This window comes from Ambystoma mexicanum, chromosome 5p, assembly GCF_040938575.1.
Source record: "Ambystoma mexicanum isolate Mex_15411 chromosome 5p, UKY_AmexF1_1, whole genome shotgun sequence".
NCBI classification, from domain to species: domain Eukaryota; kingdom Metazoa; phylum Chordata; class Amphibia; order Caudata; family Ambystomatidae; genus Ambystoma; species Ambystoma mexicanum.
Window position 1 is genome coordinate 50,708,455 of NC_090930.1, and position 144,179 is coordinate 50,852,633.

Below are 144,179 nucleotides of genomic sequence, written 5' to 3' on the forward strand. Positions count from 1 at the left end.
CTGACACTCGTGTATTGACTCTGAAGGGTATTACCCAACTCACTGATACTCGTGTATTCACTCTGAAGGGTATTACCCAACTCACTGACACTCGTGTATTGACTCTGAAGGGTGAGTATTACCCAACTCACTGACACTCGTGTATTGACTCTGAAGGGCGAGTATTAGCCAACTCACTGACACTCGTGTATTGACTCTGAAGGGTGAGTAAATACCCAACTCACTGACACTCGTGTATTGACTCTGAAGGGCGAGTATTACCCAACTCACTGACACTCGTGTATTCACTCTGAAGGGTATTACCCAACTCACTGATACTCGTGTATTCATTCTGAAGGGTATTACCCAACTCACTGACACTCGTGTATTGACTCTGAAGGGTATTACCAAACTCACTGATACTCGTGTACTGACTCTAAAGGGTGAGTATTACCCAATTCACTGACACTCGTGTATTGACCCTGAAGGGTGAGTATTACCCAACTCACTGACACTCGTGTATTGACTCTAAAGGGCGAGTATTACCCAACTCACTGACACTCGTGTATTGACTCTGAAGGGTGAGTGTTACCCAACTCACTGACACTCGTGTATTGACTCTAAAGGGCGAGTATTACCCAACTCACTGACACTCGTGTATTCACTCTGAAGGGTATTACCCAACTCACTGACACTCGTGTATTGACTCTGAAGGGTGAGTATTACCCAACTCACTGACACTCGTGTATTCACTCTGAAGGGTATTACCCAACTCACTGACACTCGTGTATTGACTCTGAAGGGTGAGTATTACCCAACTCACTGACACTCGTGTATTCACTCTGAAGGGTATTACCCAACTCCCTGACACTCGTGTATTGACTCTGAAGGGCGAGTATTACCCAACTCACTGCCACTCATGTATTCACTCTGAAGGGTATTACCCAACTCACTGATACTCGTGTATTCACTCTGAAGGGTGTTACCCAACTCACTGACACTCGTGTATTGACTCTGAAGGGTATTACCCAACTCACTGACACTCGTGTATTGACTCCGAAGGGCGAGTATTACCCAACTCACTGACACTCGTGTATTCACTCTGAAGGGTATTACCCAACTCACTGATACTCGTGTATTCACTCTGAAAGGTATTACCCAACTCACTGACACTCGTGTATTGACTCTGAATGGCGAGTATTACCCAACTCACTGACACTTGTGTATTGACTCTGAATGGCGAGTATTACCCAACTCACTGACACTCGTGTATTGACTCTGAAGGGTGAGTATTACCCAACTCACTGACACTCGTGTATTGACTCTGAAGGGCGAGTATTATCCAACTCACTGACATTCGTGTATTCACTCTGAAGGGTATTACCCAACTCACTGATACTCGCGTATTCACTCTGAAGGGTATTACCCAACTCACTGACACTCGTGTATTGACTCTGAAGGGCGAGTATTACCCAACTCACTGACACTCGTGTATTCACTCTGAAGGGTATTACCCAACTCACTGATACTTGTGTATTCACTCTGAAGGGTATTATTACCCAACTCACTGACACTCGTGTATTGACTCTGAAGGGCGAGTATTACCCAACTCACTGAAACTCGTGTATTCACTCTGAAGGGTATTACCCAACTCACTGATACTCGTGTATTCACTCTGAAGGGTATTACCCAACTCACTGACACTCGTGTATTGACTCTGAAGGGCGAGTCTTCCCCAACTCACTGACACTCGTGTATTGACTCTGAAGGGCGAGTCTTCCCCAACTCACTGACACTCGTGTATTGACTCTGAAGGGCGAGTATTACCCAACTCACTGACACTCGTGTATTGACTCTGAAGGGCGAGTATTACCCAACTCACTGACACTCGTGTATTGACTCTGAAGGGCGAGTATTACCCAACTCACTGACACTCGTGTATTGACTCTGAAGGGCGAGTATTACCCAACTCACTGACACTCGTGTATTGACTCTGAAGGGTGAGTTCACTTGCGCGATCCGAAGTATGGCTCATTATTACTCAACTCACTGACATTCATGTATTGACTCTGAAGGGTGAGTTCACTTGCGCGATCCGAAGCATGGCTCATTATTACTCAACTCACTGACACTCATGTATTGACTCTGTAGGGTGAGTTCACTTGCGGGATCTGAAGTATGGCTCATTATTACTCAACTCACTGACACTCATGTATTGACTCTGTAGGGTGAATTCACTTGCGCGATCCGAAGTATGGCTCATTATTACTCAACTCACTGACACTCGTGTATTGACTCTGAAGGGTGAGTTCACTTGCGCGATCCGAAGTATGGCTCATTATTACTCAACTCACTGACATTCATGTATTGACTCTGAAGGGTGAGTTCACTTGCGCGATCCGAAGCATGGCTCATTATTACTCAACTCACTGACACTCATGTATTGACTCTGTAGGGTGAGTTCACTTGCGGGATCTGAAGTATGGCTCATTATTACTCAACTCACTGACACTCATGTATTGACTCTGTAGGGTGAATTCACTTGCGCGATCCGAAGTATGGCTCATTATTACTCAACTCACTGACACTCATGTATTGACTCTGAAGAGTGAATGCACCATGCCTGCAGCTCCTCTGTCTGTTCCCCCATTACTCCCCTCCTGCATGGTGGCGCCGCAATGCACTTGGAAAAACTGCAGAATCGTCGTCGGACCCATTTGCTGTTATCTCCACTGTTAACTGTGTTCTATGCACTCACTCTGCCCGTGCAGACTATTCTCGTCTCAGAATTTCAAGGGCTCTGAAAGACTGTGGTTTTTCCCCTTGGACCCTCCCTCCTTGAGCGCTTTCAAACACTTGCCTTGTGTATAGGCGCTTTACAAATAAACATTACCATGCCATACCATGAAGAGCTGAGTGAACCTGTCAGGACTGGAGCATTGGGCACGAGGTCCAACACACATCCCTGTATTATTATTATTATTATTATTATTATTATTATTATTATTATTCGGGTGTTTATTGAGTGCGGACCTAGCTTTGGGAAGCAACAGAGCGCTTTACAATCATTGGGGGAAGAACCCGGTGAGGGAAGCCTAAGTGGGGAGCTAACAACAGGGGGTGTTGGGCAATTAAGCATCAGGGGATCTACAAGCAGCCAGGGTCGGAAACATTGGGGAGCAAATCTCCAAGGCTCTGGGAATTGTGGGGAGTGGAGGGCGTGGACCGAGGTGTTGGGAGGAGCCATTCTTTGAAGAGGAGGGCCTTCTGCTCCTTCCTGAACGGTAGGAGCACGGGGCGAGTCTGATGTTGATGGGGAGGAGGCTCAGGGCTTTAAGTCGAGTAAGAAATCGAGAGGGGGTCTTCATACGGGGGCGTGGCTTGTGGGATGGGTGTGGCCTATAAAGTACACAAAGCATCATAAGGTATGCAAACAAATATATAAATGCATGTAAGCATTTATATATGTGTATGCATACCTTACTATGATTTGTGTACTATGCAAGCCATCTCTTATAAACATAGAAATATGTTACTTATGTCTATGTTTATAAGAGATGGCTTGAAAAGTAATCAAACCATAGTAAGGTGCGCACACAACTATATAACATTTATATATTTGTGTGCGTGCCTTATGGTTTGCATACTTTTCAAGCCATATTTCTATGTTTATAAAAAAGATGGCCTGAAAAGTACACAATTGAATCCATCTTTCATAAAGCTTTGCCAACGGACAAAGCCCGAGTCATCTTTGTCCGTCGGCAAAGCTTTATAAAAGATGGATTGAATTGTGCACTTTTCAAACCATCTTTTATAAATATAGAAATGATCACAGAGTCCCCAGGTTTGCAGAGGGTCAAAGACACCTCTCTGACCTGGGGAGGGGGAAACAAAAGAGCACTAACTTCCTCCTGTGACCCCTCGCGAGGGATCACAGGAGTAAGTTACAGTGACTGACAGAAGTGCCTGCCAGCCAGCCACAGCTGTGGCTGGCTGGCACTTCTGTCAGCTTACCTTACTCGAAAATGGCAGGCGCATCAGCCATGACGGGATAATGTGTCACGCCAATGCTGTGGTGGGATCGGGGGTGGGGGGGCTCCGGCAGGGCCCAGGCTCAGCCCCACTTTTTGGAAACTAACGGCTGGCCTGGCCCACTTAAAGCACTGAGGAAGCTCCAGAGTCCTGGGGCGTAGACAGAGAAAGCCTATCTTCTGCTTCTGGTGGAGATCAAGTCCCCACATTTCCTTACTTTTGGTGGATCACAGGCCTCCAGAAATGATGAGCTGCTCTGCGAGGTAGCTTGGGGACTTCAGAGGACAGCCTTTGAGATGACTGCGTGTCTTTTCCCAGCTCATCGTACACCAGGATCTGAATTGGACCAACAATCCTGCAACCTCCATAGATTTGCTGCACATATCGGACTCGAAAAAGGATAGAGCTTGCATTCAGAACCTGCTATTCTTTCTTTGATGGTCTCTGCGACGCTTGACACTCTACAGTGCATACATGTCCCCGACCCACTTTGGTGAAACGCAGAAGTGGCACGATGACTGATGCGACATGTTAAGGATGCAGTCCTGAACCCTCTGAAGAAAGAAACTCAGGAACGCAATATGTGTGGATGCAGGCCAATAATTGAAAGGGCACCCTCAGTATCACAAGATGGGTGGACACAGGCCATTAAGTGAAAGCGCGCCTTCAGGAACGCAAGATGGGTGGACACAGGCCATTAAGTGAAAGCACGCCCTCAGGATCACAAGATGTGTGGACGCAGGCCATTAAGGGAAAGCGCGCCCTCAGGATCACAAAATGTGTGGGCGCAGGCCATTAAGTGAAAGCGCGCCCTTAGGAACGCAAGATGCGTGGACGCAGGCCATTAAGTGACAGCGCGCCCTCAGAAACGCAAGATGGGTGGACGCAGGCCAATAAGTGAAAGCGCGCCCTCAGGATCGCAAGATGTGTGGACGAGGCCATTAAGTGAAAGCGCGCCCTCAGGAACACAAGATGGGTGGACGCAGGCCATTAAGTGAAAGCGCGCCATCAGGAATGCAAGATGGGTGGGTGGACGCAGGCCATTAAGTGAAAGCGCGCCCTCAGGATCGCAATATGTGTGGACGAAGGCCATTAAGTGAAAGCGCGCCCTCAGGAACACAAGATGGGTGGGTGGACGCAGGCCATTAAGTGAAAGTGTAGTCTCAGGAATGCAAGATGGGTGGACGCAGGCCATTAAGTGAAAGCGCGCCCTCAGGAATGCAAGATGGGTGGGTGGACGCAGGCCATTAAGTGAAAGCGTAGCCTCAGGAACGCAAGATGGGTGGACGCAGGCCATTAAGTGAAAGCGCACCCTCAGGAACACAAGATGGGTGGACGCAGGTCATTAAGTGAAAGCGCGCCCTCAGGAACCCAAGATGGGTGGGTGGACGCAGGCCATTAAGTGAAAGCGTAGCCGCAGGAACACAAGATGGGTGGACACAGGCTATTAAGTGAAAGCGCGCCCTCAGGAACGCAAGATGGGTGGGTGGAAGCAGGCCCTTAAGTGAAAGCGTAGCCTCAGGAATGCAAGATGTGTGGACGCAGGCCATTAAGTGAAAGCGCGCCCTCAGGAACGCAGGATGGGTGGGTGGACGCAGGCCATTAAGTGAAAGCGTAGCCTCAGGAACACAAGATGGGTGGACGCAGGCCATTAAGTGAAAGCGCGTCCTCAGGAACGCAAGATGGGTGGGTGGACGCAGGCCATTAAGTGAAAGCATAGCCTCAGGAATGCAAGATGTGTGGATGCTGGCCATTAAGTGAAAGCGCGCCCTCAGGAATGCAAGATGGGTGGACACAGGCCATTCAGTGAAAGCGCAGCCTCAGGAACGCAAGATGGGTGGAGGCAGGCCATTAAGTGAAAGCTTACCCTCAGGAACGCAAGATGGGTGGACGCAGGCCATTAAGTGAAAGCACAGCCTCAGGAACGCAAGATGGGTGGACGCAGGCCATTAAGGGAAAGCGCGCCCTCAGGAATGCAAGATGGGTGGGTGGATGCACGCCATTAAGTGAAAGCGTAGCCTCAGGAACGCAAGATGGGTGGACGCAGGCCATTAAGTAAAAGCGCACCCTCAGGAACACAAGATGGGTGGACGCAGGCCATTAAGTGAAAGAATAGCCTCAGGATCACAAGATGTGTGGACGCAGGCCATTAGGTGAAAACACAGCCTCAGGAACGCAAGATGGGTGAACGCGGGCCATTAAGGGAAAGCGCGCCCTCAGGAATGCAAGATGGGTGGGTGGATGCATGCCATTAAGTGAAAGCGTAGCCTCAGGAACGCAAGATGGGTGGACGCAGGCCATTAAGTGAAAGCATAGCCTCAGGAACGCAAGATGGGTGGGCGCAGGCTATTAAGTGAAACCTTACCCTCAGGAACGCAAGATGGGTGGACGCAGGCCATTAAGTGAAAGTGCAGCCTCAGGAACGCAAGATGGGTGGACGCAGGCCATTAAGTGAAAGCGCGCCCTCAGGAACGCAAGATGGGTGGACGCAGGCCATTAAGTGAAAGCTTACCCTCAGGAACACAAGATGGGTGGACGCAGGCCATTAATTGAAAGCATAACCTCAGGAACGCAAGATGGGTGGACGCAGGCCATTAAGTGAAAGCTTACCCTCAGGAACGCAAGATGGGTGGACGCAGGCCCTTAAGTGAAAGCGCGCCCTCAGGAATGCAAGATGGGTGGACACAGGCCATTCAGTGAAAGCGCAGCCTCAGGAACGCAAGATGGGTGGACGCAGGCCATTAAGTGAAAGCTTACCCTCAGGAACGCAAGATGGGTGGACGCAGGCCATTAAGTGAAAGCACAGCCTCAGGAACGCAAGATGGGTGGACGCAGGCCATTAAGGGAAAGCGCGCCCTCAGGAATGCAAGATGGGTGGGTGGATGCACGCCATTAAGTGAAAGCGTAGCCTCAGGAACGCAAGATGGGTGGACGCAGGCCATTAAGTGAAAGCTCACCCTCAGGAACGCAAGATGGGTGGACACAGGCCATTAAGTGAAAGCGTGCCCTCAGGAACGCAAGATGTGTGGACACAGGCCATTAAGTGAAAGCGTGCCCTCAGGAACGCAAGATGGGTGGACGCAGGCCATTAAGTGAAAGCTTACCCTCAGGAACGCAAGATGGGTGGACGCAGGCCATTAAGTGAAAGTGCAACCTCAGGAACGCAAGATGGGTGGACGCAGGCCATTAAGTGAAAGCGCGCCCTCAGGAACGCAAGATGGGTGGACGCAGGCCATTAAGTGAAAGCGCGCCCTCAGCAATGCAAGATGGGTGGGTGGACGCAGGCCATTAAGTGAAAGCGTGCCCTCAGGAACGCAAGATAGGTGAACGCAGGCCATTAAGGGAAAGCGCGCCCTCAGGAATGCAAGATGGGTGGGTGGATGCACGCCATTAAGTGAAAGTGTAGCCTCAGGAACGCAAGATGGGTGGACGCAGGCCATTAAGTGAAAGCATAGCCTCAGGAACGCAAGATGGGTGGACGCAGGCCATTAAGTGAAAGTGCAGCCTCAGGAACGCAAGATGGGTGGACGCAGGCCATTAAGTGAAAGCGCGCCCTCAGGAATGCAAGATGGGTGGACGCAGGCCATTAAGTGAAAGCTTACCCTCAGGAACACAAGATGGGTGGACGCAGGCCATTAAGTGAAAGCATAGCCTCAGGAACGCAAGATGGGTGGACGCAGGCCATTAAGTGAAAGCTTACCCTCAGGAACGCAAGATGGGTCGACGCAGGCCATCAAGTGAAAGCTTACCCTCAGGAACGCAAGATGGGTGGACGCAGGCCATTAAGTGAAAGCGCACCCTCAGGAACGCAAGATGGGTGGACGCAGGCCATTAAGTGAAAGCGCGCCCTCAGCAATGCAAGATGGGTGGGTGGACGCAGGCCATTAAGTGAAAGCGTGCCCTCAGGAACGCAAGATAGGTGAACGCAGGCCATTAAGGGAAAGCGCGCCCTCAGGAATGCAAGATGGGTGGGTGGATGCACGCCATTAAGTGAAAGTGTAGCCTCAGGAACGCAAGATGGGTGGACGCAGGCCATTAAGTGAAAGCATAGCCTCAGGAACGCAAGATGGGTGGACGCAGGCCATTAAGTGAAAGTGCAGCCTCAGGAACGCAAGATGGGTGGACGCAGGCCATTAAGTGAAAGCGCGCCCTCAGGAATGCAAGATGGGTGGACGCAGGCCATTAAGTGAAAGCTTACCCTCAGGAACACAAGATGGGTGGACGCAGGCCATTAAGTGAAAGCATAGCCTCAGGAACGCAAGATGGGTGGACGCAGGCCATTAAGTGAAAGCTTACCCTCAGGAACGCAAGATGGGTCGACGCAGGCCATCAAGTGAAAGCTTACCCTCAGGAACGCAAGATGGGTGGACGCAGACCATTAAGTGAAAGCGCACCCTCAGGAACGCAAGATGGGTGGACGCAGGCCATTAAGTGAAAGCGTAGACTCAGGAATGCAAGATGGGTGGATGCAGGCCATTTAGTGAAAGCGTGCCCTCAGGATCGCAAGATGTGTTGACACAGGCCATTAAGTGAAAGCGTGCCCTCAGGAACGTAAGATGGGTGGACGTAGGCCATTAAGTGAAAGCTTACCCTCAGGAACGTAAGATGGGTGGACGCAGGCCATTAAGTGAAAGTGCAGCCTCAGGAACGCAAGATGGGTGGACGCAGGCCATTAAGTGAAAGCGCGCCCTCAGGAACGCAAGATGGGTGGACGCAGGCCATTAAGTGAAAGCGCGCCCTCAGCAATGCAAGATGGGTGGGTGGACGCAGGCCGTTAAGTGAAAGCGTGCCCTCAGGAACGCAAGATGGGTGGACGCAGGCCATTAAGTGAAAGCTTACCCTCAGGAACACAAGATGGGTGGACGCAGGCCATTAAGTGAAAGCATAGCCTCAGGAACGCAAGATGGGTGGACGCAGGCCATTAAGTGAAAGCGCGCCCTCAGTAATGCAAGATGGGTGGGTGGACGCAGGCCATTAAGTGAAAGCGTTCCCTCAGGAACGCAAGATGGGTGGACACAGGCCATTAAGTGAAAGCTTACCCTCAGGAACGTAAGATGGGTGGACGCAGGCCATTAAGTGAAAGTGCAGCCTCAGGAACGCAAGATGGGTGGACGCAGGCCATTAAGTGAAAGCGCACCCTCAGGAACGCAAGATGGGTGGACGCAGGCAATTAAGTGAAAACGCACCCTCAGGAACGCAAGATGGGTGGACGCAGGCCATTAAGTGAAAGCGCGCCCTCAGGAACGCAAGATGGGTGGACGCAGGCCATTAAGTGAAAGCGTAGCCTCAGGAATGCAAGATGGGTGGACACAGGCCATTAAGTGAAAGCGCGCCCTCAGGAACGTAAGATGGGTGGACGCAGGCCATTAAGTGAAAGCGTAGACTCAGGAATGCAAGATGGGTGGGCGCAGGCCATTAAGTGAAAGCATAGCCTCAGGAACGCAAGATGGGTGGACGCAGGCCATTAAGTGAAAGCTTACCCTCAGGAATGCAAGATGGGTGGAAACAGGCCATTAAGTGAAAGCTTACCCTCAGGAACGCAAGATGGGTGGGTGGACGCAGGCCATTAAGTGAAAGCATAGCCTCAGGAATGCAAGATGTGTGGATGCTGGCCATTAAGTGAAAGCGCGCCCTCAGGAACGCAAGATGGCTGGACACAGGCCATTCAGTGAAAGCGCAGCCTCAGGAACGCAAGATGGGTGGACGCAGGCCATTAAGTGAAAGCTTACCCTCAGGAACGCAAGATGGGTGGACGCAGGCCATTAAGTGAAAGCACAGCCTCAGGAACGCAAGATGGGTGGACGCAGGCCATTAAGGGAAAGCGCGCCCTCAGGAATGCAAGATGGGTGGGTGGATGCACGCCATTAAGTGAAAGCGTAGCCTCAGGAACGCAAGATGGGTGGACGCAGGCCATTAAGTAAAAGCGCACCCTCAGGAACACAAGATGGGTGGACGCAGGCCATTAAGTGAAAGCATAGCCTCAGGATCACAAGATGTGTGGACGCAGGCCATTAGGTGAAAACACAGCCTCAGGAACGCAAGATGGGTGAACGCGGGCCATTAAGGGAAAGCGCGCCCTCAGGAATGCAAGATGGGTGGGTGGATGCACGCCATTAAGTGAAAGCGTAGCCTCAGGAACGCAAGATGGGTGGACGCAGGCCATTAAGTGAAAGCATAGCCTCAGGAACGCAAGATGGGTGGACGCAGGCTATTAAGTGAAACCTTACCCTCAGGAACGCAAGATGGGTGGACGCAGGCCATTAAGTGAAAGTGCAGCCTCAGGAACGCAAGATGGGTGGACGCAGGCCATTAAGTGAAAGCGCGCCCTCAGGAACGCAAGATGGGTGGACGCAGGCCATTAAGTGAAAGCTTACCCTCAGGAACACAAGATGGGTGGACGCAGGCCATTAATTGAAAGCATAACCTCAGGAACGCAAGATGGGTGGACGCAGGCCATTAAGTGAAAGCTTACCCTCAGGAACGCAAGATGGGTGGACGCAGGCCATTAAGTGAAAGCTTACCCTCAGGAACGCAAGATGGGTGGACGCAGGCCATTAAGTGAAAGCTTACCCTCAGGAACGCAAGATGGGTGGATGCACGCCATTAAGTGAAAGCTTACCCTCAGGAACACAAGATGGGTGGACGCAGGCCATTAAGTGAAAGCGCGCCCTTAGGAACGCAAGATGGGTGGACGCAGGCCATTAAGTGAAAGCGTAGACTCAGGAACGCAAGATGGGTGGACGCAGGCCATTAAGTGAAAGCTTACCCTCAGGAACACAAGATGGGTGGACGCAGGCCATTAAGTGAAAGCGCGCCCTCAGGATCACAAGATGGGTGGACGCAGGCCATCAAGTGAAAGCTTACCCTCAGGAACGCAAGATGGGTGGATGCAGGCCATTAAGTGAAAGCTTACCCTCAGGAACGCAAGATGGGTGGACGCAGGCCATTAAGTGAAAGCTTACCCTCAGAAACGCAAGATGGGTGGACGCAGGCCATTAAGTGAAAGCTTACCCTCAGGACGCAAGGTGGGTGGACGCAGGCCATTAAGTGAAAGCGCGCCCTCAGGATCACAAGATGGGTGGACGCAGGCCATTAAGTGAAAGCATAGCCTCAGGAACGCAAGATGGGTGGACGCAGGCCATTAAGTGAAATCTTACCCTCAGGAATGCAAGATGGGTGGACGCAGGCCATTAAGTGAAAGTGCAGCCTCAGGAACGCAAGATGGGTGGACGCAGGCCATTAAGTGAAAGCGTGCCCTCAGGAACACAAGATGGGTGGACGCAGGCCATTAAGTGAAAGTGCAGCCTCAGGAACGCAAGATGGGTGGACGCAGGCCAGTAAGTGAAAGCGTAGCCTCAGGAATGCAAGATGGGTGGACGCAGGCCATTTAGTGAAAGCGTAGCCTCAGGAACGCAAGATGAGTGGAAGCAGGCCATTAAGTGAAAGCGTAGCCTCAGGAACGCAAGATGAGTGGAAGCAGGCCATTAAGTGAAAGTGTAGCCTCAGGAACGCAAGATGGGTGGACGCAGGCCATTAAGTGAATGCTTACCCTCAGGAACACAAGATGGGTGGACGCAGGCCATTAAGTGAAAGCTTACCCTCAGGAACGCAAGATGGGTGGACGCAGGCCATTAAGTGAAAGCGCGCCTCAGGATCACAAGATGGGTGGACGCAGGCCATTAAGTGAAAGCGCAATCTCAGGAACGCAAGATGGGTGGGTGGACGCAGGCCATTAAGTGAAAGCGTAGCCTCAGGAATGCAAGATATGTGGACGCAGGCCATTAAGTGAAAGCGCGCCCTCAGGAACGCAAGATGGGTGGACACAGGCCATTCAGTGAAAGCGCAGCCTCAGGAACGCAAGATGGGTGGACGCAGGCCATTAAGTGAAAGCTTACCCTCAGGAACGCAAGATGGGTTGACGCAGGCCATTAAGTGAAAGCACAGCCTCAGGAACGCAAGATGGGTGGACGCAGGCCATTAAGTGAAAGCGCGCTCTCAGGAACGCAAGATGGGTGGGTGGACGCAGGCCATTAAGTGAAAGCGTAGCCTCAGGAACGCAAGATGGGTGGACGCAGGCCATTAAGTGAAAGGGTAGCCTCAGGAATGCAAGATGTGTGGACGCATGCCATTAAGTGAAAGCACGCCCTCAGGAACCCAAGATGGGTGGACGCAGGCCATTCAGTGAAAGCACGCCCTCAGGATCACAAGATGTGTGGACGCAGGCCATTAAGTGAAAGCGCGCCCTCAGGATCATAAGATGTGTGGACGCAGGCCATTAAGTGAAAGCGCGCCCTCAGGATCATAAGATGTGTGGACGCAGGCCATTAAGTGAAAGCGCGTCCTCAGGAACGCAAGATGTGTGGACGCAGGCCATTAAGTGAAAGCGCGCCCTCAGGATCATAAGATGTCTGGACGCAGGCCATTAAGTGAAAGCGCGCCTTCGGGATCATAAGATGTGTGGACGCAGGCCATTAAATGAAAGGGCGCCCTCAGGATCATAAGATGTCTGGACGCAGGCCATTAAGTGAAAGCGCGCCCTCAGGATCATAAGATGTGTGGACGCAGGCCATTAAATGAAAGCGCCCAGGCCATTAAGTGAAAGCGCGCCCTTGGGATCATAAGATGTGTGGACGCAGGCCATTAAATGAAAGCGCCCAGGCCATTAAGTGAAAGCGCGCCCTCGGGATCATAAGATGTGTGGACGTATGCCATTAAATGAAAGCGCCCAGGCCATTAAATGAAAGCGCGCCCTCGGGATCATAAGATGTTTGGAAGCAGGCCATTAAGTGAAAGCGCGCCCTCAGGATCATAAGATGTGTAAGATGTGTGGCCCTCAGGATCATAAGATGGGTGGACGCAGGCCAATAAGTGAAAGCGCGCCCTCAGGATCATAAGATGTGTGGACGCATGCCATTAAATGAAAGCGCGCCCTCAGGATCATAAGATGTGTGGACGCATGCCATTAAATGAAAGCGCGCCCTCGGGATCATAAGATGTTTGGAAGCAGGCCATTAAGTGAAAGCGCGCCCTCAGGATCATAAGATGTGTGGACGCAGGCCATTAAATGAAAGCGCCCAGGCCATTAAGTGAAAGCGCGCCCTCGGGATCATAAGATGTGTGGACGCAGGCCATTAAATGAAAGCGCCCAGGCCATTAAGTGAAAGCGCGCCCTCGGGATCATAAGATGTGTGGACGCATGCCATTAAATGAAAGCGCGCCCTCAGGATCATAAGATGTGTGGACGCATGCCATTAAATGAAAGCGCGCCCTCGGGATCATAAGATGTTTGGAAGCAGGCCATTAAGTGAAAGCGCGCCCTCGGGATCATAAGATGTGTGGACGCAGGCCATTAAATGAAAGCGCCCAGGCCATTAAGTCAAAGCGCGCCCTCGGGATCATAAGATGTGTGGACGCATGCCATTAAATGAAAGCGCCCAGGCTATTAAATGAAAGCGCGCCCTCGGGATCATAAGATGTTTGGAAGCAGGCCATTAAGTGAAAGCGAGCCCTCAGGATCATAAGATGTGTGGCCCTCGGGATCATAAGATGTGTGGCCCTCAGGATCATAAGATGGGTGGACGCAGGCCATTAAGTGAAAGCGCGCCCTCAGGATCATAAGATGTGTGGACGCAGGCCATTAAATGAAAGCGCCCTCGGGATCATAAGATGTGTGGACGCAGGCCATTAAATGAAAGCGCGCCCTCGGGATCATAAGATGTTTGGAAGCAGGCCATTAAGTGAAAGCGCGCCCTCAGGATCATAAGATGTGTGGACGCAGGCCATTAAATGAAAGCGCCCAGGCCATTAAGTGAAAGCGCGCCCTCAGGATCATAAGATGTGTGGCCCTCGGGATCATAAGATGTGTGGCCCTCAGGATCATAAGATGGGTGGACGCAGGCCAATAAGTGAAAGCGCGCCCTCAGGATCATAAGATGTGTGGACGCATGCCATTAAATGAAAGCGCGCCCTCGGGATCATAAGATGTGTGGACGCATGCCATTAAATTAAAGCGCGCCCTCGGGATCATAAGATGTGTGGACGCAGGCCATTAAGTGAAAGCTTACCCTCAGGAACGCAAGATGTGTGGACGCAGGCCATTAAGTGAAAGCGCGCCCTCAGGATCATAAGATGTGTGGACGCAGGCCATTAAATGAAAGCGCCCAGGCCATTAAGTGAAAGCGCGCCCTCGGGATCATAAGATGTGTGGACGCAGGCCATTAAATGAAAGCGCCCAGGCCATTAAGTGAAAGCGCGCCCTCAGGATCATAAGATGTGTGGACGCAGGCCATTAAATGAAAGCGCCCAGGCCATTAAGTGAAAGCTTACCCTCAGGATCATAAGATGTGTGGACGCAGGCCATTAAGTGAAAGCGCGCCCTCAGGATCATAAGATGTATGGACGCAGGCCATTAAGTGAAAGCTTACCCTCAGGAACGCAAGATGTGTGGACGCAGGCCATTAAGTGAAAGCGCGCCCTCAGGATCATAAGATGTGTGGACGCAGGCCATTAAATGAAAGCGCCCAGGCCATTAAGTGAAAGCGCGCCCTCGGGATCATAAGATGTGTGGACGCAGGCCATTAAATGAAAGCGCCCAGGCCATTAAGTGAAAGCGCGCCCTCAGGATCATAAGATGTGTGGACGCAGGCCATTAAATAAAAGCGCCCAGGCCATTAAGTGAAAGCGCGCCCTCAGGATCATAAGATGTGTGGACGCAGGCCATTAAGTGAAAGCGCGCCCTCGGGATCATAAGATGTGTGGACGCAGGCCATTAAATGAAAGCGCCCAGGCCATTAAGTGAAAGCGCGCCCTCAGGATCATAAGATGTGTGGACGCAGGCCATTAAATGAAAGCGCCCAGGCCATTAAGTGAAAGCGCGCCCTCAGGATCATAAGATGTGTGGACGCAGGCCATTAAGTGAAAGCGCGCCCTCAGGATCATAAGATGTGTGGACGCAGGCCATTAAATGAAAGCGCCCAGGCCATTAAGTGAAAGCTTACCCTCAGGATCATAAGATGTGTGGACGCAGGCCATTAAGTGAAAGCGCGCCCTCAGGATCATAAGATGTGTGGACGCAGGCCATTAAGTGAAAGCGCGCCCTCGGGATCATAAGATGTGTGGACGCAGGCCATTAAATGAAAGCGCGCCCTCAGGATCATAAGATGTGTGGCCCTCGGGATCATAAGATGTGTGGCCCTCAGGATCATAAGATGTGTGGCCCTCAGGATCATAAGATGTGTGGACGCAGGCCATTAAGTGAAAGCGCGCCCTCAGGATCATAAGATGTGTGGACGCAGGCCATTAAGTGAAAGCGCGCCCTCGGGATCATAAGATGTGTGGACGCAGGCCATTAAATGAAAGCGCGCCCTCAGGATCATAAGATGTGTGGCCCTCGGGATCATAAGATGTGTGGCCCTCAGGATCATAAGATGTGTGGCCCTCAGGATCATAAGATGTGTGGACGCAGGCCATTAAATGAAAGCGCGCCCTCAGGATCATAAGATGTGTGGCCCTCGGGATCATAAGATGTGTGGCCCTCAGGATCATAAGATGTGTGGCCCTCAGGATCATAAGATGTGTGGACGCAGGCCATTAAGTGAAAGCGCGCCCTCAGGATCATAAGATGTGTGGACGCAGGCCATTAAGTGAAAGCGCGCCCTCAGGATCATAAGATGTGTGGACGCAGGCCATTAAGTGAAAGCGCGCCCTCAGGATCATAAGATGTGTGGACGCAGGCCATTAAGTGAAAGCGCGCCCTCGGGATCATAAGATGTGTGGACGCAGGCCATTAAGTGAAAGCGCGCCCTCGGGATCATAAGATGTTTGGAAGCAGGCCATTAAGTGAAAGCGGGCCCTCAGGATCATAAGATGTGTGGACGCAGGCCATTAAATGAAAGCGCGCCCTCAGGATCATAAGATGTGTGGACGCAGGCCATTAAGTGAAAGCGCGCCCTCAGGATCATAAGATGTGTGGACGCAGGCCATTAAGTGAAAGCGCGCCCTCGGGATCATAAGATGTGTGGACGCAGGCCATTAAGTGAAAGCGCGCCCTCAGGATCATAAGATGTGTGGACGCAGGCCATTAAGTGAAAGCGCCCAGGCCATTAAGTGAAAGCGCGCCCTCGGGATCATAAGATGTGTGGACGCAGGCCATTAAGTGAAAGCGCGCCCTCAGGATCATAAAATGGGTGGACGCAGGCCATTAAGTGAAAGCGCGCCCTCAGGAACGCAAGATGGGTGGGTGGACGCAGGCCATTAAGTGAAAGCGCGCCCTCAGGATCATAAGATGGGTGGACGCAGGCCATTAAGTGAAAGCGCGCCCTCAGGAACGCAAGATGGGTTGACGCAGGCCATTAAGTGAAAGCGCGCCCTCAGGAACGCAAGATGTGTGGACGCAGGCCATTAAGTGAAAGCGCGCCCTCAGGATCATAAGATGGGTGGACGCAGGCCATTAAGTGAAAGCGCGCCCTCAGGATCATAAGATGTGTGGACGCAGGCCATTAAGTGAAAGCCCGCCCTCGGGATCATAAGATGTGTGGACGCAGGCCATTAAGTGAAAGCGCGCCCTCAGGATCATAAGATGTGTGGACGCAGGCCATTAAGTGAAAGCGCCCAGGCCATTAAGTGAAAGCGCGCCCTCGGGATCATAAGATGTGTGGACGCAGGCCATTAAGTGAAAGCGCGCCCTCAGGAACGCAAGATGGGTGGGTGGACGCAGGCCATTAAGTGAAAGCGCGCCCTTTCCTGCATCTTGTTGCGCGCTTTCAGCATCCACTTGTTGATTTCCAATTGGGTTTTTTTCAACTTAACTTGTCTTGGGCACCCCCTAAGCACCCTGCACACTCTTCAGAGAGTGTCATCTTGTGTCTGTTGAGGTGCGCCAAAGGTCCAGGCATCAGCCCGGTCATTTAAGAAGTCCAACAATCTATATGAGCCACGTCGCACATACCACAGCGCCACCTAGCAACCATGGCTGGAGGTTCACCTCTAGTTCAGAGCCACATCAGCAAGGCCTCTGTGGGTATGCAGGAAGACTGGAATATGTTGAATATTCCAGCATATTTATTTTTTGGAAGACCACAGTGGCCGAGGAACCTGTAGCCCACAGCCATTTGCAGCAGTGCCTCAAATATGGTGATGTATTCCCTTAAACAAGGGTTTCAACCCTGGCCAACAGCAAGAGGACCCGTCACTGAGACCCCGCTCCTACATCCTAACACAGGCACTGAAATTGTGCAGATTGTGTCAGATGCCAGAAATCATGCAAACACTCAGGGCCGTATCATTCAGCACCAGTCAATATCCTGCCAGAAACTTCCAAACCGTTGATAGCCAGGCCTCTTACAGTAGCTGGCCATTCAGACCCACCATTCAGCTTCTAGCAAAGCACCCTATCGGAAGTCATCGAGGCTACATTGGAACACAAAGCAGCCTGGCGCAGGCATGCAATGGCAAGTGTTTACCCTTGTGGAATGAAATGAAGTTTGACACTTTTCATATTTCTTTAGATAAGAACAACGCATACAGTTGCAAAAGAACCACATTGACCACACTGCACCAGCTGCAACACTTCTCAAACGTCTTCTATGTTTTGTGCTGACATGAAAGGCTGTTGGTCGAAACTGATGAACTAAATGAATATATATTATTGGAGACAGATTGCAAACTCCCTAATAACATGAACGACAGATGTCATCCTTGAAATTGAGAAACATAAGTTGCGGGAAATGTCTGCCCCATTTTACTGTGATCATATATACGCACCTTGGTTTTTGGAGGTTTACATGGGGGTACCCGAGGGCTGTGAATATGTTTCCATAGTACAGACCTTCATACATGTCTGACCACTCGAGGATACTGAGAAAAACTGGCAACATCATCACATAAGAGACCAAATACACACCACAAGCAGGTTATTATCCTCTACCAAGACACACACGTGGTTTCTGCTTAACCGTCAATCCCAATGTGTTTAAGAGTAGGCAAGCCATATGGCAATATTGTCCTTTTTTAATAACTTGAGTATTCCCAGCTTGGAACGCCTTCTTTGTGCTCTAAAATGTGCAAAACAATCGAACGAGTACCCGGTGTAAGAACCCCTTCTCCACACTAACGCAAACTACTAATACCATGGACAAAACTCCCCCTAAAAATCACACTTCGCGAGATACCCTCTCTCGCAATAGCTCCACTCAACCCAAACTCATCCCGATAACTATCCAGGACACACCCAACATAACTATTATATCCGGAGCCTTAATCAACGCTAGATCACTAGTAGCCCACGCCACAGAAATAGCAGACACCCTATCCACCAACAACCTCGACCTCCTAGCGATTACCGAATCCTGGCTGCACGAAGCAGCAGGCCCAGCACTCTCAATAGCCATCCCGGAAAACTACCAAATAATCAGAATGGACAGACCCACCAACAGAGGAGGCGGTCTGGCCATCATAGCCAAGACTGACCTTGAGCTAAGACTATCAACCCAAACTTCTCTCAAATCCTGCAAACTCCTCACAGCCAAATTGCCCATCTCTAACTGTCGCACCTTAACCATCTGCCTGATCTATAGGCCACACGGCCCCGTTGGCTCTTTCGAGGCAGATTTATCCAGCCTCTTAGCTAACAACACTAAGGAAACCTCCCAAATACTATTACTAGGTGATCTGAATCTTGGTCTCAATGATCCTGATGACAAACCAGCACAAGCCGTAGCCAATATGCTTGCTGAACACGGCCTTCTCCAAAAAGTGCTCACCCCCACCCACAACAAAGGTAGGACCTTGGCCTGGATCGCCACACTGAACTGCGATACCACCATCTCCAAAACTACCCCTCAACACTGGACAGACCACCACCTCATCGACTTCACTCTCTCACTCTATAAAGAAGTCAATGGGAAGAAAATCATGGCACCACCACTGCCCACTAGAGCAAAGAAAAACATAACGCCTGACAACCTCCTACCACTACTGTTGCCAACCCTTAACGCTCTCCCCGACAACCTACACCCAGAGTGCCTAGTAGAAAGCTACAACAATGCCATGAAGACAGGACTAGACACTATTGCCCCTCTAAAACTGCAAAAGAGTAAACAACAAGCCCACCTCAACGCATGGTTTACCCCCCATCTGAAAGAACTAAGAATGCAAAAAAGGAAACTACAAACTCAATGGCGCAATACCCCCACAGAAGAGAACAAACTACAGCTTAAACAACTCGCAAACAACTACAAAAAAGAAATCCTACTCACCAAAAAGAACCTCTTCAATGAAAGAATCAAAAACTTTAGCTCCAATACCAGGGAACTATTCACAATCCTTAGAGAACTGGAATCCTCCGTACACCCACCAGATAACATTACCAAAGACAAACAATGGTGCACCAGCGTCCAAAATGCCCTAAATAACAAAATCAAAACTTTCCAAACTAAAATCGCACTAAAAAAAGACTCCATAACCACTAACGACCACTCACCACCTAGCATCCCTGCTAAAACAACTAACCCACCAGGCCCAAACCTCTTCAGATTCACTAAAATCTCCATACCAGAAACAGAAAAGGTCATCGCCTCTCTCAAACCCTCCAACTGCAAAGGCGACAATTGCCCACCCCAGATAATAAAGGACGCAGCCAGGGACTTAGCTCCCTTTATAACCAAATCGATCAACGCATCTTTCTCCTCCAACACCATACCAAGCAACCTCAAAGAATCCTGGGTTCTGCCGCTCCTCAAGAAGCAAACCCTAGACCCCGCTATCCCCACCAACTACAGGCCCATTACCACAGTGCCATTCCTGCTAAAGATACTAGACAGAGTAGCATACTTACAAATCCAGCAATATCTAGAAACCAACAAACTCCTAGGTGCCTGCCAATCCGGATTCAGACCGCAGCATGGCACAGAAACCGCCTTAATCAACCTCAAAACCCAAATCAATGAGATTAACGACAAAGGAAACACCGCCATGCTTCTCCTCTCGACCTGTCGGCAGCCTTCGACCTGGTAGATCACACAGTCCTGTGCGAACACCTGGCTTCGGCTGCCCACTTCTCAAAAGAGGCCATAGCCTGGATCCAATCCTTTTTGGACAATTGTACCATGAGAGTCTTCTCCTCACTAGCCTCAGCAGACCCCATCAAAATAACCTGCAGTGTCCCCCAAGGATCCTGCGTCTCCCCCACCCTCTACAATATCTTTACCAAGCCCTTATTTGACAAGTTGGACAAACTGGGTGTCTCATACACTAACATGCAGATGACACCCCGATTCTCATACCCCTTTCGGGCAACTTCGACTCAGATACGGCCTTGGTAAACAAAATATACCTCATCATTCAGGCATGGATGGCCACACACGGCCTATGCCTGAATGATGAGAAAACCGAAATACTGCTCCTCGTATCCAACATCAACCTAAAAAAAACTCAGTCCTGACTACAAAGCCTTCAACATAGACGGCAACACTATCACAGCTTCCAAAACAGTGAAAACTCTAGGCTTTCACCTTGACTCAGCCATGTCACTAAAAAAACAAGTGAACTCTTTAGCATCCTCTACCGCTTACACGTGCAAGCTCATCAGGGCAAGTAGAGCATTCCTCTCCCAAGCTAGCTGCATTACCATCGCCAATGCCTTAATACTATCCAGACTCGACTACTGCAATGCCATGTATCTAGGAGCCAACAAATACATAACAGACAAGCTCCAAACTCTGCAAAATAATGCACTCAGGACAGCCCTTAACCTACCACACAAGGAACACATATCCAACAAAAGAAGAGAACACAAATGGCTCAAAATCTGCGACCGCATCTCACTAAAAACAGCATCACTCACCTTCAAATGCTTAAACAACGCTGCCCCCCCCTACCTGGCAACCAGAATAGTAAAAAGGACCTCCACCAGACCCACGAGGATGACCAGCGCTTACTGCCTACAGGTACCCAAATTCAGACAGAAAAAAACAGGCGGTAGCAGCTTCCCTGTCATGGCAGCCCAACACTGGAATGCCCTCCCTCTCAACATCAGAACTGACCAATCCTATTACAGTTTTAGGCGAAACACCCTCACCTGGTTATGCTCCAACGATCCCATGACTGAACAGTGCCCCTGCACCTGGCCTACCTCACTGTATATATGTATATAAACTGACCTGCTAAATGTACAATACTGTGGAGGTCATTACGACCCAGGCGGTAAGTACACCAACTTTACCACCATGGTGTAAACTGCGTTTACACCATGGTGGATGGCAGATTTACCGCCCCATTCCAAGGTGAGTGGGGCGGTAAATCCCCATTTCCCATTTACCCTTCCCCATTCCCATTTTTGCCCCATAGGGCATAATGGGAGTGGGGAAGGCGCTAATTACGGCACCGTAAATTACCGTGCCGTAATTAGCACCAAGGCGGTTTAGCGCCATGGATTTTAACGGCTGCTAAAAGCAGCCGTTAAAATTGGAATCAGGCGTTAAGGGTTAACGACGGCGTTAACCCTTAACGCCTGAGTTCTAATGAGGCCCTGTATGTATATTTGTATATATGCCTACTTAACAGACCCTGTAAGTAATGTAATGCTCTGCTCACCATTCAACTGTTTCCTACCCTGTAACCAAGTCTTTATGTATACTTACTCCTCTGTTCTCTGTTGCGCCCTGTTACCTCTGGGTTTTGCGCATGTCTATTTTCTACCTTCCACTAGATTCCTGTATGGATGGGCCTTTAATCACCTCAACCCAAACAGGCCCACCACTTAAGAAGAGTATAAATGGTTTTACATATGGCAAGCTTATTGTACAAAGCTCCAGGGAGCGGTTAGATGGTGTTGCAGGACCGAACTTACCTAGGTCTCAACAATACCACATCAGCTCACATATTTCATAAAGTTTTGCAACAGTTACAACAGTCCCAAATACTTTATTACAGTCCACCCTCAGACATGATTGGGCAGAAATCTCTTCAAAGAAATCCCATCTTTTCCCAATTCTTCCATTTTCATTGGCCAGTCTTATCTTGATACTCATCTTCAGATCATATTCAGAGCACAGCTCTTCTTAGGATTTGTCCGTAGTAGGCCATTATGTCAGTACATGGTTAAACATTGGTATTGAAACATAATTCATTACTAGCAATAACTGCCCTAGGGCCTTTAACTCCAAGTTTGATTGCACATGGTCCGCTTGAATATTTTAGCAATTCGAAGAAGGCCTGAATAAACAGGATCTTCTTTGAACTATTGATTGTGATCTCAACTACCCTTGACTCCTGGCACTTCTCACGTCATACTAATTTATGCGGCCACTACTCCAGAACATACATCCTCTCGTTTTGACCTGTAAAAGCAATTAACCACTGGATATCCTTGCCTCGGGCCCATTTTCATTACCAACCCAAACAAATTATCAACCCCCTCTATACAACTTCAATACAATGAGCCAGATAACATCTGGTCCCTTGCGGTACTGTTAAATCATAAACCTTCATCTGTTTGCAAGATGACCTTCTTACTAGATGACTCTTTCTTCTTTATGTCAACGAATATCCCTGCTACTTAAAATTAATGTGCAGCAGCCAACCACAAAGGTTAAAGTTACTTATTTACTAATTTTCTGTCACCAGAAAATCTGGGAAAAATACATTTTGCAAGAGTGCCTCAACTACCATATTTTTTGCAAAGCACTCTGTGTGTAGATTGTGTTCATGTTGCATTTTCAGTTTCAATATTGTATCTTTTTACATGCGTAAAGATATAATATGTAGAAATTCTAAACAGCAGTGACACTAAAAGTAACATATCCCATCCATCATTAACTGAACTCGATACATATGAATTTTCAACATTGCGCCCAGTTTGCTGCCATCCCCCCATCATCAATACGGTGTGCACAACATGAACCCCGCGCAATCATGGGGACCCTTCCTGACGACCCCAACATTCACCCCTTAGTTAATACTTTAAATCACAAATCATCATCATTTTCTTGGGGAACAACCGCTCAACCATCTCTCACATCGGTCTCAATATGGGCAAACTGCTCAGCTGAAGAAACACAAACTTGGTTACCCACCATTTCCGCAATCTACCCACTGCTCCACACAAGCATAAACATTTGGTGGAGGAAACAAGATAACTTCAGTTTGAGTACCCCTATCGGATGAAGCAGTACTGGCTATAACTGTTACAGTCATTATGGCAGCAATTGTTGGTACCTGGGCAGAACAACAACGTCAGATCAATTGGCAGGAACAAAAAAGAATAGGTAAAAAACAAAAATAGGCATTAGAACCTTTACAACAAGGTATAATCAAGGAGGTACCCATGAGAATAAAGAGTCAACCCATGAATCGTTTGTGATCCCAGCCTCAGTTTCCATGATCACTTTCGGTTTATGCACGGAACAAATAGTTCTGGTGAGCATGTTGTTTTCTGTATCATTGGGAGGCACAAATGTGCAGCAGATACTCTCGATTTTCCAGCATACTCCACCCTCCATTGCTGTCAAGAGGTCAAGTGCGTATCGGTTTTGCAAACGTATGAGCCTCAGTGCCCATAACTCTTCCTTAATGGCCCTAAATGCTAACTCGGAGCATTCACGAAGAGGAATAGATCATACCTGCTCACTTGTAGGCATTTGGTGTTGGCTGCTGGTTGGGCGCCAGGTGCCAGGAGGAAGGCAAAGGAGGTTTTGGTGTGTCTAATCAGGCAATATCGATCAGGAATCTCTGCTAAAGTGTGTGATGATGCTGCTGAGAGGTAGTTTGATATTTTCCTGCATTGTAATTGTTTGTGATTTTTTGCTGTCAAACATAGTCTCTGATTTGTCTATATACGGTGGTAAAGGGGATGCAAGGTGCACAGATGCAATTTCAGGCATTGGAGGGGACAAAATCAGATGATTTTCAGGGATCATGAGGACCGGCACATGAAAGGTGGAGAGACTGCACACACCTCACCAGGCTGGAGGCAACTGCCGGTATGCATTCTTTTCACATGCCAAAAGTTATCTAGAAGAGCAGCCATACCTCCAGACAGATCTGTGATGCAAAGCTTGCAACTGCAGTTCCCATTTGTGATAATGGACACCGTGCTATTGCCGTTAAAACACAGAGAAAAATGGGCAAGTGTCTGTATCTTAACAGGTTTTTCTGTCTCTTTGAGCCACGTCAGATACTGCAAATTATTTCCTCATACTCTCCCACACTCTTTTTTTATTTGTGCCACCTCTTCTTCTGAGAATCCCTTCATTCCTCCATCTCTGCAACTGTTCACCTCTTGCTCCCATCAATTTTCTGAAAAAATAGCTCCATCCAGGATCAATAGGACTCTTTGAATACACCTAATAGTTTTGTGTTCTGCACGCTCAGCCATTGAACAATCATGGTCACTTCGTATTATTGATGCCATAATCGACTGCCCTTTAAACTGCCCTAGGACCCTCCACAGGGCTAAGTGTACTATACATAGCGCGCTTGCTACCTCTATCTCACTCAGGATAAACACTCTAAGAATACCAAAGTCATGGGGGATGAGAGAGCAGATGTAGCAATATCCTACTGATCTCTCTCTCCCCACCCTTCCTCATATGGCTATACAGTATCCACTGCAAAACCATGCGCATCCATTATGGGATCTACTTCCTTATCATTATCGGAAAAAAATTGTTGTCAACATTTCTTCTTCCCCATAACATTTTCTCTTCAGACTTCGTAAGATTAAATCATTTTGACTTTTCTATATACATACTGATTGTCATCTTCAGACATGACCCAAAAACATTAATTGTTACACAATTTACAATCTTAAACATTCCTTTCCCTATACAAACATTATTTAAATTCCAGATCTCCATTTGGACCCCCCTTTGCATTGAAACAAACCATGAATCCTTAGGGCGTACTTAACTTCTATGCCTGTTCTCGTGCTGGTGGAGGGCTGCAGGTATCCCTTTGAGTATCTTTCAGGTGAATCCAACTCTTGTTGCCTTCCACATTCACGGCAGTCATATTTGTGTAGATCACTGTGTGCAGGCCATGGAAACCCAGTTCATTTCAGCGATGCACAAAGGCGCGGATACAGATGATGTCCACAGGGAGAAGCTGCGTCTTGTGATGATAGTCGGTAGTCTCACCATTTTCTCCTGTTGTCTATTGGTGAGATGACACAACGTGAGAAGATATAATCTTAACACTTTTTGTGCACAGGGATCGACTTCAAGCCACCAGGAGAATGGACAAGCCATGACAATAATTAGATATCTGAAGTTACTTCACCTCGTTATCACGTCCACAAAATCGATGTGGAGGTCCTTCAAGGCACCAGAGGGCCTGGACAAGACTAACCTTAATGACCTCATGGTATTTCCAGGATTTAACTCCTCGCACACTACACAATTCCCTACAAATTTACTTACTTGTTCTTGTAAGTTAGAGATGGACCAATCCGCCTAGAAATCTGCTGTGATTTCTCGTTGAGAAGTAAGTGACTGGCAATGTATCTGCTCTGGAGCCAAAAGAAGCAGCTCTAAAGGCATTACTACATTCGCATCACTTCCTGTCGCCAAAGCAAATCTGTGGGTGAAAGAACACATCCTCTCTTTTACTAGAGCTCTTGTTCTTCTCTAGGGGCTTTCCCTTGTATTTCTATTATCTGGAGCACTGGGGCTGCGGTGTACGGGGATGGTAACTGTACTTGTTGGGACATGGTTTTCTTTTCTGGGAATCTGTAAAAGGAAAATACGCTGCTTCCTCTTCCACCTTGTCTTCAACATCATTTCCGAGAGCTATTGAATTAGTGCAGTTAGTATTTGCAGCGCACTTCACTAAACATATCTCTTCTGGCAAGGTTTTATTTTTTATTTTTTTATTTTATTACATTTGTTATACGCCCAGACCCGGGGGTATGACGGCGTAGTTACAGACAATGGGAGAATGCAATCTTAGAATGAATACAGAGGTACACAGGACTAGCAGTCAATAATATACAACAATATACAAAATGGTCAGATATTATACAACAATATACAAAGCAGTCAGATATGTACAGTTAATTGGAGCGGATTAGTGCTCTGGTTCAGTTAGTACTTATTGAAGAGCCAAGTCTTCAAGAAACTTTTGAATTTAGGGAAGGAAGTTTTGTTCATGATGTGGGTGGGTAGAGCGTTCCAATGTCTGGGGGCCAGTGTTTTGAAACTACTACCCCCTGCTTTCTCTCTTTTGTATCTGGGGGTTTCAAGGTATGCGTTTTTATTGGACCTAAGGAGTCTGGTCTGGGGCTTCATCGTGACTATATTGTTGAGGTATTTGGGAGCTTTGTTAGCCCTGCATTTGTGGGTGATGCTCAGGGTTTTAAATAGAATTCTAGCTTGGATGGGGAGCCAGTGGTGGTCTCTTCTGGTGTTAGAGATATGTTCAGATTTTTTGATGCCTAAGGCTGCTCTGAGGGCTTTGTTCTGCATGAGTTGAAGTTTGGCTATGTTGGCTTTGGAGCTGCCAAGGAAGAGGATATTACAATAGTCTAGCTTAGACAGTATGAGTGCTCTGGCTAGAGTAACGCAGTTATTGGCTGAGAGGAATTTATGGCTGAGGGAGATGAGTTTGGAGGTGTAGGAAGTGGACAAGGCTAATGTGTTAACTTGTTTAGACATGGATAGTGTTGCATCTAAGTAGACGCCAAGGGTCTTGACTTGTTTGAGAACAGGGATTATGGTTCCATCGATGGTGAATGATTTGAAAGCGGGCTCAAGGGTATTGATTTTGCTGGAGGAGCCTAATATGAGGAGCTTGGTTTTGCCGTTGTTGAGACAAAGGCTATTGTTAGCCATCCAGTTTTGAATGAGTGAGTAGATTTGGTTAACCAGGAGGGAGTCTTGTTCGTGATTGCCTGAGAGAGGAATGAGGATTTGGGTGTCATCGGCGAAGTTAGTATAGATGACACCCATGGCATCCAACGCTGCGAATAATAGCTTGGTATAGGCATTATACAGAGTGGGGGATAGGCAGGAGCCTTGCGGCACACCTGCCGGGACAGGCACTGGGTCTGCTGATTCTTTGCCGATGGATACTCTGGAAGTCCTATCAGCCAAGAATGATTTGATCCAGTTGGTGGCGTTCTGATCTAGGTTGAAATTGTTTGCTAGAGTATTACAGAGTTTATCGTGGTCGACCAGATCAAAGGCCGCTGAGAGGTCCAGGAGCATCAGTAGACAGAGTTTACCTGCTTCTCTAGTGGAATCCATTTGGATCTTCAGATCAAGGAGGGCTGTCTCTGTGCTATGGTTGGGACGGAATCCTGACTGACGGTCTCCTAATAGTTGATGGTGTTCCAAATGGTTCTGAATTTGGCAGTAGGCTATTTTATCAATTATTTTTAGGAGGAATGGGACCGTTGTAATAGGTCGGTAGTTGGTGGGTATTGATGGGTCCAGGGATGTTTTTTTAGAAGTGGTGTCACCCAAGCTTTTTTGATACTAGTGGGGACTGTGTTTGTGAGGAAAGAGGGATTGATGAATTCGGTGATGATGGGTGTAAGGGTGGGGGCACAGAGTTTCACTAGGTGGGAGGGGAATTGATCTTCTTTACAGTTGGAGGCTTTGAGTTTCATTATGGTGTCAAATACTTTTTTGTTAGACACTGGTGTGAATTGAAATGGGGGGCCAGTAGTGGCATTTGATGTGGTCATTGATATGGTGGGTGGAGTTTTGTCAGCTAGGAGCATTTTTTTACTATTGATTTTATTTTGCAGTAGGAGGATTTTAGATGAGAGGGCGTTTTGTATAGTGGTGCACCAGTCTTTACTAGCGTTGGAAGGTGCTGAGATTTGACAAGGGTTTTCAAGCTCTCTAAGGATGGTAAATAGTTCTTTGCTGTCTGAGGACGCATTAGTGATGCGGATGTTGAAGGCATTGGCTTTTTGGGTGATTATTGCTGATTTACATGTTTTGTTGGCTTCAGCGAAAGCTAGTGCCGATTCTGGGGTATTTTCTTTCTTATGGAGGTGTTCAAGTGATCTTTTTGTACGTCTTAAGGCTACAAGTTCCTCATTAAACCAAAAACAGGAACGTTTGTCAGGTCTGCGGGTTTTAGTGGTAATGGGCGCGAGTAGATCAATAGTTTGGGTAAGGCATTGTTGGTATTGTTCTGCTAGATAGGAAGGGTTGTTAGTGCCTAGAACCGTATGGGCAAGGGCAGCACTCAGGGCTGAAGTGAGTTTGTCGGAAGAGAGCTTTTTGATATTTCTAGTTTCGAAAGTTTCTGGTTTTTTGGGGGTGATGTGATCTGTACTAGCGTTGTCTATAGTGAAGTTAATTACATAGTGGTCTGACCAATTGACTGGGAGGATGGAGTCAATGGTGACTAGAGAGTTAAGAGTGAGAAGCCAGTCCGAGGTTCTTCCTTTTGAGTGGGTGGGTTTATCTATCAGCTGTACGAAATTCATTTCCGACATGGCTGTATAGAATGTAGATGCATCCGAGTCCAGCAGGTCATTGTATCCTAGGTTAAAGTCACCGAGGACTATGCATTTAGTTTTAGGCTTGATGAGGGGAGTTAGGAGTAGCGGGATGTCCAAGTCGGGGTGTGTATTTTTATTGGGTGATCTGTACACCGAATCTGTACACCCGATCTGTACAACACTAGAAAGTTGGAAGAAAGTTAAGTTAACACTTAAAGGATTATGTGTAGAGGTGCATTCAGTTTATGGTGAGGTTCTACTAGTGTTGTTAAAGTACAGGGGATTTTGGTGCTCCCAGTCAGATCTTTGCTACAAGACCACTCTATTTTATTTTTTATTTATTTGCATTTTTAAAGCACTCACACAGCCTGGGTGCATCGAGGCGCTGTTACAGGAATATGTCTAGTGTCATCTTGTTTCCAAGGCGAGCACGTTGTCGCTGAGCTATCCTCCCGGGACAAATACTAAAGTACAGGGGAAGGCTCCATCGAAAACATCAGAGGACAGGACTTAGGGCAAACATATGACAATATAATTGTCAATGAACTCAAGACATGTATACAGTTGCCAAATTCAAAAAATTAATTTTACTGGTTTATACATAAATATACTGAGATTAGACCTGTATACAATATATAATTGTTTTTTCACATCTCACTGCATTAGAGTGAGAGACAAGGATTACATGTACAAGACATATTTCTTACAGTGTAATATAGTTTAAATGTGCGTGCGTCGCTGGGGTAATGGCCATGCATGTGATAGTCCATTGACATCGTACATAATTAACAATCGCTGACAGTGTATCATAACATAAAACAATTCAATAGATACATCTTGATTGACTCAGATATCTCAAAAGGGATGAGTGCTAGGTCTCAGAAGGGATGAGTGCTAGGTCTCAGAAGGGATGAGTGCTAGGTCTCAGAAGAGATGGTGTCTCTCTGTCAGTCGTCTCATTCATTTTGGGCCAATGGGTGCCCTTCTTCAGGTAAGGATATCTGGGGATGTGGTCTTATTCTAAAAATAAAGGTAAAGACGAATTTGTGTGACCATTCTAATATACAATTTATATCTATATTTTTAACTCCTATGTTTTAAATGAATTAACCTGTGCTGCTATGTGACTGACCTTGGGGTTTGTGTCACAACAGGTTGGGGTATGCTTCACTGATATGGAAGTAAATTCACTGTTTCTGTAGATGGAATAATTGAAACATAAGTAGTGTTGTCAACATCTAGGCCGGTCTCCAGTGGGATCAGTCGCTGAAGGTGTAGCGCTGGGTCCCACATGGAGAACAAGGGTGTTTACAGGAGTATATTTCCTCATTACTGATGACCAGGTGAGTGACACTCAGCTTGTATCCAGATTCATTGGTGCCTGTATTGGGCTCTTGATATTGTCATCTTTTATAAAGGTCAATCCCAGCGTCTTCACTGTCGGTAGGAACAGTTCAGCAGGCTGGATCCCTGTGTCTGTGGGACAAGGGATCTGTTAAAATTGAGCTGATAGACAGTGGCGGGATCAGTCTTTCAGGTATAAAGCCGCACTGCCGCTGATCAGCTAGTGGTGCCACATTGCGGCGCATTACTAGGAACTTTCATATTTGTTCAATACATTCGGCAGAGGGTGATCTTGTACTCACCATCTGCTGCCAGTTGTGAAGGACGCCACAGGATCGGGTCTTGTTGCCGGATAGAGTCTTGTTGCTAAACGAGGGTTTGAGTCGGGAGCTGCACCTCCTATGGGTATAAACACTTAAATCAGCCTGGATAGCAGCACAGCTTGCTGGACAGGGGACCCGTCAGACCTCATACAACCTACTCTCTTTCTTCTTGATAACCCAAAATGGATGGTGGAGGTGACGTAATCTGAGTCAGAATAATCAGCATATGCCTTTGCTTAACACATTTTTAGCACCTTGTGCAGAGTAATAAGAAGGCAACCGTCTCTTCAGTTTAACCCGGTACTTCCCATCCACAAGACTCATGAAAGCTGCACCCATATGCCACTCACCCATCTCTGGGATGATGGTGGAAGCCCCATCAACAAAAATCACCTCAATCCCCTCCAGGGCATCCTCTTTCACATTCACCCTCTCTTTCTCTTCTCACTAATAAGTGGTACAATTGTAAATAATATCCAGACGCTGCGCTGGCTCTGCTGCAAATGTCTCGAGATTTACTAGGTGACATTGCATGCCATCAATTGATGCATTTGATAAAATTACCTCATAGCATGACACTCTCTGAGTCGTCAAAGTGGATTTAGACTTTTCCAGAATTCCAAAGACTGCATGCTCTATGTACAATGCCACCGGGAAACCCATAGCAATGGTCAAAGACTTTTGAATTGCAAAATACACTGCTGCTAGAGCTTGTTCACAAGGGAACTGTCCATGCAGCACTGGGTCTAGGTGTCCGATGTAATACGATAAAGGTTTGTGGCCTGGCTATGTTTGCTAGGTCTGGACCGCTGTCATCACCTGCCCATTTGAATGGGAAAACAGAAAGAATGGCTTCTATTAATTTGGGGTCACGAGGACCGGAGCATTGCTGATCACAACCTTGAGTTCCCCAAAGCAAGCCCCCATTTCCTCAGACCACTCTATCAGACCTTTTGCCCTCCTTGTGCTTCCTTTAGTCCCTACAATAAGTGACTCACATAACTAGAGTAATCAAAGATCCATGATATACAACAGTGACAGAGTGCCAATAACTGCTGCATTTGTTTCACTGTGACTGGCTGAGGCGTATTCTGAACTGCAGTGGCTCTCTGGCATTACCTTCCTTCCTCCAGGGATATGACTTGCCCCAAGTAAATGATCTCTGTCTGACAGTATTGCAATTTCTCTTTGTTCACTTTGTACCCCTTCTCCGCGAGCAGGGTGAGGAGAGCTATTGAGTTTCCTCGAAACTGCTTCTCTGAAGTGCTGCAGACTAATAAATCATCCACGTACTGAATTACAGTACTGGACACATGTAAATTCCCCAATCCAGCTGAACCACCCTGTTAAAAATACTCAGAGATTTGCAGTACCCCTGGGGAAACCTTGTATGTTTGAATCTCTGACCATGATACATAAAGGCCGTGAGGTACTGGAAACCGGGTGTAAGGGAACAGAGAAAAATTCATTTTTTAAATCAATTACAATGAAGGTGGTCGACTGTGATGCTGGAAATACATCGGAGGGATAGAGCCTCCGTATCCTTGTCCTTTACTGCTTTTTATCATGTGTTCTGTCGTGATTTCCGCGCAGGAGTTCACGTGGGACTCCTGGCAGTGCAGCTCTCTCCTTTGGTTTTGGTGAACAGACCCATGGGATACCCTTATGGCACCCATGGTAGGGGTGCAACCCTGTGCCACTAGTGTATGTTTTTGGGCACCTGTGGGTGGCCCACAGAGTAGGGTACGGGCTGGATGCAGCTCCGTGCTGAAATGACTGGTGCCCTGAGCGTTCTCCATTTCGGGATGCCCAGGCCCTGTCATTGGAATCTGTAGATTCCTGATGGAGACAAGATGGCCCCCGTGGCCTCTTGCCTTCCATAGCCTGTTACCTTGATCTTCCGAAGTCCCGGGATGCCCTGACTCTGTCCCTTCCCCCTGACTGGCTGTTGGGTGGAACTTCCACATATGGTAGTGTGGGGAAGTGCTGACCAGACTGGCTGGAGCCTTCCCAATGACTGTATGTTGTGGGTACGCCTGTGGGTGGGACCTGGGTGAATGGAGTGTGTGATGAATATGCATTCTGTGTTGGGGGTGTCTAGTATCTGGTGTTTGACACAATGACTGAGACAGCCCTGCCCGAAACCGGTATGAATGCAGTGTGGAGTGTTGAATGGCTGGGTACTTGTCCCAATAGACCTAACTTGTTGTGAGTGTCTGGAGAGAAGTGAATGGCCTGAATGCACGGTGTGTCTAATTGGCTGCCTGCCTGCCTGAATGCCTGTAGTCGTGATTGGATGCTTGAGTGTGACCCAGCAGAATGAATGGAAGATCAACAGTATATGTGGGGACCTCTTACTTCTAGGAATGGTGTTCAGAAGCTGAAGTCCACTACGACGAGTAACTGGAGTAACTGAAGCTTGACCTTGAAGCCCTGCTGGACGAGAAGAATTGCTGTTGCTCTCCTTCACAATCTGAAAGCTGATCTGCCTCCAAGGACTGACCCAGAGAGGACCTGGTTAAGAGCCCTCTTCCCGAGCTACGAGGGACCATCGTGCACCAGCAGATCTTTGCCAAAGCTCCCTGGTAGACAGACCTTTGACAGGCTGCCGACCCGAGACAGGGACTGCCGCAGAATCCCAAAGAGAAGTACCCGAACTGTTGTCCGCCACTGTCGATGACCGCCGTCTCCAACCAGAGCCGCCGTGCTCCCGTTTGCCTAAGAATTTCATTTGATCCATGGACGCTCTTTCCCGTATCGTCGCCGCTGTATCCTGCTGGAGAAGGACTGACCGTCAACGCGCTGAGGAGCATCCGCTGGTGGGTTTCCCGCCACCCAAGGACAACAGAGATGCCGACGACTCGATGCCCTTGCTGGGCCACAGATCTTCAAACTCTTTGCGGTCCAGAACTATCGACACTGAGGTGCCCCGCACGCCTCTTCCTTGCAGGATGTTTACGCTTCCCTGTCAACGAGCATCACTATGAACAAAGCTGCCACTTCACCGTCGTAGCTCACCCTGTTCTCCGTTGGACGTTCGACGACCCATGACTCCTTCCTTAAAGGAAGGGCACTCAAGAAGGGCCGTCGATTCCCCGCTAAGGAACGCTACAACTCCAGGTACTTTGGGGTTGCAGAGCTATTGGGAAGTCGATTGTGAACAATATATGGGCTGGGCTTGTATCTTTATTCTACAGGTTGCCCAGGTGGGGGGATCTCCACACAGAGCTGTGTTTAATGGTAGTGACCAGTATTTTGCCAACTGTTCAACCATCTTTCTTTCTTTCCACCCCCTACTGCTGGTTTCCTCTTTATTGATCTGTGTGACATTTTGACAGTATAGTTGATGCACTTTAATGAGATCTGATAATATTTGTGGTACCACTGTAGAACTGTATATATTTACCATTGTTGATTTTCTGAGCACAAAGTGAGTTATTGAGATTTTGTACATAACCTTGAATATTAATTGTATAAAGACTGTTTTAACCGATACAGTGTGCAGACATTCCTTTGTGGATGCTTGGAGACTACACTGTAATTAAGAACCAGCCCGCATCACCTTCCTGAGAAGCTAGGCCTTGATTGTTCGACCACGCACCAATAATGGAGAATCTTGGCTGGGGTCCTCAGTGCTTCTCCTCTACCATATAGAGAGCGTAAGTACAGACCCCCCTCCAGTCTTTACATCGACCCAGTAGGGATGTTACAGAGAATGGTGGCAGGATTCGATACCACTGGAATTTCTGCCTCAAAAATATCATTGAGGGGGTGCAAATCCTGGACCATCCTCCAACTGGACCCCTTCGCTTTCTTCACAGGATAGATAGCCGTATTGCATGGGGACACCGAAAGTTGTATTAGGCCTTGCTTTAACAACACAATAATGGTCTCATAAATCCCTTCGTCCACTTCCTTAGACATGGGATACTGTTTAACCCATGGTAATATCACATCAGGTTTCATTTTTATCATCAATGCTCCAACACACTTTAGCCCCACATCATGAGGATTGCTGGTCCACGAATGGTCCGGCACTTTTCCCAAATCCTCCTTCCACAATGGTGATGTATGTTTAATGATGAGCATGGTATCACATTCTGTGGAATCTTCCCTCCCTTCCTCCTCACCTTGTTCTTCCGTAGAGCTGTCCTGCGGGTCTGTCTTCTTCTTTCGCCGTATCTTCTTCTTATCAGTCTTCTTCTTTTCCTTCTTTTCGTGCAAATAGGCGAACGAGAATTCCCTGTGACCAAGCCCCTCAGCAGGGAAAAAGCCTCCTGGCTGAAAAAACCCTGATTTGGTCTGGGCACTGGATGGAAGTTAAGTCCAGAAAAGGTAGATGGAATACTGTCTTTAGATTCCTCTGGGAATTAATGTGCTGCTTTGGAATTCAGAAGGTCTCTGAGAAAGGAGATACGAGCGCCAATTGCAGTCATGAATATAGCAGCACTCAGGCTGTAATCCGCGTATCTGGCCGGCGAGGAGCAGACAAGGTAAGAGTAATGGGGGAAGACGCCAGAAAAGCGACGAATCCGGAATATAGAGAAAAAACGTAAGGAGAGTCCAGAGTTTTGCGGTCAGACCCGATGTGAGAAGACACATAAGGAGAATCCAGAGGGCCTGCGCGAGATACAGAGACAGAAGGGGTAGAAAACAAAAGGGAAAAGGAACTCCTGAAGAACGGGAGAAACAGTAAACCAGAAAGTAGCGAGGGCGAGTGGGTAAGCGGTTCGCAAAGGGACGCCGTAGAACATCCAAGAAACCAAGCATGGCAGATAAGAACGGAGCGTTAGCTCAAAGAGAGAAAGAACACTAGCGTTATGCCGACATGGAAACGAAGGTTGCAACACATCGAGAAGCCACCCTGGAGGCAGTAGATCATTGCAGCGGCCATCTTGAAAAATCAACTAGACTGGTCTTGGAAAGACGGCTGACAACGTAACGGGGAATTCAATGGTGCTTCCAATGGTCCCATAATTTCCATGAAGGTTGCACGACTATGGTCTGTGATACTTCCCTTCGCTCTACTGCTATGTGGAAATCCACCCCAATTTCAGAGACCATCTCTCCTGTTTCTTCAGTGTCTTCGAACAATTGCTCATCGGACATGTCCCTTAGCGATAAGGTCTGATCGATGTCCAGAGCGGTGTGCAACGCTCCGCCTTGCTCATCTTTGCCTGAGAGAACCTCCCTGTTCTTCTTAATCACTATAGCCTATACTTCTCACTATGGAGAATTGTAACAATGGTGCCTGGCCTTACTTCCTGCGGCACATCAGGCCAAAATAAAAACTCAAATGGTACTCTCCAGGCCTGATTTCTGACCCCCGGGACCCAACTCAACAAAACCATCACCCCATAGAGAAATAATGCTGCATGCATGGGAACCCCCATAATCACGCTGTTGCTATATTAGGTCTGAAAACACGCTGTTTCCCTTACTGGATACAACCCTGGCATTGAGCATACAATACCTTCCTCCGTGAAGGCAATTTACATCTGCAACTTGTTCAGGATGTCCCTTCCCAAAGGATTTGCTGTGGAATCCGTACAATACAACAAAGGGGCTGATACGTTATAATTACCCACCTTGATACGAAGATCTTCAGTATAAGGAACCCGCAGGACAGCCCCAGAGAGTTCCTCTGTGTCCATCATTTTGCCTGACAAAGGGAACTCACCGTCCTTGATACAAGACTTGGTAGCACCTGTGCCAACCATGTTTGGTCACCTACCTGAACACCTATCCGGGGTTCCTCTTCCAGATCGGTGGTAATGGACAGGACTGGACACATCAGAGATCCCTGTGGGCTGTCGTACACCTGGTACATATTAGCAACTGCAAGAGAAAAAGAATTACTCCCGAAAACACTTGCTCCAATGTAGTGGGCAACTGTTCCTTGGCGTGAAGGATTCTTGGCCCATGTCTGCACTGATGCTTGTGCTGTCATGGTCGGGGGGATCCCGAAAGTCTGTGGAGCACTAGTTGCCGAGTTCTCTTCAACCCATGCCTGCTGCGATTGCACTGGGGCATATGGCAGGGTTGGGCCTGCATCTGTTGAGTTCCCATGTTAAAGTACTGTGGGCGTTCATGACAATCCCGTGACACTGTTCCCAATCTTCCACACGACCAACACTGAATCCCATAAAATCCTCCATAATTATTGCCTGTTGGCCCATTAAACCCGGGACCTATTCCTCCGACCACGCCAAATGACCCACTTCCACATGTAAATCCTCCTCTGCCCCTCAGAAACCCTCTCATTGGCCTTGGACCGGGGACATTCCCGTCCACCCAATGCTGCGTCATGACCAGTTCATTGTGTCCTGGTTGTCCTGGGTGCCCCTGTTGCCCTCCATAGAATTTGTAATTACTGCCTCTTCTAAACAAGTCTTTGCCAATTTCTTTTGAATGAGCTTAGCCTCTGCTTTTTGTACCTACTCTACATTCTCAATCTCTTTTTCCTATCTTCTCTTGCAGAAATGCACAATATGTGCCTGAATTTCTATCCAACTCTTGGCCTCCATCCCTACTACTTTATAAAATCGCCACATTCTTGTCCCATGCGTATCCTGTTTCTGCCCTCCACATCTTCTGAATTACCGGAATGTGTGCGGCAGGATCGTCATCTAACTTCATCGTCTTAGCTAAAATTGAATTGATATGAGTCTTATTGGGATACATAATACACAAGGCCCCCATACCAGTGCCCGAAGATTATTAAAAGCTGCTCCATCTGGGTATTTGTATCCAACTGAACTCCTGGAAATGGAATAGGAAGCAATGTCCGTATAAAAATTACTGACCCCACGAAAAGCACCCCAATCACTACAGTGAGGGTGGGCTGTGGGGGACACCCCCGAGCTCTCCCAAAAGAACATTAAAAAATAAATAAAAAAATAAAATAAAATAATAGTTTTTAAAAAATGGGGACTGCAGGGGTGTCCCCCACAACATCCCGCTCAGTATACTACACAGTATAGTGAGCAGGGATTGCGGGGGAAACCCCTGCATGTTCGCATGGGAATTATACCAACATTTTGTGTTTGTGCATTTCCCATGCGAATATTTCCGTCGCGGGAAATGCAGCTGCAGTATTACCACGTAGATCCCTGAATACCCCAATCTCTTCTAAAGCTCATCTGACCACTCCCCCATTAGGATCTTGAATAAGCTGTTAATGTCCTCTATGGCCAACATGACACCAGCAGTGTGCTTCTCCAATGCATACATCCACTTCCCGACCCTTCAGTGAGCATAGGGAGTGTCTTCATCAAGGATTTTTAGTCCATGTTTGATCACAGAAGATAATACGCCCTTCCCAGACCATTCTGGAGCAACGGACACTGAGTTATACCTGTTTTTCCTGGGGTTTCCCCCATCTCTCCCCTACCATTTATTACAGCCATATGAGTAGCTTAGTGCATCCTATGGCTCAATGTTGTGCTTTCAGTCACTGCTGCTGGAGCGGGAGGTAGGGTGACTACGCCCGGCTCTCCTTGCTCGACATCCCATTCCTCTCCTTCTTCATCGTCTACTCCGGCTACTGCATCCTCGGAGCCCTCTAGAGATATGGAAGCATAATCAGCACTACCATAGGATGCCGTCACCCGTCCTCCCTGTTCAGCCCTTGTACGAGTGGCAGCAACCCCGTTCTCCATATCCACCTCAACCGTTCTGATAACCGAGTTGTCCAATCTAACAAGAACCTGCCCATGTCTCCACCTTCCTTCTTCTACATCTCTGACCTGTCTTCATCTTTTTGACACTGTAGGAGCACTACCTCTTTCTTCGCTAGCATCAGAGCTTCCTACATTTTTTGCAGTTCTTGCACCTCTAGCACTCTTTGCAGCCTGTCCTCCATCCTAACAGGAAGAGGCCTAACCTCTTCTTTCTATATTATTTTCCAACAAGAACAGGGGGTGGACCAGTGAATAAAGGATGACAAGTCCCACTAAATCAATACATTACATGTACATTTTATTGTATCAATACAAAAATATATATGCACTTTTTATTATGATACTACTACGTATCCATAGCTTAAAACCACAATTTTTTGACAAAACTACAAAACATCAGGCCCATACCCTAATGGTCTCCAACATTCATTCCCATACAGTCTCACAGAATACCAATGGCTTTTCTTATTTTGTGTGTAAACAGAACTTAATATTACACATATCTCGTAAATGTAATTATACAACATATTCCGACCCTGTCTTTATTACTGGTGTCGTTAGATAATTTGTTATAATTTCAAACTTATTGTATAGTCGACACGTGTTTCGGTCTCCTGGAATTGATAATAATGTCCCTTTCTTTTGTAGACCTTCCTCGGGACGTAAGGTCAAGATTGGTTGTTTTGCCTTTCATGGACTGGAGTAAGCCTCACCATCTCCTGATCATTAATTCAGAGATGTAGCAGATGTGACCTAATAAATCCCTCAAAGGTACCAGGGGTACTTCTGGTCAATTCACAATCCGGAACCCGGCTAGAGTCCCGTGCTTGCTTCTGTTCAAGCTGTAACAGCTCCCACCGGGCTACAATAGATATGCGTCCTCTATTTCTGTCTCCCGCTCTGCGTGAGTCTTCTAGTAGATGTTTTTTCTCTTTAACTGGAATCACTGTTTAGATCATTTTTTTTATTGCAATCTTTAGTTTATACAAACTTTTATCACAATATTACATCCATTAAGCTCATTGATCTTTCAAAAATAGCACTAACGCTGTGCACTATAAAAACTTTGTTTTACCTTCTAAGTTATTATAGTTCTCTATATCCCAAACTCTCTAAGTCTCTTTCAAAATTGCATCCATAAAATCAACAATTGCACAAGTTATTTTCATATTGTGACCTGATATCACACAAATCCACTATTCGTCAGTATTTCCATTTAGGGGGAATGAAAATCTGAAATGACACGTCCTTTGATTTGAAATTGCTCTACATTTTGTGATCAAATGTTGCAGCGATTCTATATTTCTTTTGCAATGTCTGCAAAGGTTGTCTTTACTTTCATTCTCTTTTCTTAATCATTGCATCTCTTTAGTCTTTATTGCATTTAGCCGCAACCGCAAAAATTGGTCTCGATAGCGAGATGGACATTTTAATAGGTATTTTGGTTATTTGTCTAACCTATTTGTTGTGCCCCCAAGCGGAATTGCACTACGTAGTGTTGATCTTTTTCTCCAGGTTTAAGATCCAGCTCCATCTTCGCAGTCGTTTCTTTACCATTTGTGGATGTATCTGGAGCGACTCTTTGTCTATGTCTGCGGTCACCAAGATTTGATCTATTTTGTTGGCCCAGTCCTTTAGCATGTTTGACGTTGCACCAGGCAGAGATGCATTAAAGATTTTATATGCGGGTGCCCCAGGATTTTCTCTCATTTTACATAATATTGCACATGCTTTCCAGACTGTTGTACTGTATAAAGAGTTGATCGCCAGTTCATGACGCAGTGTCGTCATTGAGACATAGCGTGGTAGTCTAAGCACTTTTCGCCAAAACATGCCTTCAAGTGCTTCTCAGAATTTGAAGTCGAGGTTCATACCGATTCTGCCCCAACTGTTATTGCTGGTAATACTGTGTTCAAGTAGAACTCTAATATAGGGCGAAGTGAGAATTTTCCATACTCATTATGCAATTTAGAACCTTGTAATGCGTACGTAGTCATTCTACTTCTCAAGTCTTGGTACAATGGCCATTCTCGAATTGATGTACTGAAGATGATTTCAAGATATCGTATTGAGGTTGTTGTCTCAATTAATTCGTCTGCGACGTGCCATCTAAATTTTGTATTTTTTTACCCTTTTAGTGGCCCCATCTGCATTATTTTGGTCTTTGTAATATTTATTTCAAGGTTGTTCTTTGTCGAATAGTTGTTTCGTTTTCGACAACAGCCGATGTAACCCTATTTGTGTCCGGTCACCAATACCAGATCGTCAGCATATATAATGCAATTAATTGCTTGATCATTTACTTTTGGCGGAAAACATCTGAAATCTTCCAAGTCAGCCGGCAGGTCGGAGATGAATATCTTAAACAACAAGGCTGCCAACAGGCAACCCTGTTTTACTCCTTTCGAAGTGGATATTGGGCCTCATTACGCGTTTGGAGGTAGCCATGGAGCTATTAGCTAATAGTTCCTTCGGGCAGCTATTAGTTCCTTCGTGCAGAGATCTTATAGGGTTCAATATATCTGGGCATTGCCACTTTGTTAATTTCTGCCACAATAGCTTCCGATTTATTCTGTTGAACGCTTGCTGCATGTCCACAAATGAAAGAAATAGGGTTTTACCTCCTTTTAAGGTCTCCAGTTTTAAAAGGTTTAGTAACAATAAGTTGACTTCTGTCCCTACACATTTTGTGAACCCTTTTTGTCAACAGTCGCCTATCCCAACATGTGTGGGCCTGCTAGATAACTTTTTTTGTAAGAATGAGGCAAAGATTTTACCAATCGTATCTAATAGGGCAATTGGGCGATAGTTTGTTGGATCCGCCCGTGATCCCTTTTAGTGAATAGGAACAACCACTGCTGTTAGCCAAGATGGTAGCAACGCCTTCGTAATTGATATTTTTTTAAATAGAATTTCGATGAACCGTGCCCACCTTTCTGTCTCTTTTTTAAGCATCACATTGGTGATGTTATCTAGGCCGGCTGCTCTTGAATTTTTTAGCTGCTTGATTGCTTTTTCAATGTCAGATCGAGATTCAACTACATTCCATGGTTTAACGTTATACTCGTGGGTTACTGCTTGTTCATTGAATAGTTTGAAAAAGTAGGTTTCCCAGATATTGGGAGCTACTTCATTATTTAGTATTTGATTACTTTTTGTATTACCAGATTTTAAGATTGCCCATATTTCTCGTGTGTTGTGTTTTTGAAACAACTCTAATATTGATTCCGCACGTTCTTGATCTCTTAATGTGGCGAAAGATTTAACCCAGTTTCTATAACGTTGACGTCGATGTCGAATTTGTTTTCCGACCGTGGTGTTATTCAATTTTCGAAGCATCCTTATGTCTTGCAATAGAGATTTTTTTTCTATGGCTAGCAACCTACTGAATTTGTGTTCATGTTAATGCCCAGCGATTCCCTTCGCATTGGTTTTTACTATAAATTTATTTAGCAAAGGGACGTAGTTGACATCTTGTTGTGCCATAGTTGCTCTAAATATGTCGGTCAGGTTTCCAATCTGATCCCCACTTATCCGAAGTCGATTTCCGCTTGCACTTGTACTTAAAGCGGCGGAGTATTTTAACGGCATCTGTAGACAAATCTCTCTCCATGTTAATTTGAATGGATAATGGTCGCTGTTGCTTGGTGTTACAACGTTTAACTTTTCCACCTTATCCAATAGGTTTTGTGACATCCAGATATAATCAAGCGTTTTGTAGTTTTGCTTTTGGTGCCAAGTTGGTTTGGAAGGGATGTCACCTTGGACATTCCCATTCAGCATGACGCAATTCCGGCAAAGCATTGCAGAATGCCACAATTTAGCTTCAAGCGGCATATCTTCAAACGTGATGAACCTTTGGTTTAGAGACGTCTTATTCGTCTCAAACCATGTGTTATTTAGGTCTCCACATATTATTATTTATAGATTTTTGCAAAAAATCAGATATGTATCTATCATTGAAGTCACTGAATCAACATATTTAGAGGCACTAATCATGGCAGAGTTCCAATAGGTGTTTATCAACAATAGCCAAGATTTTGCCGTGTTTTTTAACTTAAATATTCGATTAGAGCCCCTTGAACAAATAAATTTGGTTTGGGTAGTTCCTTCACAGCCCAATTTAGTGAATTTTTTATCATCATCAGGAGGCCACAAAAGGGGCGTTCTTTATGATTTTTCCCAGCAGGGTTTAGCATGATCGTATAGCCATCTCTTATGGGTCAATCCCAAAGCCATGTTTCTTGTAAGCATTGAGCGAAGTTGCCCATTAAGTTCACCGGGAATTCATTCAACAAATGTACAAAGGATCTTGTATTCCATGAAATTAAATTCTGTGGCTTGATTCGTGATTCTTTCCGTAGCTAATGTACGTTGTTCTGCATCTTGCTAAAAGCTCTCCGCTTATCATCTTGTTGTTGTAATGAGGTGTTAATTTTATCTGGTCTTTTCACGGATAGTTGTTTCCTCAGTACTTCTCTTCTTTGTTCATTTCGTGTCGGTGTTGCAGGTGTATCTTTGAAAATGCCATTGGCTTCCGTCTCATTGTATGGTTCGAGGCAGAGATCGAATCCATAAAATAACAGATCATCTTTTGCGTCAAGGAGTCTTCTCCTGACTGCTTGAGAGTTAATGTGAAGCAACACTTGATCGGAAGTTCTTTCGGTCGCATATTCCACAATTTTTATATCGTCAGAAGGGACTGTCCGTAAGGCTGGTATGGATTTAAACAGTTTCATTATATTGCCACGATTTAAGTTAACATTATGATCATCTGAATGAATGTTTTGGAGTCTCAGTTTTATTTTTGTACTTTCGTTACCATGTTTCCGCCTCACTAGCGGTTTTGTGCTTACGTAGGTTTGTTTGTGTATCTGCAACAGGGTGAGTTTCGGATTTAGCTTGAGGCATTCTGTGTGTTTCATATCTTTGTTTGGCGATGGTTTCCATGGCACATTTTTTCGAGTCAAAGGGCTCAATTTTGAACATTTATCTTTTAGAATGGATTTGTTTTCTGAGTTGCCGATGTTTCCTACCTCTTTTTGAGGTGTCAAGGCACTTGATTAATTTGTTCGGTCGTCCGAGTATGTTGATAGATCACATAGATTGGATAATAGGGCAGATGGCAAAGACTCTTGGTCCTCGGATTCCACTCTTTGATGTTTGTTTATATTTATTATATGCATTGTAGACGAGCCAATAGATAACTTATCGTTTTTCTTTGTCGCTTCCTGTAATCCGGCAGGTCTTTTGTTTGTCTTTGCACGTTCAAACAATGAAGTCTTAGTTGGCGTTGTCAAATTTCTAATAAATGTCTTTGACTTCCGGCGAGTTGGCTTCTTTGTCTCCTTTTTGTGACCTAGAGGCCGCATCTCTCTTTTTGGCTTAGTTGTTGTTACTATTTTTTCTTTTAAATTGAGATTTCCTATTTTTGCTGAACCTGTGAAAGATTCAAAGGGGGAAAATGAATTCGTTTTTCCTCCTTCGGTTTCCCCAAAGATTTTCTGGGTTTTGATTTGAGGAAGATTCAGTGATCCATCGTCGATACCACCTTTGTTTACATCATCTAACAGATTCGATGAAGTTTCGTGTCTTTTATTACATAATGTTTTTTGAATAGTTTTTCCTTTGCCTATTTCGGCATTTGCAGTTTTATTGGTGGATTTCTTTATCGAGCTCCCTGTAATCACACCCAGTTCAGCAACATTTGTGGTTGCCATCACAATTGTTACAGCAGGATATAGACCTGCCGTCGATTGGTTTTCTGTGTCGACGGTCGCTGTCAATTGGAACTCGTTCTTTAGCGGAATTAAAGTGCCCTTACTAGCTGCCATCGCGCATGGACATAAATGATGTGCAGCTTTGCTGGATTCTTTGTTTCGCATCCATTTTACAGATTCAATTAGTGCTGTCAAGAGATCCTCTTTCGATGATTGATCTTTTACCATTAGCTCTTTGTGTAGAGACTGCCACTGCTTCATGATCGATCCTTAACTGAAGGGTCTCAATAAAATCTTCGATAGCTGCTAATTTTAAGAGCGCATTTGTCATCATTGTTGCTTCGTTAGTTAAAGTGTCTTGCAAGGACTGATAAAGTTTGATGTACGGGGTTAATGCCTAAACATTATTGTAAATTTGTATAGAGGCTGCAGTTGAAAGATTTGATTTAGCTCCTATTTCGCAATTGACCTCGCCTTCATTATCAGACGGTTGACAGCCTTTTTTCAAAGTCTTTTGCCGCATCTTTAGTTTTATCTTGTTGCATAGACTGAGCCATTTTAGACAGATTTGAGACAGGCTCCAAGTGGTCGGCTGGTTTTGCTTCGAATGTTTTCTTTGCCATGAACTTTGTTATTGGGGTGCTAGTAATTGCTTGTAGTCCAGCCTCGGAGTCGCACTAATTTTGTACCTGCTGTTTTTCCGCCTCTCTTCTTTTGTTTTGATCCGTTTGAAAGCTTGCACTTAATTTCGCTTCCACAGCGAGACAATCGGCTTTTAATCTTTCAGACAAGCGGGATTCGCGAGCCGCCTGTTCTGGTTGCAACTTTTCCCACAGACTTGCCGATGATTTCAAGTTGCTCCTTATGGGATTCTCTGTGAGCAACCGCGGTTAGTCACTTCTCTGAGGTGGAGCTTTAAGGATAATCTCAGAGTTGTTTACAATAACAGTAGGAAGAGCTGTAGTTTTTATCTCTTTAGTTTTTGCGCCTCTACTATAATTCAGGAGTCCATCTGCTTGTGTTCTTATGTTTTTACAATTTCTGCTGACCACGTCGTCAATTTGGGTATGATCTGCCACTTGTATATCCGCTAATTCCAAGGTCACTTTGCTATGACCGACTTCAAAGCAGGGATAGTTGCGGCCAGAGATCATACTTTCGTTGTTAAGAATGTTTTCCTTTATCTCACTTGTGTGATTTGTGGCGTTCAAAAGTTTGAGGTCTGTCACCTCGAATGCTTCTAATAGATGTTTTTTCTCTTTAACTGGAATCCCTGTTTAGATCAATTTTGGTTGTTTGTTGTGTTTTCCAGTCACAAAGATCCCATTGATCCTCAAAACTCTACGTGGTTAGTAATCAAGTCTCCGAACCGTGCAGAACGGTCCACAGTTTGATTCTGTTTACTCTGGTCCCGGCTCGAAAAAATAAAAAAAAGGATCTATTATTTTCAATCCTGCCTCTGCTCTTCTCACTACCGGCCTGCCTTTTTTTCACTCCTCCACTCTTAATCTATCTGCTAACCTAGCAGTCGGGGGAGTTATCACCTTCCTGCTTTCCATTTTTCAACCTCTCTGTAGCACCTTGAAACATTTGAGTTATCCTTCCAATTTCCTCAAAATCCCAGTTCTTAGAGATCTTAACTGGTGGAGGCGTTACCTGTGTCTGTCTTGCAGCCACTGGAGAAGCCGCAGGGGAAAATGGTGCTGGCATAATGCTGTGGTAACCGTGCATAATGTAATGTCGACATGCTACACTAACTGGTCAAAATGGTTTGTGGCCATGCTGTGATAGCTGGTCATAATGGATGGGCCCATGGTGTGCTAGCAGGACTAATGATGCGCATAATGGGATCTGGCCATTTATTACTAAATAAGCCTGATACATGTATCCATACTTCATATAATTATAATTGTTTTTTTATAATGCACTTAATACCAGAGAATGGCTTCCAAGTGCAGGATCGGGATTTGTTGTTCTGTGTAGTCTTGCTTCCAAGACAAATGTGTTGCCCCTGAGCTATCCCGTCCTCACCGGCAATATTATGATATAATGGATTCTGACACTGCTGTGCCTGTGCACTATAATGGATTTTGACCTTTCTGTTCTAAATGGGCATAATGGAATGGGGCATGCTGTACTGACTGGACATAATGTAATAGCCATGCTGTGGAAACTGGTCATAACTGAATGTGACCATCCTTTGACAACTGGGCATAATGGAATCTGACCATCCTATTGCAAGTGGGCATAATTGATTGAGGCCATACCTTTCCAACTGGGCATAACCAATGGAAACATATTCAATGACTACACATAATGGAATGTAGCCAAGCTGTGGTAAGTGGGCATCACAGAATGTGAACATGCTGTGAAAACTTTGCACAGTGGAATGAGCCACACTGCACTAACTAAGCTAATGGAATGTGGTCATGATGTGCTAAATGACTACAGTATAATGCAGGGCAGGTTGTACTCCCTAGGTAATGGAAGGTGTCCGTGCTGTCCTAACTCTGCATAATAAAACACACCCATGATGTTCTAACAGAGCACATGGTTGTCATGATGGAATGTGGCCATCTTGTGCTCATTGTCATGATAGAATGTGGTAATCTTGGGCTCAGTTTCACCATGGAATATGGTAATCTTGGAATGTGGCATCTTGGGCTCAATGTCATGATGTAATGTGGTAATCTTGGGCTCAATGTCATGATGGAATGTGGTAATCTCTGGCTAAATTTCAAGATGGAATGTGGCAACTTGGGCTCAATGTCATGATGGAATATGGTAATCTTGGGATCAATGTCAAGATGGAATGTGGTAATCTTGGAATGTGGCATCTTGGGCTCAATGTCATGATGGAATGTTGTAATCTTGGGATCAATGTCATGATGGAATGTGGTAATCTAGGGCTCAATGTCATAATGGAATTTGGCCTCTTGGGATCAATGTCATGAAGGAATGTGGTAATCTTGGGATCAATGTCAGGATGGAATGTGATAATCTTGGGATCAATGTCATGATGGAATGTGGTAATCCTGGGCTCAATGTCATGATGGAATGTGGCAATCTTGGGCTCAATGTCATGATTGAATGTGGCATCTTGGGCTCAATGTCATGATGGAATGTGGTAATCTCAGGCTCAATGTCAGGATGGAATGTGGTAATCTTGGGTTCAATGTCATGATGGAATGTGGCATTTTGGCCTTAATGTTGATGGAATGTGGTAATCTAGGGCTCAATGTCATGATGGAATTTGGCATCTTGGGATCAATGTCATGAAGGAATGTGGTAATCTTGGGATCAATGTCAGGATGGAATGTGGTAATCTTGGGATCAATGTCATGATAGAATGTGGCATCTTGGGCTCAATGTCATGATGGAATGTGGTAATCTCTGGCTCAATGTCAGGATGGAATGTGGTAATCTTGGGTTCAATGTCATGATGGAATGTGGCATCTTGGGCTTAATGTTGATGGAATGTGGTAATCTAGGGCTCAATGTCATGATGGAATTTGGCATTTTGGGATCAATGTGATGAAGGAATGTGGTAATCTTGGGATCAATGTCAGGATGGAATGTGGTAATCTTGGGCTCAATGTCATGATTGAATGTGGTAATCTTGGGATCAATGGAATGTGGCATCTTGGGCTCAATGTCATGAAGGAATGTGGTAATCTTGGGATCAATGTCATGATGGAATGTGGCATCTTGGGCTCAATGTCATGATGGAATGTGGTAATCTCGGGTCAATGTCAGGATGGAATGTGGTAATCTTGGGTTCAATGTCATGATGGAATGTGGCATGTTGGGCTTAATGTTGATGGAATGTGGTAATCTAGGGCTCAATGTCATGATGGAATTTGGCATCTTGGGATCAATGTCATGAAGGAATGTGATTATCTTGGAATCAATGTCAGGATGGAATGTGGTAATCTTGGGATCAATGTCATGATTGAATGTGGTAATCTTGTGATCAATGGAATGTGGCGTGTTGGGCTCAATGTCATGATGGAATGTGGCATTTTGGGCTTAATGTTGATGGAATGTGGTAATCTTGGGATCAATGTCATGATGGAATGTGGCATTTGGGCTCAATATCATGATGGAATGTGGTAATCTCAGGCTCAATGTCAGGATGGAATATGGTAATCTCGGGCTCAATGTCATGATGGAATGTGGCATCTTGGGCACAATGTCATGATTGGAATGTGGCATCTTGGGATCCATGTCATGATGGAATGTGGTAATCTCGGGCTCATTGTCAGGATGGAATGTGGTAATCTTGTGTTCAATGTCATGATGGAATGTGGCATTTTGGGCTCAATGTCATGATGGAATGTGGTAATCTTGGGCTCAATTTCATGATGGAATGTGGCATTTTGGGCTCAATGTCATGATGGAATGCGGTAATCTTGGGCTCAATGGGCATAATTAAAAGTACGTCTAAAGTGAAGGAAGGGACCTGGTGAAAGGTGGCCACGCTGTGCTATTTTGGCATAATGGAATGTGATAACCCTCTGGTGTTGATGGAATTCTGAATTTGTCCTTGCTGTGCTATATTTGCATAATGGAAATTACAATGCAGTGCTGGCTGAGTTGATGTAATGTGGTCAGACTGTGCTAACTGGATATAATGGAATGTTGGCACTGGTGTGCTTTCTTGATGCCCTAGAATATGGTTATATTGTGCTGAGTGTGATGGGCATTGGCAATTATATGAAAAATAATTTAGACATCTTCATTTCACATAAGACTCGGACTTCTCTTCCAAACTATTCCCCCCTGCCTGCCCCCTCACTCCCCCCCCCCGCCCTCCCCTGCTGACTGGGCATGCAGTGTCCCAACATATGGTTTTACAGATTAGAGGAGGCCCCTCGGGCAACACTCATTGAGGAAGAGCAAGCCCACAGCGCCACACAGTGGACACTGTTAGGTCCGCACCGAGGACGCACAGAAATTAAGTCACATTGGGGTGCAAAGACACACAGGCACAGGGTCATACATCACAGAGATGTACACTGGGGAGGGGCAGGCACACAAGGCGGCTCACTGGCCGCAGACTGAAGTGTAGCAGCGCCCCGTATCGCCCCAGCGCAATACAAACATTTAAGAAATGCATATCCGATCCAATATCCCCATCTGCTGTACAAAAGACGCATTCCAGCTCATATAGCCGCGTGAGTAACAGATGTTGGTTAATTCTACTCACTTTATTCTCCTTGAAATAATGAATGGGAGGCTGCCTGAGGACTGACAGGATTGAAATGTGAACTGGGGATCAAATGGTCGAACACTGATCTCAATAGGGAGTACCTCACTCCCTCACATGCCCCCAAACCTACTGACTCGCCTACGCAGGTAAAATCGGGTGTCTGGCTGGTGATACCATTCAAATCAATGGAAACGAATTCATTATTGACTGTTGCACAATGTTTCTCAAAGTGTTCATATTTGTTCAGCCCACGGAAGAAATGTGGCGTTTTTGTGATGGCGAAAAGAGGGTCAGTTGAGAGGTTTGCCCTCAGCTTCCTTGCATGGCTCTCCCTGACCGTATCTTAAATGTCCAAGAATGTATTTTAGCTGCCAAAAAATGCGGGGAATGAGTTGGACTTTCTAGTGAATAAATTATGCAAATTAGAGCCCGGATTTTTCTTTCCCTGCTCTGTCTCTCTGGAATCTGTTTACCAAACTTGGGATTCTTTAACAGGACAAACTGCATGAATAAAAGCAGACTGTGATAATTACACACACAAAGAACTTGAACTTTTACCTTGCGCTTCATGCCAGAGACCACCCTCTAGGCGCGCAGGACCAGGGTTCGCACCAGTGAGGCTCGATGTTAAGTTGGGTCCCTGGCCACAAATGACTCTGACATCTCTGGGCGAGCTGTTAACTTCTTTACTGGGTTTTACTGCTTATCAGCCCCAGTTCATCAAGTCAGACAGGTAATGGGGACCAATGACACCCTCTGTCAGGGCTCACATCTCTCCAACTGGCAACCATGGAACATGCGTTGCCCCATAGCTATTCTTCCGTAGTAATAGTGTATAATGTTCTACTTTAAACGATCGGCCTTCTCTAGTTTATGCATTGGGAGCACTCGGGATGGGAGGGTCTGGTTGCTTGGAGCGTGAGCTAAATCCTACCATGCAAGCCTGCGTGCGCTCTGTGGGAGCCACTTCCTGCTACGGCACCAGGGCCCTCAATTCATCGAAATGACAGAGGAAGCATTAGTGACGTTACGTGCCTGCTGACATCACTGGAGGTGAGATCGCATGACCTTTGACCCTAATGACATCAAAGTGTTGCACCATCTGATGTAACACAAGTGCACCAGTCAGAAATGCATCAAATAAATCGCACAAAAGGCTCTTTGAGTTACCAAGCATAGGGCACGGCTTTAATATGCCATACATGCATTCAAGCAATTCCAGGTGCACACCCGGCAGAACCATCATAGAGCAGGCACGCTGCCAGCACAGCCATATGTAGATGACTAGTAATATCCTACACTGGGTATCGTCATTATATGCAAGCTACAGCCTCCCATGCCCAGATGCTGCCATCATAAAGCAAGCGGAGCTCCCTTTACCCAGGCGCAGTCAAGCTATTCCAGGTGCACACCCGGCAGAACCATCATAGAGCAGGCACGCTGCCAGCACAGCCATATGTAGATGCCTAGTAATATCCTACACCGGGCATCGTCATTATATGCAAGCTACAACCTCCCATGCACAGATTCTGCCATCATGCAGCAAGTCAAGCTATTCTAGGTGCACACCCGGCAGAACCATCATAGAGCAGGCATGCTGCCAGCACAGCCATATGTGGATGCCTAGTAATATCCTACACTGGGTATCGTCATTATATGCAAGCTACAGCCTCCCATGACCAGATGGTGCCATCATACAGCAAGCAGAGCTCCCTTTACCCAGGCGCAGTCAAGCTATTCCAGGTGCACACATGGCAGAACCATGATAGAGCAGGCACGCTGCCCTGATATGCCAGCACAGCCTAATGTGGATGCCTAGTAATATCCTACACTGGGTATCGTCATTATATGCAAGCTACAGCCTCCCATGCCCAGATGCTGCCATCATAAAGCAAGCGGAGCTCCCTTTACCCAGGCGCAGTCAAGCTATTCCAGGTGCACACCCGGCAGAACCATCATAGAGCAGGCACGCTGCCAGCACAGCCATATGTAGATGCCTAGTAATATCCTACACCGGGCATCGTCATTATATGCAAGCTACAACCTCCCATGCACAGATTCTGCCATCATGCAGCAAGTCAAGCTATTCTAGGTGCACACCCGGCAGAACCATCATAGAGCAGGCATGCTGCCAGCACAGCCATATGTGGATGCCTAGTAATATCCTACACTGGGTATCGTCATTATATGCAAGCTACAGCCTCCCATGACCAGATGGTGCCATCATACAGCAAGCAGAGCTCCCTTTACCCAGGCGCAGTCAAGCTATTCCAGGTGCACACATGGCAGAACCATGATAGAGCAGGCACGCTGCCCTGATATGCCAGCACAGCCTAATGTGGATGCCTAGTAATATCCTACACTGGGTATCGTCATTATATGCAAGCTACAGCCTCCCATGACCAGATGCTGCCATCATACAGCAAGCAGAGCTCCCTTTACCCAGGCGCAGTCAAGCTATTCCAGGTGCACACATGGCAGAACCATGATAGAGCAGGCACGCTGCCCTTATATGCCAGCACAGCCTAATGTGGATGCCTAGTAATATCCTACACTGGGTATCGTCATTATATGCAAGCTACAGCCTCCCATGACCAGATGCTGCCATCATACAGCAAGCAGAGCTCCCTTTACCTAGGTGCAGTAAAGCTATTCCAGGTGCACACCCGGCAGAACCATCATAGAGCGGGCACGCTGCCAGCACAGCCATATGTAGATGCCTAGTAATATCCTACACCGGGCATCGTCATTATATGCAAGCGACAACCTCCCATGCACAGATTCTGCCATCATGCAGCAAGTGGAGCTCTCTTTACCCAGGCGCAGTCAAGCTATTCCAGGTGCACACCCGGCAGAACCATAAAAGAGCAGGCATGCTGCCAGCACAGCCATATGTAGATGACTAGTAATATCCTACACTGGGTATCGTCATTATATGCAAGCTACAGCCTCCCATGACCAGATGCTGCCATCATACAGCAAGCAGGGATCCCTTTACCCGGGCGCAGTCAAGCTATTCCAGGTGCACACCCCCGGCAGAACCATGATAGAGCAGGCACGCTGCCCTGATATGCCAGCACAGCCATATGTGGATGCCTAGTAATATCCTACACCGGGCATCGTCATTATATGCAAGCTACAGCCTCCCATGCCCAGATGCTGCCATCATACAGCAAGCAGGGCTCCCTTTACCCAGGCGCAGTCAAGCTATTCCAGGTGCACACCCGGCAGAACCATCATAGAGCAGGCACGCTGCCAGCACAGCCATATGTGGATGCCTAGTAATATCCTACACTGGGTATCGTCATTATATGCAAGCTACAGCCTCCCATGCCCAGATGCTGCCATCATACAGCAAGCGGAGCTCCCTTTATCCAGGCGCAGTCAAGCGATTACAGGTGCACACCCGGCAGAACCATCATAGAGCAGGCACGCTGCCAGCACAGCCATATGTAGATGCCTAGTAACATCCTACACCGGGCATCATCATTATATGCAAGCTACAGCCTCCCATGCCCAGATGCTGCCATCATGCAGCAAGTGGAGCTCCCTTTACCCAGGCGCAGTCAAGCTATTCCAGGTGCACACCTGGCAGAACCATGATAGAGCAGGCATGCTGCCAGCACAGCCATATGTAGATGACTAGTAATATCCTACACCGGGCATCGGCATTATATGCAAGCTACAGCCTCCCATGCCCAGATGTTGCCATCATACAGCAAGCAGGGATCCCTTTACCCGGGCGCAGTCAAGCTATTCCAGGTGCACACCCCCGGCAGAACCATGATAGAGCAGGCACGCTGCCAGCACAGCCATATGTAGATGCCTAGTAATATCCTACACCGGGCATCGTCATTATATGTAAGCTACAGCCTCCCATGCCCAGATGTTGCCATCATACAGCAAGCAGGGCTCCCTTTACCCAGGCGCAGTCAAGCTATTCCAGGTGCACACCCAGCAAAACCCTCATAGAGCAGGCACGCTACCAGCACAGCTATGTGTGGATGACTATTAAAATCCTACACCGGACATCATCATTATATGCAAGCTACAGCCTCCCATGCCCAGATGTTGCCATCATACAGCAAGCGGAGCTCCCTTTACCCAGGCGCAGTCAAGCTATTCCAGGTGCACACCCGGCAGAACAATGATAGAGCAGGCACGCTGCCCTGATATGCCAGCACAGCCATATGTGGATGCCTAGTATTATCCTACACTGGGTATCGTCATTATATGCAAGCTACAGCCTCCCATGCCCAGATGCTGCCATCATACAGCAAGCGGAGCTCCCTTTACCCAGGCGCAGTCAAACTATTCCAGGTGCACACCTGGCAAAACCATGATAGAGCAGGTACTCTGCCAGCACAGCCATATGTTAATGCCTAGTAATATCCTACACTGGGTATCGTCATTATATGCAAGCTACAGCCTCCCATGCCCAGATGCTGCCATCATACAGCAAGCGGAGCTCCCTTTACCCAGGCGCAGTCAAACTATTCCAGGTGCACACCTGGCAGAACCATGATAGAGCAGACACACTGCCCTGATATGCCAGCACAGCCATATGTGGATGCCTAGTAATATCCTACACTGGGTATCGTCATTATATGCAAGCTACAGCCTCCCATGCCCAGATGCTGCCATCATACAGCAATCGGAGCTCCCTTTACCCAGGCGCAGTCAAGCTATTCCAGGTGCACACCCGGCAGAACCATCATAGAGCAGGCACGCTGCCAGCACAGCCATATGTGGATGCCTAGTAATATCCTACACCGGGCATCGTCATTATATGCAAGCTACAGCCTCCCATGCCCAGATGCTGCCATCATACAGAAAGCAGGGCCCCCTTTACCTAGGTGCAGTAAAGCTATTCCAGGTGCACACCCAGCAGAACCATGATAGAGCAGGCACGCTGCCAGCATAGCCATATGTGGATGCCTAGTAATATCCTACACTGGGTATCGTCACTATATGCAAGCTACAGCCTCCCATGCCCAGATGCTGCCATCATACAGCAAATGGAGCTCCCTTTACCCAGGCGCAGTCAAGCTATTCCAGGTGCACACCTGGCAGAACCATGATAGAGCAGGCACGCTGCCAGCACAGCCATATGTACATGCCTAGTAATATCCTACACCGGGCATCATCATTATATGCAAGCTACAGCCTCCCATGCCCAGATGCTACCAACATACAGCAATCGGAGCTCCCTTTACCCAGGTACAGTCAAGCTATTCCAGATGCACACCCGGCAGAACCATCATAGAGCAGGCACGCTGCCAGCACAGCCGTATTTGGATGCCTAGTAATATCCTACACTGGGTATCGTCATTATATGCAAGCTACAGCCTCCCATGCCCAGATGCTGCCATCATACAGCAAGCAGGGCTCCCTTTACCCAGGTGCAGTCAAGCTATTCCAGTTGCACACCTGGCAGAACCATGATAGAGCAGGCACGCTGCCAGCACAGCCATATGTGGATGCCTAGTAATATCCTACACTGGGTATCGTCATTATATGCAAGCTACAGCCTCCCATGCCCAGATGCTGCCATCATACAGCAAGCGGAGCTCCCTTTACCCAGGCGCAGTCAAACTATTCCAGGTGCACATCTGGCAGAACCATGATAGAGCAGACACGCTGCCCTGATATGCCAGCACAGCCATATGTGGATGCCTAGTAATATCCTACACCGGGCATCGTTATTATATGCAAGCTACAGACTCCCATGCCCAGATGCTGCCATCATACAGCAAGTGTAGCTCCCTTTACCCAGGCGCAGTCAAGCTATTCCAGGTGCACACCCGGCAGAACCATGATAGAGCAGGCACGCTGCCAGCACAGCCATATGTACATGCCTAGTAATATCCTACACCGGGCATCGTTATTATATGCAAGCTACAGCCTCCCATGCCCAGATGCTGCCATCATACAGCAAGCGGAGCTCCCTTTACCCAGGCGCATTCAAGCTATTCCAGGTGCACACCCGGCAGAACCATCATAGAGCAGGCACGCCGCCAGCACAGCCATATGTGGATGCCTAGTAATATCCTACACTGGGTATCGTCATTATATGCAAGCTACAGCCTCCCATGCCCAGATGCTGCCATCATACAGCAATCGTATCTCCCTTTACTCAGGCGCAGTCAAGCTATTCCAGGTGTATACCCGGCAGAACCATCATAGAGCAGGCACGCTGCCAGCACAGCCATATGTGGATGCCTAGTAATATCCTACACCGGGCATCGTCATTATATGCAAGCTACAGCCTCCCATGCCCAGATGCTGCCATCATACAGAAAGCAGAGCTCCCTTTCCTCAGGAGCAGTCAAGCTATTCCAGGTGCACACCCGGCAGAACCATCATAGAGCAGGCATGCTGCCAGCACAGCCATATGTAGATGCCTAGTAATATCCTACACCGGGCATCGTCATTATATGCAAGCTACAGCCTCCCATGCCCAGATGCTGCCATCTTACAGCAATCGGAGCTCCCTTTACAAATGCGCAGTCCCACCCCTCCTCGATCCCCCCTAACATAAGTGCCTGTGCCTTAATCCCCTGGGGATGTGAAGGCTGGCACTTGCATGGTTCCCCTGCGGGAAATGGTGCAATAAATTAACATATGTCACACGCCCTCTATCTCACTAAACATAGTGCACCCTTTGAGCAGCTCATCATGAGAGAGTGCTGCTGCTTCTGAGCACTGTAATAATAGGTGTTATTAATTCGGCGCAATGTAATGATACTCACGGTATCTAACTTGGAAGGATAACACACTGTGAGGCAACCCTGTGACAACAGGTTCCACAAATAACTCTGAGGCAAGTGCTTAACTGTCTGAGCAACCATAACTCGCGCCACCACCATGCACTGCTAAGACAAACACCCAGTACATGAAAGATGACATCATAAATGTCACTGTTGACATCACATGTGAAATTAATTTTGATGAAAAGTCCCTACAGGGGCTTGTGTTTACAATGTTGGTAACAAGATGTTGTGGGTGATCAGGAGACCTATTGTGAACTACTTAATTGATTAAAGAATGTACTCATCTAAACAACATTGCATTGAAATGTTGTTAATACAGGAACCTAATCATACATAAACATAGGCAAGGGCTGCAGCATGCACCCTCGAAGTACAATATTTATAATCTTGGATAGTGAAATAAGGAATGCTACCTTATAAGAGTTTTTAGTAACCTTAAACATGTAATAAATAGCAAAGAATTCAAGACTTACTACACATGTGTGCTATTACAAACAATACATATGAAGACCCACAATGCATACAAATCAAAGGCAAATACAGGGAAACTAAAGTAGGGAAGAAAGAAATAGCATCACCAGAAAATGTTAATAACATTAAAGTTCATCTTCATGTACACAAATGAATTGGGCGTTTGATGCCTGCTTATTGCCCTATATAAAGCCAAGAAAGGGAACTGCCTGTTGTGCTGCATCTCCTTATTAGAGACTGAAGTTGAGAACAGTATATTGGGTTAGAAGATTAGAACGAGCCTGGGTAAAAGACCCTTCTGAGGAAAATAGAAAGGCCTGGTTACATGCCCGTGCGTATTATAACCAATTAATTTGGGATACCAAAAAAGACTTAATAAGGAAATTGAGACAGCCAAAAACCAACCCAAAAAGCTGCTTCAAATCTACTGCAGCCTAGAAAAACCCATAATGCAATCCGACCAATGTGTTTCCTCCAGTGAAGACTGCTGTAAAGTTCAGCAGGCATTAGATGACCAAATATCACAGGCTCGCGGGAAAGTTCGCCAAGACTATGAAATCCCATACACTGTTCTCAACTCCAGCCTCTAATAAGGAGACACAGTACAACGGGAAATTCCGTTTCTCGCCCGTAACCACAACAGGCATTCTTAACATCCTGAAATCCACAAGGCCGACCTCTTACGCAGGTGATATTCTGCCCTGCAAATTTGTGACAAAAAACCCTTACATCTTTGCCCCTTTACTTGCTCGCTTTGTCAACTCCTCTTTCAGAGATGGTACCATACCGACAGCCTTAAGCATGTGTCACCTCACCCTTGCCAAAGATACCCGGCCTAGACTTAAGTAACCCTATTAATTTACGGCCTATAACTAACACACTCTTCCTGCTCAAAGTGATTGATTAGGTCACCACCAGCCAATTCCAAAGTCACTTGGTACTCATGAATATCCTCCACCCATATCAATCAGGCATTTGACCTGCTCACGGGACAGAGACATCGCTGGTGGACCTTCAGACCAAAATGTTGAGCATAGTCGAACACGGGAAGGCAGGCTGCTGACACTTTTGGATCTGTCGGATGCCTTCAACTTGTTAGAACAGTCCTGTCTCTTGAACTGGCTGACCTCCCCAGGCCAGTGCTCCGAGAGCGCCATCAAATGGATCTCCTGATTGCTGAGTAATAGGGGTTCACGCTTGTGCTGGGGAAAGACCTCTTCGGGACCTGGACCAATTAAGGAAGGGGTCCCTCAAGGCGCATGTATATCACCAGACCACTTTGTGACTTGCTGACATCCCTCAATGTGTATTTCTCCAACTATGCAGATGACACATAACTCATTCTGGAGTTGAGTGGCAACTACAATCAAGATCTGGAACAGGTAGCGCACATCCTTCGTACCATCAACCGGATAAACTCCAATTCTATGTGCCTTAACCCATCTAAAACTGAACTGCTAGTTTTCGGCTCAGCACACGCTAGAAGTAAACTCTCAGATGACTATGCCTGTATGCTCATCGATAAACACGCTATCCCCATCCGAAGAAAAGTGAAAACCCTAGGTGTCTTTTTGAATGCGGTGGTGGACTCCACAGCGCATGTAGACGGAATTACTCATGGCACCAAATACCACCTAAAAGTGATAAGACATGCCAAAACCATCCTATCGGAAAGAAATCGAGCCACGCTGGCCAGGGCAATCATACTGCCACGCCTTGACAACTGCCACTCACTGCTGCTGTGGACTTGTCCCGTTGCATTGACCAGCTGCAAATTGTACAGAACGATGCTGCTCTTTTTGTGTACAATTTATCAATAAGAGAACAACTATCCAGTGCTCGTAGGGAGCTACACTGGCTTTTCATTTTGGCAAGGATACGCTTTAAGGCTATGACCGTAATTCGTGAATGGATATCTCGCCAGGCCTGAAATACTTGAAGGAGCCCCTGACACCACACACGACATCAAGGCCCCTCCGTTCGAGTGCCAAGGAACTGCTAGTGGTATCCAGAGTAAAAGAAAACAGGGGATTGGGAAGATCTCTCCCGGTCCGGGCCGCTCAAATCTGGAACGCCAGTCCCCTTGGATTAAAGGCATGGTCTAGTAAAAAATGTTATTTAAAAAATAGATAGGAAACATAAAAAAAAAAAATACTAGCATTTTCTTTTTTTAAACTTCCTATGTAAAATTTTGAGCTATTCAAGCTCAAAATTCGCAAAAGCAAGCACATGGGCGCATCCATTTTGTGAAATGGATGCCCTCCTGTGCTGGCTTTTGCTTTTGCGGCACTAATGAAGGAAAAGCCAGCCAGCTGTAGTAAACAAAAGCTACCGCTGGGTGGCTTTCCCTTCATTAGTGCTGTACGCGGAGGACGGGGACCGGAGACTAGAGCAGGAAAGCTGCAGCTGAATCTCGGTAAGTGCTATTTATTTAAAAAAAAAATAAGCACTAGTTGCGTTTTTTTTTCTAAGTTTTCCGGGCTGGAGGAGCCCGGAAAACTTAGAAATAAAACCGCAGCTTTAAAAACGTTGTATTTATGTTTGCGGTCGCTTTTGAACCGACCGCAAACATACATACAACATTATTGTGTTGGAAAACGCTGCGGTTTTTCTTTCCAAGTTTCTCAGGCTCCTCCGGCTCGGAGGAGCCTGAGAAACTCGGAAAGAAAAACCGCAGCGTTTTCCAACACAACCGCGTTGTTTCTGCCTGAATCTGCTTTCCCATTTGGGGCTCTCGGGCTCCCCGGAGCCCGAGAGCCCCAAATGGGAAAGCAGATTCAGGCAGAAACAACGCAGCATTGCGGAAAACAACTGAGTTGTTTCTGCCTGAATCTGCTTTCCCATTTGGGGCTCTCGGGCTCCCCACAGGGAGCACGAGAGCCCCAAATGGGAAAGCAGATTTAGGCAGAAGCAACGCAGCATTTAGCATTTCCCAAAATGACCCAAAGTGAAAGCCACAGCAGGCAGAAACACAACGCGGTTGTGTTGGAAAACGCTGCGGTTTTTTTTTCCGAGTTTCTCAGGCTCCTCCGAATTTTTATATTCTGACTGGCAGTGAACAAAACCACCTGACCTAGATATGTCAGTAAACAAAAACAGGTGGCCCAGATATGTGATGTCATCAATGACATTTGTGATGTCATCTTTGATGTCCTGGGTGTTAGTCTTAGCAGTGCATGGTGGTGGCGCGAGTTATGGTTGCTTAGCTTACCATAACTGGTTTTTCGGTTTTACTTGCAACCATAACGTCCCTTTAACCAAGTTTTTTAATTTAATTTCATAGGTTTTTATTAGTGCAACTTAACCATCATGTCCCTTTAACAACGTTTTTTTAATGAATTCCATGGGTTTTTACCAATGCAAGCTAATTTCCTACAACTTAATAATATCATACTTACCCTACTATAGCAACAGTTTGGTCCAATTTACAAAGATTCACCTTAAACTCTGCCATTTCCCACCTTAAGTATCATTTGTAACACTTCCTTAAACTTTTTGCAAATGTTTCCACTGTTTTTGCGTTTGTCGATATTCGTGAACGTCTGACATCATCGCAGACTTTTCAGACAGTCTCACGTGACCTTGCGTGCGCACGGCATGTCTATGTGTCCACTTTGCGATCGAGTCCGTACTTTGCAAACAGCTCGGGATTACATTTTCTACTGATCTAAGAACGTTCGAGCTCAAAATGTACCCTTGCACAGCTCCTACACCTATTCTTACTCATTACCCATTAACAATCTAGCACAGAGCACATACTTGGAAAAATAGTAGCAAAACTGATATTTATCTTAAAAAATTGGCTGCAGCGGTTTGGTCTAACATGGTGACATCAGCTTTGTTGAGATTAGGTGTTTTTCAAACGTGACTAGTTTAATGCAAATGGTCGCGTCTCACCGGATTGTGGGTTTAGCCAAGAAAAAAAACCCTTGAACATAAGTAAAAGTATGAATAACCCGGAAGGAGACTGCGCCCAATTATCGAAAAGGTTTCTTTATTTTGTAGTGCCCTTTGAATGATGACACGTGTTTCGTGTGTCAAGTTGTCCACAACTTGACACACGGAGGACTTTTCTGCACAAGGGATCTAACCCGTTTATTGTGGAGGACTAATTCCAAATGTAATAGGGCACCAGAAGAATTCAAGACTAATAGCCCTGATTTGAAAAAGGTCTCAGGGAGACCGAAACACGTGTCATCATTCAAAGGGCACTTCAAAATAAAGAAACCTTTTTGATAATTGGGCGCAGTCTCCTTCCGGGTTATTCATACTTTTACTTATCTAAAAAATGCATCAACTATTGCCATCCCTCCTCCCCAAGAGCCACCACCACCGGCTGGAGGACCCACACAACAAAAAACATGCAGCACTTGCAAAAACAATGAAGAGGAGCAAGAAGAGGAGGTTGAGGAAAGTGCCGACCTCTAGCACCCAGAGAGAATCATGGGTGTGGCAGTTCTTTGCCACTGTTGGGAATCTACCAAAGACTAAAGATACCAAAAAGTTAAATGCATTGAGCGTTGTGGACTACCTGGGCAGTACTCCTACGGGACCAACTCCATGCACCGCCACACCAAATCCAACGACTGCAATGTTCTCATAAATGCTATTTCTTTCTTATCAAGTAGTAGCCTGTCTTCCTCCACCTCATCTTCCTCAACCAATACTGTAACCACACAGCCGACTTCTGTGGGACACAAACTCCCACCAGCTACCTAGCAAGCGATAAAAGAGGCTGTTGTTCCATATCTTTTGTGGACAACAGTACTCTGTATATACTGCAACACACCACTTTGCGGGGCGGGGGGCAATTTTGAAGTGCTTTTGAAGCTGTAATTAAGGAGCATGAGAAACACTGCTCCCACCTTACATGTAACATGCATGTAACATCTTCCCCTGGCCACCTGCGCCTCCATATTAGTAGTTGGTGCTTCTTCCCTCATTTCCCTCCCCACCTTACGTTCTGACCTCTCCTGCAAAAAAAACAAAAATCTAAAAACAACAAAACAAAGGTTCCTTTAGGAACCACCTTTCACAATTAAAAAATAGAACTCAAAAAAATAATTGTATAGACCCCATCTACTTCACATTTCTCTGTAAAGTGCATAGACTCAATAAGATTTTCCAACATTTCCATTTGCATTTTGTTTTATGCTAATGGGAATAATGTGGCATTCATCCCCCGTTCCAGGGACTGGAATGAGGGATAATGGCAGAGGATAACGGCCCGGTAGCCCAAGGTATTGGTCCAAGCGAAGCAAGGGCAGATAACGAGGGCTCCGGACCGTTATCCCTCATTCCAGCCCCTGCAACGGGGATGAAGGTGTTAGAGAGAATTCTCATTTTATGACTAATTTCCCTCACCTAGTGAGTCCCCCAGCAGCCTTGCTGGATTTCTGGAGTTTTTTCCACCTGGTAAGAGTGTGGGCTTTTTTTCCCACTCTTACGTGTGTTTTGCCATGTGTATATCTACTGTTTGTGTGATCTTGGGCTCTGGAGCACACCACTCCATGAGACCCACTTTTTGTGTGTGTTACACAGCACCTTCAGTGCAGTGACACAGGGTTGTCTTTTAGACTTCACACTGACTCAATTTTTCTGGGGCTGACTACTGTCCCCCAGAAACATTTAAAGTTGCCATTAACTTTATGTAGTCACTTTAAAACTACAGACCCAGTACACCCCATCTTACATGGGGTATTGGAAAGGGTTAACTCTGACCCCTTATTTTGTCTGTGCCTCTCTGAGCTTTGTTTTGCTCTTTTAACATTTAGACTTGGCTGGTGGCAGTGGTATCTACCCTAACTTTTCTACCGCGATTATATTATATAAACGTGGTATTGTTCCAGGCTATGGTGGTAGCCTCGAACTTGAACCCGCTTGCCCAAATACTTTTTATTTCGGCTCTGGTTGGGTTTAGTCACCATTTCATTTTGTTAAAGTCCTTCTTGTGTTTTACTTTATGCAGCAAACCAGGTTTGCCTTCTTTGTTCACCGTCTTTTGGCAGCTTCTGCAGAGAAGCTCTCCTCTTAGCGCCTGGGTGTCTGGGTGGGCTGAATATGAGGGAGGGGTGCAGGCACCCCCTGCACAGGGTCTCCATGGAGACCCGAGTCGCACTTTGTCATGATTGCATGAGGTGGTTGTCCGGGCCGGACAACCCCCCCCACCCCCTGCTGGGGGATTTTCGCATAAAAGGCAGGGCTCTTGGGCTGGAAGTCAGAGTCGCCACTGGAACTGAAACGAACCGGAGAGAAGTGGAGAAGAAGACGGCTGCTGCAACCCTGATTCCCGGTGAAGCCATGCTGCAGTCCTGACCTATCTAACCTTGAACGACCAGAGAAGATCCAGTCCGGAGTCTTCTTCCCTTAAGCCTGGTGGGGTCAACCAGCTCATCTTCCACAGCCAGAGGATCCTCTTCTTGGTTGAAATTGCTGCACACGGCTGTAGTGGTCCGGATAGCTATCTGAAGACCCTCATCTGTTTTAAAGGAGCGCACCTTTTATTCGCCGTCGCTGCTGCTGGCCTCATCCTAGGTAGTGCAGTTTGCTCCAGACATCCTCCTTCTTGTCACCACAACTGAAGCTCCAGGAACCGTGAGTCTGCAGGAAACTACTAGGAACAACTGCCGTGGCACCAGTTTCTGCAAGTAATAAGGTACTGTGTCCGACTTCGAGGAACGAGGGTGAACCCTTTTCTCCTCACTAAAGGTCTGTCCTTTTCTTCCTTCCCTCTTATAACTTTTACCTTCTCTTCTGGCAATATCTAAGTACTCCTGACAACCTTAAATTGTGAACTAGCTGATTGTGTGATCCTTGACAACAGGAACCCTGTTCCACCTAACACTGGCACAGGCCAATTGACTTTTATCTTTGAGTTAGAAAGTGTTCCCTGATTCTGTCTGCCTTGACAAAAGTATTGCCTATGATTTTTGCCCCCAACTCTCTTGTGGTAACTCAGGTGCTAAGTGTGTTTTTACCCCGGTAACATTTCTTCCCGCGGATACGCGTATCTTTAGTAAGACCGAACTGTCATTACTGTCAAAAAGTGATCGCATATGTATAACCGGTAACGTCCTTTGTTTCATAACACCGGTCTGTCAAAGCATAAGGTACTTACCTTGAGATGGTCTACCCAAGGGAAATTGGTTATGTGTAGTGTATTGAATTGTGATTTTCAAATTCATGGAAGTGAAGTGTTTTACAAACAGATGGTTTAAAAATAAATGTACTTTTACTTTTTAACAAAAAACCTTGAGTCAGTGTTTGCTTGAGTCATAGTAATTGTAGTCCTTCGTGTAATCTCTGTACTGCTCATATACTCTTGAGATAAGCCTGGCTGCTCCGCTACTGCTACCACTTTAACATAGTAGTACAGGCTTGTACCAAAGATGAACTTGTATTACCACTTGTCGTCTTAATCTTGTGTAGTGGTCCCTAAGGGCACTGCACAGGATTCTGCCTAACAGAAGGCTATTAGCACCCCGGGTTCCCAAAGCAGTAAACTGGGATGCTAAGAAAAATGATTTTTCTTCCTACACCGGGACGTGGGCAGCGTTCTGCTGTAGAAAAGAAAATCCTTTTCCAAGATGGCCCCCATGGAAATGGAAGGTGGGGCTCCGTACAGAACCCCTCTTCCCTTTCCATGGCGGCCTGTAGAAGGCGAAGAGAAAACCCTATGACCATATTAAGCTTCCACACACCAACTGCAACTTAGCAATCTTTTACAAATCTTTAACATCAACATTTCCCTTACTTATCCAAAATAAATTGTACACAATGCTCCTATAAATGCACTTATGCATTGTGCAGTGAGAGAAGTGCATAAATAGAAGGGTCAGTACGGATGGGCAAGGGCTCATGAGAACCCAGGAGGGAAATGCCAAGGTATGCCAGGGTGGGAAACCACTGGCTAACTACTGGAGCAGAGGAGTCCCAAGGGTGCGATGCATCTTACCCATAACATCCCTTTAACAAAGTTTTTTTCTGTCAATTTAATAGATTTTTATAAGTGAAAATGTTTCATGATGTTACATGGCTGTATATAAGTTATTAATAATTCTTCTTTTCACATATATGAAAGAACTATAAACCTCCTTTAAGAGAAATATTTTTTGCCACACCCACATATGTCTGTTGTTATCAGCAGCACATGCTAGGGATGGAAATCATTGTTCAATTGCCTACGTGATAAGGCTCCACCATGGCCCCAGCCAAACCAAACCACACCTATTATTCACTGCACCTACCCTGCATCATAGCTCAGTGTCCACTACACCCTGATAATGTAACCAATGGCCAGTGCTCATGGCTTGTAGCCATGGCCAGTCTCCAAATCCATGGGGCATGGGCTTCGGCCATGCTGCATTCCCCAATAGGCAAATCAGAATAGACATTTGCCTTTGCCGAGGACCAGGCCCACTGCCCAGACACCAAATGTATATCACTACATATTCTACTTACATTCTTACACTTTTGAAAAATAAAACAAGACACATTTCCCAAAACATGCCAGCAGGTCCTTGCTGATGCTCATCGTGCAAGTTCGTTGTAATCTAGTCCACCACTTCAGACTGTAACCGCAAGCAGAATATTTTTTCCCATTCATACCTACCGCTTCGGCCATGCCGCATGCCCCAATAAGCAAATTACAGTACACATTTCTCCTTGCTGACGGCCAGGCCCATTGCCCAGACACCAAAAGTTATATCAATGTGTTGTGTACACACTGTGTTGTGTACTTACTATTTGTACACAGCACATATTTGAAAAACCATGCTTTCCAGTTCATGCGGACCCTCCTTATGCATATGTGCTGCAATCCCATCCAGCTCTTCAACCTGTACCCACAAGCACAAACCTATCCCAAAAAAACATTACCACATAGCCAGTCCCAGGTGGACATGGCCACTTTAACCACATTTTTCGTCCCTCACGGTCATGGCCAGTAGCCAGATTGTCCGGGTCATGACCTTATGCCATGACCCGGACAATCTGGCCACTGCCCATGGCCACAGGCTACATCTCAGTCACTGTTTGTATATCACTATTTCTTGTACCTACATTATGACACTTGTCAAAAAATAAAACACAGACACATTTGCAAAACCCTGCTTTCAGGTCCTTGCCAATGCTCCTTACATGAGTTTGCTGGAATTCCACCCATGTTTTCTTTTTTCAAAAGTGTCAAAATGCATGTATATACAATACTCATATTCGTTAAATGGCAACAGAGGTATGAGACATCTAAAAATGTTGAGACCCCCCCTCTAATTTAGCCCCCGCTTGACAAAATCCCATCAAACTTTGCAAAAACATGTATGTCTAGATCTAAAACATTTTCACAAACTTGTGTGCAGATTCATCAAATGGCACCACATTTATAAGCCTTCACAATATTTTGGGATACCCCCTCTAATTGTGTTCCCTCTTGACAAAACAGCACCACACCTTCCAAAACCATTCAGAATCGTGTCTAGAATGAAATTCCATAATTTCACGCAGTTTTATTGAGTGGTGCCAAAGGTATAAGCCATCCAGACACTGCTTTTCACCAACTCTGTAATGCACAAATAAGCAAATATGCCCCCGAACATCGAAGATGTTCGGCGACATCGCAGGACTGTCCCGAACATCGAGGAAGAAAGACACCAGTTTTGGGGCTTTTTAAGGCCATATCCCATTCCATCCTCATCACTCCTCACCTCCCGAGGGATTATTTCATAAGTTTGACAAGTGCAATGTTGTGTTTTTTAATATGCTTTTACTGCGATGTTCGCAGACACCGACCGATGTCTGTGAATCCAACATGGCAATCCAAAAATCTGATGCATTTCACGCTTTTCACTATCCAATCAGCAGGTGCGTCCAATGTCTGCAGATCTCACTTCGGCCTCTGGGACAATCGAAGGCCCATCTGGGGACTGAACAGGGAAGTGAGTCAGGGGACCGAACCCAGATATCACTAATTTTATTTTACCAAAATTTTGGTCGTTTTAAAAATAACTGCTCGATGGGTTTACACCAAATGCACAAATGCATGCTTTCCGGACCAAGCCGCCTCTCCTGCTGCAAATTTGGTGAAAATCCGTCCAGCGGTTTGAGCTGTAGGCGTGTCTGGGCAGTGGGTCTGGCCCTCGGCAAATGCAAATGTGTGTACTGTGATTTGCTTATTGAGGAATACAGCATGGCCGAAGCCCATGCCCCATGGATTTGGAGACTGGCCATTGCTGTAAGCCATTAGCACCTGCCTTTGGTTACATTATTAGGGTATAGTGGACAATGAGCTAGGGTGTAGGGTAGGTGCAAAGAATAAAAGGTGTGGTTTGGTTTGGCTGGGGTCATGGTGGAGCCTTATCACGTAGGCAATTGAATGATGTTTTCCATCTCCAGCATGTGCTGCTGATAACGACAGACATAAGTTTTGCAAACAATATGTTTCTTAAAGGAGATTTATATTTCTTTCATATATATGAAAAGAGGAATTATTAGTTTAGTTTAGTTTTATTATTTTTATCGCGCACCTAACCCTAGGGTAACTGGGCGCTGGAACTTGTGACAGAGTTACAGGCATGCATAAGAGTACATCAGACAAACGTGCTAGTCGACCGTGGGTTACAAGTTGGTCGATTTGCATATGAATACATGTTAGAGCATAAAGTAGTCGTCAGTGGTTACAGTTTAGTTGACAGCGCAGGACGGACAGTGATACATACAGTGAAACAGAATGAGGTGAGCGGGGTGTATACGTTTTGGCAGAGGAAGGTAGAGAATTGGCTGGAGGCCAGTTTGTGTTTCTTAGCGGAGAGCCAGCTCTTTACTTTAGCTCTGAAGGACCATAAGGAGGGTTCCATTCTGATGGTGGAAGGGAGAGAGGTCCAACATTTGGCGGCCATGACTGGGAAGCTGGCTCCTCCAGACATTTTTAGTTTGTACCTCGGGATGTTAAGGCAGTGCGAATAAGAGGATCTAGTAGGTCTGGCTGGTTGGTGTGTGGAGAATATGTCTGACAGGTATTTAGGGGCAGAGTTTGACAAGCATTTATGAGTGACAACTAAGGTGCAGAGCGCGATTCTGTCGCGCAAAGGGGAGCCAGTGGGCATCCTGTCTAAAGCTTGAGATATGGTTGGACCTAGTGAAGTTTAACGCTGATCTCAGGGCGTTATTTTGTAGGACCTGTAGTCTGTTGAGGTTCTGTTTAGAGGAGCCTAGGAAAAGAGTGTTACCGTAATCCAGCTTTGAAAGCACTAGGGCCCTGGCTAACGTAATGCAGCTATTAGGGGACAGGTATGATATGAAGGCATTAATCTGCTTATTGGTATAGGCAGTTGTTGAGGCAGTTGAGTTATTAATATATTATATACAGTGATGTAACACCACAAAACATTTTCAATTATAAAAACCTATTAAATTGACAGAAAACACTTTGTTAAAGGGATGTTACGGTTAAGATGCATCCCACCCTTGGGCTCCACTGCTCCAGTAGTTTGCCAGTGGCGTCACACCTTGACATCTCTTGGCATGTCCCTCCTGGGTTCTCGTGAGCACTTGCCCTTTGGTATTTCTCTCTCTGCACAATGCATATAGGCATTTATAGGAGCACCGTGTACATGTATTTGTATAAGTCAGGGAAATGCAGATGCAAAATTGTTAAGTGGCAGTTGGTGTGTGGAAGCTTGATATGGTCAGGGGGTTATATGCACAGTTTTTTGAAGTGATTGGTGGATGGATGTGTGACTGTTTAAAAGCAGGCATTGAGGGAGTGTTACAAATTAAAAATTAAAAAGGGTAGAAGGGCTGCCCTGGGTGATGCTGTGCACATGCCATCCAGATCTTATGATGATCCATGGCCTGGAAAGAGGACTGTGGAGACCGTGGATAGTTCTAAAGGTCCGTCGATTATGGTCCTTATTGTCTGCTACAGAAAAGTATTTGGGACATAAAATTGTTCCTGTCCTTTTATATTTTTCTCCATTATACAATTGTCCATTTTTCCCATTAGCATAACACAAAATGCTAATGGTAATGTTGGAGAATCTTATTGAGTCGAACTACTTTGCTGAAAAATGTAAAGTAGATGGAGTCTATATGAGAATTTATTTTAGTTCTATTTTTTAACTGTTAATTGTGGTTCCTAAAGTAACCTTTTTTTGTGTTTTTTTTGCAGGAGAGGTCAGAAAGTAAGGTGGGGGGAAATGAGGGAAGAGGCATCAACTACTAATATGGAAGGACAGGTGGACAGTAGAAGATGTTACACGTGTGTTACTTCTGAAGCAGGGGGTAGCGTTTCTCACGCTCCATGATTACAGCTTCAAAAGCACTTCGAAATATACCCCCCCCCTGCAGAGTGGTGTGTTGCAGTATATACCGAGGACTGTTCGCCTCAAAAGATATGGATCAGCAGCCTCTTTTATCGCTTGCAAGGTAGCTGGTGGGATTGTGTGTCCCACAGAAGTAGGCTGTGTGGTTACAGTATTGGTTGAGGAAGATGACGTGGAGGAAGACAGCCGACTGCTTGCTAAGAAAGGAACAACCTTTCTGAGAGCATTGCAGTCGTTGGATTTGGTGTGGCGGTGCATGGAGGTGGTCCCGTAGGAGTACTGCCCAGGTAGTCCACGAATGATTACGAAGTTGCACTCAGTGCATTTCCCTTTGATAGCTTTAGCCTTTGGTACACTCCCAACAGTGGCGGAAAACTGCCACACCCATGATCCTCTCTGGGTGCTAGAGGTAGGCACTTCCTCTACCTCCTCTTCTTCCTCATCTTCATTGTCTTTGCAAGTGCTGCGCTTTTTTTGTTGTGTGGGTCCTCCAGCCGGTGGTGGCTCTTGAGGAGGAGAGATGACAACAGCTGATGCATTTTCTAAGATAAATGGCAGTTTGCTACTATTCTTCCAAGTATGTGCCGTGTGCTAGATTGCTAATGTATAATGAGTAAGAATAGGTGGAGGAGCGGTGCAATGGTGCAGTTTTAGCTTCAAAGTTCCTAGATGAGCTGAAAAGTGCAGTCTGACCTGTTCACGGACTGTCCGGACACATTTTGTTAAAAGGATGTTATGGTTAAGTTGCACTAATAAAAACCCATGAAATTCACTGAAAGAACTTTGTTAAAGGGATGTTATGTTTACAAGTAAAACCGAAAAACAACAGAAATTTGACAGATATGGTAAGCTAAGCAACCATAACTTGCACCGCGACCGTGCACTGCTAAGACTAACACCCAGGACATGAAAGCTGTCAGGGTATTCAGTGTTTTTGGTCAGCAGTAGGAATTTAGTCTTGGAGGGGTTGAGCTTCAGGTAAGCACTTGACTTACAGGATCGGATGAATGTGAGACAGGCCTTGAGCCTGTGGATGTCTTCGATGGAGGATATCTTGAGGTAGATCTGCATGTCATCTGCGTATCAGTGGATCTTGTATGAAGAGAAGAGGGTTTCCGAATTCATGGAATGACGTACAACCAGTAGATGTTTCCTAATTGCCAGCATGGATAGCGCTTCCCTACACTTGATGTGATTGTGTTAAAGTAATTATGAACTTGTAGACGTGACTAACAGCATGTTTAGAACTAATACAACACTGTAGGGGACCTTCACAGTCCTAGCGATTCACTCTTTTCCACAGTCAAAAAAATCAGATAATGCGTGTTTCATGGAAATCACAGCTTTTTATTAACAAGTGTGTGCTCTATAAATCAGCATAGTAGGAGTTATGGAAAGTGTTCAGCATTTTACAAGAACTAAACGGCTTGCGTGCCTGGAATCCGGGATTTCTGGGAGCAAGGCTTTACTGCCAAAGTCGCACTTTACAAACTACTACTGACAATACCTCTGTGACCAGGGGTAGTAGGGCATTAGGTAGGATAGCAAGGAGATAGCCTGGGGTAGCAGCTACTAACTCAGCAACCCTTAATTGAAGCCCCTGTCTGGTGTCCTCCCTGAGCTCCCCGAACCCCCCTCAGCTGCCTCTCACCTCCTGCCTAGTGCCACCATCAAACTAAAGTATGATAGTAAAGTCCCTGATTACTTAGCAGCAATCCCAACACACTAAGTCCTTCTCTTCCTCGTCTCAGTCCTTACATAATGAAGCCCACGGCCTCAGGGACAGGAAACCCCACGAACACAGTAAAAAAACAAATCTGAGCGCCACCTAGCCCCTCCCCTCCCCGGGGTGGGACATACTGCTGGCAAACCCCCCAGCCCTTCCTGTCAATCCAAGCTCTAATCCCCTCAATATCCATCCACTGTAGGATTGTGGCGAGAAAGTGAAGTACACAGTGCAATTGGATTATGGGTAAATTATCAGGGCATTACCTCTTTGCCCCACTTCCTCATCCCAATCCATACCTCGTGTGAGCTCAAAGTAGTAGCTTGGATATGGAATAATAACACACGAAGCAGAAGCAGTGCAAAATGATCTCTAATCATGATATTCCATCATTCAGGCAAGACAGGAAAGCAGAACCAATGGTTGGACGAGGGGACTCAGGTACAATGTATAGTCTGTGATGAATGTGTCAGTGAAGACCGTGTGTTTGGCCAACAGATGCCATCTACAGGGTCTACCCTGGCAGCTGTCCAAGTGGCAGCCATCGCCCTCGGGGAGCACCCTAACACCCTGCCAGAGGGGGAGTCCTCAAGCCCCTGGTAGGTGGTAGGCCAGATCAGTGGTGCTCCGGACCCACCTACTCAGGGTAGCAGCAAAAGGCTTCTTCCCACATGACCGGGGGGGGGGGGGCAAAGGGCACAAGGGGATGCTCCCTGGTCTTGCCATCGGCTGTCCGTAACTGGAATACCCTGACCACCCACCCTGCCACCAAGAGATGTGGGAAGGACCAACAGGTGAAAATATGCCCGCGATGCCAAGAATCAGATCCTCATGGGGGTGGAAATCACACAGAACCTTAGGGCTGAAAAGTGAATAGGGCCGCAAGATCAGATGAGGGCCTCCAACTCCCCCAGTGGCCTGGACTGAAGAAATAGCCACCAGAAAAGGAGAGATATGGATCGACTCCAGTGGCAACTGGGAATGCCCGAAGTACCAGCAGGAGCTTCCAGGTGAGAAAGGGGGACCTAAACTGGAACAACAAGATCTTGAATCTCTTAAGCGTTTGAGCTACCAGATCCTCACCATCAGATGAGGGAGCCCAGGACCTGCGCCCAATCCCGATGGCTGCTAGCTGAGCTCTTAAGGAGCAGATGGCCAATCCCAATCCGAAACCTCCATAAGGAACTCAAGCAACTGGATATGGTCACAGACTAGGGGGGTCAAGGTGGGACCAGAGACATCAGTCAATAAAGGGTCTCCAATGCCAGGCATCGGCAGGCAGGTTGGAGGAGCTCCTGGATCCCTGGACAGCCCCCTTCTCCTGACCTAACTGCTCACGAGCAAGGCCATCGGAGAAAGAGGCCTGGGTGTCGGGAAGGGGACGTAGGGGAAGAGAGTGAGGGCCACCACAGGGGGTGGGTACGGAGAGGGAGGGGGGAGCTGGCTAAAGACTGCTGAGGAAGAAGAGGAAACCAGGCCTTCCAGGTCAGGGCATAATAAGAATGAGCCAGGGCCTTTCTTCCCTTCTGCACAGGAGGTGAGGGAACTCATAGAGACAGGACCAGGGCCAACCTGAAGACATGGCATCCACCCCATGGCTGCCGGATCCCAGGACAGGTGAAAAAGACTGTGGGGGGGGGGATCTGTTTGTGAAGCAAAGAGGTCAACAGTTGGCAATCCCAGGTGAGAGCAGGCCAAATGCAAGGGCTGGACCGACAGGGAGTGTTTCACCAGGGAAGGAAACTAGTGGCTGAGGGCCTCTGCCCTGGGGTTCAGGATTCTTGGAAGGTAGGACATTCTCATGAGAGAAGCTTCCAATCTGCCCAATACTTCCTGCAGGGCATGGGCTCGAGTCCCTCCCTACCTGTGGATGTTAGACTTTGTAACTTGGTTGTTGGTGCGAAGCAGCACATCCTTCCCCTGGAGGATGTGGAACTCTCTGTCAATGGCCACCTTGCCTTGGAAGGTCAGCCACCATTCCATCAGACTGGAGCACTCTGTGGACAGCGGCACCCAACTGCTACAGTGCTGGAAGAAAGACTGCCAATGGACCAGCTGGAGAGGGTGTCTTGCCCTGAGGATCGCAGACACTGTTCCCACCGGATGACTCTTAACGGCAGCCACTTTAGACCACAGGCCTTCCTGGACCTCAAGAGAGACGAAAGCCGGGACTGAAGCTTCGATGTCCTGGCTGGGTGAAGGGAAATTGCCTCATGGTGTCCAACCTACCCCCACAAAATCCAGCTACTGTGTTGGAAGAAGGGATCATTTCTTGGAGTTCAGGGGCTTCCAAAGTAGGTCAATGTGGAGCAGACCAACTCCACATTCCAGGAACGCAGGCATGGGATGGAGCACGTGTCATCCACTCGTCCAGGTATGGAAGGAGTGAGATACCCCTCTGGTGTAGGAGACTGACGGTAGGGGCCAGCACCTTGATAAATATTCTGGCTGCAGACCTCAACCTGCCGACCCTCTGGTGCACAGGATGGAGCATCACATGGAAGCACGTGACCACAAGGTCTACTGACATCGCCAACTCGCCTGGGGCTACGCGGGAATGATGGCCTGAAAACTTTCTACCCAGAATGGAATGTTCTTGACAAACCCAGTCACAGTCGTGAGGTCTATTATTGGTCTCCAGCCCCCCACGGGTTCTGAGCAAGAAAAAGGATTGAAAAAACAAAGTTCCCTTTCCCAGTAAATCCCTGATACCCTCCAGCGTAGTCAACGTCTGTACAGTGCTCCTGGGCCAAGGGGTAATCACCAACGCTGAGTCTGGGGGAAAGAAAGGAACCATATGCAGAAACCCCCTTGAAGAAAGTCTGGGACCCAGGGGTCCGAGACTTCCATAAAGCACTAGTCCTGCAGGGATCCCCTAAGCCTGGCTCAAGCGACCTGGGTGGGGGGATGGACCAGGGCTTGCCTGCACTCAGGAAGTGGAGGGGTAGGAGTCGGCTCAGATCTGGTGGGGATAGGCTTAAAGGTACTCCTACTCTGGAAGCACACTCCCTTTCGACCTTGGCTTGCCTTAAAAGTCACCTGGGACTTGTACCTGAAGCCACCTTGACGGGGAGTAGAGGTATTGGGTTCGATTGAGGAAGACAACCTATTCACGTCCTTTTAAGTGGTTCCACCAAAAGAGGCCCAAACAGGAGCTGACCCAAGAGAGGTAAGCAAAGCTAAATACCTCTTTGCAAGGCCTCCCTCTTCCAAATACAGAGCCACAAATGTCTTCTAGCCATAAGTTCTGACATGATCCTGGGGTCATGACTTCTACAAGGTCCTGGGAAATGTCAGAACAGTACATTGAGCCAGTAAGATAGCTCAGTGGGTTGAGTGCTCGATGCTGTGATATATGTGTGATCTGCAGGTTGCAGGTTCGAATCCCAGCAAAACCAACTCAGCCTTTCATCCTTCCGAGGTCGATAAATGAGTACCAACTTCAGTTGGGATGACAAATGTATGCAAATATGTTCTATGTACAGCGCTTAGCCATAAGCGCTATATAAATAACAAATCATTATCATGATACGATCTCCAGAATGTCTGCACGAGAGCGAGACCAGCAGGTGAAAGTCCTCAAGCAGGGACTGGGTGGTGTAGCCAAGTAATTGTTGGCCCCTAGGGCAACATTAGAGGCGCCATACGCTCTCTTCAGGGCACTTCCAGCTTTTTGTCTATGGAGTCATCTGGTGCTGCGTTCTGAGTGGCCATCAAAGTATGTCCCACAAAACTTGGAAGTAGAGAACCAACTTCCGTTTATCTGGAAATTCAGCATCAACTCCTGGAGTGGATGAATTCTAGACCAACCCAGGGGAGTGGCTGCCTCTCAGGGTCGCTCCATTCCCTGAAACCCATGTTTTGCAAGCTCTGTAGGAATGGCAGGTGTCCTGCATGGCCTCTCCCACCACAGGCCCTGCTGGAGGGATTGTAAAGTAACTGCTGTGGGTGTCCTGCATAAAGTAACTGTTGTGGGTGTTCTGCATGGCCTCTCCCACCAGAGGCCCCGCTGGAGGGATTGTAAAGTAACTGCTGTAGGTGTCCTGCATGGCCTCTCCCACCAGAGGCCCCGCTGGAGGGATTGTAAAGTAACTGTTGTGGGTGTCCTGAATGGCCTCTCCCACCAGAGGCCCCGCTGGAGGGATTGTAAAGTAACTGCTGTGGGTGTCCTGCATAAAGTAACTGTTGTGGGTGTTCTGCATGGCCTCTCCCACCAGAGGCCCCGCTGGAGGGATTGTAAAGTAACTGCTGTAGGTGTCCTGCATGGCCTCTCCCACCAGAGGCCCCGCTGGAGGGATTGTAAAGTAACTGTTGTGGGTGTCCTGCATGGCCTCTCCCACCAGAGGCCCCGCTGGAGGGATTGTAAAGTAACTGCTATGGGTGTCCTGCATGGCCTCTCCCACCAGAGTCCCCGCTGGAGGGATTGTAAAGTAACTGCTGTGGGTGTCCTGCATGGCCTCTCCCACCAGAGGTCCCACTGGAGGGACTGTAAAGTAACTGCTGTGGGTGTCCTGCATGGCCTCTCCCCCCAGAGGCCCCACTGGAGGGATTGTAAAGTAACTGTGTGGGTGTCCTGCATGCCCTCTCCCGCCAGAGGCCGCAAGGAGGGATTGTAAACTAACTGCTGTGGGTGTCGTGCATGGCCTCTCCCACCAGAGGTTTATTTGAATCCTTAAGACCCAGGTTCAGCAGCAGATGGGTTGTGACCTCCTCTGCAGCTTCCTTCCTGAGCAGACTTCCACACGGGTTCAATACCACCTGAGCCCACCCCCTGCTATCCCAATGGCTGTTCAGGACCAGGGGCGGGGGCTTGTGGGGGTGGGCAATGAAGGGGCAGCTGACCCTCAATTGCAGAATTCCCCACCTCAGTAATAAGGACTTTAGGCCACGGGGCTCCTCCCCCCACTCAGCTCGTACAACAATGAGGTCCTAGGTAAGCCGGCGACCCACTGTGCTCCCTTACTTACTATCAATACGCCCACTATTCATCTGACTTGCAGCACAGAAAAGAGTAACTGTCTGCCCTTGATGCACTGTACATCCCTCACTGCACTGCGAGATACCATTTCCCCTGTGTCCTCACTGCACTGTAAGGAAAATGTGTTCTTCTATTCCTAGTGCACTGTAAGGAGAAACACATACCAGATAAGATTCCTGAATGCAATGAAAGAAACAGAAGAGAGTGGTGTTGGCCTACTGTGCTGTAGCCATACATGTCCATACAGACTGCACTAAAATGTGTCATTATTCCATGCCAATGTATGAACACATGTCCAGACTGGCTGCACTAATGTAGGCAAGTTTACCCATGTAATAACACTTATCATGTCTGCTTCACCAGTAACACAATTCCTTGCCAACGTAAGGATATAGGGCCAGATTGGCACCATTAATGGAGTCCAGTTTAGCCATGTAATAACACTTGTTTTCTTGAACCTTGAAGCCCAGTAAAAAAGGCCATGCCACAGTAAGAAAGTATATCCAATCTGTCGGCAAAAATGAAGGCCAGTTGAGCCACATAATAACAGTCATCATGCTGCCTTTACCCTGACTGGAGGCACCATTGAAAGCCAGCCTAGCAGCATAATAACACTCATCATGCTGGCTTTAGCCTTCGCAACAGTAAAAATGCCATGCCACACTAAGGAAACATAACTAGACTGGCTGCACCAACGTAATTCTAGCTATTTAACAACACTCATCATGATTGCTTTACCATTGATGCCCAGTAAAAGAAAAACAATGCACAGTAAGAAAGCAGGTCCTGACTGGCTGCACCAATAAAGTCCAGTCTAGCAACATGATAAAACTCACCTTTTATTTCTGATTGATGTTTGTACATCACATGTGCCCCTTTCGCAAAATAGGCAGTCTCACATGCGATGCACGATATGTTTTTTTCCTGTTCCGTTTTTTAACAACTGTAGATATACATTCAGTGCAGCTTGTTCTAATGCCTTTTAATACAATCTTTCTTTCCAATTTAGTGCATTTTATAAACATGTTTTAAACTTTTCACACTTTGCATCACAGGTGACGCAGATACATGTATGATGTTCTTGGTGAAGTATGCACTTAGAGTGCTGAATATTCATTTGGGAACTCACTAGTGCTATGGCATTGCAACCATCCAATTCAAGAAACATGTAATGCATTTTTGAGGCTCCAAGGAGAGCAAACACACATGTTTACCCAACACAGAGTTCCAGGGCATCGGACCGAAGTAGGCCTAAAACAGAAAAAAGTGAAAACAAATGGAAAAAGGCTACCTACATAGATAGGACACTTCAGTTACACCACATGGGGGTTCTGAGATGTACTAACACCATCAGAAACACAAAAACTACACTTAGCCTTGACATGAGAATTAGTGACATCTTGGCTAATGTACCACGTATGACCTATAAGCCAAGATGTTACTTTTTTCAAATAGCTACCTCGGTTGTCAAATCTCCTTCCTAAGTTCACATTTGCTAAATACATGTACTAGGATGTTTATTTATGGTTTAAATATGCTCGGTTAATATCTGCTAGTGTGTGCAGATGCCAGTGCCACATATGACCCATTTGCCAAGAAGGTACTTTTATCAAAAAGCTGCCGTGCTTGTCGATTCTTCTTCATAAGCCGAATGCTACATGTGTTTGCTAGTATGCTCACTTAAGCTGCAAATATGCTAAGTTAAGGTGTACTGGTGTCCACAGATGTCAGTTTTAGAATCAGTCTTCAAAAGTGTGCGAGCAGTAAATTCTCACACTGGAAGAATATATTGCTTTTAACATCTGTAGCCCTCGCTCTCCAGAGCTTAGGAGATGCCAAGTCACAAGCTTGTATATGTATGTAAGGACTGGGATGAGGGAGAGGTACGAGAAGGTAGGTACATATGTCAACTATGGTAATATCATATTCTCCCACTAGATGGCGAACGAGTATTAAGAATCAAATCATGATATGATATAATATGATATGATATGATATGATATGGCATTTGTAACGCGCCTATACACAAGTGTTTCAAGGCGCGACGAGGCAGGGAGGGGGGAACAAGGGGAAGACAGACAACGATCCTACTAGGCCAGGTGTCATTCAGACCGCGCAAGTGCAGGGGTAGGGGGAAGGGAAAAAGTGCAAGGGGAAGGGGGAGAGGGGGGGAGTGCAGTACAAATAAGTAGAATAGAAATAAAATAATAAATAAATAGGGCCAGTTGGTGGCAAGTGCAAGGTAAGTGCAGACAAGTGCTGGGGGGGGGCTGTAGGGATACAGAGACAGTCCCACAGTGCAGGGGTTGCCAGGGAGGCAGTGCAAGTGAAGAGTGACTGGGCCCAGGGCCGAGGTCGATGAGAGTGGCCCAGTTGCAGAATCAGTGCAGTTTAGGTGAAGAATTTAGCAGGGGAGAGGGAGAGAGAAAGCAGAAGTGAAGAGGAAGGTTTTGAGGTGCTTCCGGAACCGGAGATGCTTCTCCTCAAGTTTCAGGGAGGCAGGAAGGCTGTTCCAGAGGGAGGCCCCTGCCGCAGAGAGAGATCTACCCCCAGCTCGTTGCTTCGAGAAGCGGCTGACCCTGAGGGAGTTGGAGACGGATGAGCGTAGGGCTCGGGAAGGAAGATATTTAGGAAGAGAGAGTTGAAGCTATTTAGGCCCCAGGCCCCAGAAGGCCTTGTGGACAATGCAGAGGGTTTTGAACTTAATCCTGGCAGCCACTGGGAGCCAGTGTAGAGATTTCAGTCCTGGAGAGATACGGTCCCTAGGCTTGAGGCCAAGGACAAGTCTCGCAGTTCTGTTCTGGATGAGTTGCAGAGGGCGGAGAGTGGAGGCAGGCAGATTAAGATAGAGGCTGTTACAGTAGTCCAGCTTCGAGAGAACCAGGGCTCGGGAGACAGTGAGCTTCTGGGGGAAGGAGAGGAAGGGAAGAATACCTCTGAGGAGGTGCAGCTGGTAATGTGACTTCTTAGAGACGTCAGATATATGAGGCGAGAAGGAGAGTGTGGAGTCGAAGATGACCCCGAGGTTTTTTGCATTGCAGGTAGGAGCAGGAAGAGGGCCAAGAGAGGCCGGCCAGAGAGCTGCAGGGAAGGAGGGAATGGGTGTGCCGATGAGTAGGATCTCAGTCTTACTAGCATTAAGGCAGAGGTCATTGGCAGCACACCATTCCTGGATAGCAGACAGACAGTCAGAGATGAGGGAGGGAGAGGAGGAGGCCGAGGGTAGCCTGAAAATGAGCTGGGTATCGTCCACATAGCACTGAAAGTTGGGGCAGAGGGCGGCGATGCGGTGGGCAAGGAGTGCCAGATACTGGTTGAACAGCCAGGGAGAGAGATTAGATCCCTGGGGAACGCCACAGGTGGAGAAAAAGATGTCAGAGAGGAAGGACCCAAGTTGGACCTGGGAGGGTCAATTGGAAAGGAAAGAGGTCAGCCACGCCAGAGCCTGCCCAGTGATACCCAGGTTATCACGGAGATGGTTGAGCAGGATGGCATGGTTGACAGTGTCAAAGGCAGAAGAGAGATCGAGCATAATGAGAACACACGGAGTGTTGGAGTCGAGGTTCAAGAGCAGGTCCTCACGGATGTTCAGGAGACCAGTTTCCGTGCTTCTGGCCGCTCTGAAGCCAGATTGATGGTCCTGGAGACTATCAACAGCTTCAGCATGAAGGTTAAGCTGGGAGATGGCCAGTTTTTCCAGGAGCTTGCCCAGGAAGGGAGTGATGGAGATTGGGCGATAGTTAGCCGGACAGGAGGGGTCGGCAGAGGGTTTCTTAAGGAGAGGGTGCACAAGGGAGTGCTTGAGGGGGGATGGGAAGACTCCAGAGGCGAAGGAGTGGTTGCAAAAGTCAGCCAGGGCAGGAGCCAGGGAGTCGATGTGGTCCTTGATAGTTTTGGAGGAACAGGGGTGAATCTGTTTAGACAAGACTTTCATAGATCGGACTTGTCTGGAAACCTCGTCAGCAGAAAAAAGGGGAAAGGCAGAGAAGGAGGGAGGAGGGGTGGCTGCAGAAGGGCCAGAGGAAGAGCAGGGAAGAGAGGGGGGGAGGTGATAGGAGGAGAGTGAGGACAGGATGTCCTGAGTTTTAGAGATGAAGTGGGAGGCCAGTGCAGTGCAGAGGGCCTGGGAGGGGACAGGAGAGGTAGAGACTGCTGCAGGGTTGGCAAGCTCCTTGCAGATTTTAAAGAGTTCAGCCGAGTTGTTAGATGCCGCAGAGATGCGGGCTTGGATAAGGGCTCTCTTCTTGGTGAGAACAGAGAGACGGTATTGCCTTTGGAGCAGGCGGCAGGCCAGTTTGTCAGAGGATGAACATGAAGCACGCCATTTCCTCTCTGCCACCCTGCACTTGCGTTTTAGGGTGACGAGATCCGAATCATACCAGGAGTTACATTTGGCTTTGGGCTTCAGGCGGATTTTCATGACAGGGGCAAGGATATCAAGAGTATCAGATATAGCAGAGTGGAGCAAGGAGAGGGCTGTGTCAGGGTGGGAGTCAGCTGAAGGGGGAGGGGGGGGCGAGAAGGTGGCAGCGAAAGCCGCAACTGACACGCGCTTCATGGGTCGGATGACCGAGAATGTGGGTGGCAATGATGAGGGTGGCTTTGCCTGTGGGGTAGGGAGGGTGAGGTGGGAGGATAGGAGAAAGTGATCACTCCAGGAGAGAGGAGTGGAGAGAGGGACAGAGAGGGGAAGGTCAGAAGAGATCAGAGCATTAAGAGTGTGCCCTGCAGAATGAGTAGGCCCAGACGGGAGAATAGAGAGTGAGAGAGAGTCGCAGATGTCACGAAAGAGTCCAGTGGGGGGACAGGAGGCATCTAGGTGGATGTTGAAGTCCCCAAGAAAGAGGAGTTGAGTGGTAGAGGACAGGAGTGAGGAGGAGAGGTCAGCCCACTCAGAGAGGAAGGAGGAAATTTGACCAGGTGTCCGATAGATAGTAGCCACGGTAAGGGAATTGCTAGGAGAGAGAGAGAGTCGGCAGACAAGACATTCAAAGAGGAGTAGGTCTGCGTAGGAGTGACAGTGGCAGGAATCCACTCAGGGAAGATAGGGGCAACACCCCCCCTGCACAGTTGGGCCTGGGCACAGAGAGGATCTTGTAACCTTCAGGTAGGAGTGTGTCAAAGCTCGTGACAGAGCTGGCTGTGAACCATGTCTCAGTGAGACCGAGGACGTCAAGGTCCAGTTCCTCAAGAAGGCGACAGATATCAGAGGAATGCTTGATGGCAGAGCGAGAATTTAGAGTGGCAATGTGGAGAAGGTTGCCCTCCTTGAAGAACTTCCGGGGGGGGGTACAGATCAGAGGTACGCCCTGCGGAGGTGTAGAAGAGGGAGGTGAAGAATGAGCACGAGAGGGGGCAGGGAGGGAGGGTAGAGGCAAGGTAGCCAAGGATAGAGGAGGGGGGACAGCAGGAGAGGAGAGGAAGTTGATGAGGTGTGGGAAGCGTCTATCAAAGAGGAGAAGGTTGGCCTGAGGGCCTTGGACCAAGATGGTCCCATTAGCGTAGACATTAATGATGGCCTTAGAGGAGCGGAAGGGGGCCAAGAGGACATCCCAACGGGTGCCACCATTAATGGGAGAAGAGGAGAAAGGAGAGAGCACAGAGACCATATGAAGGGTCCATAGGTCAGGTGAAGGCACGAAAAAGAGGATGTCAGTGAGAGTTTCCTTAGAGCAGGCACTAGTGTAGGTGTCAGCGATAGGGAGGCCTGGGTTGCAGACCAGGATGTCCTTTTTAAACTTTTTCCTACCAGATTTAGTGAGGAGAGCAGGATAGTCAATAGAGAAGCAGTTAGAGAAGATAGGCGAGATAGAGAGCACCATGGAGTGGGAGGGGGGGGGAGACAGATGATGCGAGAGCCCACAGACAGGAAGGAACGGCAAGACAGGTTACCACATTTCAGAACAACAACAGTATTGTGTTTTAGGAACACAGTGGAGAGGCCACCTAAGTTTGAGAATCCTGCGAGGAGAGAAAAACCCTAGTTACCACAACTGTGGAACACAGTGAGGTGAAGACACCGTGCGAATGCAGTGGCCAGGCGTGGGTGGGCAGGAAGAAGGTGGAGAAGGCGAAATTTACTTGCGCCTTGCGTCCCCTGCGGACACCTGCAGACACACAGGGAGCCGCAACTGCAGGAGTCGCCCTTGGCCTTGGGGCCCTTAGCCGCAGGGGGCTGCAGGGCAGAGGGCTGCCCAGGAGCGGGGTGGTAATAGAAGAGGGAGGAGAGGAAGGGGAGGGGGGAGTGGGCGGGCAGGGAGGCGGGAGGGAGAGGAGGACCAGGAAGTGGGAGGGGAGGGGAGAGCAGGCACAACAACGCGCTCGGAGCGCAAATGCAAAATTCTTTTTTTTTTTAAAAAACACAGAAATCACTCACAGAGGCCCGTAGGGCCAGGCAGGGCTTCCTGGCCTGCAGTTCCCTCTTGGCTACCGGCGACCGCTCTCCCACGCTCAGCTCAACAAAGAAGCGAGCAGGGGGAGCGGGCGTCGAGTAGCCCAGAAGGGGGGCAGCCAGACAGCCAATCAGAGGGGGGGGGTGGGCGGGCAGGTACACAGAGGACTGTTTGAAAAGTCATGTGCCACAGATCAACTTGTAAATTCAAAGGTACTGCCCACATCACACGTGTTGCAATGAAAGATTTTTAACATTAACACCTCGACATATTTTGCTCGAATTCACACTCCAGTGGGCAACATATTATGAGGGCAGAGGATATTTTGAAAGAGAAACCACCTTAAAATCAGGCGATACCTCTGTTAAACTCCATCAGACTGCGTCTTGCCCACGCATGCTGACCATCGCAAACAAGGGCAGTAAACCCACGGGTCAAAACTTTTTCGCCCCTCACCTACAGACCGACTTTACATCTGGGGACATGCCACTCTCGCTTCCCTAGTAGTAATGAGCAGCAGCACCCTTGTCCACGGCCGAGGCACTGCCTGACGAGGACTGCAAGAAGTTGTATGCCCTGGGGAAGCACATTACAATGGCAGCAGCCTATTCCACCAGGATAGGTAACAATACCACATTGTTGGCTAGTTACAGCAATGTGCAGTGGAATCTGCTCCAGGAAGTCCCAGAGCCAACACGATCACGCCTGCTGGCGGTTGTGTTGGAGGGGAGGCAGATGAATCAAAACATTTTAAAGAACACCCTGGATGCTGTAGACACAGCAGGATGAACACTGGCCCAAGGTACCTTGTTGAAAAGGCACGCATAGTTGAAGAATTCGGGATTCAAACCTGAAACACAAGCATCCCTCATTAACAAACCAGTAGAAGAATCTAACCTGTTTGGAAAAGCAGTGGATGAGGCTTTAGAGACTGCAAAAAAGGAGCATGAGACCTTGAAGTCACTAAGCCAAATAACACAGACCTGATCAGCAGCGAGGGGGCAGCTCCTGCCTCTCCTTTCGAGGACAAGATTTCCCACGTACCTCCTCCTACCCCCCCACCCCATCAGTCGAGGACAAGATTTCCCACATACCCCCTCCTACCCCCCCCATCAGTATGGAACAGGAAATACATCATGGTCCTCAGGCTGCCTCAAACCAATATCGGCCAAGAGAAAAGCACTCTGGCAAAAGAAGGGGTAGAAGCACCACCCCTAGAGGCTCCTCAGCCTCAAATCAGAAATATCTTACCGATCCAGGTCCCCTCCCCTATGGGGGGACGGATAACAGCATTCTTCCATGCATCGGAGCGAATAACCACAGACCAGTCGGTGCTCAAGACAGTCACCCAGGGTTACTGTGTCGAGTTCAGCCGACCACCTCGATACCGGCCACCACGGCCAGATGATTGTCACCAGAACATCTGAAGATCCTACTAAAAGAGGTTGAGATCCTGTAAGAAAAAGGCAAGATCGAAGTTGTCAGTTCTATAGGTAAACAAGGGTATTTATTCAGTGTACTTCCTTGTACCCAAAAAGGACCTCACAATGCGCCCTGTTCTAGACCTGCGCCCAGCGAACAAATGTATAAAACCGCAAAAGTTTCGTATGGTAATGCTACAGGAGGTGATCCCACTGTTGAAACAGGGGGACTATATGGCAACATTGGACATAAAAGATGCATACTTTCATATTTCAATGTTGCCAGTGCACAGAAAATACTCAAGTTTCATGATAGAGGACAGACATTACCAGTTCATGGTCCTTCCCTTCGGCATTGCCTCAGCCCCAACGGTATTTACAAAGATGCTAGCGGTAGTAGCGGCACACCTGCGCAGGCAGTCTATCCTTACCTCGATGACTGGCTTATAACAGGGGATTTGTACGGAACATGCCTATCAAAAACCCAAAAGACAGATCTACTCTTCAGTCTAGGATTCTCAATAAATGAGAAAAAGCCCTGCCCTGCCAAAGAATTTTTGGGGGGCTCTAATTCGGACTGAAAACGCACTCGTCTTCCCCTCCAACGAGAAGGTTCAAAACATGCTGTTCCAAATCCCTCACTATGTAGCCAGTCGCAAGGTAACTGTACGCAAAGCCAAGCGACTGTTAGGGATGATGGCCTCCTGCATTTATTTAGTCCTACACACACGATTGTGCCTGCGTCCCATGCAAGAGTGACTCAACAGCCAATGGTGTCAGGCCAGCGGACAATGGGGTGATCTAGTGGTGGTCTCAGCAGCCCTGGTTCTCTTTCTGCAGTGGTGTTTGAGGGAAAACCTCTTGAAGGGGGAAACCTTCACCACCCCGCAGTAGAAACCACTCTCCCTACGGATGAATCTTTGGCAGGTGGGGGGGGCGCCTCACCTCCATCGCACGGTCCTCGGAAGTAGCATCCAATCACATAAACCTGTTGGAGTTGTTGGAGTTGTTCAGGGCCCTAAAATCTTTTCAGACACAACTATAGGGGAAGATGGTACTGGTCCTCATGGACAGCCCCACGGCCATGTACTACCTGAACAAACAGGGGGCTCACACTCTCTAGGGCTATCGAAACTGTCCCAGAACATTTGGGAGTGGGCTCTCAAACACGAGATGTTCCTGTCTCAACACGTTCCAGGGGAACTCAATCTTCTGGCAGATTTGCTCAGCAGAGACTTAGCTCTACACACAGAGTATGAATGGCAGCTACACAAAGACATTGTCTCCGTCTACGCAGAATGGGGCTTCCCAGAGATCGATCAATTCTGGAGATTGCACAGTGCCAAGATTACGCCTCCAGGTACCCCCAGAACCGCTCCAAGGGGAACAGTCTTTGGATAACATGGTCCGGGAAATGTGTCTATGCATCCCAAACCCCCCCCCACCTCCGCTCCCACCATCCCCCCAATTCCCCTAATTAACAAGATTGTGATTGGTTCCTAGTGTATCGTGAGCATTAGGATTCTGGTGACCCCGCCAACCCTGGTTCTCCTATCAGGTGGCGATGTCACTCTCTCCTCCAATGAAACTACCCTACCCATACAACATGCTCTCATAAGACAAGGGGGAGACACTCCATCCTTGCCCGCAAACTCTCAATTTAGTGGCCTGGCTCCTGAGGTCTTCGGGCACCTCCATCTTCCTCAGATGTATGGACATTCTTGGCGGCAAGAAAGCCTAACACCAGACATTGCTACTCCAATAAGTGGAAACGCTTCATTATCTGGTGCCATTCTAAGAGCATCAATCCCATTGACTGCTCTCCTACCCACATTGTGTTATACCTGACTCATCTACTGGACTCGGGTCTGGTTAATTCCCTGAAGGTCCACCTGGCAGCACTTCCAGCTTACACTACGTCCCAAAAGGAGTCGTCGTGGTGGAAGATCCCAGTGATCAAGGCACTTATGGAAGGGGTTAAGACTTCATCCCCCTATTTAAAACCCACCCCCTGGGTGGGACCTAAATGTGGTATTAACTAGACCATTAGGATCGCCCTTTGAACCTATGCATAAGGCTAGCCTTAAGGTGCTCACTTAAAATACTTCCTTCCTTATTGCAGTCCCTTCAATTAATCAGTGAGTTACAGGCCCTTTCAGTTCAAGACCCATTTGTCACAATTCACAAGAATAAGTTAGTTTTACGCACTCACCCTAGGTTTGTGCCCAAATTAATTTCAAAGTTCCATCTCAACCAGTCAATAGAACGGCCCACCTTTTTCCAGAACCCAACTAACGTGGCAGAAGCCTACACACACTTGGTGGCGTAGAGCGGTCCATTATTTTCTGGAAAAAACAAGACCACTATCAGTTTTTCGTTCCAATGGCAGCTGGTAGAGTATGGGACCCTGTCTCTAAATCGGCCATCTCAAAGTTGATTATAAACTCTGTCACACTCTGCTACACTCTTGCCAAGAGAGATCTGCGCTTCAAGCCTAGAGCACACACACTACTCTGGGCACTGGGGCTTCCATTGCAAACGTTCCTCTCTAATCCATTTGCAAAGCAGCAACCTAGAGTTTGTACACACCATTACAAAACACTACTGCCTAGATACTCGCTCTAGGTCTGATTCTCAGGTGGGAAAAGCGGTACTAAGACATCTCTTTACTACTGTTCCTTCTCACATCCTACCACCATCTCCGGGTACTGCTCGCTAGTCTATGCACAGCATGTAATTCTAAGCAAATTCACAAGCATCAGAAGACATGCATTATGATTCTATCTCCTTAGATTCACATGCGCCCTCCCTGCCTCCTCGCTCGGAGTAGAATGAACATAGACCTCTTACTACTTTCACTCTTTCTGGACTCACTCACATGTCATACGGCTCCCTCACCGCATAAAAAACACAACCAGAGGGACCTCGACGCGTGAGGGATCATGGGTACACTACACGTCACGTTAGGGATAGTGTTACAAGCACGCCCATGTCGACGTCCCCTTTCGATCCTTGAAAGACTAGATGCAATACTCTGCGATTACCAGTAGATGTCGGACTACATGCACAGCATGTGACTCTAAGCAGATACAATCATCAGAAATGCTATTACAGTAAGTAATGCATGTCCTATACGTTTCAGAATGGCTGTACATTTCTAAGGTAAGTAATAACTTTTGTAACGCTTCACACTAAGTGGCAGTTACCAACAACTTCTTTTGCAAGTAAGTAACTTTGAAACACTTATTCTCTTTTCTAGGCAAACGGCTCAATCCTTCGAAGTCTTTCCCTTATTCTTGGACCATGAGTGTTCTCGGTGGCCGAAGGGTGTTCACTAGGGTCCAATGTCCAACATGCAGGTCAGGATAGCTTCTTAAGTAGCAAAAGTCTGAGTTCCCAAGGAAGACTGTTGGAACAAGTAAGTACTTTACTTAAATTAGTTGAGGGTCCAGGGGCTTCAGACACCCAAGGAGGATGCCAGCAGTGGGCCTGGGTGGACTTGATGAGTCCTCCAATCACAGATAACACCCCAAAACTGCACAGAAATCCAAAGAGACTTAAGGTAAGTAAATACCCAAGCCAGCAGAGTACCTCAGCACGGAAGATTTTGCCGCAGGAGCACTTCAGGATCTGCAGCCAAAATCCAGTTGTTGAATTCCTTTATCAAGAAGACACAAGACCGGACACAAAGGGCATTTGCAGCAAGAATCACAGGGAAGGCTCTGGGCAAGGTTTTCCTCGTGGCTGGATGCCGCTATGTGGATATGGTGCCTTTTTCAGGAGCACAGAAGACAAAATATTGCTGGTCGGATTCTCGTTTATTGCAAGGTCAGCATTCTGGTGGCACTTTTTGGACTGGAATCGTGCTTTCTGGAGAACAGTTTCAGCGGAATTTGGAAGACCATGCAGCGCACAATGGCTCAAGGTCTCCGTGTATTATGGTATTGCAGCCCGCAAGGTCACAGCACGGCATGGGATGGCTCATAATGCAAGTCTTCATGAGTCTAGTGGATCTCACCAGGTTCAGGGTCGTAGTTTTCGGAGTCCCCAGGTCGATTGGAAGGAAGGGCTACAGCAGGCTCTCCGGTCGCTGGAAACCGTTCCAGCTGCTAATTCTTAATATTCCTTTTCGGTTTTGGTTCTAGTGGTCGACTACCTCTTCAGCTTCCTGGATCTGACTGTTTATGCAAGTACCCAGCCAATTAAACAGCCTTGCAACATTCAAACTTTGGTGGGGTAGTGTGGGAGGGGATGGCAGGGGTGCTGGGATGTGGCAGCTCTTTCAGGACAGGCAGCCTTTCAGTTTGAACTGGATTCTCGCAGTCGGGCTGGAAGACGAAGGTCTGCAGAGTTGTGGACTCCTTGTTTCCTGCCTTCATGCAGCCTGGGCGTGGAGTCCACAGGACTCCTGCCGAAGATACAAATCACACAAAGGAATTTCACACCCTCGAGGTCTGGGGAAGGAACAAGAAGGGACCAGGAACACTAAAATGGTGAAAAAAGATTGGTGCCATTTTGGTAAAGGTGCCCTGCATTAATAAAAAGGTCCACTGCCGTTTGTCATAATGTAAATGTTAGTGTATCCCCTTCTCATTTTAAATGCATCTCCCCAGCACGCCACATAGGGTGGGGGGGGGGTGCTGGTCTTGCCTAATAAAATGTAAAAGGGATCCAAAGATCATTTCTACCCATGGGAACCGTAGTTCTCACAAGGTTAGTCAGAGAAAGTTAAAAGGGAGCCCCTAGGGCAACCCAGCAACAATAGACATTTATTGCCAAAAGGTTGTTGGAGGATAACTTTTAAAAGGACCTTATTCGGGTGTCATTTTGAAGACGCTCCAAAGAGTGAAAGTTTCTGTGCGTGTGAAAAAGGTTCCTACTCAGAAGTTCCAAGAAAAAATAATCCACCAGTAAAAGCAAGATGTTCAGGGGCTTACCCAGGTCAGGAAGATTTATCATTGCTATGAAAATCTTACCTAACGCAGGAGTTGTGTGGCCACTAAAGGGGTAATGGACTTGACTAGCTGAGAAGCACGAGGGTCTGATGGAGCACAACATGGTTCAAATAAACAGTTATATGGTATGTATCCCACTACAACCACGATTTAGCTCAGCGAACCCTTCAGAGGAGGAATATCATCCTAGTTCTGCCTAAGCCTCTGCTGTCATGAGTTTCAGTGCGCCTGCACTGCTTGCAGAAAGTTCCCTGCATTTGTCGGCTGCGGACAGTGCCCTTGAGTCATAATCCATCGCAGTAAGTGATTTCACCAGTCAGCTTTTCATAAAATTCCGATCCAGTGCTACTGGTGAATGTGTTTCAAGGCTCTAGTTCATGTGACTTTTTTTTAACATGATTGCCTTTTGCCATGGGAATACAGGAAAACATCTTCCTGGCAGGAAGAAGGTGCATTCTACATGAGCTGCATAATCTACGACTGCTATCTTTGTGGTCGTGCTGCTTTGATATTTGCAGCTCAGCAACCTGGAGATGCCTGCAAACCTTTTTAGATGTTGCATAAACTGGATGGCAGAGTAGAGGTTCGGACAGGCAGTGCTGCAAAGCCTGTTTTCTAGAGGTGTGCTTCTTTTCCTCAGTCTATGGTGTAAAATTTACAACTTTTTAAACTGTTAAACAGCACAGGCCTTTATGAAGGATCTAATTCTGCAGAAAGAAAAAAATACTTAACTCTGGTTTTCCAGCATTGACATTTCTCATATATAGACATGCAATCCCCTCGCAGGATTCTCAAACTTAGGTGGCCCGGTACCTAATACGCTTTACTGTTTGTTTGCTCTAATTGTGGTAACTTGTGCTTGCCGCTCACTTCCTGTCTGCGTGCTCTCGTCTAGTCTGTCTCCCCCTCCCCCCCTCCCTCCTACTCCATGGTGCTCTCTGTCTCGCCTATCTTCTTTAACTGCTTCTCCATTGACTATCCTGCTCTCCTCACTAAATCTGGTAGGAAAAAGTTTAAAAAGGACATCCTGGTCTCCAACCCAGGCCTCCCTATCGCTGACACCTACACTAGTGCCTGCTCTAAGGAAACTCTCACTGACATCCTCTTTTTCGTGCCTTCACCTGACCTATGGACCCTTCATATGGTCTCTGTGCTCTTTCCTTTCTCCTCCTCTCCCATTAATGGTGGCACCCGTTGGGATGTCCTCTTGGCCCCCTTCCGCTCCTCTAAGGCCATCATTAATGTCTACGCTAATGGGACCATCTTGGTCCAAGGCCCTCAGGCCAACCTTCTCCTCTTTGATAGACGCTTCCCACACCTCATCAACTTCCTCTCCTCTCCTGCTGTCCCGCCTCCTCTGTCCTCGGCTACCTTGCCTCTACCCTCCCTCCCTGCCCCCTCTCGTGCTCCTTCTTCACCTCCTTCTTCAACACCTCCGCAGGGCGTACCTCTGATCTGTACCCCTCCCCGGAAGTTCTTCAAGGATAGCAACCTTCTCCACATTGCCACTCTTAACTCTCGCTCTGCCATCAAACATTCCTCTGATATCTGTCGCCTTCTTGAGGAACTGGATCTTGACGTCCTCGGTCTCACTGAGACATGGTTCACAGCCAGCTCTGTCACGAGCTTTGACACTCTCCTACCTGAAGGTTACAAGATCCTCTCTGTGCCCAGACCCAACCGTGCAGGGGGGGTGTGGCCCTTATCTTCCCTGAGTGGATTCCTGCCACTGTCACTCCTACGCAGACCTACTCCTCTTTTGAATGTCTTGTCTGCCGACTCTCTCTCCCTCCTAGCCATTCCCTTACCGTGGCTACTATCTATCGGACACCTGGTCAAATTTCCTCCTTCCTCTCTGAGTGGGCTGACCTCTCCTCCTCACTCTTGTCCTCAACCACTCAACTCCTCTTTCTTGGAGACTTCAACATCCACCTCGATGCCTCCAGTCCCTCCACTGCTCTCTTTCGTGACCCCCTCGACTCTCTCTCACTCTCTATTCTCCCGTCTGGGCCTACTCACTCTGCTGGGCACACTCTTGATGCTCTGATCTCTTCTGACCTTCCCCTCTCTGTCCCTCTCTCCACTCCTCTCTCCTGGAGTGATCACTTTCTCCTATCGTCCCACCTCACCCTCCCTACCCCACAGGCAAAGCCACCCTCATCATTGCCACCCACCTTCTCGGTCATCCGACCCATGAAGCGTGTGTCAGTTGAGGCTTTCGCTGCTACCTTCTCGCCCCCCCTGCCCCTTCGGCTGACTCTCACCCTGACACAGCCCTCTCCATGCTCCACTCTGCTATATCTGATACTCTTGATATCCTTGCCCCCGTCATGAGAATCCGCCTGAAGCCCAAAGCCAAATGTAACTCCTGGTATGACTCGGATCTCGCCACCCTAAAACGCAAGTGCAGGGTTGCAGAGAGGAAATGGCGTGCTTCATGTTCATCCTCTGACAAACTGGCCTGCCGCCTGCTCCAAAGGCAGTACTGGCTCTCCGTTCTCACCAAGAAGAGAGCCCTTATCCAAGCCTGCATCTCTGCGGCATCTAACAACTCCGCCGAACTCTTTAAAATCTGCAAGGAGCTGGCCAACCCTGTTGCAGTCTCTACCTCTCCTGTCCCCTCCCAGGCCCTCTGCACTGCATTGGCCTCTCACTTCATCTCTAAAACTCAGGACATCCTGTCCTCGCTCTCCTCCTCTCACCTCCCTCCCTCCCCTCCCGGCTCTTCCTCTGGCCCTTCTGCAGTCACCCCTCCTCCCTCTTTCTCTGCCTTTCCACTTTTCTCTGCTGACGAGGTTTCCAGACAAGTCCGATCTATGAAAGTCTCGTCTAAACAGGTTCACCCCTGTTCCTCCAAAACTATCAAGGACCACATCGACTCCCTGGCTCCTGCCCTGGCTGACTTTTGCAACCACTCCTTCGCCTCTGGAGTCTTCCCTTCCCCCCTCAAGCACTCCCTTGTGCACCCTCTTCTCAAGAAACCCTCTTCCGACCCCTCCTGCCCGGCTAACTATCGCCCTATCTCCATCACTCCCTTCCTGGGCAAGCTCCTGGAGAAACTGGCCATCTCCCAGCTTAACCTCCATGCTGAATCTGTTGGTAGTCTTCATGACCATCAATCTGGGTTCAGAGCTGCCAGAAGCACGGAAACTGCTCTCCTGAACATCCGTGAAGACCTGCTCTTGAACCTCGATTCCAACACTCCGTGTGTTCTCATTCTGCTCGATCTCTCCTCTGCCTTTGACACTGTCAACCATGCCATCCTGCTCAACCGTCTCCGTGAAAACCTTGGTATCACTGGTCAAGCTCTGGCGTGGCTGACCTCTTTCCTTTCAAATCGACCCTCCCAGGTCCAACTGGGGTCCTTCCTCTCCGACATCTTTTTCTCCACCTGTGGTGTCCCCCAGGGATCTAATCTTTCTCCCTGGCTGTTCAACCAGTATCTGGCACTCCTTGCCCATCGCATCGCCGCTCTCTGCCCTAATTTCCAGTGCTATGCGGACGATACCCAGCTCATTTTCAGGCTACCCTCAGCCTCCCCCTCTCCTTCTCTCATCTCTGACTGTCTGTCTGCTATCCAGGAATGGTGTGCCGCTAATGACCTCTGCCTTAATGCCAGTAAGACTGAGATTCTACTCATCGGTACACCCACTCCCTCCTTCCCTGCAGCTCTCTGGCCTGCCTCCCTTGGCCCCCTCCCTGCTCCTACCTGCAATGCAAAAAACCTTGGGGTCATCTTCGACTCCACACTCTCCTTCTCTCCTCATATTTCTGACGTCGCTAAGAAGTCACACTACCAGCTGCGCCTCCTCAGAGGTATTCTTCCCTTCCTCTCCTTCCCCCAGAAGCTCACTGTCTCCCGAGCCCTGGTTCTCTCGAAGCTGGATTACTGTAACAGCCTCTATCTTAATCTGCCTGCCTCCACTCTCCGCCCTCTGCAACTCATCCAGAACAGAACTGCGAGACTTGTCCTTGGCCTCAAGCCCAGGGACCATATCTCTCCAGGACTGAAATCTCTACACTGGCTCCCAGTGGCTGCGAGGATAAAGTTCAAAACCCTCTGCATTGTCCACGAGGCCTTCTGGGGCCTGGGTCCTAAATACCTTCAACTCTCTCTTCCCAAATATCTTCCTTCCCGAGCCCTTCGCTCATCCGCCTCCAACTCCCTCAGGGTCAGCCGCTTCTCGAAGCAACGAGCTGGGGGTAGATCTCTCTCCGCGGCAGGGGCCTCCCTCTGGAACAGCCTTCCTGCCTCCCTGAAACTTGAGGAGAACCATCTTCGGTTCCGGAAGCACCTCAAAACCTTCCTCTTTGCTTCTGCTTTCTCTTTCCCTCTCCCCTGCTGAACATCTAATATTCTTCACTGAAACTGCACTGATTCTGCAATGGACCACTCTTAACAGCCTCGGTCCTGGGCCCAGTCACTCTCCACTTGCACTGATGCCCTGGAACCCCTCTGCACTGCGGGACTGTCTCTGTAGCCCTACAGCCCCCCCCCTTTTCCAGCACTTGTTCTGCACTTACCTTGCACTTGCCACCAGCTGGCCCTATTTATTTATTACTTTACGCCACCTACCTTGTACTGCACTTCCCCCCCTCCCCTTCCCCTTGCACTTTTCCCCCTCCCCCACCCCTGCACTTGCGCGATCTGAATGACACCTGGCCTAGTAGGATCGTTGTCTGTCTCCCCTTGTTCCTCCCCTCCCTGCCTCGTCGCGCCTTGAAACACCTGTGTATAGGCGCGTTACAAATACCATATCATATCATATCATAACCCTTTCCCACCAACCTTGCATAATATTTAATACTGCTTGTTTTCTATGTTACAAGAACCTGCAGTGGGCCTCCATGCATGGAACGAAAGGGATCCTGCACAGATTGGAGTGCATGGAACGGATTGGAGTGCATGGAACAGATTGGAGTGCATGGAACGGCGTGACTTACATGGAGCATTTGAAAGAGCATTGAAAGGAACGGGCTGAGTGCTTGAAACAGTCGTAATGCACGGAACAGTCGGAGTACATGGAACGGATGGAGTACATGGAACTATTGGAGTGGGCTCGGTCTCAAGCACCTAAGGTAAACCACCATATTCACATCTCCACGCGTACTCTCTTCTTTACACCACCACTCAACTAGAACACAGCGATACTATGCACCATTCGGTATAGCTGTTCTCATAATAATAATAATAATTTGGCACTTATTTAGCGCTACGAACCCTCAGGTATCTGAGCGCTGGTTATTATTACCCATGGTGTGTGGTGCTCATTTATCGACCTCAGAAGGATGAAAGGCTGAGTTTGGCCCCGCCGGGATTCGAACCTGCGTTAGCAGACTCTGCACAGATGTCAAAGCGAGCGCTCTACTCGCTCTGCCACTTGACCGGCCTCATACTGCCTCATACTCCCCATCACTCTAACTAAACACTGCTGGTTACACCCCCCCAGCCAGGCGTTCTCCTCAGGCCTAACGCAGCCACAATCGGTCTGAATAAACAACCTGCCAGAACGAAAACATACTCTTGATCTCTCAACCACCACACCTACCGCTAAGAAGCAGCTATCACAGGAATGCAAAACCGCTGCACACATATCCGGTGCTCACATGCACCTTATGACTCTCTCTACTCTCTCTACTGACTTGAACTTCGGTTCCCGAGGGCATTCAACCTACCAGCGCCTTGAGACCATACCAATGGTACATAAGGTGCTATATAAATGCAAAGTAACATAACATAACAGAGTCAGAAGCCCATTGAATACTCAAGGAACACAGGCAAAGCAAACTTGTTGTTTACAGGAAACCATCTTTTCATTCTTCCCAAGCGCCAATAAGTTGTTAATGATTTGTTTGACTAGGCGAGCAGCAAAGAGGAGAGGGCTTGCAGTGTGCAGAAAGACGCAGCATGCCTCATCTGCAGAAAGACTGCGGCTTCCAGGGACACAATCTATATTTGATTCTAGCCACTACCGTTTGAGATACAATCCCCCCGCCCCCAACGCCCCCCACCCCACTCCGCTCACAGATTCAGTGCTTCCCCCACTGCTCACTGAACATTTGTTCACAGAGAAAACTTATTTTCTGAAAATGTTATTTTGGGGAGCTAGAGAGAGGGCGTGGGGTGGGATTAGAAACACGAAATGACGGGGTGTCAAGAAAAGAGGGGATTGTAAGGTCTTAATGCAAAGGAGCCTTAGAGGTTATTTGGATAATGGCCTCTCCGAAGTTCTCTGGAGCTTTTAGAGCGTGCAAGCGCACACGCACACGCACACACACGCACACACACACACACACACACGCGCGCGCACGTTTGGAGCGAGCTGTGTACCAGACATTATGTGCTGCCTTCCAAACATTCGTATTGGCTGAGAGGAGGCCTTTAATGGACTCCATGGACTAACAGGAGTAAGCTATATTGCGTGGAGTTCGGCACGTCTCTGCAAGCTGTCGAGCACCTTGCACGAGACACCATGCAGAACGTGGGCGTGGCTTGCGCAGAGGGCTGGGAAGGGAGCGGAACACAGAAAATGGGGAAGAACATGCGAAAAAGTGGGCGTTCCGAGGGATGGCCCTTGCACGCCCACACTTGCACCAAATGAGAAGTATTCATGGAACCACCCGCGCAGCCTCTTGGAATAGAAATGATCATTCAAATACCTCGATCTCTATGCCACCCGAAGACAGGCATAAAGACACTTACCCATAGGTATCGTCGCACAGAGGTGGATTTGCATGTCGGATTTAGGGGTGCATGTACGCAACAGGGGTTCTAATCTAATGTAGGGGTGCGCGTACACAGTGTAGTGGAGTGCAAGAACGGTTTAAAAGGGTTCACACGCAGATTATCCGAGTTTAACCCGAGTTGTGAATTTTCATATGCATGTTGCCAGGGTCCCAGCAACAGTTACGGGGGACCCTGCGCAGGGTTCCCGAGATGCAGGCCTGCTTTCGGGGGACCCAATGCACTGTTTCAAGGCTGCATGTAATTGCGCCAGGGGGACCACACAAAGGTAGCTGTTCTGGCTGTTTATGCTTTGCGTGGGGGCGTGTTTTGTGTGTTCCGGGCACGACTTGCGAATACGGCTACTTTGCGCAGGACATTCCATGAATACGTGGGGCGTGCATTTTTTATTGGGCGCACAGGATTGCGCAGTGTCATTCTCTGCGCACAGCTATTGCAGGAGAAATGCACACTTTTCCATGAATCGGGCCCTCTGTCTTCAGAAGCAGACAGGGAAACAACAATGCAACTTCCAGGCAAGAGTTTTCTCTGAAAAGACACTTCCTCTCTGGGAGGAGATTTCTTGGCTGCAACATCCTATTTGACACAAGTAAGAGAAAGCGAAAACATGGGAAAACGCTTTCAAATCTTGAGAAACCGTTTGATTTTACATGACACCTCCTGCATGCTCATGTTAAATCTGTTCCAGTGCAACAATGTTGCAATTGAAGTGCTTAAATTATGAAGAAAATCATGTTATTTAAATACTGGAAAATAAAACGTTTAATTTACTATCTCACTGTGTTTATTTATTTTACTAACACTGTAAGTAAAATGTTTCACTTCACTGCCAAAATTCCAAAACATGCATTCCTACTACCACCATGTGCTAATTGCCTTAATGGATTTCGGGCGGGGTCAATATCACTTGGAATAATGGCCCCTCTCCAACTTAGGCCCAGAGGCGAAGGTCATTATCCCATGATAACGACCCATCAGTCTACAAGGCTATATTATTATTATTAAGCTGTGGACTCATGCAGTGTTACTAGCTTGTAAGATAACTCAGCGGGTTGAGAGGTGACTCTTGAGAGCTGTAAATGAGCTGCAGGTCATCGGTTCAAAGCCCAAGAAGTCTTTCATCCTTCCAAGGTCAATAAATGTGTTCCACATGCAGGGCTTCTGCAAAAGGGCTAAATAAATGTATTATTATTAGGCCTACAACAGCGCCTCAGTGAAAAAACGATGCTCTTGCTGAAGCACTAGGCTGCCACCTTCTGGGGAAAGGAAATACTACACCTATAATTATTTCCATGGAGGAAAGCTAAATAGGGGGGAAGAACCTAATTATTGTTAGAACAACTCTTGGGAAAACCAGTAGTATGGAATTTTGCACAGTGAAGCCCAATATTTAAAGCGGTGAAGAGTTTTCGAAGAGGAACGGAGCTGAACTGAGTATACAGAGCAGGGTATTTGAAATAATATTGATGTCTGGAGATTTAGCAACAGACCGGTGCCATTGAAAGGCTAAACTGGGATCAGGAAAGACAGATGCCACGTTGACATGTCTCAGCATTTTACCTTTCTGAGGTTGTTAAAAGGAGAGCAAGTGAGATGTTATGCTGTAGGGAGAGATTTACAGGGTAATTCATAGAATTTCGCAGAAAAGTGTCACAAGCGGCTTGCGCAGAGTGGCCGCATGCGATTGTCTGCGCCAGGCGCGTGCGCTAAAACCGATGTCCGTGCACAGCGTATTCATGGATTTTAGGCTCCCAAACCAGCCGTGGCGCAGAGTATCGCAGCGACCCTGCAGCAGCGCCAGTAACGCCCCCAAGAACGCCCTTGCGCAAGGAAAAGCCATCAAAATCGCTAAATCATCGCAAAGGGCTGCGCTAACCCTGGACCAGTTTACAGGGCTGCCAAACAAGGAACGCAAAGCGGGTAACGTTTATATCAGGGGTACGCGGGAAGTTTTACACGCGATTAGCCAGGGTACGTGTATTACAGGGGTACGCGGGAAGTTTTACACGCGATTAGCCAGGGTACGTGTATTACAGGGGTACGCGTGAAGTTTTACACGCGATTAGCCAGGGTACGTGTATTACAGGGGTACGCGGGAATCATCACACGCGATTTGGCTGGGTACGTGTATTACAGGGGTGTGCGGGAATTATCACACACGATTTGGCTGGGTACGTGTATTACAGGGGTGCGCGGGAATTATCACACGCGATTTGGCTGGGTACGTGTATTACAGGGGTGCGCGGGAATTATCACACGCGATTTGGCTGGGTACGTGTATTACAGGGGTACGCGTGAAGTTTTACATGCGATTAGCCAGGGTACGTGTATTACAGGGGTACGCGTGACGTTGTACACGCGATTAGCCAGGGTATGTGTATTACAGGGGTACGCGGGAATTATCACACGCGATTTGGCTGGGTACGTGTATTACAGGGGTGCGCGGGAATTATCACACGCGATTTGGCTGGGTACGTGTATTACAGGGGTGCGCGGGAATTATCACACGCGATTTGGCTGGGTACGTGTATTACAGGGGTGCGCGGGAAGTTACACACGCGATTAGGCTGGGTGGGTCCTCACAGGTGTTCCCTGTACACCCTCCACGGCCCCTGCAGGCAGCCCACAAAACAGGGGACTACCCTGCACACCTGCTCATGTCCCCCAGCAGCCCCACCCCCCAGCACTGTGGGCCACCCTCCACCAGGCCCCCACTCATGTCCCCTTGCACCCCCAGCCGCCAGCACTGTGGGCCACCCTCCACCAGGCCCCCACTCATGTCCCCTTGCACCCCCACCCCCCAGCAGTCATGGGGCACCCTCCACCAGGCCCCCACTCATGTCTCCCACCCACCCCACCCCCCAGCACTGTGGGGCACCCTCCACCAGGCCCCCACTCATGTCCCCTTGCACCCCCACCCCCCAGCAGTCATGGGGCACCCTCCACCAGGCCCCCACACATGTACCCCTGCACCCCCACCCCCCAGCAGTGCAGGGACACCCTCCACCAGGCCCCCACACATGTCCCCCTACACCCCCACCCCCCAGCCACCAGGGGCAGCCTCCAAGAGGCCCCCACCCATGTCTACCACCACCCCCACCCCCCAGCAGTAGAGGGGCAGCCTCCACCAGGCCCCCACTCATGTCTACCACCACCCCCACCCCCCAGCCACCAGGGGCAGCCTCCACCAGGCCCCCACTCATGTTCCCTATCACCCCCACCCCCCAGCCACCAGGGGCAGCCTCCACCAGGCCCCCACTCATGTCCCCTATCACCCACACCCCCAGCAGTGCAGGGGCAGCCTCCACCAGGCACCCACTCATGTCCCCTATCACCCCACCCCCCAGCAGTGCAGGGGCAGCCTCCACCAGGCCCCCACTCATGTCTACCACCACCCCCACACCCCAGCAGTGCAGGGGCAGCCTCCACCAGGCTCCCACTCATGTCTCCCTATCACCCCCACCCCCCAGCCACCAGGGGCAGCCTCCACCAGGCACCCACTCATGTCCCCTATCACCCCCACCCCCCAGCAGTGCAGGGGCAGCCTCCACCAGGCCCCCACACATGTCCGCCTGCCCACAGGCCCTGCCAATCCTCAAGCATGGGCCTCATGGCCAGCCACCACAGCCCAAAGACACAACCAAGTATTACATGCGCCCATGATACTACTCCAATGGAAACAATGTAAATGAACACATGTGTCTCACACACACACAATGGTTGCAAGTGAACCTGAAAACCCATATCATGACATACATGAAAACAATGAGATGAAACCACACATTGAAGAATGAAAAAATCAAAATAATGTATTAAAAACAACAGTAATGGCAATCAAAATTAAACAAAATACACAAGTAAAAAAAAAAGAAAATTAAGCTGGCTGTCCCTTTTCAAATTAAAATCAATAAATGATAATCCAAAAAAATGTCTTCCAAAGTTCCAGTCCATAAAAAGTAAATGAAGGGAAAAAATAAATAGAAAACCATTGCTCCATGGAAAATATTCATAGTAAAAAAAATATCCAAATGCAAAGTCCAACTATGTACAAAGTATTCAGGGTCCATCATCCCAACAGAAGAAATGAAACCTACAAAAAAACCTATCTAAAATGGAACTATATACAAAAGGTGGAGCAGTTCTCCGCCCTGACCATCGTGAGCCGCGCCTCTTCCGCCCACCGCCGCTCCGCATCTATGGCGTGGCCCAACCGCTGCCACACGGAAGACACTTCCCGTCCAGGGTCCTCCTGCCCTCCGGCCGATGCCTGTCCCTCCGATGTTGAAGGCCCCGAGCTATCGTGGCTCCCACCTACAGCCTCCTGCTGCTGCAGCTGCTGCTGTCCATGTGCCCTGTCCGATGGTGCCTGCACATCCTCCTCCAGCTGGGGTGCAGTCGTTGATGTGGCCACCCCTGCTGGACGACCGACTCCCGACTGTGGCAGGGATCTGTTGTCCACCAGCCTGGCCGCCCGGTCAGAGGCAGCTCCACAGGGCACCCAGGTGACACATGGGTGGGAAGATGGCATGGAGGACGACTGGGGCATAGGGGTTTCTGTGGAGGAGGGGGTCGGAACAAGGTCCAGGAAACGGAGGAATCCAGCCCTGGTGAGCTGTCCCAGTGGGTCAACGCGGTCAACGAGCCATGCGAGAAGACGTGCAGACTCATCATGAAAAGACTGCAGGTCAGCTCGCATGGCCCGTTGACGCAACGCCACCCCACCCTGTGGGGTCCCAGCTGCCCCTTCTGCTGCCGAGGAGTCCAACTCCAACCTCCGCCTCTTGGAACTCCCCCCGGCAGCTGCAGCCTGGGACACGGCACCGGACTCCTCACTCCCCGACGAGATCACAACATGGGAGGGGAGCCGGGTCTTGCGTCTCCGGCTGGTGGGGCGACCCCTGCCGCTGTGCTCCACAGCACCTTCTCCGCCCTCTTCATCAGTTGACGCTGCAGACAGGGAGAAAGAAAACACAGGCATCAGGGCACTGTACAATGGACACACACACACATGACAGTTATACATGAGTGGCATTGGTAAACCTCAGACATGGCATCACAATCCCCAACACACATGTCATTTCAACTTGCACACATGAGCCATACCACAGCCATATTGCAACAGCCAGCACCATCCATTCACATACAACAGCATGAGCAGCCAAAGGTCATCCACACATCACATGCAACATAGGGAGTACACTACACATGCACACACACCACCAAACTTGCATGCATGTGTACACCTCCGCCAACTGTCGCAGTGTTCCGATCAACATCCATGTCACACCTGACAATCATTCCTCCACTTCCTGTGCCATGCAAGCCCACACACACAAGCACCATCCATGTGTCACACATGAGACCCCTCGCATGTGTCACCCTCACGGCCCTGTACACCCCCTCTACTTGCCCACATAAAAATACATGTTCAACCTGCACACTCCTGGCACACCACCACACGCACAGTTTACAATCAGTATGCATGTACACTTACCGCTCGACTCCAGACGGGTCTGCCTCTCAAGGACCTGGACGTGGAACGCTGGGGATATGCGTTCCAGGACCCTCATCTGATCTTCTGACAAGTGGCCCCGGCGCCCCTTAGCATCCGCTGCCTTCAGGAGGCGCCGGGCCTTGTTGAGGGTCCTGGACCTGAAGTCCTCCCAGCGCTTCCTGACACGTTCGTAGTCGCGGACTGCCACCTCCTCCGCGTTGATGGCAGTCACGATGTCCATCCAGATCCGAGTCCGTCCTTCCTTGTCGGCGCGCAACCTTCCGAAAAGGGCATCATACTGCCCCAGGACATGCTCCACCAGGACACCAACTTCGGTGGCAGTGAAGCTGGTGCCCCTCTGCCTCCTTGGCCGGGGGTTGCCACTGGTGCCAGATGTTGCAGTGCCCGACATGGCAACCCCAGAGGCAGGAGTGGGTGGGCAACTGGGTCCTGGGGCTGGGCTGTGGGGCGATGGAAAAGCAGTCGGGAGTCTTCGGTTCCAGCAGGGGTGGTCACAGCAACAGCACCCCTGGCTGATGGGCAGGCAGCAAATGGCATGGCACGTGGGCAGCAGGCAGTCAGGCAGCAGCAGATGGCTGGTGGGAGCGTGCTCAGGGCTCTGGGGGGCAGTAATTCGGCCTTCTGGGCAGCAGCGTGGTCTTCCGTGTGTAAGCGCGTGGCCAGCTTGATACGGAGTGATTTTGCACGTGAAAATCCAGCACGTCTGCGTGTAATTCGAGGAAAGGCCCTTAGCGCGTAAGCGCGTCAGCACACGTCTGTACATTCATTGGCCCAAAGGCCACCAGCTTATGCGCGTCTATGAAGTCACGTGCACATTGAATATGGCACATGTTTGAAATGTTGCGTGTTAAAAAAATGAAAGACACGTCCGAGTGTCAAAGCGTGTAATTGGTGGAAATAGCCTTAGCGCGTACACGCGGAAGTGACAAAGCGTGTAATTGGTGGAAATGGCCTTAGCGCGTACACGCGGAAGTGACAAAGCGTGTAATTGGTGGAAATGGCCCTAGCGCGTACACGCGGAAGTGACGCTGAACGTGTGGGCCTGCATAAAAGGTACGTGTAGAACACCGTTTCCTTGTACGTGCTTTTCGTGTAGAGCGAGTGGGTGAAATCTGTACTTCTTGTCGTTTCACACGCGATTTACTTCACAGCGTTTCAAGTTCGTACTCCCTGTTACCTCTGACAGCTTTTTCTCTTTTTTCTCTTTTTCTGGTTTTCCTGGGCCTGTTCCCTCAAACAGCGTTCCCTTCTACTGTTGTCCTGTCTCCTCAGACAGCGTACAATTCTTCTTTTGGCGGGGGTGTTGCCAACGCGCACACGCGCTTCTTTTTCACGCTCTTTTTCCTGGCAGACGGTGAGTCACGCACGTATCTAACATCTGTGCTTGCCCCGTGTGTAGCCTACCCCTTCAGAGGTCATTCTAGGCTGCGTTTGACACGCATACGTTCATTCTTGTGTTACTGGGTGCCACAGCGTAGTGCAGGTTTATTTTCCCGCACACGTGGTCTAGGAGGGGTTGCGTGCACGTTATCTCCCTTTTTTGGGCTTCCTGTGCGTTGCGTGACCCGTCATCTTTCCCCAGGGGTCACATTCAGCCTTGCTAGAGCACTAGGGTACGATTACCATCTGGTACCCAACCCCTTTGACCCCCAATTGCCCAGTACAATAGTTTACAGCCACTCCCATACGCACATTAACATCAGTGCCATGGTTGGGAGGCGAGGAATTCGTAAGGGTGGCAAAGGTGGACGAGCCACAAGTGGTGGCCGTGGCTGATCCAGTAGGGGACGTGGTCGTTACTTGCAGGGTGACCCTGTCCCCCCATGTGTGGAGGACCAGTCAAGGGCACCCATAATTCCCCCCCCACCCCCCTGGTTGAGGGTGATGTGGCTGACACCATCCATGCTCAGCCCTTGTTGGACCAGCCCATTGTGGCACCAGACCTGGCTGACTCCATGGCTGACTTCCAGGTCAGCAGGCCTATGACACGTGCGCTGGTGCACGTTGATGTCATCAGGCCACGTGGATCAGGGGCAGCAAGGTCATCTGCTGCCCCAAGTAGGCAGGGTGAGAGGCTGCAGGGGCAGCTGCGGCTCCATCCACCCCAGCTCTCACACACCCAGCCAGGACAGTGTCGGTCCTATTCCATCCTGCTGACATTCCCCCTGACACCATTACACTTGAGCCAATGCCTGCACCAACTCCCAAGCTGAGTGTGCAATCCCACACTCCTGATACAGAGTCCACCAGGGCTCCTGCCCCTAGTGTCCAGAGCGGCGTAGGACACTCAGGATCCCCACTACCTTCCAAGCGGAAGAGGAAGAGTGCTCGTCCGGCACAGGCTGATCCCCCAGACACGGCTACACAGTCCGGCCCGTCCAGGAAGCCCAGCTTCACGGATGACGAACTGAATGCACTTGTCGAGTATGTGTCCGGACATGACAACGAGATGGTCATTGTTGCAGGATCCAAGACCACACCTGCACAACGCCAGGCACACTGGCAGACCGTTGCGGACATCGTAAGTGCCCTTGGAATCGTGAGGCGCACAGCCAATGATTGCTATAAGCGCTGGAATGACCTAAAGCACAGGGCAAAGAGTAAGCCTGCCTCAAGTCATGCCGCAACTCTAGTGACTGGAGGTGGGTCTCCAGTAGTAGACATGGAACTCACTCCACATGAGTCAGTCGCTGGGACCTACGTCACGGAGGAACAGATCCAAGGCGTGGGAGATCTCCCTGATTATGAGGCATTGTCCGGTGAGTGCACATGCATGTGTGTGTCATCCATGTGCATGGTGTGTGTGTGAGGGCTTCTGTTTGTGTGCCAGGTGAGGGTGTGTGTGCCTGAGTTGTTTGGGTCACCCATGTGCTTCATCCAATACATTCTGCGCAGCAGCAGCATTTGGCCATAGCAGTATCCCTTCTGCCAACAGTAGACATCCAGCCCAACTGCACGCCAGTTGCCCTTGAAGTGTCACCTTGCCACACATTGTTGCTTATTTTTCTCTGTTCATTCAGGCAGATTGTTTGCATTCCACCACTTTTACTAGGCATTTCTCAGTCCTCTAGTCACATGTCTGACATGGCTATGGTAAGGTGGAGTGACTTTGTTACCTGGATATCATTTGTTCACACATGTCCCTGTGCAATCGGACCATTTTGGACTGGCAGCTCCAGGTGAAAAATCAGACCTGTTTGAATTAGAAAAGCTATTACATGAGGGAACTGGACTGAATGAATAAGTGCTGCCCTCCTCTCCATTTTCACTCAATAGCAATGGTACATGCCATCTGTGTGATGGCATGTGTATTTCACCTGGCAATCACAGGCCAATGTGTGATGCCACTGCTAGGCAGCATGCAGCAAATGTGTTGATCTTCCATCTTGGTGTCATCAATGTGTGCCATTTGCCTCCCCTTCATACGCAGTGAGGGTGCATGCATGGGAGGGTTTTAGTCATGTGGGACATGTGTCAATCAAGTACTGGTTCTGTTGCTTCTCAGCCCTCATTGTGTGCCATGGTGCTAATGCCTGTTTCCATTTCTTTTCTTTCATGTCTTTGCAGGGGAAGACGCACCTGATACAGCTGGGGTTGTGGAGATGGTGCAGACACAGGAGGGGTCTCAGGCCCAACCGACCACCAGTGAGGGACGTGGGGTGGTGGTGGGTGAAAACTCACAACTGCTGCAGGTCGTGCTCTCAAGGGGTGTCTCTGGGTGCACCTCCCCCGAGCTGTACTCAGGTGTCGATTCTGATGATGAGACCTATGTGGCATCGCAGGTGAGTGTTCCAGGGAGGGATTCTCTTCTGTCCCACCCACCTGCACCAGGGTCAGAACCCTCAATGGGGATGTCAGTGTTGGCAGGTCCGCCTTTGGTGGTTACGGATGCAGGGTCACACTCCGCAACATCTGATCCTGTTCCTGGGCCAGCAGATCAGAGGGGGAATGCAGTCCTGCAGCCTCAGGCAGTGCCGGCACAGCAAGGCGCAGTTCGCCTTGCCCCAGACAGGTGTGGTGCCCGCCGACGTGGTGGCCGTACGCCACCTGGCAATACCGCATGGGAGCAATCCATATACGGTATGGCTACCCAACAGGCAGCATCATCAGAGATGATGGCTCAGGCCATTGATAGGGTGGCCACTTCCATTGTCCCCCCAGAAAGGCTGATGGAGCGACTGCAGCAGGCAACAGACTCCATCTGCCAGTCACACAGGGAGGACATGTTGGCGTCCAACAGGGACAGGCGGGCGGCACTGGCGACTCTGCAGGATGCCCTTTCCATAGAGTCCCAGGGCCACAGGGAAGCCCTGAGGGTGGAACTCAGTCAGATCAGGACGACCCTTGTTGAGCTTGTGGCTTCAACACACAGAAGGACAGAAGAGCAGCTGGAGCGTCTCACATGTACGCTCTCAGCTGAGATGCAGGCAACTCGGGCGGAGGTCCGGTCATCCCGTGAGTTGTTGCATGGGGACCTCCGCATGATTATCCTCCAGAACCAGACCTTCCACACCCGCATGCTGGCTGCCATGGAGGAGCAGACTAGGGCTTTGCGTGGGCTGCCTCCCATAGTGCCACCGCCTCCTGATGCAGCTGCAGAGTCTGAGGAGAGCGACCACAGTGATTCTCTCACAATAGGGTAGCCGTGTCGGCAACGAGCCCATGGAGGTGTTTTTTTTCCCAGAATCCACACAGGTGGGTTCTGGTGTGCATCCTGACCTCGGACCTCCTGGGTGGCCTCCCCCACCGCCCGTGGCCCATTCATGGCCATTTTTGATGATTTATTTTTTTTTCATATTTTTTTTTACAGTGTTTTGCCTTGTGTGGCTCCCGTGGGCATCCGCTGTATTGTGGCTGGGCACGTGCAGGCTTGTCCTGATTTTGGGTTAGATGCTTGGGTTTGTGAGACACACACCCCTCCTGCTTCCCGTTTCCATGGGCTTGCAAAGGGTGTCCCCAAGTGACATTGACTTACACGGTGACGTTGGACTCCCACTACATGTGTGGGTAGTCTAGTCAATACTGTGTATACATTCCTAGTGCATATTGCTGTTGTGTTGTACACTGCATGTTGCATAGATGTGTAACTCATCATCCATGTCTACCTCCTAATTTGCAGGTCCTTTCCTCATGTCTACACAAGGCCCTCTACTTTGGAGATGGAGTCCATGTTGGCAGCAGTGCACCTACAACTCTACATGGCGGCAACACTGTACAGTTGGAAGTGGTGGGAGTGCAGGCATTTCCAGGTGGTGAGGCAACTAATTTCTTACATTCGTAATGTCATGTTGATGGTAGTTTTGAGGGTCAGTAGCTGATAAGTGTTATTGCTAAATACCTGCTCAAGTGTGTTGTTGGTCCTGCATTACTGTGTTCATTTCAGGTGTCGCGAGTTTCAATTAGGGACACTGTACTTTGTGACACTTGTGTCATGTTGTGGGGATTACTTTGTTTGCCCCCACATAGCATGACATGGCATGGTGTGTCGTGTGGCGGTGCTGGGGATGGGTTGGGTGACATGGCACTGTCCTCATGTTGCATTTTGCAAGTGGGTATTCATTTTAGCTGCATGAATGTGTTTTTTCACGAAACTGCATTGGTGGTGTCTGTGTAGGTAGGGATGCACACATTGTAACACCTCCAGGTGAACAATCTCAGGCTGATATGGTTTTGACGGTTGATTCTCCAGACATTCAGGATCATTGTCAGGTTGAGTCATCATTGATTGTCAGATGGTATGTGCCAGGGCAGTGTGCACTCCACAGGGGTGTGATTTCTATGTGAAGTAATTAGCCACTAGCTGTGTACGGGCTGCCTCCCCCCGTGCCCTTTCCCCTCCCATGCGCAGCGGGCGTTCATGTGGTTGGGGATGTGGGGGCACCACCATGTCCACAGCCAGGCCCCGGCGTGTTGCAACATTGTGCAGGACACATGCTGCCACTATGATCCTGCACACTACTGGGGGAGCGTATAACAGCTGCCCGCCAGAACGGTCAAGGGAGCGAAAGCGTGACTTAAGCACTCCGAATGTGCGCTCCACTATGCCCCGGTTGCAATGTGGGCTGTGTTATATCTTACCTCGGGTGGCGTGGTGGGGTTCCGAATTGGCGTCATCATGTGGGTGCTCAGAGGGTAGGCACTGTCCCCTGGTGAGGAGGTGATGGGTATCATTAGTGGGGTAGTGACATAACTCTGCATCTGACATGCATGCATGTGCAGTGGCATTCATACTCACCAAGCAGCCATGTATCGCCATGCCACCCAGCTTCTAGTTCTCGGCTTAGGGTAGACATTCGGTAAATGAAGCTGTCGTGGGTGGACCCGGGATAGTTGGCATATCCTGAGGTGATGATTCCCTGGGCATTACATACTACCTGCACGTTGATGGAATGCCAGTGCTTGCGGTTCCTATAGATGTGCTCAGATGCCCTGGAGGGACGTAGAGCCACATGGGTGCAGTCGATGGCACCTAGCACTTTGGGGAATCGTGCCACACCGTAAAAATCCAGGGTGGCAGCATGCCTTTCTGCAGGTGTTCTGGGCAGGTATATGTGCCTGCGGACTGATGGGCGTGCAGTGATGATGTTCAAGACCTGGTGTAGGCAACGTCACTGCGTGGCCTGTGACTCCCCACCCACTATGGCACTTGTCCGCTGAAATGATCCAGTGGCTAAGAAGTGCAGTACATTGAGGACCTTCTCCAGGGGGCTGAGTGCTTGGGAGCACAGGGTGGGTGATGTGAGGTCATCCTCCCACTCACTCACCAGGACCAGTATTATGTGTGGTGGAAACCTGTACCTCCCATACACCTGGTCATCAGGCATCCCAAAAAGGCTGGTTCTGGGTGTGAAAATTCTGGCCCTGACTATCCTCCTCCTCCTCCTTTGGTAGCCCACGGCTACTGCTGCTAGGAACGGTATATTCATCCTGGCGTCTGAGCTTGTTAGTTTTTTGTGCGCAATTTTATGCGTCGCGGGTCGACGTATGCCTGCTTCCTGCTGGCGTACGTGTTTCTTTGCGCGTGTTGTAGGCGAGCGTGTGAAACTTCCCACGCACCCCTGAAATCCACGTACCCAGGCCAATAGCGTGTGGAAATTCCTGTGCACCCCGGAATACACGTGCGCTGATGTACTTGTGTGTGTAAGTGCCCGCGCACCCCTGAAATACCCGTACATAGGCCAATCGCGTGTACGTGCACTTTTGTCTAATTACACGCAATGAAACTCTGACGTGCAGTCTTTCCACGTGTGCTCCGTCATCACGTGCTATGAGGGAAACACCCGTGCGGGTCACGTCACAGACGCGCTTACGCGCTGAGGGCCTTTGGTCCAATAGAATCGCGTATGCATGCTGACGCGCTTACGCGCTAAGGGCCTATCCTCGAATTTCACGCTGACGTGCAGGATTTTCACGTGCCAAATCACTCCGTATCAAGCTGGCCACGCGAAAACACATGGAAGACCACGCTCCTGCACAGAAGGCCGAATTACTGCCCCCCAGTGCCCCGAGCAGCCTCCCACGTGCCATCTGCTGCTGCCTGCCTGCCTGCCTGCCTGCTGCCACCGTGCCCTGCCATTTGGTGCCTGCACATCAGCCATCTGCAGGGGTCCAGTTGCTGTGTCCACCCCTGCTGGAACAGAAGACTCCCGACTGGGATAACATCGCTCCACAGACCAGCCCCAGGACCCAGTTGCCCGCCCACTCCTGCCTCTGGGGTTGCCATGTCGGGCACTTCGACATCTGGCACCAGTGGCAACCCCAGGCCAGAGGGGCAGAGGGGCACCAGCTTCACTGCCACCGAAGTTGGTGTCCTGGTGGAGCATGTCCTGGGGCAGTATGATGCCCTCTTCAGATCGTCCCGCGCCAGCAAGGAAGGACGGGAGAGGATCTGGGCCGACTGTGTGGTTGCCATCAACGCGGAGGGGGTGGCAACCCGCAATGTCCAGAAGATCAAGAAGCGCTAGGAGGACTTGAGGTCCAGGACCCTCGTGAAGGCCCGGCGCCTCGTGGAGGAGGGCCGGGGCCGCATGAGTTCCATTAAGATGAGGGTCCTGGAACGCGTTCGCCCAGCGCTCCACGCCCAGATCCTTGAGAGGGAGACCCGTCTGGAGTTGAGTGGTAAGTGGCCAAGCATTGCTGTGTGAGACAGGGCATGTTGCGGTGTGCTGGTTGTCTGATACTTGCCTGTATGTGTGACATAGGCCATGTACGCATGTATGTGTGCAGGGACATCATGGTAATGCATGTGCGACCAGTGATGTGTGAACCACATGGTCCTTGCATGTGTTTAAATGCGACATGGGGAGCCCTATGCAGATTTTACACATGAGAGCATGCCAGTCTCTGTTCCTGGACATGGGTGGGGGTGGGGGATGGGTGCTGATGCCAGGTACATATATGGTAGCCATGTCTGTGTGCCTGACCTGCGTGTCTGTGACTTGTGAATGCCATGGATGCATGACACATTTCTGTGACAATGTACAGATTCACTGATGCAGCCTAGTTACCCTTGTATCCGCTGTGATTGGGGTGTACGGGGCCAGATGGATGTGACTGAGGTGAAGTGTGTGCATGTGATAGGCATGACCCATGATGCATGTGAGTTCCATACATTGTATGTTTCAAGAGTCCATTGGATGGAAATGTCCATGGCATGCACCATGCCTGTTACTGTGTGTGTTTTGCCTGGACTGACCCATGTGTTGTGGAGGGACATGATGGAAGTGTACTTTGACAGTGGTACTCATCTGCTATTGCTTCCTGTCTAGGGGACCATTGTACAGTACCCTGATGCTTGTGTTCTATGTCTCCCTCTACGCAGCGGCTAGTGAAGAAGAGGGCGGAGACGGCGCTGTGGAGCAAGGCGACGGGGATGCCCCCACGGCTGCAGCGGAAGGGGTGGGTGAGCCCCCACAGGGGCCTGCTACGGCGGAAGACGGTGAGGAGCCATCCAGGTTGCTGGTTTCCACAGAGGAGGAGGAGGCCGCCACTGAGGCGCACATGGGGCCTGGTGGGGTCATCCCTGCTGGTGCAAGTGGTGCAGTCCAGGGGCAGGGGCAGGAGGCAGCACAGGTCACCGTGGAGGGGCCTGTGAATGTCGCTGTCCCTGACCCTGTGAGTGCACCACCATGCACCAGCAGGGATGCCCCGTCCCAGGCCCGTCCGCAGGTAGAGGGGATGTCCAAATCATGTCGTGATGCGCGCGGGTGCAATTCGTGATGACGTGCGTGCTTCCCGGGAGGAGCACGCACGTCATCACGAAGAGCACCGTGTCGACGTGGCCCAATTGGGATCTTCCATGTTCGGGGGTTTCCTGCATGTGTCGGCCAATCTGGCGGCCCTCTCCTCCTCTGTGGAGGCTATACGCCGGTCGTTCTCCTTGCCGTCTTCCGGCCCAGATGCCACCAGGGCCCGCTGTGGACCTGCCCTGACCAATGCAGCCAGCTCGGTGGGGATCCCATCCCTGCCACAGTCGGGAGTCGGAGGTCCAGCAGGGGTGGACACCACAGCAACTGTACCCCAGCAGATGGAGGATGTGCCGGCATCATCAGGCAGGGCACGTGCACAACGGCATCGGTGGATTCCATTAGCCTGGATGCCGTTGTGCTGGCAGAGGTGGTTGCGTCGGAGGCAGCAGCAGAGTCAACGTGGGAGGCATCATGGCTCGGGGCCATCAACATCGGAGGGGCAGGCATCGGCCGGAGGGCAGGAGGACCCAGGATGGGAAGTGTCTTCCGTGTGGCTGCGGTTGGGCCAGCAGATAGGTGCGGAGCGGCGGCGGGCGGAAGAGGCGCGGCTCACGATGGTCAGGGCGGAGAGCTCCATGCGGAGGGCCCTGAGGCGGGCCAAGTGCCTCGAGGCAATCCGCAGGGGGTTGGAGGAGGAGATGGCGTCGTCCCTGCGGACCCTCGGGGCCATGGAACAGGACCGCCTCCGGGACATCGAAGAGGAGTTTGATGATGCCCTGGCCTGGAACACCACGGAGTGAGCCGCTAGACTTGCCCGCCGCCTTTGTATATAGTTCTTTAGTTTTAGGTTTCCTTTGTTTCTTCTTATGATTTGGAGTCGACGGACACTGCTCCACTTTTTGTATATAGTTGCATTTTAGTTAGGGTTTTTTGTAGGTTTCCTTTGTTCAGTTGGGCTCATGGACCCTTGGATGTTTTGTACATAGTTCTTCATTGGATTGTTTTATTTTTTTAGTTTTTATTTATTCACCATGGAGCAATGGTCTTTGCATTTATTTTTCTCTCTTGGAATTATTTTATTTTTAATGTGACTTTGGACAACATTTTTTTGAATTGGGATTTGTAGTTTTAATTTTTTTTGACGGACATGCAGCTTATCTTTTTTTTATTGCCATTGTAGTTTGTTTCATTTCATTTGCATTCAATTTTTTTTAATACAATTTTGTTTTCATACTTCACTGGGAGACATGAGTGGGGGCCTGGTGGAGGCTGCCCATGGTGGCTGGGGGGTGGGGGTGGTGGGAGACATGAGTGGGGGCCTGGTGGAGGCTGCCCCTGCACTGCTTGGGGGTGGGGGTGATAGGGGACATGAGTGGGTGCCTGGTGGAGGCTGCCCCTTGGTGGCTGGGGGGTGGGGGTGATAGGGGACTTGAGTGGGGGCCTGGTGGAGGCTGCCCCTGCACTGCTGGGGGCTGTGGGTGATAGGGGACATGAGTGGGGGCCTGGTGGAGGCTGCCCCTGCACTGCTGGGGGGTGTGGGTGATAGGGGACATGAGTGGGGCCTGGTGGAGGCTGCCTCTGCACTGCTGGGGGGTGGGGATGATAGGGGACATGAGTGGGGGCCTGGTGGAGGCTGCCCCTGCACCGCTGGGGGGTGGGGTGGGTGGGAGACATGAGTGGGGGCCTGGTGGAGGGTGCCCCTCAGTGGTGGGGGGTGGGAGACATGAGTGGGGGCCTGGTGGAGGCTGCCCCTGCACTGCTGGGGGGTGGGGGTGGTGGGAGACATGAGTGGGGGCCTGGTGGAGGCTGCCCATGGTGGCTGGGTGGTGGGGGTGATAGGGGACATGAGTGGGGGCCTGGTGGAGGCTGCCCCTCATTGCTGGGGGGGTGGGGGGTGGGAGACATGAGTGGGGGCCTGGTGGAGGCTGCCCCTCAGTGCTGGGGGGTGGGGGTGGTGGTAGACATGGGTGGGAGCCTGGTGGAGGCTGCCCATGGTGGCTGGGGGTGGGGGTGGTGGGAGACATGAGTGGGGGCCTGATGGAGGCTGCCCCTGCACTGCTGGGGGTGGGGGTGATAGGGGTCATGAGTGGGTGCCTGGTGGAGGCTGCCCCTGGTGGCTGGGGGGTGGGGGTGATAGGGGACATGGGTGGGGGCCTGGTGGAGGCTGCACCTGCACTTCTGGGGGGTGTGGGTGATAGGGGACATGAGTGGGGGCCTGGTGGAGGCTGCCCCTGCACTGCCGGGGGGTGTGGATGATAGGGGACATGAGTGGGGGCCTGGTGGAGGCTGCCCCTGCACTGCTGGGGGGTGGGGGTGATAGGGGACATGAGTGGGTGCCTGGTGGAGGCTGCCCCTGGTGGCTAGGGGGTGGGGGTGATAGGGGACTTGAGTGGGGGCCTGGTGGAGGCTGCCCCTGCACTGCTGGGGGGTGTGGGTGATAGTGGACATGAGTGGGGGCCTGGTGGAGGCTGCCCCTGCACTGCTGGGGGGTGTGGGTGATAGGGGACATGAGTGGGGGCCTGGTGGAGGCTGCCCCTGCACTGGTGGGGGGTGGGGGTGATAGGGGACATGAGTGGGGGCCTGGTGGAGGCTGCCCCTGCACTGCTGGGGGGTGGGGTGGGTGGGAGACATGAGTGGGGGCCTGGTGGAGGGTGCCCCTCAGTGCTGGGGGGTGGGGAGTGGGAGACATGAGTGGGGGCCTGGTGGAGGCTGCCCCTGCACTGCTGGGGGGTGGGGGTGGTGGGAGACATGAGTGGGGGCCTGGTGGAGGCTGCCCATGGTGGCTGGGTGGTGGGGGTGATAGGGGACATGAGTGGGGGCCTGGTGGAGGCTGCCCCTCATTGCTGGGGGGGTGGGGGGTGGGAGACATGAGTGGGGGCCTGGTGGAGGCTGCCCCTCAATGCTGGGGGGTGGGGGTGCAGGGAGACATGAGTGGGGGCCTGGTGGAGGGTGCCCCTAAGTGCTGGGGGGTGGGGGTTCAGGGAGACATGAGTGGGGGCCTGGTGGAGGCTGCCCCTGCACTGCTAGGGGGTGGGGGTGGGTGGGAGACATGAGTGGGGGCCTGGTGGAGGGTGCCCCTCAGTGCTGGGGAGGGTGGGGGGTGGGAGACATGAGTGAGGGCCTGCTGGCAGGTGCCCCACAGTGCTGGGGGGTGGGGGTGCAGGGAGACACGAGTGGGAGCCTGGTGGAGGGTGCCCCTCAGTTCTTGGGAGTCGGGGTGCAGGAAGACATGAGTGGGGGCCTGGTGGAGGCTGCCCCTGCACTGCTGGGCGGTGGGGGTGGTGGGAGACATGAGTGGGGGCCTGGTGGAGGCTGCCCCTGCACTGCTGGGGGTGGGGGTGCAGGGAGACATGAGTTGGACATGAGTGGGGGCCTGGTGGAGGCTGCCCCTGCACTGCTGGGGGGTGTGGGTGGTGGTAGACATGGGTGGGAGCCTGTTGGAGGCTGCCCATGGTGGCTGGGGGGTGGTGGTGGTGGGCGACATGAGTGGGGGCCTGGTGGAGACTGCCCCTGCACTGCTGGTGGGTGGGGGTGATAGGGGACATGAGTGGGTGCCTGGTGGAGGCTGCCCCTGGTGGTTGGGGGGTGGGGGTGATAGGGGACATGAGTGGGGGCCTGGTGGAGGCTGCCCCTGCACTGCTGGGGGGTGTGGGTGATAGGGGACATGAGTGGGGGCCTGGTGGAGGCTGCCCCTGCACTGCTGGGGGGTATGGGTGATAGGGGACATGAGTGGGGGCCTGGCGGAGACTGCCCCTGCACTGCTGGGGGGTGTGGGTGATAGGGGACATGAGTGGGGGCCTGGCGGAGACTGCCCCTGCACTGCTGGGGGGTGTGGGTGATAGGGGACATGAGTGGGGGCCTGGTGGAGGCTACCCCTGCACTGCTGGGGGGTGGGGGTGATAGGGGACATGAGTGGGGGCCTGGTGGAGGCTGCCCCAGCACTGCTGGGGGGTGGGGGTGATAGGGGACATGAGTGGGGTCCTGGTGGAGGCTGCCCCGGTGGCTGGGGGGTGGGGGTGATAGGGAACATGAGTGGGGGCCTGGTGGAGGCTGCCCCTGCACTGCTGGGGGGTGGGGTGGGTGGGAGACATGAGTGGGGACCTGGTGGAGGGTGCCCCTCAGTGCTGGGGGGGTGGGGGTGGGAGACATGAGTGGGGGCCTGGTGGCAGGTGCCCCACAGTGCTGGGGGGTGGGGTGCTGGGGGACATGAGTGGGGGCCTGGTGGAGGGTGCCCCACAGTGCTGGGGGGTGGGGTGGTGGGAGACATGAGTGGGGGCCTGGTGAAGGCTGCCCCTGCACTGCTGGGGGGTGGGGGTGCAGGGAGACATGAGTTGGACATGAGTGGGGGCCTGTTGGAGGCTGCCCCTGCACTGCTGGGGGGTGGGGGTGGTGGTAGACATGGGTGGGAACCTGGTGGAGGCTGCCCATGGTGGCTGGGGGGTGGGGGTGGTGGGAGACATGAGTGGAGGCCTGGTGGAGGCTGCCCCTGAACTGCTGGGGGGTGGGGGTGATAGGGGACATGAGTGGGGGCCTGGTGGAGGCTGCCCCTGCACTGCTGGGGGGTGTGGGTGATAGGGGACATGAGTGGGGGCCTGGTGGAGGCTGTCCCTGCACTGCTGGGGGGTGTGGGTGATAGGGGACATGAGTGGGGGCCTGTGGAGGCTGCCCCTGCACTGCTGGGGGGTGTGGGTGATAGGGGACATGAGTGTGGGCCTGGTGGAGGCTGCCCCTGCACTGCTGGGGGGTGGGGGTGATAGGGGACACGAGTGGGGGCCTGGTGGAGGCTGCCCCTGCACTGCTGGGGGGTGGGGGTGATAGGGGACATGAGTGGGGGCCTGGTGGAGGCTGCCCCTGGTGGCTGGGGGGTGGGGGTGATAGGGAACATGAGTGGGGGCCTGGTGGAGGCTGCCCCTGCACTGCCGGGGGGTGGGGTGGGTGGGAGACATGAGTGGGGGCCTGGTGGAGGGTGCCCCTCAGTGCTGGGGGGTGGGGGGTGGGAGACATGAGTGGGGGCCTGGTGGAGGCTGCCCCTGCACTGCTGGGGGGTGGGGGTGGTGGGAGACATGAGTGGGGGCCTGGTGGAGGCTGCCCCTGCACTTCTGGGGGGTGGGGGTGATAGGGGACATGAGTGGGGGCCTGGTGGAGGGTGCCCCTCAGTGCTGGGGGGTGGGGGTGCAGGGAGACATGAGTGGGGGCCTGGTGGAGGGTGCCCCTCAGTGCTGGGGGGGTGGGAGACATGAGTGGAGGCCTGGTGGAGGGTGCCCCTCAGTGCTGGGGGGTGGGGGTGCTGGGAGACATGAGTGGGGGCCTGGTGCAGGCTGCCCCTGCACTGCTGGGGGGTGGGGGTGGGTGGGAGACATGAGTGGGGGCCTGGTGGAGGGTGCCCCTCAGTGCTGGGGGGTGGGGGTGCAGGGAGACATGAGTGGGGGCCTGGTGGAGGGTGCCCCTCAGTGCTGGGGGGTGGGGGTGCAGGGCAACATGAGTGGGGGCCTGGTGGAGGCTGCCCCTGCACTGCTGGGCGGTGGGGGTGGTGGGAGACATGAGTGGGGGCCTGGTGGAGGCTGCCCCTGCACTGCTGGGGGGTGGGGGTGCAGGGAGAGATGAGTTGGACATGAGTGGGGGCCTGGTGGAGGCTGCCCCTGCACTGCTGGGGGGTGGGGGTGGTGGTAGACATGGGTGGGAGCCTGGTGGAGGCTGCCCATGGTGGCTGGGGGGTGGGGGTGGTGGGAGACATGAGTGGGGGCCTGGTGGAGGCTGCCCCTGCACTGCTTGGGGGTGGGGGTGATAGGGGACATGAGTGGGTGCCTGGTGGAGGCTGCCCCTGGTGGCTGGGGGGTGGGGGTGATAGGGGACATGAGTGGGGGCCTGGTGGAGGCTGCCCCTGCACTGCTGGGGGGTGTGGGTGATAGGGGACATGAGTGGGGGCCTGGTGGAGGCTGCCCCTGCACTGCTGGTGGGTGTGGGTGATAGGGGACATGAGTGGGGGCCTGGTGGAGCCTGCCCCTGCACTGCTGGGGGGTGGGGGTGATAGGGGACATGAGTGGGGGTCTGGTGGAGGCTGCCCCTGCACTGCTGGGGGGTGGGGGTGATAGGGGACATGAGTGGGGGCCTGGTGGAGGCTGCCCCTGGTGGCTAGGGGGTGGGGGTGATAGGGAACATGAGTGGGGGCCTGGTGGAGGCTGCCCCTGCACTGCTGGGGGGTGGGGTGGGTGGGAGACATGAGTGGCGGCCTGGTGGAGGGTGCCCCTCAGTGCTGGGGGAGGTGGGGGGTGGGAGACATGAGTGGGGGCCTGGTGGCAGGTGCCCGACAGTGCTGGGGGGTGGGGGTGGTGGGAGACATGTGTTGGACATGAGTGGGGGCCTGGTGGAGGCTGTCCCTGCACTGCTGGGGGGTGGGGGTGATAGGGGACATGAGTGGGTGCCTGGTGGAGGCTGCCCCTGGTGGCTGGGGGTAGGGGTAATAGGGGACATTGTTGGGGGCCTGGTAGAGGCTGCCCCTGCACTGCTGGGGGGTGTGGGTGATAGGGGACATGAGTGGGGGCCTGGTGGAGGCTGCCCCTGCACTGCTGGGGGGTGTGGGTGATAGGGGACATGAGTGGGGGCCTGGTAGAGGCTGCCCCTGCACTGCTGGGGGGTGGGGGTGATAGGGGACATGAGTGGGGGCCTGGTGGAGGCTGCCCCTGCACTGCTGGGGGGTGGGGGTGATGGGGACATGAGTGGGGGCCTGGTGGAGGCTGCCCCTGGTGGCTGGGGGGTGGGGGTGATAGGGAACATGAGTGGGGGCCTGGTGGAGGCTGCCCCTGCACTGCTGGGGGGTGGGGTAGGTGGGAGACATGAGTGGGGGCCTGGTGGAGGGTGCCCCTCGGTGCTGGGGGGGTTGGGGGGTGGGAGACATGAGTGGGGGCCTGGTGGCGGCTGCCCCTGCACTGCTGGGGGGTGGGGGTGGTGGGAGACATGAGTGGGGGCCTGGTGGAGGCTGCCCCTGCACTGCTGGGGGGTGGGGGTGATAGGGGACATGAGTGGGGGCCTGGTGGAGGGTGCCCCTCAGTGCTGGGGGGTGTGGGTGCAGGGAGACATGAGTGGGGGCCTGCTGGCAGTTGCCCCACAGTGCTGGGGGTGGGGTGGGTGGGAGACATGAGTGGGGGCCTGGTGGAGGGTGCCCTTCAGTGCTGGGGGGGTGGGAGACATGAGTGGGGGCCTGGTGGAGGGTGCCCCTCAGTGCTGGGGGGTGGGGGTGCAGGGAGACATGAGTAGGGGCCTGGTGGAGGCTGCCCCTGCACTGCTGGGGGTGGGGGTGGGTGGGAGACATGAGTGGGGGCCTGGTGGAGGGTGCCCCACAGTGCTGGGGGGTGGGGGTGCTGGGGGACATGAGTGGGGGCCTGGTGGAGGCTGCCCCTGCACTGCTGGGGGGTGGGGGTGATAGGGGACATGAGTGGGGGCCTGGTGGAGGCTGCCCCTGCACTGCTGGGGGGTGGGGGTGATAGGGGACATGAGTGGGGGCCTGGTGGAGGCTGCTCATGGTGGCTGGGGGGTGGGGGTGCTAGGGGACATGAGTGGGGGCCTGGTGGAGGGTGCCCCTCAGTGCTGGGGGGTCGGGGTGCAGGGAGACATGAGTGGGGGCCTGCTGGCAGTTGCCCCACAGTGCTGGGGGGTAGGGTCGGTGGCAGACATGAGTGGGGGCCTGGTGGAGGGTGCCCCTCAGTGCTGGGGGGTCGGGGTGCAGGGAGACATGAGTGGGGGCCTGCTGGCAGTTGCCCCACAGTGCTGGGGGGTAGGGTCGGTGGCAGACATGAGTGGGGGCCTGGTGGAGGGTGCCCCTCAGTGCTGGGGGGGGAGACATGAGTGGGGGTCTGGTGGAGGGTGTCCCTCAGTGCTGGGGGTGGGGGTGCAGGGAGACATGAGTGGGGGCCTGGTGGAGGCTGCCCCTGCACTGCTGGGGGGTGGGGTGGGTGGGAGACATGAGTGGGGGCCTGTTGGAGGGTGCCCCTCAGTGCTGGGGGGTGGGGGTGCTGGGGGACATGAGTGGGGGCCTGGTGGCAGGTGCCCCACAGTGCTGGGGGGTGGGTGTGCTAGGGGACATGAGTGGGGGCCTGGTGGAGGGCGCCCCTCAGTGCTGGAGGGGGTGGGGGGTGGGAGACATGAGTGGGGGCCTGGTGGAGGCTGCCCCTGCACTGCTGGAGGGTGGGGGTGGTGGGAGACATGAGTGGGGCCCTGGTGGAGGCTGCCCATGGTGGCTGGGGGGTCGGGTGATAGGGGACATGAGTGGGGGCCTGGTGGAGGTTGCCCCTCAGTGCTGGGGGGGTGGGGGGTGGAAGACATGAGCGGGGGCCTGGTGGAGGGTGCCCCACAGTGCTGGGGGGTGGGGGTGCAGGGAGAAATGAGTGGGGGCCTGCTGGCAGGTGCCCCACAGTGCTGGGGGGTGGGGTGGGTGGGAGACATGAGTGGGGGCCTGGTGGAGGGTGCCCCTCAGTGCTGGGGGGTGGGGGTGGGTGGGAGACATGAGTGGGGGCCTGGTGGAGGGTGCCCCACAGTGCTGGGGGGTGGGGGTGCTAGGTGACATGAGCAGGTGTCCAGGGTAGTCCCCTGTGGTGTCGGCCGCCAGCAGGGGCCGTGGAGGGTGTACAGGGAATACCTGGGAGCACCCAGCCAAATCGCGTGTAGAATTTCCTGTGTACCCCTTGAAATACACGTACCCAGCCAAATCGCGTGTGGAAATTGCCGCGCACGTACCCGGCCAAATCGCGTGTGGAAATTCCCACGCACCCCTGTAATCCACGTACCCTGCCAAATCACGTGTGAAACTTCCCGCGCACCCCTGAAATCCACGTACCCAGCCAAATCACGTGTGGAAATTCCTGCGCACGTACCCGGCCAAATCGCGTGTGGAACTTCCCGCGCACCCCTGAAATCCACGTACCCTGCCAAATCGCGTGTGAAACTTCCCGCGCCCCCCTGAAATCCATGTACCCAGCCAAATCGCGTGTGGAACTTCCCGCGCACCCCTGCAATCCACGTACCCAGCGAAATCGCGTGTGAAACTTCCCGCGCACCCCTGGAATCCACGTACCCAGCCAAATTGCGTGTGAAACTTCCCACGCACCCCGAAATACACGCACACGTTATTTTTCAGTCAGCGGGTGTCCGTGTTTGTGGGTGCACGTCATTTGTCCAGGAGGGCCACAGTATAGGACATTCATCATAGCTGTATATAGGTGCTATTTGTTGGCGCACCTTTTGGCGCACATTTATTACAGGCGCAAAGACGCTACCGCCTGCTTTCTTGTGGCGGTCGTGTTTGTGCCTGTGCGCTGGTTTGACCGTGCGCTGTTTTGCCCTATTCGATTCCATGAATACGTGTTGTAGGCGAGCGTGTGGGCGTTCCGCGCACTTGCACCCTGTACTTCCCCCATGACGCCCACATTTTGGCAAGTTGTTCCCCATTCCGAGTGTTACGCCCCGTGTTCCACCTACTTTTGTTGTGTGCGCCGCGCTATGTGCGATTTTCGCTGTGGCCTGTGCGATTTTCGCTGTGACCTGGCGCACACCGTTAGATGGCCTGTGCGCCAACGTGCGCCCCGCACTTTTTTAGCGCACATCCGATGGTTTTCTCGCGCACGGCCTTCCATGAATCGATGTGCGCTGCTTTTCGTGCGAATTTCGCACTTGCACTGCGATTTTCGCTATTCCACTGCGAATCGCACGTTTTTGGCCACTTGCGCCGCGCTAATTATTCCATGAATCGGCCTGTTAATATTGCAGGCTTGCAGTGGTCAAAGGTAGGGGGAGCGGTTGGGAGCCCCGCTCCCATACTTTTTTTGTTACATTTCTCCATTCCTGTATGTTCATTTTAAAAAGAAACCATTCCAGGATGGTGTAGAAAGACCGCAATATAGAGAAAGGGTTTGGTTTGATCAGAGAAATCAAAGGCATAAAGAGTTTTCTGACCCCACACCATAAGAATGCTAAGTATTCAGTGTGGGAGCACTTAGAACCTTATGAGCAAATTATGTCATCGTTTGAGATCAAGAATGAAGTCCATTGCATAGAGTTTTCAAAATGAACATTTTCCCCTGAGTACTCCAGTTTCTTTGCAGGACTGAAGGACCGGGATCATTATAAATGGTCCACCTGTAAGGCGGCCATTTTGAAACACTTCTCCACTCATAGGAACCCACAAGATTCCCGTAATGCTGCATATAACTTGCATTGTTGGGAAGATTGGGCACCCAGGGAGTTTGTGCAGGAATTTAAACGTGCATTTCTGCAGACTTTCAGGCGGGTGAATACAAATAGTACCAGGCGCTTCCCGAATATATAATCAGCCACTTAGTACGTGATTTCCATGAATGCAGGACATTGAATGGGTAAAAGAGCAAGCCACACTGATATTGGAGGTCCAGAAACCCACTGACAATACAAATAACCCCAACACCCCAAAGCCATCTACCAAACCTGCCGCAGCGAAGGTGGCAGAGGTAGAAACAACCAGTCCTTTGGACCTGGAGATGGGGGGGGGGGGTAAAAATACTTTCCCTGACAACAAGCAGAATGAAAGACAGAGCAGACCCTCCACCCTGGCCGAATCGAACGGTAGTCAGGCAGGACTCCAGAACAATGACCCCTCTGACCTTGCCTCCTATGAAAGACACAATATAAAGGTACACATCCGACCCTGGGGTATGTGTGCAGTCCCCTGGCACAAATAGGGGGGGCAGACCAGGTAAGTACTTCCCTGGGAAGGGAGTACCACTCCCTCCCACAACCTGAATTTCTTCAACAGGTACCCTCAAAAATCCTAACTTCCGGAACAATCCTCCGCCTTGTCCCCAGTTCCTGGACAATAGATCCCTGAACCAGGGAGAATCAGGAATGAAAATTATGGGGGGGAATTTCCAATACCCCAGCTACTCCGCTAAAAGGGGCATCTATCCTTTTAGGGAGCAGAAGAGCTATGACCAGAGACCTCCCTACAATGCACCAGAAAAAGTTACCCAGCTGGAGAGACAAGTCAGCAGTTGACTGATGATATGGGGGGCATTCTGAGGGTTCAGTTGAACCCTCAGCCTAACCTGGCTCCCCAGAACACCCTAACACCTGGGTCTGATGCGACAAGCAACAGGTTCCAGAGTAAGGGGCCCAGGTGGAAGGGAGATGCCAAGCCCTAGAAGAAGCTCCCTGTTTTCCAAGAACAGAATTCCTGGAAACCTCTCAGCCTAATATTGACTCTTCTACCCTTAAGAAGTTAGAACCCAAAGCGAAAAGGGTAGGTAAGTAGGAGAATCAAGGAAGAACCCACTTTGTGGAGGAACAAAACAAGATAATCCACTTTGAAAGAAAAGAATCCCTGGAGGTTTCAGGTAAGGAAATCTTCTATTTCAAGAAAGGAGGATCTCCCCCAAAGAGAAATGGGTCCCAAAAGACCCTGAATTTGACAGGTTAATTATGGAGACTGACCCAGATTAAGAAACTCTTTGACCCCAGAAAAGCTAGTCATATCATAAAGAAACTTAGAGGTATCCGCCCCACAAACAGGTTCTTAGAACTGTCTTCAGGTAAAGGAGGACAGCAAGGAATCTGGGGAGAAAGAGGATTCCCCAATGATGTAAATTGCCAGATGTACATTTCTTCCTACAGATTCCCAATCTCCGATACAGAAAATCGCTCAAGATCATACCATGACAGAATCCAACATTAAGAAAATGACTGCCGAGCTGGCAAATAACACACAATTTCTTTGCAGCCTTGAGGAGAAAGTGGGCAGAATGTATGCTACGTTAAGGTTCAGGGTCAGAGTGAATTATCAGCTCTGGTGGATACTGGATCCCAAGCCACCCTCCTGTCCAAAAAGGCATTCAACCAACTAAACTCAGAAAGGGGGATAGTCACCAGATTCCACTCTTACCTCTTCCTGGAATACTCAGAAATGTCCATGGAAATGATATTTACACCAGCGCAACTGCTGATCTGGAAATAAAATTGGCGAATATCGTTTAAAACACTGGGTGATACTCGTGACTCCATAGGGCGAATACTGAGGAATGATCACTTCTAAACAACTGTGTAAACAAGGTCCTCTGGACCCAGACGAAACGGCCTATCGAACTAAAAATGAGTACACATTGTGTGAGTTTGACTGGCACCTGCCATTTAATCTAACACCGTTCAAAGGAAGTGGAATTTCATTTCCTGAGTAATCAGGTCCCGGACATCACTGTCATCTCGGTAGAAGAACAAACTGGTGATGGGAACCCTTCTCGTTCTTGAAAATCAACCTTCCTCCCAGGTTTAAGTGGCATTCCACACTGGAAGGGAACACCCTGAAATTTTACACCAGTCCAAAGTTAAAATAAATATTGGGTTCCATGAAACCAGACAAGAAAGAACCAGCTCAAAGTCTGACGGACATTCAAAAAAATGGCGAACAGTTGTTTTTCCCCATTCATTTAAACGAGGGGAAGGAGCCGGTTCTTGCCAGAGTATGCCCGATGGAAAGAGCTTCATCAGCGAAGAAATATTCAGGAAACTCCCAAAAGATCAGACAATTCCCACATTTAAATTGATTGATAAGTAAGAAGTAGGTCCGTAAACCCCAAATTCCAAACATCTCCTGCCTAGCAGGTGTATGCTAAAAATATCCATTGACAAGAAAAGCAACAAAAGCATAGACCATAATTGTTGGGTCATGAGAGACCTTCCGGCTTTTATTTAGGTAGTGACATTCTCAATGGATTCGCCAATCAATGTGGATATAATTAATAATAAAGTATTGTCACAACTGGGGGGTAACCCCACAGGCTTTGACAACACCGAAAAAGCATTCCGTTCAGATCGATTGCTTCCTTATGCGGTTGAAGTTCAAGTGCGAGAAGAGGTTACCATCCCAGGACGAGTGCAACAATGTACTCTTCCCCTCAAAATTAAGCGAGGACAGAACCTCAAACATCACATCCGACACCTGTAGCGACTCCATTCAAATATTGGTGGATAACAGCGACCCACAAAGTATCACTTTGGGTGCAGACACCCTATTGGAATGGCGGTTGATGCCCAACATTATTCTATTGATTTAGGTAATGACATCATTGGACCAATCCCAAATGACTGTTTCAACATCAGTGACGGTATTCCTCCAGAAAAGATTTTTACTGCTCATGAGTGGAATTTCTTGGTGTACCCTTCATGTCCTTATGGCAGCGGTATTCAAACAGTGGGGCGCGCCCCCGCAGGGGGCCGCAACTGCTCCCTGCGGAGCTGTAAGAGCCCAGCACGAAAGGGAAAAATAAAAAATAAATAAAAATCATTTCATTGGAAGAAATGGGCAGGAGCGGCTCACATGCTCGGGCTGAAGCATGAAACTGTCTCAGGCACCAATGAAAAAATGGCCCATCGTTGTAAATGGATATTCATTCCTTTAGTCACAGACTTTTTGAATAGCACTGAAGGGGGTGCTTAATGTTAAAATGCAAGTAAATTGTGATATTTAAAGAATATTCATCCAGCAACAATGGTCAAAATTACTAACTGCATAGTGAAGTAACTTGTCAAACTGGCCCACATTGGCCAACAAGGTGGCCCATTTTGACTGGCCCACACTAGCATTTTGCATTTCTGGTACATGCAGTGCCCTATTGCCCTATAGGCAAGTCTGAGCCTAGCGGCTCATCCATAATGGCGAGGGGGCGCCCGCCCAGTGGCCCCCTCACCTGTTATGGAGTAGCTAAGGAGCCAGCCCAGTGAAACAATGAGCACTCCCTCATCTGCTTTTTCCAGCTGAGGGAGTGCTCCTGGGCTGGCTGAACTGTCAAAGGGAAACACTATTTCCTTTTGACAGTTCAGTTCAGTCCCCAGCCGGACATGCTCACTGAGCCATATAAGGCTGGGGTGTTTTGCTTCGCCAGCATTGGATAGCTCATTGGAAATGTTGGCTGGGGCACTGCATGTCTGTATGAGCGAGGGGGAGCTCCTGCGCCTCCTCGCACATACAGACAGAGCAGCCTGGAGCAGGGCGTATCAGCACCCACACGCAGGCCAATGCAGAAGGTACGTTTATGTTCTTTTTTTTTATTTAAACATGTGTATGGATGTGTGCATGCTTGTGAGTGAGTGTATGGTGATGGATGCTTGTGTGAATGATAGAGTAATTGGGGTGTGTATGTGTGTGTGTGTGTGTGTGTGTGTCTGTGTGTGTCTGTGTGTGTCTGTGTATGTGTATTTTGGTCCGTTGAGCTGATTTTGGCAAGTGGTGGATAGAAGGGAGAAGGAGGGTTGTACAACAAAGGCATTTTAAAATTGGCCAAATGCATTTGTTGCACAATCCCCCTACCCACCTGCCAAAATCAGCTCTACTTCTGAGGCGCTGTGGAGCCCAGGGGTTGAAGGGGCCCCTGATGGACCCTCGGATGTGGAAGCAAGGCACAATCACCACACACAAACTGATACACCAGACACGAGGTTGTATTCCCAAAATCTAGGGTTTATTGCAAAACAAATAGACCCAGTTGGCCAAATGGTCCCGCGACGTGTGTCTAACAGACCTCGGGGGAAGCAAGAGAGCGTAAATTGTACATCAGTTACATATATACAAAATGAGCATCTTATAATTAGTAATGACACATTCAATGCCGCCCCTAATTCATTCCCTTTGAATTGGAGGCAATGATTGACCATGGTGATGAATATAACACCTTAAATCACCATATTTGGTAACAGTTTGCAATCTCGAATTTACAGACGCCATTCTTTATTTGAGAGAACACAGCGCTTCTGTTTTCATGGGCAAGCTGCGCATAGGAGACTGGCACATACCAGGCCTCACTATCTCTTAGTTTCGATTCTCGCTCTAGAGGTCAGCTTGCTCTCCGGGGCCTCACTGTGCTCAGAAAGGGGGGCCGTAAGAAGAGCATAATTCAAACCTTTTAATATTAGTTTTGTACATTGCTATTCTTTTAAGGAGACTCGCTGGCATCCGTGTACTGATTAAAATGCCTTGCTCCTTGCCTTCAAGGATATGTGCGGGAGGGAACCAGGCATTTCTGTCTGGCTCTCCAGCGTAATGTTTCAACATGTCTTTAGTAACCTTGGACCATTGAAGCGAAATAATATCTACAGCAAAGCTGTTTTACATGAGGCAAAGTGTCAACGTTAGAGAGAGCAGAGAGAGAAAACAAAATGGTGATTCTGGTCCTCTTAAAATGGCCGCACTCTAGTTGAGCTAATAGCTACGTAATGACTAATGAGCATATATTCTTAACACTTTAAATGAGGCGGTTGGTCTTCGGCCAACCAATTATCATGCATTACCTTCCGTTCGAGGGATGTCTAGTTTTTCTAGACAGACAAACCCTCCTCTTGGCCGTATGCCAAATGCCTCATCCATACATTGCATCTTCTTCCGACCAAGTGTTTAGATTAGACTCGGAATCTGATTCGAGCTCTGACTCACATTCACTTCTTGTCTCCTCCTTATTATTTTCAATATCAATTGCCATGAATTCTTTAATGGTTTCGGATTCATTACTATTGTGAGTGTTTGGTCTAATAATGTTTTTTCATTGTACCATTTGTACACATTCCTCACTAATGTCAGTGCATACTATGGGGAGACAATGTAAACAACAACAACATGTCACGAATATTCCCAGAATTGCTACTAAGATTGCAAATAGCTTCCATCCCTAGGACCGCAACACTTCCCGGAACCAGGAGCTTATGTTCAATTGCCAGCCTCCTTCAGGGGGGTGAAGATCAGAGCTTAATACATGCAATTTTCTTATCGCTTCGAAAATTGTGGGGGAGGAGTCACTTACAAATACGCAACACGCTGATCTCACAATTTTGCAAACACCACCGCGATCAACTAAGATTATATCAAGGGCCATTCTATTCTGTAGTGACATCAATCTAATTCCTTTTTCCTCAAGAATCATGTTATATAATATGTCGGTTGTTCCATTTATTGTTTCTTCTAATATTCTGGACAGTCGTCTTATATTATAAGAGTTTATTGCTTGGCCCCGTAATGGCATAAATGATTTTGCTATATCTTCTACAATCAACCCGTCCTCAATATTCCGACGAGGTCGTGACCTGGTCAATTTGGCTATATCTGCTGTTTTTGAAAGAAACACCACAGGAAACAGAAATCCCAAATAACACGTGCCCCCCCCAGTTTCTGGGTAACCAAGGATATGCTTTTTCTCCACATATGAAGTACACGGGATCTCCCACATATATTGGTTCCACTTCTTTATCAAGGAATGCTATGTTTTGCATCTAGTGAATGTCCCCACCTGAAAAGAGCCCTTTTTCTGTAAACAAAAAGGGACAGAACGTGGATAAAAAATTACTGTATAGGAAGGGGGCTTCGCATCCTTGTTTCCTTCTGGGTTCATATGAAACGTGATCACAGATGATTTATAAGGCACAGACAATCTATCCTGTGGCATTATTGCTGGTGTAATTAATCGTCTTTTATGGAATATGGAGCAACCCATCGGTTTCATAATCACTTCCTCGAATTCATTCATGTTTGTTTTGTCTAGTTGACCAGTTTCACTTTCGTTCCATTATATAAGGCACTCAGAGAGGCATAGCATGCAGAAGTCAATGGCAGGGGCTGTACATACCATCCTATTCCCTTACCACCATGCTGGGGCAAGTGGGCACAAACCCAACAGTTGTTTTTTCTTAGTATTGAGTGTGTCATGTTCATTATCAATAGTAATGTGTTGTTCCCATACCCTTCCCTATGTCTCTCTTCCATTGGGGACACGGTATAGGAAATCACATGAACTGGGCTTTCCGTCGTGGAAATGTTCACAATAGGCAAGAGTACCTCTAGGTACCATAATACGGTCAATATTGGGGCTAGTATACTCATTATACACATTATTATTGTTAGACCCAGCATACAATTCTTTCGACTATGTCCTTTTTTCACCTTTCTATGTACTGCATTTAACTCATTATCAGCATTGGTGGAGGAGGGGACATTTTCTGGTTCCGGCATCTTCTCTCATCCTTCTTCTTCCGCCGTGCTCGTCGTGGATATCTCCTGTCGACGCCCTTCTTGGAATGTTAGAAATTAGAAAGCTCGATAAATGTCTACAGTCTTTCCATGCCAGTTCTTATCAGCCTGGATTGCTTAGTCGCTTGGCAAGATCTCCGTGCATTCGCACATTGCTCTAGAGTTTCAGAGCAGTTGCCTTTGTACCATGTGCGCCCCGCTTTTCTGCTCGGGTTCCGGACACATGGATTTAGCACCGAGGAGTTGCGTTTGTTGAGCTGTCTGGCTTGTACAACCCCCACGCCACTCTCCTCCAGGCCTACGGTTCCTACTTCATCCGAGAATAGGAAACAGAGGCGATAAAACCACAAACAGATGAAGATGCGATCACTCCTTTTTTCTGCTCCGCAGATTATACTGATTTGCTCCCGGTATCGTGTGATCGACAAATAGTGCGGGTGCACTTCCGGTCTCGAGCTTGGAGTCAGCCTGGGGCACAATGGCAGATGATGATGGGTGCCCAGGCGATGATGCAGGCTGTGGCGCAACAGAAGATGGGGGCGCCACAGAGGTATGCGCTTGATGTCGGCCAGCAGTGATGCAGAATCTGCTGGACAACGTTGGGACATCTTTGCCCTTCCTCCTTTATAGCAATCTCATCAGGCTTTGTTTCAGGATCAGGCAGTTTCTGTGGCAAAGAACTGTGTAACAAAGTGGACCTCCAGTACTTCAGGTAAGTTACAGGTTCCTTTATTGTCCATGTCCAGTACTCTTCCTCAAGACACAGGGATGGTAGGGGACACAAGATGACAAGGGAAAAACACCGGGCTCACCCCCACGCCCATCTTCTCAGCTCACTCTTCACTCTCACTTCCAACCGTCACTCACAGAACCCTGCACACCAACATTCCACCTAAACATTCCAAGAGGTGATGTCACACACTGAAAGCAGATTACTACACTTCTCCCCCCCTTAGAAACACAAAAGCCAAATACTACGCCAACGCTTTCCAGGGAAGACAAAAAGGAATGACAAGGTATTGTGACCAGCACGGGACCTTAACACCCCAAGACCCACGCTACCAGAAATGCCACAACACAGCGGCCGCCTATGTGTAGAACCTCTGGCAAAACCAAAAAAAGGAAATCCAACAAAAGGACAGCATTAACTGGACACCAACGGACCAAGAAGGAAAAGATTGCCAACGGCACGCAACCAAACAAGACAACACCCTCCCTCGGTCCACACCTCGAGGCCACAAAAATAAAAACACAGCACTTACGCCTGTCCCGAGCTGCCCCTCTGGACCTAGGGCTGCCACCCCTAGCCTAACTATTGTTAGCTAACACTAACACAACTAATGCCTAACCAACCTAGCCACCTTAGCACAAATCACCTTCCACTTCGGTCTGCCACCCCAAAGTCTCAGAGCTGCCCCTCCAAGCGCTAACCAACCGCCCCCAAAGGAAGCAACAACAAATGCCCAACAAACCGAGGGACCTTAAACAACTTTGACAACAGTATGGGGAAGAACCACAACACCACGCTGCTACTCTGCACAAAACCGTTGGCCATTCCCTCTATCCACAAAATCCATTTAGAACACACCAGGAGACAACCTGACATACCAGACACGGAATCAGGAGGCACACTGGCAAAGCAAAAATAGAACACCACCTCGTCCAATAGGATAACACTATGGACAGTAAGAAAAACTCCACTCAACTCAGGCATAGCGACCAAAACAGACATTACAACGCTATGAATCACTACAGTGAACACTGCCCTGAGAATAACACTCCGCCAAAAGTGACTTACCCTGATTTACGCTCAGGCACTAATGACCACAACATACAGGCCAAAGCGACCAAACCTGAACTATCAGGCACTAATCACTACAGTAATGAGGTGACCTACCCTGGAAAGACCAGGCACCCAGGAACATCTAAAGTGACCCACCCTGGACAGACCAGGCACCAAAGACCATAATCACACCTCACTCCAATGACACCTAACCTGAAACCACACAGGTTGATGAAACCAAAGGTCAAGGGATCAGCAACACAGCAAACATAGTGACCAACCCTAGCACAACCTATGCCAGGCACTATGAACAAATGCAGTTGGAAACACATGACCCCAGATTCGCAAGAACACTTGCACGCACCCATACAGTGCACTCTCGGACCAACACTGGTAACATTAACCATACACAACATGACATAGCAATAAGCATAAATGCAGACATCATAAAATACATTTCAATATTTTGAAAACATTGCAAAAACATGTTGAAAACATTGCACACAACATGTTAATACATTAAATGATGACCCCCCCCCTGCAAAGTCCTCAGATGTAAAAATAGCACTAAAAATATGTGCATAGACAATGTCACTGATGCTTGCTTGAAATCAGAGTTCCCAATGAAAGTTGACAAGTGGACCACCACCCTGAAGTCCATGAAATTCTAGACCCCGCACCTTACATCCTAAGTAAGAATGCAACCCAATTTATACTACTAGGGTTTAACATTAGTCCCAGTAACGTTCCTTCCAGCAGGTGAAACATTAATATAGCACTGGCAATTACAATCGCAAAGGTTGTTAATCAGTACACCTCCGAGGAGCATTTAATTACAAACCTCCCACATCAACCCTTCAATTTCAGAAAGGGACCACCCCGACCCCCCTATACTAGGGTACAGATTTCCCACAGGGCCACAACACAGTGACACCACAGGAAACAAACAACGGCCACCTACATCTAAGTGAGGGAAATTCCCGCCTTGAGACTAATCAAAGGCGCTCATCTCTAACAAATGGGCCACAACAGATACAGCACTCAAACACAGGCACGCGGCCCCACACTAACCTGACCCCAAATTTCGGCAATCCATTAATACGGAACTTGCTCCAAAGCCCGCACTCTATGAAACAGGCCTCATAGATTCATCGCTTCCCGGCACATTTCCAAATGCAGTTTGAAAACCAGAAGAAATCATTCACCGCCGTGTAACGCTTCTCCTCTCTCTCTCTCCGGCACGTATCTCCCTCTGCCAACGAGCTGTGAACGAGGCTTGGAATGCAGGAAGGCAACGTTCTCCGCGCACGTGACTGATTGGGAAACCTCCCCCAGCTGTGACGTAATCAGAAAACATGCAGTCGCCGTCCCAGCAACAACAACCGGCAACGTACGCTCCTTTACCCAGGCTCATGTCGCGGTGACCAACACAACAGCCGGAAAACCGCAGTAACGGACTTAATCCATGCCGCTGGAGTGCGCTCTTTTCCTTCTTGATGCCAGCGCGCATGGACACAACAGGAGCAACGCACACACCTCGTTAAACTGCAGCTACGCACAAGTCTCCTCCGAAAGACCTGCCCATACGCGCACATGAAGTCCTCTTCACCCGATGCCATTCGGGAGGAGCCGTTTCACAGCCTCCCATGGAGGGGTCCAGAGAAGGGACCGCCCCTTCATGATCGTAACTCGAGATAGGGGACGACCAAATGTGGGGAAATAGTCCTCTGCGCCACGCTGCCGAACGCAGCCCCCTCCTCCGTAGATCAGCGCCCACACTTTGGTGCTCTTGAGGAGCCGCTCCCCCTTCCTGGACCAACGTAATACGGGCAGGGCCTCCTCCAGCCCGGAGTGCGGAACGCTCCTTCTCTGCTGCCGACTCTGCAGTACAATAGAGTCGCGCTCCGAGTGAGCGGCGACAACACAACAGCCCGGGCCCCCTCCTCCGCATTAATGCTGTCCATAAACTAATGAGGCTTTCTAGGCACGGACCTCACCGATGACAGCAAACACGATTCTCGGCCAAAAGGATACAGGCCCGCCTGGGTGTGGGGGGAATATACGGGGGCGGTGTTCCAGGAGTGCTGCACCCCCCCAGCAGCGCCATACGAAGGCAGTCCACCTACCATCCCATCCTCGTCGCCAGTGTAACAAAGTGGACCTCCAGTACTTCAGGTAAGTTACAGGTTCCTTTATTGTCCATGTCCAGTACTCTTCCTCAAGACACAGGGATGGTAGGGGACACAAGATGACAAGGGAAAAACACCGGGCTCACCCCCACACCCATCTTCTCAGCTCACTCTTCACTCTCACTTCCAACCGTCACTCACAGAACCCTGCACACCAACATTCCACCTAAACATTCCAAGAGGTGATGTCACACACTGAAAGCAGATTACTACAAACTGGCAATTGTATTTTTCATTTCTGGAACCGCTGTCTCTTTCTGGTCGTTCTCCCGATCAATCAAAGTGTCAAGTGGTGGTGGGACTTTCTTGCCGTGCGTGGCATGTATCCACGCCTTTTGTCCATCCACCCGTATTGCCGTCTGCATCAGGAGGATCTGGTAGGGCCCACGCCACCTGGGTGCTAATGATGTTTTCCATTCAAAAATGTTCACTAGCACCCAGTTTCCTGGCTCCAATGCATGTCCTGGGCCAGTGTATCTGATAGGCAGAGCCTCCTGCACCTGCTGATGAATCAAACACAGTTTTTGCATTAACTGCTCACAATAAATGCTGAATACAGGATATTCCACTTCCCTCAGCCTTTTCGGCTGAGGTGCACACCAAACATTCGCCCGTCTCCCCATGATAATTTTGTACGGGGACAGCCCAATTCTCACCTGTACAGATGTTCGCATACACAGTAACGCTATTGGCAATGCATCTACCCAACTAAGCTTGCTTCCTGCACAGATCTTGCTAATATTGGACTCCAAGATTCCGTTGTGGCGTTCAATAAGACCGGCCGACATCGGATGTTTCGAACAATGGAATCGCTTATCAATCTGTAAACCTGCGCAAATTTGCAGTATTACTGCACCTACAAAATGCAGACCATTGTCCGACCATATGACACGGGGCAGACCAAAGCGAGAGAAATACTCCTTCAGCATTACTTTCGCCATGATCATGGCAGTGCAGTCTTTCAATGGATACGCTTCCACCCACTTGCTGAACGCACATATGACCACCAGAACAGACTTCAAGTTTTGGCATCTCTCCATTTCTATGAAATCAAAATGGATCACCTCAAATGGCATAGACGGAGGGCCAAAACTGCCTGTTGGAGTCACCGTTCCCTTCCCCACATTGTGTTGTAGACACGTGATACAATTCTGTACCAACCTCTCGGCATTTCTTTTTATGAGTGGATTTTCCCAGACTGTGGCTAGATGTTGAATTATTTTCTTTGCACAAATATGGGTGGGACTGTGAGCCATTGTAACCATTGCATTTACATAGGCATTTGGCAACATCCAATTCCCGCTCTTCTTGTCCACCCAACAACCCTCCAGATCCAATTCTGCGGAGCCCTCAGCCCACCCTTGTATTTCATCTGCAGTGGCTTCCGCCTGCATCTCTTTGACAGTGACAATTCCTGTCATGATGCCTACCTCCAAGGAGCCAGGCCCGACCCAGCAACCCCAGAGGCAGGCATCATTTCCCCCAGGGAAGTGCCAGCGGGCCCAAGCTGGGGCCCTTTGGACACAGTCCTGGCGCCTTAGGCGCCAGGCTCATGTTGGACCCCTGTCCTGGCACCTTAGGCGCCAGGCTCATAAAGCTAGACATGTGTTCAAGTGTTTTAAGGTGCACTTACCTGATGCAGACCATGCTGCTACATCCAGGCCCTCTTGAGGCCTGAATGGAACTACTTTACCTGTGGACCTACTTTCCCCTGGGTGTGGTCGGGGAAGGATACATACCTGATCGGTGGAAGGATACATACCTGGAACTTCTTCCAAAGCTATTTAAACCACGCCCGATCAGCAACTCACGCTTCGCGTTGTTCTGCTCCTCGCAGCTGGACGCTCACCGTGTCAGCTCCTGCATCTGGACTTCAGCCATGCCTGTCAGCATCCTGGGTCACCTGCTAAGAGAGAATTGGAGAGAAAGAAGACCTTACCTGCTAAAGCTGCATCACGGAGACTTCACACCGACGATCCTGAAAGGGAAGACATTATTTTAAAAGCATTTTGCTCCGATCGCTGCAGCGCTGCATTTCACTCACCTTTCCTGGGCACCTCCATCTTCAGCAGCGATCATCCAGATCCGCAGCCACTTCTCAGAGCCTAGAGAGAAAAAGACAAGAACACAAGGTGAGAGAAGGAAGGGAATAGGAAAAGCTCATTTTCCTTCTAAGACTTACCTGTTGGGTCATTCCCATTTCATTTCGGGTCCTGCCGCTTCCTGGCATTCCGGACCCCGGCCCCTATGGGGAAAAAAGACAAAGACATTGAATGAGCGAATGCAAAGACATTACCCGAACGCTCATCCAGAACTTACCTGTCATTTACTGGAACTGCACGTTTCACTCCGGGTCGGCGCCATATCTCCGGCATTCCGAACCCCGGCCCCTAAGGGGAAAAAGACATAAGCGTTAGCGCTTGCTGCAATAAGACAATGAACATTATTATTAAGCTTGAACTTTTGAACTTGCTACAGAACTCTTACAGCGCCTTACCTGAATAGTCAAGCTTATTTGAACTCCCATCAAACCTCAATCCAGTGAAGTAACTGGGTTTCAACGCGCCCCTGCATCAGAAGCAGGATGGAGATCTCATCCTTCCAGACCCTAAGGTGAGACTTCACGGGGAATCGAGGAAGGGTATCGTGGAGGGTTGGAAGGGAGTGGGAGGCTTGAGCATTATTCCGTCAGTAGGTAATACTCCCTTTTCACGCACAGGGGAATATTCCTGCGAGCCAGTGAGTCCATCTTCAGAGTCCTGCGCTTCACCATAGAAGAAGCATCAGCACTCGAAGCCAGACCTGCGCCTCCGTGGGAATCAGGTGAGCGTGACAGAATGCGAAGCCTACCCACAATTTCCCACCCGGGCGCTATGGAGACTTCTGAGACAGATCAGCTGGCCCAGCTTTTGGGGGAATTACGGGCAGAAGTGCACTCAGCCCGCCAGGAGACCAACGCTCTCAAAAGAGAACTGATCTTATCCAAGGAAAGAACAGATGACCTGGCCAAAAGGTTATTGCAGGCCCAGGCAGGGCACACTCCTTTACCTAATTCCGGAGGTACTTCCACATCAATGGGTTTGAATAACCCGGTACAAATCAATCTACCTGGACACATGCCTTTGGCCCCGCCTGAACGTTTTGCAGGGGATCCCAAGAAATATGCCGTCTTTATGAACCAATGTCGTTTACACTTTCTATGCAGACCCGGGGCCTTCCCTAACGACCAGACCAAGGTAGCCTTTATACTATCTTACCTCAGTGGCAGTGCTGCCGATTGGTCTATTCCATTGGTAAATCAGGATGATCCCATTCTCCAGAATTTTCAGGGTTTCCAGGCCAGCATGGAAAGATTGTTTGCTCGACACTCTCAAGGACAGGCCCTTGATAACGAACTGCTATCCTTACGACAAGGTAATCAGGATCTTCTGTCCTACGTTGCCACCTTTAATAGACTGGTTGTGGAAACTGGATGGCCAGAAAACAAAAGGATCACATTGTTTCAGCAAGGCCTGCGCGGAGAGCTAAAGGATGTTCTAGCTCAGATAGTAGATCCACCCCAGGTCTGCGCAGACTACATAGACTTGGTGGTTCAACTTGATCACAGACTTCAAAATAGAAAAGCAGATCGGTTCAAGTACGAAACCCGAGTACCGATCAAAACCCACGCTAACTCCAAGAGTACCGACATATCCGAACCTATGCAAATCGGCGGTGTTAAAGGACCATTAACACAGAAGGAACGAGAGAGAAGGCGGCAAATGCAACTTTGCCTGTATTGCGGGACTTCCGGTCACTTTCTTCGAAATTGTCCAGTTAAACCACCTAAGAAGGTGGTTGGAGCCACTGATAACGATTTATTGACACCTGATTCGGGAAACGACCTAGCCCGACAAGCGTAGGGGTCCGCTTGCCGAGCTTGAAAACAAACTCTTTGACCTCGCATTTTGTCATGCCAATGGTGCTCGTGGACCCAAAACAGCCTCAGCTGTTTCATGCTATAAAAGCATACATCAACAGTGGAGCTATTGGAAATTACATAGACCGTGAATTGGCTTCCAGGATTAAGCTCCCTCTCCGCCCGAAAGTAACCCAAGATGTCATTACTACAGTAGATGGAACCGAAATAGCCTCAGGGCCTGTAACGCATTCCACTGTTGAAATGACACTGGTGGGTCAGGATGGACATCGGGAAGCAATCGTGTTTGATGTGATCAAGGCCCCACAATTTCAGGTAATTCTTGGAATTCCTTGGTTAGAAACACATAATCCCAGAATTGACTGGCGAGCAAAGAAGATAAGTTTTCCTGATTGTGAACCAACTTGTTACCCAAGAAATCCAGTTATGGGTCTAGCCTCAGCAACTTCCACCCCTGTACAGCTACCGTCAGAATACCAAGAATTCCAAGACGTTTTTCAGAAGGAACAGGCTAACACGTTACCTCCCCATCGGTCTTATGATTGCCAAATCGATCTGGTACCCAATGCTAAACTACCTTGTAGTAGGATTTATGCTCTTACGGAACCTGAGAACCTACATTTGCGTCAGTATTTAGATCTGTACCTAGCCAATGGTTTTATTCGCCCGCCCAAGTCTCCTGTCTCCTCAGCTCTGTTCTTCGTGCCGAAAAAAGAGGGCGACCTTAGAACATGTATAGACTATCGCACCCTAAATCAAATAACGATTAAGAATCGTTATCCTCTGCCCCTGATCCCTGAGCTTATCGACCAGGTGAAAGACGCTGGTGTGTACACCAAGTTAGATCTCCGAGGAGCTTATCACCTGGTGCGTATAAAAGAAGGCAACAAATGGAAGACTGCATTCCGCACCAAATTTGGGCTCTTCGAATATCAGGTGATGCCCTTCGGTTTGTGCAATGCACCTGCCGCCTTTCAGTACTTTATGAATGATGTTCTTCGGGAACTTATCGACGTCTGTGTCATTGTTTATATTGACGACATCCTGGTGTACTCCTCTTCAGAATCCGATCACAGAAAACATGTTAGGGCAGTTCTTGAGAAATTGCGCCAGCACAGACTATTTGCAAAGCTCGAGAAATGCGTTTTTCATACCACAGAAGTGGAGTTTCTCGGATTCATCCTGACACCTCAAGGAGTCCGAATGGACTCGCGAAAGGTGGACGCCATCCTCAAATGGCCATCTCTAGCTCGGTGAAAGGAGTTCAGAGCATGCTCGGCTTTGCCAATTTCTATCGAAGATTCATCCCGGAATTTTCCCGAACAGTCCAACCCATCACAGCTCTCCTAAAGAAAAACAAACGCTTTGAATGGACTCTTGAGGCCGAACAAGCCTTTCAGGACCTGAAAACCAAATTCACCTCTGCACCTATATTGAAGCACCCGCACCCAGATCTCCCTTACATTGTGGAAACCGACGCATCCAGTTCGGCCATGGGAGCTGTCCTGTCGCAAAGAGACCCAGAAACTAACCAACTACACCCTGTGGCCTTTTGGTCCAGGAAATGTTCTCCTCCTGAAATCAACTACGCAATTACCGACAAAGAGTTACTGGCTATTAAATCTGCTTTCAAGGCTTGGCGTCACTACCTTCTCGGGGCAAGACACACCATCACCGTAATTACGGACCACAGAAATTTACAGTATTTAAAGACGGCCAAGGCTCAATCTTCACGAGAACTCCGATGGGCTCTATTCTTTGCGGAATTTGATTTTGTAATTACCTATCGCCCTGGCTGCAAGAATGGTGAAGCGGACGCCTTATCCCGGATTGGCATGGAAGAACCCAATTTGAGTTTAGAACCTGTGCCAATCATACCAGAACAAAGAATCTTAGGCCTAACTTCATTGCAAACTATTGAGGACATCCAAACGCAAGTAAAACAACTTCTAGACTCTTCAGCCTTACTGGAATGGAGTCAAAAGGGTCCTCATTACACCGTTAAGGATGACTTACCCTACTTCCAGGAGCAGTTGTTTCTGCCTAGTAAAGAATTGCAAGAACTTGTTATTGCCCATCATCATGAATCATTAATGGACGGACACCCTGGTATCGCTAAAACGGAGGAAAAAATCAAACGCCACTTCTGGTGGCCTTCTTGGAGAAAAGACATAAAGTCTTTTGTATTGTCTTGCGGAATTTGCGCCAAAAACAAGGGTCAAAAGAAAAGGCCAGCCGGCCTACTTCAACCCTTGGATATTCCACCGGCACCATGGCACACCTTGTCAATGGACTTTATAACTGACCTGCCTCCTTGTGCTGGTTACAACACTATCCTTGTAATTGTGGATCTATTCTCCAAAATGGCCCACTTTATCCCTTTAAAAGGTTTGCCTTCAGCTTCCATCTTGGCCAAGGAATTTCTGGAGAATATAGTTTGCATACATGGTTTCCCTTCCATATTAGTCTCGGATCGTGGAAGTCAATTTATCTCCCATTTTTGGAAGAAGTGTTGCCAACTAGCACAAATAGGTGTGCGGCTATCCACCAGCCACCACCCCCAGACCGACGGACAAACCGAGAGAACCAAACAGACTCTCGAGCAATATCTTCGGTGCATGTTACACCAATCCGAGTTAAATTGGAAAGACATCCTTTGGATCGCAGAATATGCATACAACAATTCAGTGCATTCTGGAACCGGACAAACTCCTTTTTATACTTTGTATGGTCACCATCCTCAGACCTCTGATCTAGATCCACCTCTGACCCTGGAAATGCCCGCAGTAAATCATCTGCATTACACAATAACCCAAGCCTTCAAAGAAGCTGCAACTCATTTACAGCAAGCCAAGAAAAAGTATAAAGAAAACGCTGATTTGCACCGAAGTAAAACTCCTCCTTACCAAGTAGGAGATCAGGTATGGCTAGCAACGAAACATTTACCCCTCAAGGGCCCACGAACCTTCAATCCCAGATTCATAGGACCTTATCCCATCAAGGCTATAATCAATCCCGTGGCCTTTAAACTGGATTTACCGTCTAACATGCGTATTGATCCAGTTTTTCATGCATCACTTTTGAAGCCGGTACAACCAGGGACCCGACTGTCCAAGCCTCCAGACCCAGTTCAAATTGAAGGGGAATTAAAATTCAAAGTTAAAGACATTTTAGACTCCAAGGTGTTAAAGTCCAAACTCTTCTATCTTGTTGACTGGAAGGGATATGGACCTCAGGAGAGATCGTGGGAGCCTAGTAACCATGTTCACGCACCTCGATTAATACAAAGGTTCCACCAGAGATTTCCGAACAAGCCAAAACCCCCGAAGGGAACAACCTTGGGAGGGGCCTTGAGGGGGGGTACTGTCATGATGCCTACCTCCAAGGAGCCAGGTCCGACCCAGCAACCCCAGAGGCAGGCATCATTTCCCCCAGGGAAGTGCCAGCGGGCCCAAGCTGGGGCCCTTTGGACACAGTCCTGGCACCTTAGGCGCCAGGCTCATGTTGGACCCCTGTCCTGGCGCCTTAGGCACCAGGCTCATAAAGCTAGACATGTGTTCAAGTGTTTTAAGGTGCACTTACCTGATGCAGACCATGCTGCTACATCCAGGCCCTCTTGAGGCCTGAATGGAACTACTTTACCTGTGGACCTACTTTCCCCTGGGTGTGGTCGGGGAAGGATACATACCTGATCGGTGGAAGGATACATACCTGGAACTTCTTCCAAAGCTATTTAAACTACGCCCGATCAGCAACTCACGCTTCGCGTTGTTCTGCTCCTCGCAGCTGGACGCTCACCGTGTCAGCTCCTGCATCTGGACTTCAGCCACGCCTGTCAGCATCCTGGGTCACCTGCTAAGAGAGAATTGGAGAGAAAGAAGACCTTACCTGCTAAAGCTGCATCACGGAGACTTCACACCGACGATCCTGAAAGGGAAGACATCATTTTAAAAGCATTTCGCTCCGATCGCTGCAGCGCTGCATTTCACTCACCTTTCCTGGGCACCTCCATCTTCAGCAGCGATCATCCGGATCCGCAGCCACTTCCCAGAGCCTAGAGAGAAAAAGACAAGAACACAAGGTGAGAGAAGGAAGGGAATAGGAAAAGCTCAGTTTCCTTCTAAGTCTTACCTGTTGGGTCATTCCCATTTCATTTCGGGTCCTGCCGCTTCCTGGCATTCCGGACCCCGGCCCCTATGGGGAAAAAAGACAAAGACATTGAATGAGCGAAGGCAAAGACATAACCCGAACGCTCATCCAGAACTTACCTGTCATTTACTGGAACTGCACGTTTCACTTTGGGTCGGCGCCATCCGGCATTCTGCACCCCGGCCCCTAAGGGGAAAAAGACATAAGCGTTAGCACTTGCTGCAATAAGACAATGAACATTATTATTAAGCTTGAACTTTTGAACTTGCTACAGAACTCTTACAGCGCCTTACCTGAATAGTCAAGCTTATTTGAACTCCCATCAAACCTCAATCCAGTGAAGTAACTGGGTTTCAACGTGCCCCTGCATCAGAAGCAGGATGGAGAACTCATCCTTCCAGACCCTAAGGTGAGACTTCATGGGGAATCGAGGAAGGGTATCGTGGAGGGTTGGAAGGGAGTGGGAGGCTTGAGCATTATTCCGTCAATAGGTAATACTCCCTTTTCACGCACAGGGGAATATTCCTGCGAGCCAGTGAGTCCATCTTCAGAGTCCTGCGCTTCACCATAGAAGAAGCATCAGCACTCGAAGCCAGACCTGCGCCTCCGTGGGAATCAGGTGAGCGTGACAATTCCATTCTCTATCATACAGGGTACGTCTTTCTATTGTACTGTTAACATTTTCGTGTTCAAATCAGTGGCAGTTTGTTTCGCAATTCTGTCTGCAAATGCGTTTCCCTCTCCCACCTTGCATGTCACCTTTTCATGTGCTTCACACTTTACTATCGCCAGGTGCTTTGGACACGTAAGTGCAGACAATAATCGTACAATCAAAGAACCATGTTGGATTCTAGCCACATGTGATGTTAGAAAACCTCTCTCGGCCCACAATAGGCCAAAATTATGAACCACGCCTAAGGCGTGTTGGCTGTCAGAGTATATATTCACGCTTAGATTTACAGAAATCTCACAGGCTCTCGCTAAGGCAAGTATTTCAGCAGCTTGAGCAGAGTTGTAGGGAATTGTTTTACTCTCTACAATGCTTTTTAACGTGGTGATGGCATATGCGGCAGTTGATGTGCCGTCAGGTAATTTAAAGCAGGAACCGTCACAAAACAGTTCTCCATCTGGTTCTTTTAGTGGAGTATCACTTAAATCAATTCTCCCTTTTGTTTCTTCCTCAGTAACCATTAAACAATCATGGGGGGGTGATTCATTTCCACCAATGTCTTCCTCGGGCATTGGCATCAATTCTGCTGGATTCAAAGCGCTACACCTCATAATTTGAATGTGGGGTGCGAACAACACTATTTCATATCTAGTTAATCTAGCAGAGGTGAGGTGTTGCATCTGCGTTCTATTGAGTAGACGTCTATGGCATGTGGCACCATCAAAATTAAAGTGTGCCCCAACACCATCCCTTCTGTTTGTTTCACTGACGCAGCAGCCGCTGCAACAGCTCACAAACATCGTGGTAGTGCGCGTGCTACAGGGTCCAGCGCAGAAGAAAAATGAATGCACGGCCTATTTCTTCCACCTTGTTCCTGCGTTAAAACAGATAACGCGCAGCCTTCATTCTCATGCACAAACAACCTAAAAACTTTTTTATAATTTGGCGTGCCCAAAACTGGAGCAGAACACAGCCCAGTTTTAAGCAAATCAAATGCGTTCTGACATTCTTCATTCCACTGCAACGGCATCACTACATCCTTCTTTGTCAACTCCACCATTGGCTTCACAATTAATGCAAAATTCATAATCCACTGACGACAATAAGAAGCCATGCCAATTATAGCTCTTACTCCTTTCTGTGTCTTTGGAATAGGCATACCAGAAATGCTCTCTATTCTCTCCGGCGTTAGTCTTCTCCCTTCTTTTGAGAGTAGGTAACCCAAATAAGCTACCTCCTTCTGACAATACTGAAATTGTCTGAGCAGTCTGCCCTTCTGCTTTACTATTGGAACAGTCTTTCTACAGTGTTTTTCCAAACCAGGAGGAGCTGCAGCTACAGCTACAAAAACTCATTTCTACCGCGGAGCGGAGCGAAGTGGAGGCGAGTGAAGGCAGTCTGAGCAGTCTGCCCTTCTGCTTTAATATTGGAACAGTCTTTCTACAGTGTTTTTCCAAACCAGGAGGAGCTGCAGCTACAGCTACAAAAACTAATTTCTACCACGGAGCGGAGTGGAGGCGAGTGAAGGCAGTCTGAGCAGTCCGAGCTGCCGGCTGCCGGCTGTCGGGTTCTGATTTATATCGGATATTCCAAGCGCCTCTTGTACCTCTTGCTCCGCGCTTGTGACGCTCGACCTTTCCCACTGGGATAATTTAATCTATCCTCTGCGACATCTCAGTCGAAGGCACGGATAGTGTCGCGTTTCAATTGCTGTGTTCGCGCAGTGACTGTCGGCGCATGCCTTTGAGCCGCCCGAACACTAGGTTAATGGTTGTAGCTGTGTAGCTGTGTCGGACTGTTGTCATCATAGCGGCCCATAGTTGGCGTTCTACTATTCAATCACTCGGATTCACAAATTATTGGCAGGTGACTGTTGTTATATTAGCACGGTGACTGTTGGCTATTGCCTTTGAGCTGCATGAATGCACTCATTTCGGTCAATTATATCAGTTTAAATTTTGCATTTTATTCGCCTGCTGCGCTCGTGCAGTGACTGTTGGCATATTGCCTCTGAGCCGTCTGAGCCCAATTTTTTATCTCCTTCACTTGCACTAACAGCAACTTATATAACTGTTTTTTTTTACAGTGCTAGCAGTGCTGGCAGTGCTGGCACTACGCACTTTACCTTTACACTGGTGGAGTACAAGATCTCATTGCTATAACGTTTAACTGCTCATTTGGTGAAAATAAGTAATGACTGTTGAATTCAGTTCTCAAGCCATCTGAGTTGCTCCCCTTTTCAGGTGGTGATTGTGGGCTCCTCCCCTTTAAAAAAAACATAAAAACAAAGACATCAAATTGATCCATGCATCATTCCCGTGTGTCAAATTATTGTGCCTAGGGAATTGGAGTGTTGGATAAACAAGAATTCAACCTCATCTGTGCTAGCACTTATTAAGAAATAATAGTTAGAAATTAACCTTATCAAGAGACAGAATTATGAAACTACGCAGCAACCCCTTAATGGACGGCTTACAGGCACCTGAATGAGATGATAGTGAAATTTCAAATAAGGACCATGTTGATGGTTCAAGATCTGAAAGTGCTCATATAAATACAAGAACTAACATCACACATCTCCTGAGAATCAGACAACTTTGGTGCAAGTTCACAAGGAGAATAGTCAGTCGACTCGGACAAGATCTGTTGGTACCTCAGGAGCTGATTCAATTGCAGTGAGTAATTAGAAGAAGGGGCTTGAATACACTTTGACCACCTCAAAAATACAGAAAAAAATCGATCAACATTTTGGGGAGGTTAAATCCATAACTCAATTGGATCTGGAAACAAGTGATCATGTGTCAGAACAACTGCCCTCCTCGCGATCTGAATTAAGTCATGAGTCTTGTGTAATGATTGAAGAAGAAAATGCACGATCAACAAATATTTATCCAATATTTTTAGAGCAACATGCAGAATCTATGAAAGACGTGGCACACCAACTAATAATACCTGGAGTGCACTAAACTACGTTTTAAGTTCTTTAGTTTCTGTTTTTGAATTGCTTAAAGGAGAAGTTCAGTCCCAAACTGGATCCTTACTTGAACTAATAAGAGATGTAAATACACTGGATGGGGCTATAGTCAGCTGCTGCTATACTGTTAATTCAGATCTTAAACAGATACTACAGGACCTAAAGTTGGAAATGACGAAACAGGGTTTAGAACTCTCAGCTATACAGAGATCTTTAATCACAAAAGGTGAACTTGAAGAAAAGGACCGAAAAATGCATCAAGAGATATTGGCACAATTGCACCTGCTAAATCAGAAGACATCAGATCTTGCTCAGAACGAGGACCATTTCGTGGAAATGTATGACACTCCTTTGTCCGAATCTACTCTGGAGGAGTTTAGACGTTTGGCTAATGTGGAGGAGGATTTTCAAGATGGTTGCACGCAGGATAAATCAGAAATAACTAATCCCTCTGTTTGAAACCAGGATCAGGAGGATCTAGTACAAGAGAAATCTTTGCAAATTGTTATTCCGTCGAGAAAAAAAGAGAGAAAGAGACAAGCAAGGAGGCAACGGCGTCAAAAGGATAGAATTAGTTTACAGAAAGAAGAAAGAAATAAATTGAAAAAACAAAGAAAATTAAAGCAAACTAACATCAATTCCAGTATTGCTGTGAAAAGAAGTTTAAACACAGCATCAGATGAGATGACCATGGATTTGGCAATGTTTGAATTAAATATATCCAACAACCAGTGTACTTATACATCAAGTAAAAAGATCACAAATAGTCAAAGAACAGCCATGGACAGAACTGTAAATAAGGTGGATGAAGGAGTAATTAACCTGAAAGAACAGATTCATATGAGAAAGTCTAAGGGCTCACAAACCAAAAGACATATGGACAATCAACTTTCCACTAGATCAATAGATTTTCCAAAAAGCGATCTTAAGATAGCCCCGATATTTCTCAAATTAAAACCTGAGAAATGTTCAAAATCAGCCCCAGTCACGATAGACATCACAAAGAAACCAACTACTACTCTAAAGATTGCTTCTATTTTCCTAAAAAAATCACAGATAACCCAAAAAGTCAATACTGCTTACCAGGATATAGAAATAAAATTGGGGAAAGCAAAGTATAGAACTTTAGAGGAAAAAAAAACGGAGAACGTTCAAAGTGTGACAAGGACCATCGAGAGTGGGTCATCAGAAGTTGGACAGATTATGAATGGAAAAAATGATAAGTTGCAAAGCACTATGCGTGCCGCTTGCCCTGAACAATTTAATGGGAAAACACGATCGTCAAAAAAATCTAACACATTAGCTTCTAAAGCAATCTCTAAGAAATATCAATTGCAAGCACAAGTATGCAAAAGTAATGATCAGAACAGTCGTGTTTCTAATTCATCCACTGAAGAATCAGTAAATGACTTGACTGAAATCATCAGTGAACTGAATGAATCCACAACGTCATCTGATAAATCTGCTTCTAATATGACACGTAATCATAAAGATGTCATTTCTGTTAATCCATTGGATTCTTCATCACAGATGTTGGATCTCCATAGAAAAGAGATCAGGCATGCTGTTGATGCCTATATGTCAGCACACCATCGCAAAAATATCTAATTCATTGTGAACCTAGGCTAAACAGCCAAAAGCAAGAATCTTATACACAATTGGCGGAAACATCTTGCGCATCTGCATCATTGAGAAACCCTGACTCCTCTGGAAGCTGTATTCTATCTCGAACCTCCACAATCCGGGTAGGTGAAGTGGAACAATTAACCGATATAGTCCCTGAACTAGCGATTAGAACACAGAATGCAACAGACTCCACTTCTGAGAAATCTACCTCGAGTATAATATCAACACTAGCCCCAGAAATTTATCGTTTAATTGAGTCAGCTATTGCAAACTCCACTGCCTCGAAAATTCAAGAAACCTCTTCATCCAATGTCACTGTATCCTCTGGCCAGCCGTTGGTAAAAAAAACTGCAAATGTGATGATCAAACGACCAGCTTTATACTCATTAGACATCTTGTGTCGTCCACCTCCATGTGTACAATATTTTTTGAAACGGCAATCCATACTGTCAATGTTTTCGGAGCTACCCGAGTTGGAAGATATTAATTCTGTTGACATTCAACTGGTTGAATTTGAGAACCCACAGTGTGTGACATCGGTGAAATTATGGATAAACTCGAGGGATGTTTCAAATACTATCTGCCTTGCAAAAAACCAACTGTATGAGCTGGGATTCAT